General features: G+C 37.5%; 1 protein-coding gene across 5 annotated transcripts; it reads left to right on the forward strand.

Moving 5' to 3' along the window:
• Positions 1–21870: 21870 nt before the first annotated feature.
• Positions 21871–88316, forward strand: BASP1 (brain abundant membrane attached signal protein 1). Of its 5 annotated transcripts, none has more exons than XM_087961169.1 (2): positions 21871–21975; positions 86643–88316. In XM_087961169.1, exon 2 carries the CDS (start codon positions 86652–86654, stop codon positions 87369–87371), a length of 720 nt encoding a protein of 239 aa, XP_087817295.1. In that variant the 5' UTR covers positions 21871–21975; positions 86643–86651; the 3' UTR covers positions 87372–88316. The 5 variants fall into 5 exon arrangements, with proteins under 5 accessions (XP_087817295.1, XP_026529227.1, XP_087817294.1 ...); XM_026673442.2 differs by lacking the exon at positions 21871–21975 and adding an exon at positions 22933–23431; XM_087961168.1 differs by lacking the exon at positions 21871–21975 and adding an exon at positions 23492–23579.
• The last annotated feature ends 55863 nt before the right edge of the window (positions 88317–144179 follow it).

The raw sequence follows: 144179 nt of genomic DNA on the forward strand, positions 1-144179 counted from the left end.
TTACAAAGGGAGTCTGGCTAAATTTCACGATCTAATTCATTTATTCCATCACGTTGCATGTAGCTGTGATTAATTTATGTTTCCCAGATTGTGTTGCTGATTACAGTATTAATTCAGATGATAATTTAATCAATCCCAAATCAGGAAACACTTGGTCTAAACTATGAACCTGCTTCTGACTATTATAATACATAAAGATAAATTCTTTCTGGATCTCTATCTGTTTAATTAGATATCATTTACATACACAAACACATGAACACTTACACATTACACTTCAAAAATCAAGAAATGTGTGTGTGTTTGTGTGTGTGTGTGTGTGTGTGTGTGTATGCATACCTCCTGGTGAATGTCTGAACATGTCCCTGCAATTTTCTTAGCAAGATTTTGGAAGTGATTTGCCATTGCCCACTTTCTAGGGTTGAGAGAGTGATTGGCCCAAGGTCACCCAGCAGGCTTTCTGCTTAAAGTGAGACTAAAACTCACTAGTGTGAGTTCTTAGCCTGGTGCTTTAGCCACCACACCAAACTTGCTCTCCGATATCTTTATTAGGATCAAACAAAATTATGCCAAAGCTCATGCAAGCTTTAAGTTGACCTTAATAAAGGGTATTGTAGAGTATTGACTTTTTAATGGGTGACTATGATAATTTTAAAACAAAGGTATGAAAGCAGTTCAAGTTGACAGGCTAAAGAAATAAGATGGAAAAAAGTATCCTCTATCCAGGGATTTCTTATGATATAAGGTAGCTGGGAAATTCCCTACAGCAGTAGCTTCCAGAAAGATTAAAATCAGTTTTCATAGTTCATTTCCATATAAATGTAATATTAAGCAACAATAGTGCTGTAACTTTTGAAGTGGTTGCCTTTCAAGACAGCAGCATATATGATATGATAGGCAAGTGGGAATCATGTTCCATACTGGCATAAGAAAATGAGACAGAGCAGTGCCAACATATTTAGTAACACAAGATCATAGCTTGGCTGGGTTATATGTGTCAGGAATCTGTGACTGACCCAGGGATAAACATGGAATCTCTTTAGCTTCTCAAAATTAGATGACAAGGTTTCTTTCACTAGGATAAACATAAATTTGGTATTTTTTTTTCCTGGGTCAGGGAATGTAGGCAATGGCTGAGAAGTCGTTTGCTCATTGATCTTCCACATTTCATGAATGGGTTCCAGATCATGGGACTGCTTAAGTGGAATATCCTAGGCATCCTTGGTGTGCCTGCTGTCAATCACCAAGCTTTTTATTCTTTTCTGAAGGTAGTATTTCAACCATTTTCCTTGAAGATTTGAAGTCCCCCAAAAGTTTGTCAGGCGCGTTCCTTGGTGCTCTCTGAGTTTGGTTGGTTTCTTGCAGATGTTTTATTATCCATTCTGGAGGATGGAAAGTTATTATTATTGTACTCCACAAATATTTTCATTTCTATATCAATATTCTGGAAACTGCTTTTTAATATATATATATATATATATATATATATATATATATATATATATATATATATATATATATATATATATATATATATATATATATATGGATCTTTGTTATTCGGGTTTTCTCCGTAAGATTCAAAGTATCTAGGCAACGTTTCGGCGAGGTCCCACTCGCCATCTTCAGGCTGGTGCTTTCGGCTTAGTGCCAGTGCAAGCAGTGTGTGACCGGAGCTGCCATCTCTCTATATATACAAGTGGTGGGGATGGTGTGCTGGGCTGGTTGGCTGTGCTGCAGCCTCTTGATTGGTTGATGGAGTTGATGTTGGTATAATGGGCTGTGTAATGGCCTTTTGTTGTAGAGATATCCTGGATCTTGTGCTGTCATCTCCTGGGTCGTTAGCCTCTTGTGTTTTAACGGCTTGGGTAATGGGTTGTGTGATGGGCTTGTGAGTTCTTTTGTTGTGGTATCCTGGGTCTTGCGTTGTAATCTCCTGGGTCGTTTGTGTTTTGATCTCTTTTCCATTAGCCTCCTGTGTAGTAACAGCTTGGGTAATGGGTTGTGTGATGACCTTGTGAGATTTATTGCTGTGGTATCCTTGGTCTTGTGCTGTGATATCCTGGGTCATTTGCTGTGTTGTGACTTCTTGAGTTCTTGAGGTGTAATTTCTTGAGTTTTCTGATGTGATGTCCTGAGCGGGTGGCTGTGATGTAGCATTTTGGGTTTTTAATATGGCTTTGAGTTTGGGGTCTGGGTCTGTGTTCGTTTGGCTTGAGTTCGTGGTCGTGCCACATCTTCATGGTGGGGGTCAGTTCGCTTCATGTATGGTTCAGAGGAGTTTGAAGTGGGTAGTGATGCAGCTGCAGTGCGGCTTCTGGTCTGTGGTCGTGTCTCATCTTCTGTGTGGGTGTGAGTCTGATTTTTACGTGGAAGTGTGGTGGTGGCATCTTGTGTGGCCCTCATGGGTGTGGGTCTGGTGTCATTTATCATGTTGGGTACTCGTCTGTTCATGAGGGCGGGTTTCAAATGGCTGGTAAGCGGGAGGTGTCATCTCTTTTATTCATGCTGTGTGGGCGTTTTTCTATCTCTATGGCTTCTCTGATTATTCTGCTGCTGTGGTGTTCAGTTTTGGCGATAGTTCTGGTATTTTTAAAGTCAATCTCATGTCCTGTGGCTTTGAGGTGTTGGACCAGGAAGAGGTTGGTTCTTCTTTTTGATTGAGTTCTTATGTTCTTCAACGCGTGCACTTATTCTTCTGTTAGTTTGTCCAATGTATGTGGTGAGGCAGGCAGTGCAGGGGATTTCATATACTCCTTGGTTTTCTAACTAACAGAAGAATAAGTGCACGCGTGAAGAACATAAGAACTCAATCAAAAAGAAGAACCAACCTCTTCCTGGTCCAACACCTCAAAGCCACAGGACATGAGATTGACTTTAAAAATACCAGAACTATCGCCAAAACTGAACACCACAGCAGCAGAATAATCAGAGAAGCCATAGAGATAGAAAAACGCCCACACAGCATGAATAAAAGAGATGACACCTCCCGCTTACCAGCCATTTGGAAACCCGCCTCATGAACAGACGAGTACCCAACATGATAAATGACACCAGACCCACACCCATGAGGGCCACACAAGATGCCACCACCACACTTCCACGCAAAAATCAGACTCACACCCACACAGAAGATGAGACACGACCACAGACCAGAAGCCGCACTGCAGCTGCATCACTACCCACTTCAAACTCCTCTGAACCATACATGAAGCGAACTGACCCCCACCATGAAGATGTGGCACCACTCACGAACTCAAGCCAAACGAACACAGACCCAGACCCCAAACTCAAAGCCATATTAAAAACCCAAAATGCTACATCACAGCCACCCGCTCAGGACATCACATCAGAAAACTCAAGAAATTACACCTCAAGAACTCAAGAAGTCACAACACAGCAAATGACCCAGGATATCACAGCACAAGACCAAGGATACCACAGCAATAAATCTCACAAGGTCATCACACAACCCATTACCCAAGCTGTTACTACACAAGAGGCTAATGGAAAAGAGATCAAAACACAAACGACCCAGGAGATTACAACGCAAGACCCAGGATACCACAACAAAAGAACTCACAAGCCCATCACACAACCCATTACCCAAGCCGTTAAAACACAAGAGGCTAACGACCCAGGAGATGACAGCACAAGATCCAGGATATCTCTACAACAAAAGGCCATTACACAGCCCATTATACCAACATCAACTCCATCAACCAATCAAGAGGCTGCAGCACAGCCAACCAGCCCAGCACACCATCCCCACCACTTGTATATAGAGAGATGGCAGCTCCGGTCACACACTGCTTGCACTGGCACTAAGCCAAAGCACCAGCCTGAAGATGGCGAGTGGGACCTCGCCAAACGTTGCCTAGATACTTTGAATCTTGCGGAGAAACCCGAATAACCAAAGATCCACATACAAATACCCGAGAACCTCAGAAAACATATATATATATATATATATATATATATATATATATATATATATATATATATATAGATTTCACATATTATGATTGAGATTAAACTAACGAGAGTTTTTCTACATTACAGTGAAACTTACACTGTAGCAGAGCAATATAGAATTCAAATTTTGCGCAACATTATTTTAGCAAGATAAACTTAGAGGAATGCTGACAAAATTCAGTTGTGTTCTTCATCACTTGGATTTAAAAGATTGCCTAGTCTGTAAGAATTGCTCCTTGTTCTCTACTTCCTGTTAAAAGGATGCTTTACTAATCCTATAACATTCCTAGATTAAGGGTGTGTAAATACCAGGCTTCTTATAGAGTATTTCCATGTTTTGGAATTTAGACATCTAATGTTTCTTTGTCTAATTACAAATAGAAGGAATAGATACTTAAAATAATTGTATTTTACCCTGGATATTGGGCACACGTTTTCTTTCCACTCTAATATTTACAAATTACAGTGACCACCCACATATTGAATATCTGTGGATAATTCTTTTAATAAGAAGTAACTTTTATTTGATGAATTGACAGCAAACTTCCAAACAAGAATTACAAGAATTTCCAACTGTGACTCATCAAGCCAGGTTTCATATGGTAAAGGTTACAATTTACCCGTAACTAATTAAATTATCATCCAAAGGCTAATGATTGCATATATTCTCCTGCCTGAAGAAAAGTGGTGTTTCCAGTGATGGATGAATAAACCAAGTGCCCAATCATTATTACTCAGCACAGGCCTGCTGCAGATGTCGGTTGGTATTTTAATCACTCTTGGAGTAGTCTTTGTCTAAAGCTACTGTGCAATTCATTTGCTTCTAGCCACACTATCATTATCTACCCCAAAGAATTCTCTTCACTTGGTGGAATTGGTCAAATTGCATAAACATTTAACACACACAAAAACCCCAAGTAATTCAAAAGGCCTCTTGACCTGAAATTGTACCCCTTTTAATTTTGCTAATTGTCTTAGTTTAGAATGTTTATTATCTTGTACCCCTTTTAATTTTGCTAATTATCTTAGTTTAGAATGCTTATTATCTTGGAGTTTGTAATGATTTAACAGGCAAAAAAAATTTTCAGGGTATGTTTCAGCACTCCAATTTACAAGGAGAATGTTACATTCTTATTCAAAATAGTAGAAAACTGAAGGAACAACTTTGTCATTTATCTTTTGTTCAGTCAGTGAACCCAGCAGAATTTCCTTCTTACTCCCAGAATCAGATAAGGACTCTTTAACAGTCTAGTTAACTCATTGGATACCAATATATATGAATAGGTCATACTTAAAAAAAAACTTTAATTGGATTGACTTTGGCTCCTTGCTGAGGCTTTCTCAGTTGTGATCCCACTTGAGAAATGCTTTCCTCATAAAAGTATAGATGGCCCTAACCTTCCTTGTTAATTGAGAATAATAGAGAGTAATTGATCCTATTTCAGCAAGCTTTGGCTTATAATTTTGGTTTGGGGATCATCATGATCAGTTGACTGACATTATTTCATGTTTTTAATGCATCAAATTTTTGAGCTGTTGTCTGCCACCCAAAGTCTTCATGGATTGGTGGCTTATAAATATTGCCAAATAAAACAAACAGACACAGCTTTTCAAACAGCTGAACTCGGCTGCAGCTGTGCAAAGATCTGTTTTCATCTGCTGCTTCCTTGATATTTTTTTTCCTTGACTTTGATTGATCTACCAGCTTTGATCTGTATCAGATGCTCCTTGCTTCTGTGAGATTCAGATGTTCACAGGCATAGCGGCAACTGATACCTCAAAATGATGCTCACATGGAACCTTGGAACTAAATTTGTCATGTTTTGTGGCAAGGGTGATTTATATTTTTAAGTGTTCATGTAACGAGAAATTATTAGTCAGGAAAACCTTTACACTTGGGGTTTCTTGCTCCTCTTTTGCTGAAACCTAAAATAGCAGAACTGTTAAAAACAAGTTTGATACTTTTATAACTCAGTCTCCAGCAGTATGTCCATTAGGTCTCACAGGACTTACTCTTAATTAAGCAAAAGTAAAATTATAATAGGGGAGGGGGAGGCATGATGACTCAGTGGTTAGGGACACTGAGCTTGTCATCTGGAAAACTGAAAGCTTGGGTTCAAGACCCAAGCACCTCACAATAGGGTGAGCTCCTGTTATTTCCTTTAGCTTCTTCCCACTTAATAGTTGAAAGCATGCAAATGTGAATAGGTAAATAGGTTCCACTTCGGTGGGAAGGTTACAGTGTTGTGTGCACCTCAGCATATAGTCATGCCAGCTATATGACCTCAGAAAGCATCTTTGGACAACACTGGCTCCTTCAGTGATTAGCACCACCCCCTTGAGTTGGACATGACTGGACAGGGGAAACCTTTACTTTTAGAATTATAATTAATATATCCATATTTTGTGTGATTTTTTTTCTGGAAAGTTCTTATTTTTAACTTTGGAATAAGATAAAGTATAAAAATTAAAAATGGCAGGTTAGAAACTTTTTCTAAACATAAACTTGTTCATGTAAGTAAATTTTAATTTACAATTTATGGAGGTGGTTTAGTCTTATTTTTCTCCAACCTTAAAAAAAGATAGGAATTGTGTAATGAAGTGAATGAATTAGTGTAAATAAGATTAGCAATTTTCCAATGACACAAATATTTATATGGTAAAAAATAGAACTATTAAAAACACTTATGCAGTGTCATGTAAAAGTGAGATGGGGAGATATATAAATTGAATAAATAAATTTGACAGAGATTATGCTTTTTCACGAGCGTATGAATTCTTAAAAGATCTTGATGGATTGTAATCTAAGAATTTCCTTTGGGTATATATATAAAATGCTGACTATTCATGAAAGTGGAGTATAACTCATAAATGCATTTTAGTTGCACAATAGCTGAATGCTGGAATTGAGTAGTTGCTTATCTTCTGGAAGGAATTTCCTGTTTAATATACTGTATTTTCCAACCTCATTCTTCTCAAGCAAGTAAGAAAGACAACATTTTGTCAATGTTATATGGTCTGATGTTAAAGCTACCGGATCTGGGCTGCAAAAACCTAGACTATAACCAGAGAGCAGTATCAACATTTTTTTAAAAATTATCACTTTACAATCTTGCAATTGGTTGGTGTTTTGCAATTTGGCTGGTAGTGTTGATCAGGGGGATTTGGGTCCACATACAATAGTATTAATTCTAACTTAATTTTCTAAGGGGCATAAACAACTATATTTATAGAAAACACACCGTTCCAAACTATATTTGTACACACACACACACACACACACACACACACACACAGAGTCAGATATTAATTCTTCTTTTAAATTTCTTACAGTAACTATAGTAATGATCTCAATACAGATTAGTTGGTTATTTTACTTTTTTTCTAAATAAAAATATTTTTATATCTTATACTGGTAATAGTTGTCCAATATACAAATTAACGTTTGATTTATAATAATAATAAGTATGTAGAAGTAACCAGGAGGTACAAATGCAATATGGTTTGCTATAGGAATGAGATAGGGAGAGGAAGAGAACAATACCTAGTTGATACTAAATATCTGGTCCAACAGATAAGTCTTACAATTAACGTGCAAGTTCTACGGATAGCATAATTAAATTGACACCCCTGAGACAATTCTCAGAGATGAGCTCACTATCTAGGAATCATTTTCTTTCCTCTATCCTACCAAATTCTCAGTTAAGACTTGGGTTTCAAACCTGAATATGTGGGTAAAGGCTAATGGTGGAATTTGTTTCCTGTCTCTGCTATCTAGTGATTGCCCAGATTTTTGCAACCAAGATAACCTGGATAAAAGTTCTCCCCACCCTTTGTCACCCTGAGAACTAGATGTTCCCTGGCACATTTCAGCTAAAATCCTTTGGGCTCACAGTTATAATTAATGTATGCTTTCAATGAAGAATCCCTTCCAGGCATTCGTGGTGATGCAAATTTTGCAAAACATGTCACTTAAACAAGGGGCTGGCAACATCTTCAATGCACTTTCAATACATCTTGCTGCAACAGTGAACAGTCACAAGTTGACATCTTGTGATTTCAACTAGAAGTTAGCAAAAGAAAACCTCCTGACTTGTGTATCCCCTTTGATCTATCTGGCTCTAAGTCAACACAAATGACTAAATCAGATCCAAGAGTTCGTAGAGCTCAAAACCTCTTATCCTATTACTGATCTGAACTGGAAGGAATTAAGCACACCTATTGGTTTTGCTGGTAGAATTACTGCAGAAGGCTTTTAAAGGAAAGTCGGCAGTTCTTGATTTTGAGGATAAGCAATTGAAACATTCGGTCAGGGGATGGATTTTCGTCTTAGGGACTTCATTGCGACAACAGCAACCAGCCAACCTTTGAACTATTTTCTCCATAGAGGGAAAGAATGAATCCCATCCTGAGCCTTTTTAGGAACCCCGTTCTCTAAGCATCCCTTTTTACTTTTATTTGTACTTACCATGTGGCTTTTAAGAAGACAACAGTGGTCAAAGTTATTTATTGATTTGGTTTGAATAGCTGTCTGTGTTATATAAAGTAATTCTGGGCAACTAGTAACTAAAAGGCACATAACAAAATTCCTTTTATGCTCAATTAATGCTGTCCCAGTTCCCAGAGTCGGTAAGAACCCGGAGATGGAGAAGGAGCAATTGTGACTGGCAAGACGGAATTCTTCTGGTTCTTTGTCCCACCCCCTCCTCAGTTTTGGTGAGATGACACCTCTCACTTTGGCTGAGCTAGCACTGCAACTGTGGCCGGGGGAGGAGGGTTTGCACAGATTCATTTTGTGCACCAATTACATCACTTCTGGACCTGGAGCAGAGGTGGTATTCAGCAGGTTCTGACCAGTTCTGGAGAACCAGTAGCAGAAATTTTGAGTAGTTCGGAGAAACAGCAAATACCACCTCTGACTGGCCCCTCCCACATCTATTCTCTGCCTCCCAAGTCCCAGCTGATTGGCTGGGTCTTCTTTTGTTGCTCTGCACAAGAGAACGGAGCTGGAAAGCAGGTTAGTGGGATGGGGAGGGAATGGGATTTTGCAGAAACCTTCCCCCAGGAGTGCAGTGGGAATGGAGATTTTACAGTATCCTTCCTCTGCCACACCCATAAGCCCACCATGCCACGCCCACAGAACCCGTAGTAATGTTTTTTGAAACCCACAACTGACCTGGAGGCCTTGCCCATGATCACTCATGCCCTAGTCACATCCTGAAAACATGCTCTATGTGTGTCAGTCTTGCCGGTAGACCAGACAGGAAGCATGACCAGAGAAAGTAATTCTACTTTATTGTAAAACTCCATTAACAACATCTTGTCAGTCTGAAAGCACATTTATTTATTTAGAGTATGGCATATCATACATGCACTAGCAATATATATTAACATTTCACCTAGATTAGTAAAAACACAATAAAATATAAATGTTAAAAAGATCTATGTTCAAATACCAATGTCCAGGCCAAGAGTGTCAAACTCAATTTCATCGAGGACCGCATCAGGGCTGTGGTTGACCTGGGGGGGCGGGGCGGCCGTGGCTGACTGGGTGAGTGTGGCCAACTGAGTGGGCATGGCTAGCTTGACACCACTCACTGGGTGTGGCTGACTGAGTTGGCGTGGCCACTCCCCAAACTGCTGGCGTGTTTTCTCTTCACACTGGGTAGACCAGTCTGAAGCCACGCTGACCCAATGTTTCCTCTTTGCATTGGATAGACTGGGCCAAAGCAACATTTTCCAGGACAGCTCTGCAGGCTGGATCCGACAACATCACAGGCCAGATTTGGCCCGTGGGTCTTGTGTTTTTTTTAAAAAAATTGGATACTGGACTGGTAAATGCTCTCAGCTTACAGCCAGTCATGATGCTTGACATGTGATCCCACTGTCACATTGAGGGGAGGATACTATGCTCTATTTGTATAGAGAGTCCCACCAGAAGCCATGTGAGGTGTGAATCCTATTCAAGATTGTCCATTGCTGACATGGTGGTTCAAAGCCTGGCACCTTTTGGGGGGAGGTGTCATTTATATGTCTTCCTATAACTGGATATCCAGTGACCCATTTGGCTTTCCATTGGGAATTAATGTTAAAGTAATTGGGCAGATGTTGTGCAAGTGTCAATGGAGGCTTCCTGGATTTGAGTCTTCCAGCTGATAAATATAATCTGAAAGTACAATTCTTCTGCTATTACCTTTACAGCCCAAATTGCTCAGGGAGGGTCCCTTCTGAGCCTCTTGCTCTGCTCACTAAGCAGCTACAGGTTTTTATCTGACTGTTTCCTCGGCAGGATCCCTTCATCCTGTCTCCCAAGATTTTCCCCACATACCACTACAACATGGGTCTACCCTGTCCAAAAATTGCAACTGGTGCAGAGTGCACAGCATGCACAGTTGTGGGCATTCCATAGTATGTTAGTATTACACCACTGCTATGTCAGCGGTATTGGTTTCCAGTTTCTTTGCAGGTGCAATTCAAAGTGGTGGTTATTACCATTAAAATCCCATATGTCACGGGGCCAAGTCAGGGGTGGGATTCAAAAATCCCAGCAACCGGTTTGCTGCCCGGTTGCTGGGTGGGCGTGACCATGGTGGGTGTGGCTTACCAGAACTTCTGGGAGGGCTATTTTTCACCTTCCAAGGGTTTGGAGGCTTCCCTCAGACCTCTGGGAGAGTGAAAACGGCCTCCCCCGGGGTCCACAGGCCCTTCAGAAGCCAGAAACAGGCCCATTTCTGGACTTCTGGAAGGCCTGTTTTTTCCCCTCCCAGAGCCTCTGCGTGGACCCTGCACTTACCTGCATCCAAAATGGGCCACATGGAGACTCCTGGGAGGGGGGGACACAGGGTAGGTGCGGCCAGCCAGTTGGTTCAACTACCGGTTCGGTGAACCAGATGTAAATTTAACATCCGGTTCATTGGAACTGATCCGAACTGGCTGAATCCCACCCCTGGGCCAAGTTATTTGTAGAATGACCTCTCCCTGAGGGAACCTGCCCATTTCACCTGGTCAGATAGGTTGGCACACTCCAGGTATCTTCCCTGAAATTCTGTTGTGTCATGCTACTTATGCTACAAAGTGAAGTAGATGAGCCTAAAACCAAAAGGGTGAGATATAAATTCATAAAATTACTGCTAGTAGCTTTGGCCAGTAATACGCTTTCAAGAGGACCAGAACAAGGATAAACAAAGTAAACTGATATATATGTCTGCCATCATTAGTCCATGGTGTGTTTCTGTCCATGTTTATGCATGCATAAAATTTATAGCCCTTGCGTTACCAAGTGGGGCATTTGGAAAATGCAACATTTTAAATGAAAATAAATAAATTGCCTAATAGCTTTGAAAAATGAATGGAAAATCCACTCATAAATTTTAAATTCATAATTTCCTAGATTATTTCATACAATAGCTTGTTTTCTATGTTGTATTAAATACAACATAACCCTTTCTAACTGCTAAAGTGCTACCAAGCAGTTTCCTTCCACTTCTGCATACCAAATGAAATGGGTTTCAGAATTGCATGTAACCTGCAGACTGCTTACCCTAGTTAATCGAATATATTCTGACTATTTCTGTTTCCTTCCTTTATAATGATGTTTGCATTAACAATGAAAATAAGAGAGTGTAATAATGCATGCATTCATGTTTATTAATGCAATATTATAAATAGCTTGGTAGTTTGATGTGTTTAAGACCTCTCTGTAGGAGTCTTAATTAGTATCAGGTCTGCCCTCTGCCTTATATAGACATGATATGCAGTTATTAGATGTTCCTTTCTTTCACAGAAACAGACAGCTGGTGCCATGCATGACATTCGTTGTAAAAGGCTGAGGTACTTTCTCTAGATCCAATTATCAAAGTTTGCACCTAAAAATATAGGATGAAAATAAATCTCTCTGGAAAAATGGGGTAAGATTTCAAAGCGAGACTTAGGAATTAAGCAGTGTCTCCCATTTCAAGAGTCCTCTGGGTAAGAATTTGATCTCATATGTCACTCTAAGTTTATCTTTGCAGAATCTGGCTATTCAGCTGCTATGCCACTCCCTGACAAATGCATCCACCCATGGAAATTTAAGTATCAGTGGGAAAAGTTTCAGATAGCTGTTACATTATTGTAACAATTGCAGGGGCATCTCTACTTGGTTTTCAGTGGGCATGTCTGCTGTTTGGAAGGATTTTGGTGACTTTTCAGCATGACTGGCTGGGGATTTCTGGGAATTGAAATTCACAAGACTTAAAACTGCCAAGGTTGGACACCCCTGTTCTAGGGGAAAGATATGAATTAAACAAACTATATGAAAAAGTGTCCAGTAATTTGGTTCCAAATTTTACTAGATGGGTATTTAGACAATTGTTAGTTCAGATATTTCATAATCAACAAATTTGAGAGCTAGGGCTGAGAAAATGTTGGAACCAGAAAAGATGAGACCCAGCTGGAGTTGCTTGGGCCAGTTGTTCCCGCTCAACCCAAATTGGTTTCAGACTTTATGAGAAGCCAGTTGATAAATTAAACCTCCCTTGTCACTTCAAACACTGATAGTTTCTTTTTAAGCATTGGGCAAATACAGTGCAAAATTAACCAAACCCTGAAACCATGGGACAAACCATGGCAAAAACAATGACCAACAACAGAATCTGTGTGGATAACAAAAAGGGCTTATATAACAAATAGTATTTAAATTACTAGAGCTGTGGGATTAGATTGCATGATCAGAATATGTCTGTGGGAATACAAGTTGTAAAGTGAGAACTCTATTTTGATATTCATGATTGAGGAGAATCCAAGGAAACTGGATTTAAATTGGCTCCTCTCTCATATAATGCTAGCTTAAAATAATTTTGATTACCTGAGAGCTCCACCTTGTGGCTTGTTATTTGCAAAAAAGTAATTCAGAAAGGATGATGTTGCAGGTCTTTTTTTTTTAAAAAAATCTCTTGTTATATGAAATGGATAGAGGAAAACATTTTTACATATAACTTCATTTATACATTAATAAAACCTGAGTTTGGAAAGAGTACTTGGAGTCATAGAGGACAAGTGAATGAAAATAACTGCAGCTACTATTAAAAAGATAAGCAAATTGTATACCTTGCATTATTTGGGAGTTGAAAATTATAAATAATGCCCTTATAAAAAAAATCAGTGTAAAGTTCTTATATTTGTATAGTTTTAAAATGGGATGGGACAGGTTCAGGCTACCAATAGGTGCTAATATTGATGGTTATTTGCAAGCTTTTGACTGATCAGGCAACAAGTCTCCAGTATAATAGCTGATCTGAGATATAACCCACAAGACAATAGTGATATATTTTCATCAGAAATATTCTCTGCTTTCATAGAGGTCACAATTACCTGTCTTGTAATGCTTTCGCAGGCCATATTCTGCCAGATGGCATTTTAACTTTCTCCTAATATTGATGTCATGATTAGAGGCTATTTATTTAAAGATTTAAAAAGTAGAATATTAGTTTTGGCAAGTTCAAGAATATTTGCTAGGGGGTCAGAAAAGCCATGGCGGTGGATGCCACTGTATTATGAAGCCCCACCCTCTTTTTATATGTAGTGTTAATATATACAGATTAAAAAAGCAAGGGACTGCACTGTTCCGGGTTGCAAAATATAAGTGCTGATATCATAGGATATGGGGCCTGTGTTTTCTGGTACTTTAAACTGAAACAATTATTCTTATACTACTGCCACTCTTAATTCTATGAATACTCTTCTAGCCCAGTGTTAAGTAACCAAAGCAATATTGACATTTTCTACATGAAGAAATACCATTTGATTCTTCTACTGACATATTTTCCCTAGAATGCATAAAAGCTGATGACAGGTAATCCTCGGCTTACTACGCACAACTGAGCCCAAAATTTATATTGCTAAGCAAGACAGTCGTTAAATGAGTTTTGCTTCATTTTGCAACCTTTCTTACCATGGTTGTTAAATGAATCGGTGCAGTTGTTAAGTTAGAAGCATAGTTGTTAAGTCCATCTGGCTTTCCCATTGATTTTGCTTATGAGGAAGTTGCAAAAGGTGGTCACAGAACTCTGAGACAGTGCAATTGTCATAAAGACATGCCAGTTGCCAAGTGTTCAAATTTTAATCATGTGACCATAAGGATGTTGCAAAGGTTGTAAGTGTGAAAAAAAAGGCCATAAGTCACTTTTTTGAGTGCCGTTGTAACTTTGAATGGTTACTAAATGAATGGTTGTAAGTCGAGGATTACCTGTATGAGAAAGTTCAAACCGGAGTAAATATTCCTTCAAAAATCCAGATAGACTTCATCCCAACTGCGTGTCTTGTTTGTTTCTGAAAAATCCTTAGATGAGGTGAAGTTATTCCAAGATTACAGGTAGAAAAATCCAATACACAGTAGACGGCTGACAAAAATGAGGCCTGAAGATGATTACGATCACTGGAAAAGATGGCTTGCAGAATGATTATCTGATAAATTTAGCAACAATTCCTTCCCAGATTTGGTTAAGATCAAGAGTAAGAGAAAAAAAAAAACTGAGTCTCCAAGAAGGCTCCAATGTTGCATTTATGTTGCTGGCTATCATGTTTTCTATGTTGCTGGCAAGTGCAGTTTCTTGTTTAATTTTCTCATCTGATGCTACCACTTGTATGCTTCTTCTGATTGTGGTGTCAGACTGTGTAGTAATTTATCCCTGTGATATACTTAATCGCTTTTCTTATTTCCTTGGCTTCTGACCTGACTTTTGGTTGACAAATGTTTTAACTTTCCATGGTTTGTCCATGGAGTTGTTGCCGATTTCAGACATGAAACAAGATGCAGTGTCGTTTTGAAGGGTAGCTCTCGCACTCTGAATGGTGCTTGGAAGTGGACCAAAAGCCAGTGAAGCTCTTTAAGACCCCTCAAGATAATATTTCTTCTCTTGGAGCCATTTAGCAGTGTGACACCTGTATTTTGAATTGACTATAGTCTAAATGCACACATAATGTACTTCCTCAGTGTGTCCTGAAAGCTGCAAGAGCTGTTATCTCTCTTCTTGTATTGTCATAAGAGATATTAGCAATAGATCAAGAAGATCTGTAGAATCAAGAAGATTCTGTAAAGCCTTTGATTCAGTGGTACATGACAAACTACTCCTAAAACTAAGGTCTTACGGTATCTCTGGATACCTGCATAACTGGGTAGAAGCATTCCTGTCAAACAGGCAACAAATGGTCAAATCCTGTACCTGTCAACAGTGGTGTCCCCCAAGGCAGTGTTCTAGGACCAACTCTCTTCATACTCTATATTAATGACCTCTGTGATTATATTAAGAGCAACTGCGTTCTTTTTGCTGAAGATGTAAAGCTATTCAACACCACTGACAATACTGCTACCCTTCAAAAAGACCTTGACTATGTATCAGAATGGTCAAACAAATGGCAACTTCAAATCTCAACAAATAAATGCTCTATCTTACATATTGGCAAAAAAATAAAAAAATAAAAAACAAACTGAATAGTCAAGACCTTGTTGATGATCCAAACTCTGTCAAGGACCTTGGAGTACTCATCTCAAATGATCTAAGTGCTAGAGCCCACTGTAACTACATAGCCAAAAAGGCATTAAGAGTTGTTAACCTAATCCTGCATACCTTTTTCTCCGGTAATATCACTCTACTAACTAGAGCATATAAAACATTTGCTAGACCAATCCTTGAATACAGCTCATCAGTCTGGAACCCGCATTACATATCTGATATTAATACAATTGAGAAAGTCCAGAAATATTTTAAGAGAAGAATCCTCCACTCCTCTACTCGTAGAATACCTTATGCCACCAGACTTGAAATTTTAGACCTAGACAACCTAGAACTACGCCGCCTTCAGTTCGATCTAAGTATAGTATATAAAATTATATATTGCAATGTCCTGCCTATCAATGAATACTTCAGCTTCAACCAAAACAATACAAGAGCACTAAATAGATACAAACTAAAGATAAACCACACCAAACTTGATTGCAGGAAATACGACTTCAGCAACAGAATGTCTGGAATACTCTACCTGACTCTGTGGTTTCTTCCCCAAACCCCAAAATCTTCAACATTAGACTGTCTACTATTGACCTCACCTTTCCTAAGAGGTCTGTAGGGGGCGTGCATAAGCGCACCAAAACGTGCTTACCGTCCCTGTCCTATTGTTTTTTTTTCTTATTCATATCCATTTCATATATTTATAACCATGTTTATACTTATACCTGTTATCTAATAATTGTTTGACAAAATAAATAAATAAAATAAATAAATAAAGAGAAAATATCTTCTTTAAAACTTTAATGAGTTTTGATTTGGAGGGTTAATTCAGGGAGTAAAGTTGATAGAAACCACAAATGCACATTCACATTTCTTGCTTGGATGTTCCATCTTATTTGAATTTTCATTTCACTTTACAAGAACTTTCAGAAAGGAGTCCCTCCAGCCCTATATAAAAGCCTTTAAATTTGCAAGGAGTGAAAACCTAGTTATTTGATGTCTGATGACTTTCAGACATCAGACATCAAATAACTAGGTGTTCACTCCTTGCAAATTTCTATGAGTTTTTACCTTTCTCTTGCTGAATTCTTGCTGGACCTATTGTATCACATTAAGGAAGACAAAAACAATTGTTTACTTAATAAAAAAAATATGAGAGTATACAAATATAATTAGTAACCACTTTGGGCCAGTATAAGACATTGGCTAAGATGGGGCAATAAATGATGCTCATTCTGGGATCGAATATCAACAACTAGACAAATTATTTTGGAACCTCTGATACAAATGCCACAAACACCTCTCCCATTCTGGAGAAAATTGTAGTATCAGATGTTGCCAAGACTATCATTTAACCTAATGATAGGTTGGCTTTTACATATAAAACTCTAGATTGTATTTTCACATACTTTCCATCTCACCATTTAACACTCCATATGCCTTTGAGGCTGGCTGAGAGAGTCAGATGAAACAGCAAGCACAAGCAAGATCACAAAGGTAAAAAAAACAATGATGCACACTAGAGTTGTACTTACTGACTCAACTAGAGTTAATATTTTGGGTCTGGAAAAAAATGGACTGCTTTAATAAATATTAGAGAGGTGCTGCATTCACATGAGAGCCAGAGCACTTCTTCCAAACTTTATGAAATGTAAGATATGTTCAAATATGCCCACATGCACAATATAGGGTAGGATGTTATCCTATTAGCCATAATTCTGCATCCCTGTATGATATGTGGAAATGGCACTGGGTGGCAGGAGGAAGAACATCTGCTAAGGTCATTCCAACATTAAGTTACAATCCCTGCCCAAGTGGGTACCAACCTAATGTTCATCCTCTTCCATTTTACACTGTGAAAATCAAGAATTTTCTTCCTCTGCAAGAATTAAATTTTTACCCTCAGGTGCTAGTAATCTTGCACAAGATAAATGTGAGTGACCCATCTTACTGCATTAATAGAACTTCAATTGTTGTTGTGGCAGAGGAAGTGAAAATGTGTCTTCTGGTTGTCGTTGCTGACCAAATTCACATACACCTTACTGTCTGGTGAACATCTTGTTAGTGTATGTATACAGTCATATACTGTATATTACATTCTGTCTCCCTGCTTATACACGAGAGAGAGAGAGGGGGGGGGAGGAAAGGAGGGAGGGAGAGGGAGAGAGAGAGTGTATTCAAATTTTAGTAGATATTTTTAAACGGCACTCTTCCAAGCAAGGAACCAAGTCTCCTTAGAATCCAGAAAATGAGAATAAGCAGATTGTTAACTTTCAGAGAGAAAAAATGCAGTTGCTCAGCTACAGTATGTTGTAGACAAATCTCATCATAACAAATCTCATCATAAAAAAAAACGTATAAGCATTATTCATGTTTATTACATGTTTTTGGAGCAAATTTACAAGATGGAGAGCTTAGCTAAATAAGATAAGTTAGCTATATGTCAGTGACAAGTAGAAGCAAATAAATCTAATAAGCATTAATTTGTTGTTGGCCCAGCTCAATACTTCATCTTAGTTGGCACAATTGTTCTGAGAAGGAAAACAGATTCAACACTCTATTTCTGGGCATAATTAAAGAGAGGTATCCTTGGGACCCAAGTTCAAATCAGGCAACCCTGATTTGGGCATTCAACAAGCTGTTCATATACCATAAAGGCCATTTACACATCAGATGACATCAGTGCAGTTTAGGCTAACATCCCATAATAACCATTGACGACGCACTTATTTAGCTAAGCTTTCCACCTCTGGGTGTGTGTTGTTGTTGTTGTTTTAAATAAATTTGATTAAATTTTATTATAAATACAGAAAAAGCAAAACTAACTAAACACACACAATAAATATATAAAATTAAAGGTTTTTTTTTTAAAAAAATTTCAAGTATAAACTCCAGAAGCAGTTTCAAAGTAGGAAGAATAGTAGATAAATTTTTTTATTAACTAATGCTGTCAGTTTTGCCATCTTCGCTAACTCCATCACTTTTACCACCTATTTCTTCATTGTGGAAATTAGTGTGTCTTTCCATCTTTGTGCATGTAGGATTATTATCACTGTCAAAATATTTCATAATGAAGTCCCAAATTTTCTTTCAAGCTTTTAACCATCAAACTAAAAGGAAAACTTCTGGTTTCAATTTTATTTTTATTTTAGGAATCTTCTGTATTAAAATAGAAATCTGATCCCAATATTTCTTTGCTTTATCATAGGAGCATCAAACTCAATGACAAATCACAGCAGCCAAATGGCTAGGTGGGCGTGGATGGGTGGGTAAGGCCAGCGCAACACCACTCACTGGTGTGGCTGACTTGGGACAGCTGGGTCGGGAGGTAGGGATATGATGTAGGGACAATTTGCTGCCCCACAAGCTCACCTCTCCAAACAGCTTAGCAACCAAGCACGTGTGCATCAGAGGTGGTATTCAGCAGGTTCTGACCAGTTCTGGAGAACCGAGAGCAAAAATTTTCAGTAGTTCGGAGAACCAGCAAATACCACCTCTGACTGGAGATTTTACCATATCCTTCCCCTGCCACACCCACCAAGCCACTCCCACAGAACCAGTAGTAAAAAAAAATTGAATACCACCACTGGTGTGCATGCACGTGTGCATACACACACCACATTCCAAGTTTGGGGATTTTTATCCACAAAGGAAGGAGAGGGCTTTCTCCCCAAGCCCAGGCATGATTGATGGTTTGCAAGCTCAGATGTGGATAAAAGTCTCCAAGCTTGGAATGGTGTGCATGTGTGTGTTTGTGTGTGCGCACAGCACACCAAAGGAAATGTTCTTCTCCCAATCCCAGACATTGTTGGTCTTTCCCTGTTCGGTGACCCCTCCCGGCAAACCAGGAAGTGGAGGATGAAACTGCTGCATGTGGAAGCAGCTACCTCCTTCAGAGCCTTCCGTCAGAGTCAGGCCTTGAATGGGCCGAAAACGGAATGTGCAGAGGCCAAAAATGGGGTGTGCAAAGGTGGCAATAGGCGGCGGCAGCAATCCCCGCAGCCTGGAACAGCTGATCAGTGGTATTGCGGGAGGCAGATCCAACTGCCAATCAGCTGCTCATGCTAAATCAGGCTGTGCTGTTTGCTGTTTGCTGCAAGGAGGCAAATTGCTGAGAGGCTAGAGGCCAAAGGATGGTGGGCGGGGCTTCAGCAACATTTGCTCTATAAGATGCACAGACATTTCCACCCACTTTTTGGGGGGAGGAAAAGTGTGCCTTATAGTATGAAAAATACGGTAATTATCATTTTCCCTTTACCATATAAATTTAGAAATATCTTTTTGCTATTGCTTAAATGGCATGTATGTCATCAACATTAGTTACATCTGAAACAAAAACAACTCAGTTAAAATATTCATCTTGATTATAGAAATTCTTCCCAGCAAAGAGAGTTGTAATTTATCCCACCTTAATAAATTCTTTTTAATATTATTCCAGTCCTATAGTTGAAGCAATTTAGAATTTCTATTAGTCATTGCAACTCCAAGGTACTTAACCTTAATCATTAAGTTTTGTGGGTTTTATAAAAATTGAAACGAAGTCATCAGCAAAAGCTCTCTATACATTTCTTTAATCTTCAAGCGCAATGTTTTTTCAACCTGTCTTATGTCTCTAGTTAAAACTTCCAAAACTAAAATAAAAAGAGATAAAGGAAATCCTTGTCTTGTATCTTTTTGAATCTAACACAGTTTCTCTGTGTGTTTTTTAACATGCTAGTGATGAACTTTTTACCTCTGGACTTTTGAATGGACATTTTTGACCGCAGCTTAAGCCAAATTCTATGTTACCTTTCCTTGTTCCAGTAATGGGCCCCCTTGCAAAATTCTTCAGCGTAGTTACAAAGCCACAGCCAGCTAGCTAGAGTAACACTTCCTATAACAGAAGCATTTGTGGTCAGCCTCTAACTTCTTGTAGTAAATGTCAATGTAGGTTTTACTAACATAGCTGCTTATTCTACTTGGCTATATCAAGCAAAAGCATAGACAAAGATGGACCAGGTCTGGTTGGAGCTAATTCATGGCTCCCTTACCGAAGCCTCTTAATAGTTTGCTAATAAATTAATAGGCCAGGACAATAATTTCAATACCGGATATAATGTTCCATTGAAGGAACTTATTTGACCCTAAACATATTAGGGTTGTTGTAATACAATAACTTAGACAGGGATAGCTTAATGGGAATGCATGTTTTGCCTCTTGTTTTTGTAACAATTAGTAGATCTATAGTCCAATCCTCCCTCCTTCCTCTGGGCTGCTTGTTTCCAAGTACATGTGAATATTAAGGAATTAATGTGACATGATGGATTCTAAAGTAAAAATGGTACATTAATTTAAGTGCAACATTAGATATGAATAAGAATCTTCCTATTTCACAAACTGTTTCTATTAATTTATTCAGAATAGTGGCTCATCACAGAAGAAATTATTAGATATCCACTTAGCTTGAACTGCTGTACATATCCATCATAATTGTAGATATGAATATTCTGCATATTTTTCCCCTAGGAAAACTGAACTGACCTCTCTTGGCTGTAATTTATTTTGCCTTTTCTACAACAAGAACTATTTTCTTTATTGTATTTAGATGCAGTTTAAAAGCACTGGCAAAAAAAAGATACCAAAAAACGTTGGTTGCTATGGGAACCAACGCATGGTGGCTGCAGCATTGGATTCTGTACTACTAACCTTTGGAAGATATTGCAGTCACATGTATTTTAACTTTGTTTTCCATCTTTTTCTATTTACTGAAGTTTCAGTAAAGGTTTGCAGAACACTTCAATCTTTACATGCTTGCCTGGCAAATTGAACACATTTTGAGTAAATACATGTTTATGTATGTAAAATGAACAATTTGATTCAGCTTAGTCTATTTTTCCCTTCCCAGTCTTTTCCTGCTAAATGGCAGGAAAACTGCCACCTTAAACATGTCTTTCATGTAAGCATACTGAATAAACAAAGCCTGCTTGAGTCTTTCTTGCTATTTGTTTGCATATTTGTGAACATGTTAATGCAGCGCTGGAAAAATAAAAATATACACGAAAATCCAAATCTGAGCTCATTTTAACTTTACAGTATGTGACAGCAACAGTAAGTCCTTCGTATTATCGTCAGGATTACTGGACATAATCCAATCATTTGCAATCAGCACCCTTAAACCCACTACATAACAATGCATCGAGTTTTAATTAAAGATATTTGCATATTACGCTGCATTACGATTTCATAACTTAAAACATCTTCAATACCATAACTGTACAGGAACACACTTCAAAAAACCATTTCGACGGCTTATATAAATTCCTACAAAATACAAGCTGCTGTTCACCAGGTTAGCTTACAGAGGGCGCCCCAGAACCACAAATAAAACTCCACCAAGGCAGCGTCCTTGCCATGCGGTCTCGGGCTAAACGCAAGCAGCGCCCGCTCTCAAGATGACTGGAGGTTTCTGCCTCTCCTCCGGAAGGAACCAGACGGTTGTAGATAACGGGAGCCTTTTATTGGATTGTGAAATAAGGTGAAAAGGAGCGCCGGAGAGTTGTTGTGTCGGACGGGACTCTTCCAAGTGCCATGGAGAGTGCCACCACGTCCGCAAGCCCCTACGTAATATCGGCAGCTCGGAATCAAAGCTACGTTTAGACACCTTCCAAACCACGTCTCCACTTAAGACAGGCAGCGCCTGTCGAACCAAGCTACCTATATAGGCTTTGCCTGTCTAAAGTGGAGACGTGATTTGGAAGGTGTCTAAACGTAGCTTTGAATCCGAGCTGCCGATATTACATATATTGGCAGCTCGGGCTCAAAGCTACACTTAGACACTTTCCAAACCACGTATCCTCATATACATACATACATACATACATACATACACACACACACATATATGGTATTCAGCTTTGTTCGGGTATTTTCCCACGTCATTATAGTTGTGCTTTTAAAGTTGTAGCAACGTTTCGGCAGAATCTCATCTGCCATCCTCAGGCTTCTATATTGTGTTCGTTTGTGAGTCAGACAGAGAAAGTCTGTCTGTGAAAGTCTGACTCACAGACGAACACAATACAGAAGCCTGATGATGGCAGATGAGATTCTGCCTAAACGTTGCTACAACTTTAAAAGCACAACTATAATGACTGGGAAAATACCCGAACAAAGCTGAATACCATACATGTAAGTACCCGCGAAAACTTAAGAATCTACATCTATATCTAATCCTATATATACACACACACATATATATATATACACACACATACACACACACACATATATATATATATATATATATATATATATATATATATATATATATATATATATATATATATATATATATATATATATATATATATTATATACACACACACACACACACACACACACATATATATATACACACACACACACACACACACATATATATATATACATACACACATACATACATACATACATACATACATACATACATACATACATATATATATGTATGTATATATATATATATAAAGACCTGGCCTCAGGACGCCCCCTAAGGGCGAGCCCGAGCGAGCCTTTTTGAAGCGCAAGAGCTTGCGTGGAGCGGGTGGGTGGGGGAGGGATAATAATTTTTTTTTTAAAAAAGAGGAAGGGTAGAAAAAGCCCTCACTAAACCGGGGGTGGGGGAAGTGAGTGAGAGAGAGTGGTGTGCGCGCGCGTGCACGTGTGGCTTTTGAACTGCCCACACAGACTGTCAGAGAGAGAAGCGGGCGGGAGAGCGAAATGCAGAGGCAGTAGCGGCGGCGCCGGCGTTGCTCCAATCAGCCAGCTCCAGCCACTCCACTCCCAGCAACCGAGCGAGGGAGATCTCCGGCGTCTCAGTCAGTGGGCGCGGGGCTTTAGCCGGGCCTCTCTCTGTGTGTGTCTCTCTCTCTTTGTGACCACCCACCCACCCCTCAATCCGCACAAAAGGGGACAGAGGAGCCGAGGAAAAGAAGGTAAGGCTTGCCGCGCCTCTTCGTCGCCATCTGAGAGCTTGATTTTTTTTTCTTCCTCGCTGGCCAATTGATTTGATTCTTTCCTCCAGGCGGTCGGGTTTGGACGCTTCTCCCGAAACGATTTCGGGCAGGTATACATGTCTGATGGGTGTGTATGTTCGCGCGCGTGTGCATTAAGAGATTAAAGAATCTGCCTTAGGGGGGGAAATAAATAAATACAAGAACTACGGTCTAGGGGAAAGAATGGATCCGTTCTTGGGAATCGCCTTATGGAGCGCACATGTCTGGACGTTGGCTTTTACTACTCCGAAAGAGAACGATCGCGGTGGGTTTGGGTTTTTTTTTTTTTTTTTTTTGCTATAAGAGCAGGAAGATGTAGAGAAATGAAATCTCTGCTACGCCCGAAACACGCGCGGGATGGTCGCCTGATGGAGAGAACATGCGTGGGAAGATCGGGGCGGAGGGCTTTTAAAGGAAGCTTTTTTAGAAAGCCAGCCACTCGCCTTGCAGGAGAAAGGCTCGGTTCGAAGAACGCGCGGGGGGCTGGGGGGGGGGGGAGGGCGGGTGACATTCATTCCTGCTAAGACCCTGCAGAAGATTTGGGTGGGGGGGGGGATAGAAAGGCGGGGGGTGGGGGCGAGGAAAGGCAGGGAGCGCTTATAAGAGAGAACCCTGCGAACGATTCTCAGAGCCTTGAGCTTCCCAAGAGGCTTTTCCACAGTTTTTACCTGTGGAACGTTTTGCAGGAAAACTCCAAACATTTTGGGAATGCCCGGTGATCAAAACGTTCAAAAGTAACCGTGCAGCTTCTTTCCCGAAGAACTGACGGGCGGCGTGGCGGGGTGGGGAAGGAGGGAGGTAATGATACTTCCTTTGTAAATGGACAGCTGCCGATTTTAACCATTCGGGCATGTGTTGATTTGGATTTTTTTCTTCTTCTTTTCTTTGACGACCCTAAAGAAAAGAGCTTATGGTTTCGTTAGTACTCACCGATGTGACTTGGGAAAAAAAAAAAGAGACGCTGTCACAGTTTTAATCCCCCGCCCTGGTTAATACAAAAGCTGCAAGACAAGAGCTTTTAAAAACCGACGATCCATCTTTATTAAGATCAGAATTACTGCACAGATGCTCCGCGCCCCATGAATATTCAGATGAAAGACCCTTCCTCCACCTCCCCCCCCCACCCCCAGCCCAGCAAATCTGTATATCTTGCAAATCCTAAATCCTGGCGTTTTCCTTTTTCCCCACCCTTGCGGACTGCCTTATTAGGATGTGCATTTAAATTGTAACGCTGGAAATGTTAAACCAGGCCACCCCCTGTTTAATGAAGGGATGCTTTTAAAGGAGTCATCAGTGGTGTGCATGCTTGCACAGAATTTCTGCCACATCATGTAGATGGGTGAGAAAAACCCTCCAGTTTGGCTTCTCTTTTGCTGTACTGCAGGGGAAATGAATGAAAGTCTTCTGTAATTACCTATTCCTTTGTCTTCGTGTGGCGCATGCGTAGGAGAGCAGGGTGTGGAAGAGAGATGAGACCAGTCGTTCCATCCTTAGGCAGGCTCATATCAGAATTATTGGAACAAAGACTGGCATCTTGAGAGAGTAATCACGCAGGATCTGTAGGACACCCTTTTAGGAAATCCGTTCATCAACAGTCCCCACTTAAATAATTGCATTGGGAAATATTGTATTGGCTTTAAACCCAGTGTTTAAAGTCTCAGCATGTGCAATCCCACATGGATGGAATTATGTCTATTATTAAAGAGGAAAATCCTTGTTCATGGTAGAATGGGTAAGATAGTCATTAGTGTGATATTACCACTCAATATGTTTACTTTTATGGCAGGAAAAAACATATCTTCTCTGCCATTTAAATGAATGAAAAATCAAGGTAAATAAATGGAAATGGTATGTGTAGGGTGTTCCCCCCCCCCCTCACTCTCATGTCTTGCAAAATGGCTCTCAAGCAACTGCTGAGAACTGGGGCAACCATTTCATTATGTTTTTCTACTCCTCAACTAGCATCTGCTAAGCTGGCCATCTTGTCTGCAAACATTAGAAGGGTAGTTGAAATGCACTAATTAGGCTGATCCTTTGGAAGATGACAATTAGGGAACGTCAGTGTGTGTAATGCAATTAAATTCCACATTTCATGATACTTAGAAGAAAATGTTGCCATAGCAGACATTTAAGCTGCCACTGTTATTCAGATTTTCCCACCTTAGCGGGATGCTTTCTTTTCTGTAATGGTTTCCTGTGAGGACAGAAATGGATGAAGGTATTCAGATTCTGTCTCCTGAAACTCCACTTATTGCTTCTCTTGATTTTCTCAGTTGTTTATTGAGTGCATGATAATCATTTTCCCGCTCCTCTGTATTAACATGTAGCAAAAGCTGGCTACTTGTTAGGAACATAAAGACAACTGGGTTTATTTTAGTGAAGCTTAGTGGCTGCATCAACACACTTAGTGAAAATGTTGCTATTATAGCAGATTCTGGAAGTGAACAAATTCTTTTTTTTCAATTGATAAAGGCCAGTAAGGTGTGTGCAATTAACATTTGTTTAGATTCAAGTATTTAAGAGAACTGAAAAATTCTTCATCTGTCAAGTAGATCTTTAAGATTGTAATTGTTCCCTTATTTTTTAATATGGTTATATGTTTCTTATTATGTGGGTGGTTGATGCAAATGGTCAAACTCATCTCAGAAGATGTTGGTTGCCTGGAATATTTATAATAAAGGAAATCACTTAAATTGTCAAGCTTATCTCAGATAGAGATCTACTGAGAGATTTGTCTTATCAACAACTGCCACATGAAAAATGAATAACCAGTGGTAGGCCCAAGTGTATGTATTGTCTGTCTCTGTCTATCTTATCTATCAATCAAGTGAAACAACAATACAGCCAATTAAATGCTATCTTGAATGCTGATTGGGTATCTTCCTTCCATCTACAGGCCTCAAAGTCAATTTCCATAATAGTAACAGAAACTGTGTGAATACCACCCAGATTTAGCTTGGGCGAGGAGGATATTTTACCAAAGATGGGCAAGTTTTTCAACAAATTTGAAAAGCCACAATTGGAAGAATTCAATTGCTAAATAAAATAAATTATGTAATTTGGAAGTATTGGTTAACTTTTATACATTGTTATAACTACAACAATTGCCTCAATTTGTTGTTCATCATCCATTTAATTACAAAAAAGACACAAAGCAGACTGCTATATAATTTTGCTATAATAAATTAACTCAACAATTGCTCAACTCTTAGACAAGAGTTGGGCCAATGCACAGACTTTCTGAGAAACAACCACATGGAGGCACGGAAGTGGGGCTATTAAAAGTAGCAGCTTTGGTTTAGATATGAGAAGAGAAAACAGAAACTAGAAATTTGGAAGGAGAATAAGGGTTGTTATTATATAAGGCTTTCCATTAAAGGATCTGTTTATTGTTGAATATTTCCAAATTATGGAATAAATACTCAAGTTGTCATTTACATAGTTTTATTTTATGAACTATATATCCCAGGGCTATTCTCTACCCTGAAATAATACTTACTGCAAATGACTCCAAAGACTTTTCTATTCCTCTTTGTTGCCCTCTAATGGTTATCCAGATTTTTGCAGCCTATACTGACTCCTCTTCCTCTCATTTGTTTTGGTGTCTGGTAAGTTATTAAACCATCTGATTGAGTAATTCAGGAAATTTGTTAGTAAACTAACTGTTGAGGAAATCTATCACATGCAGCATTGCTGCTCTGCAACTGAGAAAAATTTATTGCTCAAGTGATCTAACATTGCTTAAGTTCTGTTTGAGATAATATTTATAGTCTTGTCTGCTCTTTATCCCTTCAAACATATGTTATAAATAGATGGTAAGGAAAAAAATAGTGTCAAGCTGTCTAGAAAACTGCAAATAAAACATATTTTCTAATGTGTCTTTTATTTTCCTGTCATTGTTGCTGACTGACTAAGCATACTATGTAAGTGTAGTTATACTTAAAAAACCATCTTTCATAAGAAAAGCAGAAGTTGTTGAAGTCTTTGCTGAAATTTGCAACATAAAATGGAACTTTGTTTTAACACCCTAAGTTCTTTTTATCTTTTTTTGCAAGGTCTCTTTTGAGTAAATGATTGACAATCATATTTGTAATACAGCAACCAGAGGTACATTTGTTAGAGTTAGTAGATGTTGCTTCTATGTGACAGATTTATAACAAGATTAAATGATCTGATGAAGTTGCTTTGTCATTAATGATCAGCCAGTAACCTAAAATTTAAACATGTTTGCTTGGAAGTAGCTTCTGATTTCACTGGAAGACAGTTCCTGGTAAGTATAATGTGTTTTTTACTTGGAAGAAAGAGTTTAAAGGAACAAATTCTCAGTATAGTATGTGCTTGAGAGGACTAATTTAATCTTAATGGAAGCTTTTGCTTTTCATTTGAAAATGCCAGTTCACATGTTTTCAAGAAGATTTGTGCAAATGATGTGCCTTGAAAGTGAGAAAAAAAAATCCTGGGAAATGGGTCTTATTTTAGGTAAAGAAGCAGAATTTCTATGGATCCTGTTTCCATACTTGCTCTTTTTCCTTCCTCATCTTCTTTGCCCCTCTTTATTCCAGAAAAAAAACACAGTTTGAAATTCTCAATCTATAGCATGCCACAAGCAGAATATAGTATAGTTCAAGCGAAAGTCTATCAGCTGAAAAATGTATAATTTATGGGATTAGATTGAATTTGAGGTTTCTTCTGGAGATCCTCACTGTGATTATGGCCTAGTACTACCGTTGATTATTAGCTAAGGAGTTTTCATTAACTGTTATCCTTAAAGTATTGTACAACTATTGTTTGTACAACTATTGTCCAATTGTTTGTACAACTATTGTCTTGTCCTAATTAGTGAATTAAATGTCTGGAAGTGATGTAGTTTAAAAGGAAACCATTTTCAAAATGATGTGCCCTTCCTCCATTCCCAGTTAGCTTTTGTCTCATCTTTAGCAAAAAAAAAACACAGGCAAACCAAAAATAATTTCTTAGGATACAATACATTGTCTCCCTCTGATTGAGTACCTACTGAAAATGCAAATATTATGTTACTTAATTTACAAACAGATCTTCTTGATCAATATTTCAAACTCTGTAATCAAGTATAATATAATTACTCTGAATTCCATTCTGAAAGTATGTTGTAAAATTAAGAATCTGGAACTTACCTAGCCTACCTCAGTTTGCCATTATATACCATTTGTGCCCCTTTTTACATTTCACCCTGTCATCACTGTTCTATCATAATGTGTTGCAAGTCTTTTAGTATATTCAGGGGTCTTCAAACTTGACAGCTTTAAGACTTATGGACTTCAACTCCCAGAATTCCTCCTCCAGTCACGTTAGCTCAGGAATTCTGGGAGTTGAAGTCCAGAAGTCTTAAACTTGCCAAGTTTGAAGACCTTTGGATATGTGTTAGACACACCAGCTCTTCAAAAAAAGCTGTTTAATCTTTCCACACAGGTCATATACTGAATTGGAATTTCTCCCTTTTTTTTTTCCAGTTCAACTTTTCAATCAGATGACCACTTTAAACAGATTAGCTCAGGGCAGGTGCTGAATTGAATATTTTTTTGTCTGACTGCTGGATACTATGGCCAGTTTTCATATATATGAAATTTCAGAAGTGATTGGCCCTTTTAACTATTAAGTCTGGTCATTAATAGGGTTGTGCAACACTCTGAATTTGGTTGAAGAAGCTGTAGACAGGTGCTATTTTGCACACCTGTATATTCTGAATTACCCTTTTGTTTCAAATTCAAATTTTGTTTGATATTCAAAGGGCTACATAGTTCTTGCTTCTTTGTTAAAAAAAGCATCTTACACCATAATTCTACATTACATAATCTCTATCATGGTCTTAAGTCAGTCTAAGAACTCCATATAATATAGCAACCACAGTTTGTAGAGGAAAACCTAATGTCAGGGCCAGAATGCACTGGAGAAAAAGTCCAAATCAACATTCTGCAATCTCTAGTCCTATTCTGTAACATAACTACCTTATTGCATAGAGCAATGTGATCATGTATACAGTCTTCACATTAAGAGCTGTAGCTGACAGTATGATAATACTTTTCTATGCAGTAAACACACACACACACACACACACACACACTACAACACAGGACTGATGGATTTGTCTTCACAGATATAATATACAGTCTGGTCCTTAATTTGATTGGCAGATTTGGGGATCACTCATCTTAACTTTAATGTGTTAGGATGTTGCCAGTCTGGGTTAGATATGGCTGAAAGCTACTATGGTACTATGGTGTAAAGATGAGCTCATTTAGATAGCAAAATTGTATGATAAAAGTGAGTTGTTTTCTCCAGAAACAGTTTGGTCACCCAACAGTTTGGTCACAGCCAAATGAAAAGAATGGTTCTGTCATATATCGGATAATGGATATGGGATGAAATATGTGTTTATAATGATATTCAAATAAAAGTCTAGAACAAAAACCATAAAACAAACATTTCTGAACTACTAGGGCTTTGTAAGCAGCATCCAGATGCTTGATGAAAGCTCCTCTTGTTTTTTTTTCTTTTTCTTTTGTCTAGACAATGAAGGTTGAGACTGTTTGATTAGATTAATAAATAGGCAAGTGAACCCAACTTTCTCTTCATCAGATCTCCCCAGATAGGATTGCAAATGCCCTACTTACCTGGTATATAGCATAGGGACTGGGCTACTTCAACCCTGTACAAGAGGAATATGAATACTAAGCTTAGCCTATAGTTAAACGTTTTGGAAATTATTATCCCAATCTCACAAGTGTTAATCACAGAAACATGCACACTACTACTTTAGAAAGGTAGTATGGTTATTAAACTATCATTTCTTTTGTTATACCACACTTTTGTATATGTGTATATATGGTGTGTATATGAGAGATTAAAGCCTTCCAGAAAGTTTCAAATAGTGGGAATTTTTTTTTGAAACCTACTGATATAGATTAATAAATCAGCCACAGTTAGAGCCTACAGAAATTGCATTGGAAAAAGGGGCCAACAAAAAAAGAGTAAAAGAATATTTCCATTAAGGAAAAAATACTGCTTGTCATTGATAAAACTGAATACTTCAATGGGTTTTCTATGTCAGATAATTAAAAAAAAACCAATATTTCCCCCCACACATAGAAACACCTTGGGTATTAGAATTTTTTTCTACTTTGATCTCCATTTTATGGGAAAGTAATGTAGAATAGGACAAGCTTAGAGAAAATGTCTTCCACCCAAACACCAACCCTTTTGGTGGGTTGAAGGTTGAATGTTTTAGATTAAAAAACTGAGTTGATTCAGGAAATAACTTGGGAATGGACTGAAGGGTGTGAACTGGTTGGCCTTTCACTTGTCAATCGGTTCATATTGCAGCTAAACATCAGTAAATGAAGTCAAGGTACAAATTCCTAAAAGCATCAGAGACTTGAAAATAGAAACCATATGCAATAAAACAGATGGTCCATGCATTAAGCAGGGTACCAAAGAAAACACCTATGGAGAATGGAACATACTGTAAGAATATCCTTTCTTTGTGCAGTATCTTCGTATCCTATATACTATTTTATTTTTTCTAAATAGTTATGACATCTAAATGTACTGTTTCAAAATATTTAAAAATAATAACTTACTCTGAGTAGGTTTGCAGAATGAATGAAGCAAAGAAAAAAAAGGAAAATGTCCCAGTTCAAACAAAGTTTCAGATTATAGTTTTACCATTTTTTAAAAATCCTTTCTTTCAGGAATAGTATATTTGTTTTATTCAATCTTCAAAGACATCCCAAAGTGGAAAATTGATCTAATACAGGCAATATGTTGCATTTCTGCTATTTTATTTTTCAAAATCTTCTTACAGTAAAATTACAGTATTATACAGTAGCAATAGTACTTAGACTTATATACTGCTTTACAGTCCTTTACAGCTCTCTCTAAGCAGTTTACAGAGTCAGCATATTGCCCCAAACAATCTGGGTCCCCATTTTAACAAAGGCTGAGTCAACCTTGAGCGTGGTGAGATTCGAACTGCCAAATTGCAGGCAGCTGTCAGTCAGCAGAAGTAGTCTGCAGTGCTGCACTTTAACCACTGCGCCACTATGGCTCTAATTACAACCAATAATTGAATGCTGTTTATTTGTTGTTATATTGTTTATTAAAAGTTTTTGAGATTTGTTTAACTTCTAAGAAAATATAATTATTGGTGAGATGGGCAGCATATACATTTAATAAATAATAAAAACAACCTTTCAGCCTCCTCCTTCCTCCCTCCCTCCCTCCCTGTGATCATTTTCAGGTTTATTATTTTCCCTTTTCTGATTTTGTAAGGGTAAACAAGAGAAGAGAAATCAAAACTGGGAAATATGACATTTTAACAAAAGAAAGATGAAATAACAAACAGTATGATATTGATAGAACAGTGGAGAAGATAATGCAAAGAAAGACAAAGTGGCTTAGCCTATATGAGACTTAGAAGGGTTGCCTAATGATTGTTTTCCCTTTTTTCATGTAAAACCAATGCTGATTCTTAGAGGTCTATCACCTACTCATTGTTTCCTTTTTATGATAGCTAAACTGCTGTTTGAAATAACTGCCTTACATTGCCTGATGATATAAGCCCACTTTGCTATATTTGTGAAACCAAGTGGAAAATGAAAGATCAGTAGCATTTTTCAGGTCCCTAAGCAACAATTTAGGTTCAGAGGACTGAGGAAATGAGCACTTCCCCTGTTGGTGTCTTGACAGTTTGCATAGATAGCTTCATCATGGGAGAACATCCCACAAGGATTTGCTTCCTCCTGAGGATTCCACAAGGATTTGCTTCCTACATATGAGTATGTAGACTCATATTCTCAAAGATTTTCTAATTTCTTGAGTGGAAACTTTATACAGCCATACAATTAAGCCTCTTGACCCACATTAGTATGTAACCCAAATGGGATCTAAGTTTTAGCTGTCCTTGCTAGAAGACTACAGAAATTCACTCGCTAGTCTCAGTTATTTTTTACCGTCATAGCAAATGAAAGGAGTAGGAGGATTGCTGCAAATCTCTGGACACATGGCTTATGCTCCTCTATAATGGAGCAAATTCACGTAATCATTTAAAAATGCACCCTAGAGAAAATTAAAAATTGGGAGGGGGGGATATTGCAGAAGCAAGTCATAATATCATATTATTATTTTTAATATAAAGACTCATAACATTTCCTTAATTAGTATTCATTAGAAATATTACAAACATCCTTTTGGTTCTTTTTAATAAACATTTAAAGGCTTTTCAGAACATTTCTTTTGACCCTCCAGCAGACCAAATGCTGTTTACTGTAATTCCTAGATTCCCCAGTTTTGCTTTGCCCGTTATCTTTTGTTTCAGGCAAACTGACAACTCCTTGATTTTGATTTCTTCTCAAATTTTATTGAGACAGATTTCTAATCAAGAGACATGGGCCATAGATGGCATTGAGCTAAGGCTTAACAGAGAGGAAAGGAGGGGAGAAACTTGCTGAACAGAGCCCCATTAAGTGATAAATGTACTATGCCATTTTTAATCATAGATTTGATGACTAAGCCATAGTAGCCTCATATGCTGTGCCAAGCCATCAAAGATAGTTTAAAGACTGTAGTATTTAATTTGACATAACGTGCCAAGTTGTGACTGCAATAAATTGCTCCTTAAATATTACCATTGGATTCCCCTACTAAAATACAAAAGTAGTATCTGTTCACGTAAGAGTTATTAATTTCAGAGAATGTTAGTTTTAGCTGTTACTAAATAGGGCCATCAACTAATATTATTTCAATGTGCCAAACTTGAAATGCTCCAAAGCACAGTTTCAAGGAATCAGGATTAGTTTTGGGTTTGAAGTAAGGATGTGATGAAATTGGAAATAAATATAATCTTGGAAATCTTGCTATGCTTAATTTTTTCTAAAACCCTAACTTGGCCATATTCCAATGGTTCAACATTTAAAACAAAGTAACATGCTGTTTTTCTGAGTATTCCCCTCACCCCTGGATTTTCTAGCCATATAAACCAATGAGGATAGGCTTTCTTCACCATAGGACCATAAAAATAGGTAATTATTCCCTTAGCCATTTTTTCCTGCAGGTTGAATAGCAGAAAGCAGTCAGTATGGATTCCCACCCTGACTCATTTAGGAAACAAGTTCACAGAGCAGGATTTTTAGAGTTTTTCTTTGTTTTTCTTTCGGGGTCCGTCTGCTCTCAGTAGAGGCCTAATAAAAAAGCATCTGCTATGTTAATATGCACTGGACTTGTCTGCAGCCATCTACTTTTACACAAATAAACTGCATTACTATTCCAATTGTACACACACTAACAAACCCGAATGCACTGAATTTTGCAAACTAGCTCATATGCCCTGAAGACGAAAATCAACAAGGCACACACAAATAACACGGAATGCAAGCACATGCACACCAAATTCAGTAAATTGATCAACCCAGATTTGATGTTTGCAGTTTTAAATACATTTAAAACTAGGTGTCAAACTTACAAAAAAGAACATATACAGAGTGTAAACACAAACATACCAAAGCTTAGCAGATTGACCCAAGACATTCAACACAGTGCTAGGTAATAATCTTTATATTTACATCTTACAATTTCAGCAGTATTAACAACAGTTTTCGGTGAAGCAGAATATGTAACACACCTACCCATCCATAGCTATTTGTGTTTATTTGCATTTACCTGCTTTATTTAAGAGTCTACAAGGCAGCAAAGGAAAGTATCACATAAAGCCCACATGCAACCCACTTCATATAAGTCAACATTTCCCTCTAACAAAAAATGAAACACATTACTGATAACTTACCTACCAATAAGCTGTCTTTTCTAGTTTGTGCAAAGGAAGTGGCAAAACTGAGTCCACAACCATTTCATTCCTGACCTTGCTAATTAACTCCTGCTGTACTGCAGAATTCCACTCCACGTATCTATTCTGAGCTGATAGCGATAGATCTCTGTGGCTGTGCTGGCTAAATTGGAAATGAAATTACCAGATTAACCCAATCATAAACTACAAAGGTCCAGGATAGTGTGTGCACAGGATAGTGTGTACAAAGGTCCAAGATATAGTATGTTCAATAGCCATTTTGGAATAAGTTTCCGCTCGAAGCATTTTGTGCATCCATACTCAGATGTCCTGCTTAGAACCACCTATTGGTTTTGCACACCTCTCCAACTCCATGCAGGCACTGAGCTAAGTGCTCTCCAATGAGCCTCATCTTACATAATGTATCTCCTCAGGCACAAATGATAAATCAATACAAAAATAACTGATAGCGGTGGTGGCAGAACAGCAACGCTGCAAGAGCGACTGGAACTAACAGTACAAATGTCATTCCTGGGTACTCTGGAAATGTTACATTTTACAGATGAACTTTTGACATTGGGAAGCAAGGGCAAGGTACTTATCACTCTTCAGAGAGATTCAGTGAATCTTCAATAACTATGCTTGGATGCCAGGTATAGGCCAGTAACATTTCCCCCTACACATCCTTTCTAAAAGTAATGCATTTTACTATTACAGTATCCAGTAATAGTTAAATAATAATAGAATTGGGAGGAGAAACATTTATAAAATTATTGTTTTAGTATTGTTATTGTTTGCTTCTAATGAGCAAGTAGAAGTGTCTACCAAAATTGAGTGTCTACAAAATAAATATATTGTAGCATTGCTTATTTAAATCAGAGTTGACACCTGGTGATTTTACAGATATGTCCATATGATTTTTTGGGAAATAGTTTGCCACCATCTTCTTCCGGGATGTAATTTCTACTAATATTTCCTGAGATCTCCCATCCAAGTACTAATTTGGCCTAACCCTGCTTAGCTTCCAAGCCCAGACAAGTTGAACTAGCTCCTGTTCCTTGGTGAAATGTGGCCTTGTTTAATTTGTTTCTGCCACGTTAGTACTTTAAGCTTATTTTATTGCTTGATTAACTTATTGATTGTTATTTAGAGGCTGAGATGCATGCCAAGAAGTAGGTAATGCAAGTAATCCTTGACTTAACAACAGTTGGTTTAGTGACCATTTGAAGTTACAGCAGCACTGAAGAAAGTGGTTTATGACTGTTTTTTCATACTTACGACCATTGCAGCATCCCCATGGTCACATGATCAAAATTCAGACATTTGGCAACTGACTTATAATTATGATGGTTGCAGTGTCCCAGGGTCATATGATCACTTTTTGCAACCTTTTTCCCCAAGTGGGGAAGCCAGGTTCACTTAACAGCTGTGGCAAGAAAGGTTGCAAAGTTGACTTAACAAATGTCTCACTTAACAACATACATTTGGGGCTCAATTGTGGTCATATCGAGGGCTACCTATACAGCTTGGGGGTATAAGAAAAAGAGAAAAAAAATGGCAATGAAGGTTGCATTGCTCCCAGGGAAACCTAATAGGTAAGAGCCTTGGTGGTGGCCTTTATAGACTGGGAGGGAGTTGTTTAGATGCAAATTATGTAACAAATAAATCTAAACTTTTCATTAACAAAAGTTGTGTAGAAAAAAGAATAAGCATGCAAATTAAGACAATTACTGTATATCTATGGGCTTAATTCATTGCAAGATGTTTTGACAGCATTGCTGTTGTCATAAATTACTTTGGGAGGAAATCCCTAATATGGTGGAATGCAAAGAGAAAGCAATAAGATAAAAAGAGAAGCAGTAATGGAAAAAACTACATTCAACAGGATCCCTTATAGAGTGGTTTTCTGTTAAAAATAAATATGATGAATTGTCAGGTGAATGCTTACACACAATTTTATGAACACCACTACTTCTCTCCCTCTCCCTATATCTCTATATCTATCTGTCTATCTATCTATCTATCTATCTATCTATCTATCTATCTATCTATCTATCTATCTTTGGTGCTTGCCCTCTTTGCTAAACTATATGCAAATTCTCAGTATGTATATGCATTATAGGTTTTCCCAGACTTTTATGCAAAAAACATGGTCATATAAATACACTGAAACAATAAGGCATTCTCATTCCATGCCACTGCCCCCAGTTCTTAAGTCTCTCATGATGTCTAAAAGCAAAATAGATTTTGATAATGAGCCAGGATGGTGGTAGTGGTGGGGAATGCTGACCAAATGTACAAGACAATTTGATGGGTGTGGATTGTGGGTTTAAGCTAAGTACTGTAAAGTCTTCAGATGAAGCCTATTTTTGAAGAGAACAACATGTAGTGTCAAACGTAATTGAAAGAAGGATGCTTCTTTCATGTCACAGTAGAACATTTGGTATCTCATCTGCCATGCTTCTATGTTGAGTGCCAAATAAACAAAAGACAGGGAGCCTTGAAACAAGACTAAGAGAAGTTAGCTTATCTGATTTCATCTAGTAAATCCATAGCCACCACGACATTTTAATTAGGAACTTCAGGCTTCATAGCTCTTATTGTCTTGCTTCTAAACATGTTTTATTGCTTTAATATAACTACAAAATGAAAAAAAACTGAATGCAAATACAGTAGAACAAAACAAGATAAAACTACAAAACAAATTAACAAAAAGAAAAAGCTACAAAAATGTAACAATTATGTTTATATAAGAATTGCTACAGCTCATTTTGTAAGAGCAAATGGAATCTTGACCACAGAGAAACATAGTCTGCTGTTTTCTTTATACCAATAAAGTGCAATTCCAAATAGTGAGAATTGTCATGTTTCCTAAAAATCAACTCTTGGTATCTAGTACAAAAGTGTCTTTCCAGGAACTGCTGATTTTTTGTGGAATGATCAAGTTCTTAATAAACAAATAAATTCCAATGTTTGCTATGTAATTTAAGATTTTCAGATCTTAACTTTCTTCTAAGAACTTAAATCAGTGTAATATAAGTTCAGCTGATTTTAAATAAGGATTATTCAAAAGGGTCAGTTTTTCATTAGAATATTGATCAATTGTTAATTTCTAACCAATTATCATTTAAATCAGTACATTTCAGCTCTCAGTGCAGGAAATATAATGGAGTTCCCATTATATTTAGGCCCAAGCAATAAGATTGGTCTTGATATTTGAAAGATGTATTTTCATGTTTAATATGTGTAGACTTCAGATCCCAGAATTCCCTAGCAGTTGGACTCATAGTGGTATATATTCAATGTCATATTCATTATGCTTTAATGCAATATAGATGTTAACAAAATATGCCCAAAATATTAAAAATCAGAAAATTAAAAAGAATTTTCATATTAAAATGTAACCCTGAAAGGGAAAACCCTGGAGCTTCATCATTGTCCATTAATCTGTGCGAAATTATTTGAAATATTAATATTAACCAAACAATATATTTTCTAGGTGCAAGTATGTTAATAGAATATGAACAAAAGAAAAAAGTCATTCTTCTATATTTCCATAGAAAGCTTATTGCTTTCTGGCAAAATATTTTGATCTATTTCAGTTTATTTTATATCCAGACTATTGATTATATTGCCACAGATCTTTGACAGTTCTTAGACATATATAAGATATCATCCATATATAATAACAGCTCCTGCCATCTATATATGGTAATTTGAGTATCACAGAATTTTCAAATAAAACAAACCAAAGTAAATTAAATATAAGAGCAGATATGGGACATCCTTGACAGGTACTACAATAATAGGGAGGGAAGTAATATCATTTGTAATTACTCAAGTAGAACTGGAATAATAAATTTTAATCTAAGAAATAAAATTAGATGAGATCCATTTTAATGTCTTGTTCCTGTTCCAGAGCTTAGCTTTCTATATTACACTAAGAAGACCCTACCTAATAAGAAGTCTTAGACTGCTTGACTTCTATAATTAACTAAAGCCTTCTTAGCTTATTTTTGACATTATGTCTTCACATCATAATTATATTAAAGCCCTGTCCTTAATTACTGTACTTATTCTGGTTCCATTGACAGTCAAAATAATCCTGCCTAGAGTAAGTAAGCTTCCGGTTCACTATGCCATTATTAACTTTTCTTTCCCATCAATTTTTTTTTTGATGTCTTGTTTCCCAAAGTGAGCACAGTGATCAGGAACCATTTCACTTTAATTTAATCTTGTAGTCAACTTCCTCTTTTCTTCCTCTTTCTTCAAAACTTTTATGGTACAGTATATGCAGTTCCTTCCTTTCTACTCCAAGCAATTAGGCCCTTAACATGTTTTCCTCTGCTGCTGCTGCTGTTTCAACTTCTCAAAAAATCTTCCTCTTTGCTTTCTCTGGAGTTGCTAAATTTCTTGCTCAAGACTTGGTGTCTTTTTTGTCATTATTGCTTTGCTAATATCTTCTTTGTTGACATTCCTCAATCTTTATACAATCTATAATGCATGCCTCTGTTCAAGTCTCTGCACTACTACCTTTGATCCAAATCTCTTTTTTTTGACCAGCTTGCATTGCTTTAATGCTAATTTTTCAGCTCAAAGAATTCTGGAAATAGTGGGCTTTATGAAACATTTTTACCTGGGATTTTTTTGAAGGAAGTTGTAATGAACTATATATTTTCTGTATATTTTCAAAAGTTTTCATCTGTTTCACTTCAGCTATCTTTTCCCCTTACTCTAAGGCAGGGGTGTCAAACTGGTGGCCCATGGGTCAGATATGTCATGTGCAGGCCACGCCCACCCCAGCTCCACAAACATCGTGAAACATCACATGATGGCAACAGGACATAGCGAGTTGACACCTGTGTTTGAAGGAGATCCTCTGTAAAGGCCAGTATGGAATCAAGTGGTTGTTTTCCATTGTAGTTTCAAATACAGGTGGTCCTTAGTTAACAACCACTCATTTAGTGATCATTTGAACTTGTAATGATACTGGGTGGAACTTAACAACTGGTCCTTGAAGTTCTGGCCATCACAATGTCCCATGCTGATAAGTTGTTTGTTCACGATCTTCTTTGCCAGCTTCCAACACAGGAAGTCAATGAGGAAATTGCATACGGTGATGAGGTGACATCCTTGCTTAACTGTCATGAGGTTCACTTAAAGGCAACCAGAAGTGCTGGAATTACCATTGCTAAGTGCCGTGACAACTGACATTGCATTTTCTGACATCATTTAGTAATAGCCATCCATCATTAATTGATGACTACCTCTGTCGATCAGTAATTTAGATCTAATTAAATTGACAACTAATTCTTTATATATAATCTACAGTAATGGAACAAGGCAGTCATCTACAAAAATGGCACCCATCCAGTATAATGGAAAGCTGAAGGCCAGGTTGACGAGGAATTCTGGGGATTGATGTTCCATGAAACCCTGCTGGGTTTTTGCAAAGGTTTAAAAACTTGGCTATGTACCCAACTTGGGGCTCAGAATGTGTTAAAAGCACTGTTACCTGGCTAACTTACTAAAAAAAACCCTCCCTTTTTACAAACCTATTTGTCCCTGTTTGGGGTATAGTTGGGGTGACTGGATGGAGCTGAACATTTACTGGCTTCCTGATGCCTACATGAACTTTACAGCAGATTTTTTTTTCTTTGTAATCCAAGAGGGACATGTACTGCTACCTAGGATTGAACTCTCAATCTTCCAAGTGGGAGGCCACCACACTCCTCTTTGTTACTTTGCTATTAGTTGATTAATCACTATGGCCGTTCTTTATACTTATTTATTTTGTGGGTTTTTATTGTTTTAATGCTTCATAAATTGTTTTAATTGTTTTATAATTTTAGAATTGTAAGCTGCCGAGAATCAGGTGGCTGAGTTGGGTGGCTATAGAAATTGAATTAATAAATGAGTAAATAAATATTATTTAAAATTTCCATCCCTTTGAGAAAGGCACAAGGCTTTGGATATTCTTTCCTTTCATTAGTGGAACAGAGTTCAGATTCATAAAATAAGAATCTTTGAAGTCTCATTCTGTAGAATCTAGACATTCTCAGCTAAAAGATGATATACTGTATGGAAGGATAAGGGAGGATTCCAGATGAAAATTCCAAAAGATTAACTTCCTCTTAAATAAATGGAGAGATATCTTCATGTTAAACTCAGTAAGCAAAGTACAAGAACAAAATAATACACAAATCAGTTAAAAAGACGTTATACCTAGGAAGCTTGACGGATTGGTGAGAGCAAGTCATATGAATGCCCTGCAAGAAATGCCCTGCAGTTCTGGAAAATGACATGTAAAAACTTGAATACATGTCAAATCTAGGTGGACTAGAGGCCGGAATAATCCTGGGCCAGCGAACCAGCTTCCAGGAGCAATTCTAAACCAAGTTACTGAGTCTCCCCCACCCCTTCAATCCAAGTCTTTTCTACCCTGACAGAAAAACTGTTGGTAAACTGATGGTATATTATATTATTATAAAGTATATTATTTCATATTAATACTGATTGAATAGAAATACTGAGTTTCATTTTGGACATCATTTTGGTCTTTATTTGCTTTATATATATGTAGTACAGAGTACCACAGATTGTCCTGTTATGGTTATTTGATATAGGTTGAAAAAAGGTTTTTTTTCAAAGTTCCTCTAAGTGGTGACAAAATGTACTCGTTATTGCTCTGAACTATTCTTCTCATTTTTTATATGGCAGCTATAAGGAAAAAGAAAAAAGGACATGTGAGCCAAATAATCAGTGAAAACCCTGCTCCAGAGAACACTGTTTTCAAAACACCCCTATCAGATTGGTTTATATCATAGAAAAAATGGATCCCATAATCATACCACTGGCAAAGACCAGGAAGGATCCAAAATGGAGGTTTAGAGAGCAGGTACTCCCCAAATTAAGAATGTTCTGAGATAACTGTTTGCTATCTTTCTGTTTTAAAGGAAACTAATACAACTCTTGAACACTGATAGGTGGTCTTAATCTAAGTGAATAGGAAAGGATTTCCTTTCAAATCATGCTCATTCTTTCTTTTCTTCAAATGGGGTTGTCCTTTCCCCTATCTCTAAATGTTTTGTGAATTCATTAATATTTGGCTTGGTAAGTCAGAAATTGTATTCATGAACTGTAGGTTTTTTATTTCTTAGCCTTTTTGATCACACTCATATCCAATTGCTTGTTAAAGTTCATCACAATTCATCCAATGTATTCCATGCCAGACATGTTAAAATCTGAGATACATTTGTCAATCACAATCACTGTTTCTTACTGTGATTAGATTATATAGTCATGTAATATTGCAAAAGGAAAGCCAGCAATTGAAAACTATTCATAGCTCTCAGTTGAGCTGCTTTAATAGCCCTTCAGATTGAAGTGAGGGATAAATCACATACACATATGAATGAATCAGTAAATAAATAAGCACTGCAGTAACTGTTGGGGAGGTCTGCTGCTATTGTATTTTAAAGCATACTCTGACAATTTATTAGGCAACTGGGCATGGTTTTCAAAACATACTCCTTGTAGCAAACATACTGCATATCTTTGATGTACAAGTGTATTTGATACATATTTAATGTGGTTTGTGACCAATGCAATAAAATTCTGAAAGATAAAACATTTGCCTGCAAATCTGCAGAGGACTCTGAAAATAGATTCCATTGACAATGCTACCACAATGATTTGAATAATTCCATAAATTATGGTGGTAAAATGACTATACGACTTTCATAGTGATATTCTGTGAAACTTTGCTTCTGAGGCTGTCCTAGCATATAAATTGTCTGTTCATAAACATGCTCAGGTAAAATGGAGGAGACTTTGAAACTATCATGCTGAACTTCCCAGAGAATCTGATTCTCAGAAAAACTGGCCAGCAAGTTTGGAGGAATATTTTCCAAAGCATTGATCTTAATATTTTTTGACAACAAGCTATGTTCTCTTTTCCTACAACAGGTCATCAAAAAAGTGCATTCTGGGGCTTAATATGATTTCACTAGATGTGAGGGGCAAGGGAACACATTGCATGCTGTGAAAATAGAATGGGCATTGCATTGGGTGACACCTGTCTGCCTGTTAATCTTTAAGCTGTCTATTAAATATATCCCAAGTTATCAGGCTGCATTTATATTACATGATTCATGATAGTTACATTATCTTTTCCTGAGGTTATGTCTTCTTGATGTATCTTCTGGACACCACTGGAATATTAATGGTACATAATTTTCCCAAAACATATGTTAATTTTTCTTTTGGAAAAGACCAGTCCGTGAATGCTTGGCTTCTGGGTACATCATTGTTCTTGGCATAGTAGAAGATTATTCTTTGTTCATTTTATCCATGGAATCTTGACAAGCTCTCCATTATTTAAATAACCAAAAAAGAGAGTAACATTTCTACTATAATCCATTTTAGATTACAACATGACAGATTTTGTATCTCTAACCTAAACGTCAAAGAGATAATAATAAAAGATCTGCTATTTTTTGGTTTAATTAAAAATTCTGGTTAATATACCATATTAATATAATAAAAGAATATTAAACTCTTCTATAGGGATTTGGTTCATTGAACTTTGAGTCAGTGATTCTCCATATGCTGAGCAGCTTTTCATAGATATAGGCAATATCAGATAAACTGATAGTTAAACACATGACAGTATTCATAGCAATCACAACCAAACAGTAGGGTTGCTTGTAGCAGTTCATAATTTGGCCCAATAAGACCCCATAATGTATATCTGTACTGTTCTCCCAGCGTTATCTTGAAGCTGGCACGTGCAAGACCATTCTTTGTGATAGGCAAGTATAGTCTTAAATAATTGAACTTGATTACATGGCATTACTATATTTTTAGGGTGGTTTTTTTTTGAAGCATTGTTGCCTAGATGCCATAACCAAGCAAAATAATTTAAACTTATTTGTTCCTTTCAGTTGGCAAAATTTTTGATGCTTTATATTCCTAATTGCATAGACTGTGTACAACACCACAAAAAGACTGTTTTCCTGGTTCAGAAGTAGTGCCAACATACAGAATATATTCAGACACTGAGATATTGATTTGTGGCTTATGATCATTTAAACAGAGGCTATTTCAATGCCCTGAGTTGTCTCAGGAATCTGCGAGACTGCAACTAATGTGATAGTCAAACTCTTTTAGACTCCATCTTGGTTATATTGGTACTTCCTGTGAACCTTTTACTACAGTATTGGATTAAAAAAAAAGTCAGCAGAAGCAGGTCATTTTTAATAGTTCTGAAATGCCTCAATCAGAGGAATAAAAAGGAACATTGAGTTACACAATGAACTTCATATAAGCATGTCATGGTTTCTAGCCCCCAGTAATGGTTGTATCTGGGTTTTTGCTGTATTGTTGTGAATATAAGTCTGTTCCTCTAAAATAATGTATAAAAGAATTTGGTTTTTTGGGGGAAATCCATTCCTCTGAAACTAGTTACTTATAAAATTGATGTAATACACCAAGTATGAAATTAAGTGATTGTATCCAAGTAGTTTTTCTTTAAAAAAAAAAAAAATTGGAAGGAGAAAAAGGAGGGGGGAAGGAGGGAAAATTAAACTTTTGATTGGAAACTTGATCATTTCAGCTCACCGTATGCTGTTAGGAGTCGCAGTATCTGCAGTATTATTAATATCTGCATATGCCTGTATCACTTAAAATTCTCTTACAAGTGGAACACTAGGAAACTGAGGTGTGAGTAATCTGTCCAAGAACATGACTCAGAAGGAAGGAAGCCAATCTGCAGTTCCAAAACTGGCCTGTTTGCAACTACTTGTTCTGGATGAGAATATCAAATACAGAAGATTAGGTTCAGGTAGTTGCAAACTAGATTGGCAAAACAATCTGGCATTTTGAATGATAACATCTACCTTGCCTAATTTCCATTACAGAGGTAACAGAGCCGAAACACATTACAATGGGTTGCTTTAAATGTACAATGGATTTATTCTTTGCAAAATAGATATTTTTAGACTGTTGTTTGGAAAACAAGATCAGTGGAGAAAACGTTATTAAAGGCAGCAGAATCATAAGTGGAATTGGTGGCAGCCACAGCAATGGAGGGTATGCAGTGAAAACTCTTGAAGAAACCTATTCTAGAAATACAGAAACCAGAATTCAAGCTCACTTATTTACAGTAAATTGGAGGCCCAAGTAATCAACAAACTGAGAATATCTCTTATTCTGTGCAGAATTTACATCTGAGTCATTCTTAGCATATGTAACATTTAAAAGTTAGCTTCAATTGTTTGCAGATATAAAAATCAATCCAATCAAAACTACTTTTAATTTTCAGTCATTTCAGTTGTCCCTATTATATTCAATTATCTCATTATTTGTTCCATTCAATTTTTTTGCAGGTGTGTACCCAGTTTATCTTATATAAAATAAAGGAATTATAGCCATGCAGATTTATAAAAATTATATTCCTATTAGACATAACCCACATTTAAATCTCCCTGAATTGAATTGGTGAGGGTCTATTTCTTTATATTAAATATTACTTTTAGAGTCCTGGCCTCCCAGAGTTATTTACAAAAATATTGGGATGGGAAGTTGAGGGCTTCAAGTGGGTTAGGCCAAACCACCTGTGATCATGGCTAGTTTTGTGATACGGTTTCTACCTGAGACAATTGGTCTAAAGGGATGGATAGCTTTTCTTGTCATGTAAACATGGATATTTTTTATTACATACCTATATAAGTTTTGTGGAGTGTAAAGTCATTTGGATAAAATTGGCAAATTAACTATGTTACAGTGGCTGTCAAAACAGTTCCCAAATGGCCTCTAGCTGAAACAGCCCTCACATTAAGAGTCACATTTCCTCCCCCTTTGCCAAGTAGAAAAGCTTTGCAAGACTGCACATTCATTCAAGTTCTTTTTGGAAATTTACTGATTTGGCTCTTAATAGAACAAATTCAGACAAAGCATGCTTATTTCAGGATTTCTTGGACTGCTTGTTACACTTATTGTGCCCAATTAGGATGTAGGCTCTGGACTCAGCTTTTTACAGTGAAGGTTTTCCTTTCAATTTCTGAAGAGTAAAAGAAGCAAACCAAAGGAGGAAGGGATGAAACTTGTCTCCAGGTAAACACAATTGTTCATAACACAATTCTGACCATCAACTATCCCTGTGATTTGCATGCATGACAACTGATATTTTTGACGGTTGCAGTATCCAGGGTCATGTGATCACTATTTGAAACCTTTTTCGCTTGGCTTCCACTAAACAAGTCAGTGGGGGAGCCAGCAGGATGTCACAAATAACAGACACATGATGTCTCACTTTATGACTGTGGCAAAAAAGGTAAAATTGGGTGTGGTCATACGATGCCTCACTTAACGACCCACACCACTTAATGATTTTTCCAGTCCCAATTGTGGTTGTAAGATAAGGACTACCTGTGAAAGCACTGCAATGTACAAACTGAGCTGGTCAAACTAAAAGAGATTATAGTTGCTGTGAAAACCGAAGTTAGTAGAAGAAATTGCTTCTCTACATTCATAAGCAATTTGATAAGTCCATACATCCACATTACAAATTCTTTTGCCTGGTTTGTTGCTGTAAAAGTGGACAGTTCCAGTTATCTTTCCTTGTTTCAAAAAAATGTTTTTGAAGCTATGCATTATTAGACAGATAGTTTAACTTATGCTGTTTGGCACTGAAGTAGGCATGGCATTTATTAAAACTTTAATCCTGCCTCGGTTGCATGTTAGCAATGTGCTCTTTAGATACTGTATAAAACATAGCTGTATTCCAGGAAATAAATCAGTGTAATCTATTATGACCACGTATGTTTATACATGCTTGAAATTATGCCTGCCCTGAATATTGGCCTGTACTGATTATCAGATACAAACTGAATATTTATTTTCCAATATTTAAACTCTTGTGAGTGTGACCCTGCTTTTGATCCTAGAATGTTGCTTTCTGGCTGCCATTCTTGTTTTTAGAATAATCACAGTGAAGATTATTCACTCACACTGAGAAAGTGTTTATGTCAAAATATACCCAATCAGTGATATTTGGCTATTTGATGTCATCAATGGAATTAAGACAGGACCATGTAAAAATATTACAAAATCATCTTAATGTCCTTAGTGTGGGAATACAATATTTTCAGTAATTGTGTTGGATGAAACATGGAGAACGTGTAGAACCGCATGGCCACCAGTAAACTGGTTGATGTTGAAACAAGGAATCAAATTAATCAAATAACTTAAAATGAGTTGTAAGCTTCTTCACTTAATATTACAATGTATCTATACTCTGTCAATCCTTGCCTTCCTTGGCACTTGATATACATTAATAAATCCAACACCCTGGTGGATGGAGGTTTTCCCAGGGCCAGGATTCAGAGCTTCCTTCAGACACAACCTCCTACTCATACCACTCAAGTTCCTCTCTCGGTTCTCTGCTTTTTCCAGAAAATAAACTGGGAGGAAGTACCTTGTGCTACTATACTTTTCTTGGCAGTTCTTATTCCCAATCAAGTAACCCATCTTTTCCTAAAATTGCCAATTTATTATGGTTGAGTAGGGGTTGGGTATTATCCATTCCAAGTGCTTTTTAAAAAATCCCATCCATTGACCCTAACGAAGAATAAAATAAGTATGCGAGGTTTAGCTTGGCCTACTCAAGGTGCTGGTCCATGATCATTTGATGGGAAATAAAGCAAATACGTCCCCAGAGTCCTTGTTTCAAGAAACACAACCAGTAGGAATATTGTGGGCTGTATATGTAATATTGGAGTTTTCTGAGGCAAACTGGGGTAATTGCCAGATGAATTGTACCCCCAACACTTCTGATATAATTTGAAAGGGTTTGGATTGCTCTGTTGATGGCTCCCCCCCAAATGTTGAAAAATAATTATAAATTTTGAATGCGCTGTCTTTCATACTGTTGGGAGGCATTGATCTAGAGTAGATCTGCTTTAAAGATTGTAAAGAAGTATTATTTTACATTATTATTTGATTTACGGAAGCTTTAATCTCAAAATGAAGATTTATGAATTCTGAAAACATGAGGAATAGGTTAGAAGTTTATTCTTGTTTCAAATGTTTGTGAATATTTAAAAAAATGGATAAAGGGAATGACAAAAACATATTGTTGGTCATAATCACTATGATATATGGCACCTAATAAACTTGTTATCTGTCTAAATTCTGCATTCTTCTATTAATATCAATCTAGAAGGTGTCTCATTAATGATAAATACCACTTCTGTAGTTCATTTTCATCTGAAAAATATTTTATAGTGGTTTGTTTATGTAAGAACTGTATAAAGTAACTTAAATGGGTTTTCAGGATGAAGATTTCAGATGAAGGAATGGTGGTTTGCCCCAAGGCATAGTCGGAGTTTGTGTTGAGGCAGCAAAGAAAGCCACAATTACAAGACAGAGTCATATGCAAAGGTCATTACAATTATCTGTCTACTCATCAAAACATGCTACACAATATCCCTGGTCTGCCAACCAAGCATATTGCATGTTGTCTTTGACTTATCACATAATTATTATTGCTATTTGATTACCATCTTTCCCAATAAAATGCCACCACAGTGATGTAGCTGAAAAATATATCATACTTTAATGACTTATAAAACCAAGAGCTTTGGAAAAACTTATCAGTGATCACATGGAAATTAGATTAAATTGTTATTCTGTAAAGTAATGTGTTTGTAAACAGTGAGTTACTGGTTACAATAATTTTACTATGTTGATCTCATCTTTCTTCATGGCACCTCAAATTTCATCCTGCCCCTTTATTTGTCAAGTTTTCTAAATTAAGTAGAGTAATTTCAGTGAACTATGTCAACTAGCTGTTATGCACCAAATCTTCCTTATAATCTTAATCTTACATTGATGCTTACTGTCAACTGCTTTTTGTCTCTGGTAATGAGAATAAGAATATATATTCATTGTGTCTACTGGATCTCTAGAAAGCTAGTTATGGAATGACTCTGTCATCTTGATCCCTTCCCTCATGAAAGGTAGTTTCACAGTATTAAACATCAACCAACCACATTCATAATTCTCTGTAAGCAACAAAACACCATAATCTGTATTCTTACCATTTTATATCGTAATATTTGTTTGAGGTAATCCTGGCTTGAATGAAGAATATTTCATATCCATGCAAATTTAATGAAACCCAATGATTGAGACGGAAGTCCACAAACTCTCTCATTTTGTTCTCATAGTCCAATTGAAATAAGAGAACTATAGGCAAGATAAACTTGATTTTCGGAGCAATAATTGTATTAAATGTTGGAACAGTTCTGGCTTTTGTATGAATTGAATATGTGGATACAAGGGAATGAAATTGGCTATGACAATTAGGTACAACAAATCTTCCTGTGATTTCAGAGAAGCAACTGGTAAAACAGTATTTTTCATTTTTTGCTGGCTTATTTGAAATGTTCAGACTTGTCCTTGAGAAATGTATCATTTTTTTTCATTATATAGCATTATATGAAAAAACCCTACTGAAAAAACAATTTTTAGTCATTGCGGTCATGACTAAGGGGTCACTGGCTGGTTGAGCATTGCAGCATGTAAATGATTGTGAGGATAACCAGTTCTTGATTTCGCAACTGTTGTTATCCAAGGAAAAGCCTGGGAAACAGAATGCAGAATTAGTAAATTTTGGTAGGTCATGTTAAATATGGGGACTTTGAAAGCTTTTTCATGATGAATTAGATTCCATACATTCTACACCAAGATATGCAACTTGCAGAGGATGAAGTAGTGTTTGTGGGGCTGGTGGGTGGCTAGTACAGACATTCTTTTTTTATAATTTTAATATTGTTGCCCCTGAGATGGGCTGAAAACACATCAGTTTGAAAACAGCTGCTCTTGGGATGTTTGTTCTGTCACTTCCCCAAAATGAAGCCCCCTCCCCCCCCTTTTTTTTTTTGCTCAGGCAGTGTTTTTTTGCTGAATGCTGCAGTTTCCTGAAGTAGCCTTGGGGAATCCTGCCAAAAGGGATCTTGTCTTCCATGAGAGAAATAAGAGTCTCTCTATGTCATGTAACACTTCTGCTTTTGGAGTTTTGTTGGGTGCCAATTTGCTTCTTGATGTGATTCAAGATTCTGGTCATTCAAGATGCCTGATTCCTTGAGGGATTGCCTGCCTTCCATAGTATCTGCCCAGATGATCCAGTCTAGCAGAGTTGGCATGCCCCTGACAGTTCTGTGAGACAGTACTGTGAGAAATAATATTGTTTTAATCAAAGGAACCCAGACCATGCCCAGCAGTCCTTGGTGCTCTGTGAGCTTGGTTGTTCTCTTGCAGATGTTTCATTACCAAAGTAGGTAACATCATCAGTGTTGATGATGTTACCTAGTTGGGTAATGAAATGTCTGCAGGAAAACAACCAAGCTCAGAGGGCATCAAGGACCTCTTAGTTGACATGGTCCTGGTTCCTTTGATTTAAACAATGTTACCTCTCAGGACCCAATAAATGCATCTTCTCTATAGCAGTGCCTGACCTCTAGAATGAGATTCTCCCACTCTCTCCAATTCATACAAACTCTTAAAGATCTGACTATTTGACCAGTCCTGTGGTGTGATTTTAACTCCTGTCTTTTCTTTGATTCCACCTAATGTGATCATTTCTGCCATCTTTATTTTTCTTTTTGATGTTTCTTGCCTCCTTGTTTTTAAATATTTTTTTAGCAATTTATAAGCTGCCCAGAGTTGCTGGTAATCAAGCAACATATAAAAAAATAAATAATTGAAAGGCAGTCTCTCTCTCTCTCTGGGGTTGAGATATGGATCATTTGATATTTTCATTCAGATGAATGATGTAGTGAATTGGTGGGCTCAGATGAAGAGAAGGGCAGGCACTGTGAGAGCAACTGCTGAAGGAGCTGTCAATGTTTGGCTGCAGCCTAGGACAGAAGGTTCCCCCCACTGCCTTTTAAAACCAGAACATCCACAGGGTTGATACCAGGTAGTCCTCGACTTATCACCACAATCGAACCCAACATTTCTGTGCCTAAGCGAGACAGTTATTAGGTACATTTTGCAACCATTTTGCAACCTTTCTTGCCACATTTGTTAAACGAAACACTGCAGTTGTTAAGTTAATAACAACTAACTTGGTTAGTTAAATGAGTCTTGCTTGTTAAGTGAAACTGGCTTCCCCATTGATTTTGCTTGTAAGAAGATTGCAAAAGATGATCACATGACCGCGGGACACTGCAACCCTCATAACCCCCTTGCCAAGCATCTGAATTTTGATCACGTGACCATGGGGGTGCTGCAATGGTCATGTGAAAAGCAGTCCTAAGTTACTTACTTTAATGCTTTTGTAACTTTGAATGATCACTAAATGAACTGTTGTAAGTCGAGGACTAATTGTATTCCCCCAGATAAGCAAACAAAAATAGGTGCTGGATGAGGCTTTTTCCAGCACCTAAACCAGAAGTAGCCATAGAGGAACAGAACCCCTTGGCAAATTGGGAGGGATGATCCTGCAGTGGTCTGACCGGAGCATTTCTGGCTGTCAGTCTCCCTCACACTTCTTCTCCATGCAACATAGACTATTCACATAGGAGGTGTTACTGCTTTTCCAATGGAAGATATCACTTTTCTGCTAGAATACTTTGATCAAATGTCCTAAAAGTCTCTGGGATTGATATTCTTCTCAAAATAACATTTGTAACCTGCAAATTAAACTGTAATGCAAAATAAATATATTTAAAAATCACATCACATTCACGTTGGAAGCAGCATGAGTGTGGGTTGAAAGGATTAGCTGGTGACATCACTGTTGCCCAGGGGATGCCCATTTGGAGGCTCCTTTTATGTCCCTGGCAGGAGCTGGAGCGAAGGATACAAGCTCACCCCATGCCATGGCATTCGGGTCTCTAACATGGCTTGTTGCTTGCTAACCCAGTGTCCTAACCACGTGAGCCACCGTGTTCCTATTTTTATATTTAAAAAATAGAACAAAACTGTTGACATCTTGCAAGATTGTCAGATTTTCTAAGATATTGGCCATTTCACCAAAGCCTTGGATGAGAGTACTGTACAAAATCTCTTGTAATCTTTTGAAAGAATGCAGAACTCTTAATGCAAAACCTTAGGAATTTGGGCATCATCACGAGAGATCTCAGCCTAAACAACCCAGAAATTTTCAGTTTGTGTTTTGTATGTGAAGTCCATTGAATAATATTGTGCGATGGTGTCTCTGCCTGAAAAGATAAAGTGATTCCCATGTCTTCACTTCCATTTCCATTTTTTTCTTTTATTTTAAAAAATGGTAACATTTATTCCAACTCAGTAGAGTTTATGGAACAGAGGTACATATGAATTATGCAATGTAGAGTCTGCTGTTTTTGAGCTTCTTAATGAGCATGTGGACACTATAGTCAAGCATGTTCACTATGACCTTGTTAATATGTCTATTCAAAATATCTGGGGATTAATCCAAAATTTTAACCTTTATACATCACTAATCTGGCAGACTCAATACCTGGTCTTGTATCTCCCCTACTTCACAATGATTGACAACTCTAATCACATACTTCTTCACAACGTGCTAGAAACTGATAACAATAGTCCAAAGAAGTACCGGTACTTTCTTGTTTGATTCAGGACCTGGAATAAGAATCACATTCTGGAAATGTTTCAAAAGACAGGATCATATTGGCAGAACTTCTGCCTGCAAAAATCTGCAGTTCAGCTGTCATTGAAGAACCATTTTTTTAAAAGAAAAAGAAAAAATGGCCTAAAATAAGCTGAATTGAAATATATTTCTGAAGTAAATAAGAAGTGAGCAGATATTACTTTAATCTTGAATTTTCTAGAAGGAAAAATGAACTATCTTCAGTTAAGCAGACATCTAAAATGGGTTTGTGCTGTTCACCCCCCACCCAATTTCTTAAAAGCAGCTTGATTCCTGATTTTGGTTGGAAAAGGGGTTTTAGAAACCATAGTGGTATAGAAAACACATATTTATTATATGCCGCTAAGAGTCAGCTGTATAAATTAGATTAATAAATAAAACTAGTGAAATCTTTCAAGGATGACATATGATTCAGTGAGGTGCTTTAATGCTGACAAATCTACCAGTTCCATCCAGGAAATTTATTTCAATCATTGAGATTGCCTGGCTGCTCTTTAAAAAAAAAAATCCTGTCGCAATATTAATAATCAACTCTCAAAAATAGGAGAAGAGATTATTCTTGTGGAAAAAGGTGTTGCAAAAACACCTTGTCTGACCAGTTTTCAGCATTAGCAGTGAGGTGTTTGGATAAAATATTACGGTGGAATCAAGCCAAATACTTCCTTAACCAATGGATGAATGATGAACCCATTTTTCTTAAATTTTGTACCACAATTGCAGCTGTGGAATCTCTTTTCTTAGGATGAACAATTCTGAGGGCTACAATGAACAATTCGGAGTTACAATTAACAGTCCTGATCTGGAATGTGCTACAAGTTCAAATATGTTTGTTTCCAGCCTCTGCCATCTCATTATTATTTTTTAATCAGCCTTAATTGTGGTTTTGTTGGCACCTTGAACCATGGTGAAATTTTTCAAGCCTCATTTTTTTTTAAAAAACCCCAAAATCTGTGGGATTATTTTTAAGCTAAAAGTGCAAATAGGTACATGTCCAACCAGTTCAGGCATTTTCAAAGTGGAAACTTTCGCTAAAGCTATGTGACACTTCATATGGATCATTTAGTTTTAACTGTTGCAGGGCATTACCCTGTTCTGCAAATGTAGTAATATATTTTTTCAAACAGTAGAGATCTGTTTTATGTTACATACCGCCTTGTGCATTTTTAATCTACCATTTTTGTGGTGGCCAAGTGTATCTGCGTGCCAGGATCTGAAACTCTATATTTATATTAAAAAAAAATCAATGTTTTTTTTTAAATATTAACTTGCTTCCAATGACCCTTTTGCCATGAGGAAAAGAAGGAACTGAAGCTGTCATTCAACATACAAAATAATATATTTGGTTAATATAATACACAACAACATAAATTAGTGAGAGGTAAATCGGTAGGCTCAGGTTTCAAATGCTCAAAATATGCTAGATAGTTTTGACTAACTACGTTGAACATAGTTCATCTTCCATAGCAAATCTTGTATGCTGTAAACTGCTCAGAGTCATTCTGAAAGTGACCTCTTTAATTGGGGAGAAAAACCCCCCAACCCTCACTGGTATCTTAGCATCCAAGGGTTCCGCAAAAAAACTGTGTCTTATGAACAGTCCATGTACTTATTCAGAGAGCTCCGACATGCTATTTTTCATACATATATATTTTCCAGGAGCTGTTATACCGCATATTATTTGCATAGTATTTGCTTTCATCCAATCATTGGCATTTCTGGGATGGCCAAGCGGGGGTGGGAGTGGGGGGGAAGTGGTTGCATGTATCATTTATTGCACAGATGATACAAATTATGTACTTTACATAGTGCAAGTAATAATTCATGTTGCTGGCACATTGAACTTACGACTGGCACATTTTGGCGGCATGACTTGTAACCACATGCCTGTGATCCCATTCACTATTGTTTGGGGTATTTTAAGTTGGTTACCAAGTAGCACATTATGGGAAAAATGTTTCAAAATGTTCCAGGAAAGTACAGGGCTGGTCCTAGGCAGACCGTGCTGCCCTACAAGATTATTTATGTCAATTCTATGCATGGCAAGCTAACTATGTTTTAGATCAGTATCACTGCAATAACATACTGTATTGCCTTTGGAAGAGTTGGAATATCTTTTAAAGTTTCCATTTTTTTAAATTTGTGAAAAATTAGATTCAGTTATCTGTCAGTCTATCAAAAATATAGACTAGAAAAGAGGCTTTGTTTGGTTAGTCACTGTCTTGGCCTCAAAGTCTTTCAAGCAATTGTAGAAATCTGGATATGGGTGTGTGTGTCTGTGAGAAAGAGGAGGAGAGAGGAAAGGAAGAGAAGGGAAGGGAAAGGGAAGGAAGTTCTCAAGCATCCTGACACTTCTATTACTTTGCATATGTTTAGGTTTAGGGGTGAGCGGGGTCTTGCATTGCCTCCAGCAAATATTTCCATTTATTCTTGATAGTCAAAATTGCAACCATGTTAAATTGATGCTTTACCATTTACACCAAACAAAACTTTAATATGGAAAACAATGTTTACCTCACAATTGTGTCAAGAAATTATGTTTGTGGAAAAGAGCAACCAGGATGTTTAAAAGCCTGGAGACTAAATAAAACACGAAGAATGGTTTCATGAACTGGGCATGGCCAGTCTAAAGAAAAGAAGGACTAGGGGTGACATGATAGCAGTATTCCAGTATTTGAAAGTTTGCCACAAAAAAGAGAGGGTCAACTTATTTTCCAATGGATGGAAACCAACCAAGGAGAGAAGCAACCTGGAATTAAGGCAAAACTTCCTAACAGTGAGAACAATTAACCAGTGGAACAACACACTGTGTTGTTCCATTGGTTAAACTTCAACTTCTGAAGCTTGCCTTCAGAAGTTGTGAGTGCTTCATCACTGGAGAGTTTTAAGAAGAGACAGGACAGGCACTTGTCTCAAATTGTATGGGCTCTCCTCCTTGAGGGGGTTGGGCTAGAAGAACTCCCAAGGTCCCTTTCAGCTCTCTTCAGATGGACTGATATATAGGATTTGTGAAAATTGACTTGGTAGATACTACACACAAACACAGCTGCTTCTGTGGGCTTGAGAAAAACAGTAGCATCCAAAAATATCTACACATGAATAAAACCATACAATATAGTAAAGACATTTTTGTATTATACAGATAAAATTATTTGGTCATTAAGTGGATGAAGATGAAGGATTCCTACTCGTTTTTGCAATGAAGTGCTTTATACAACCCTGGATACAAGACAAATTCTGGAGAACGGGCTCAATTTCAGATACTCGGTCTGTTTTTTAAAGAGAGACAAACCTCCCCCTGTCCATGCCTCTCAAACCCTAAATGTATACCCTTCTAACTACTACCAGATGTTCTATTCCAAAGTCTCTAACCATGTTCCTGCTGTTACCCCCTAGACTAACTCCCATAATTCCCACAGTGCATTTGAAATGCATCTTCTCTTAGTTCAGAAAACCACCAGCAGCTGCAATGTGGTTTGTCAGCTTTTGTTTTCAAATTTGGGTGAGACTGGGGCACGGAAGGTCAGGGGGCCAGGTGGCTAATGCCATCTGTTCTTGGGTAAGTAGGTACAGTGAATTCTTGGACCAGCCCTTTGTTCAGTAGAAGCATAAGAATAGCCACATACACTTGTTGAAGCTATATGAATTAAAGAGCTAGGGTCAAATGTGTTGAGGCAGGCAAGTGGTGGATCAAATTTCCTTTTATGGACACTTTCATTTTTTTTTACTTCCTCTTTTTCTGTCAAGTGTAAACTTCAGCTGCAGTTTTGTTTGGTAGGTTGTTTCCGTGATCTTAAATCAGTATAGCCGAAACTTCAGATGCTTAATTTTAGTTCACTGGCATCCTGTCTTGCTTAAACCAATTAATCAATGCTAATACATGCTGAATTCTGAGAGATGGCAGTACGTATATAAATATTTGTGGAGTGATGGATTAGGGGTTTAAATAATCCTGCACCGCAATGTGAACAAGAATATGGTGGAAGGGGAAAAATCATTTGGTTTTTTTTTTGTATGTGTCTTGATTCTCATTGGGACCTGACTTAAAATAAAGGTTTAATGGCCCCCTTCCCCTGTGATCTGAATGACATATTTTCTTCCCTCTATCCCTTAACAGTTATTTGTTTAACAATGTTTATTTAACACCAAACTAAATGGCATGCATCACATCAGATTTGGAACAAAGATAGTGTTTTGTGATATGTGCTTCATATGGCTGTCATTTTAGCCATATCTTTGGAGTGAGGTTCACTTTGCTATCTTGCTTCTCTAGCCAGACTCCTTTTCAAGAGAAATAAAATACTTTCAAAGCGGTCAAATGCAATTAGAAGAAGCAAGGAATGGGGGAGTTTGCTCTCCTCCCTACATTATTCACTTTTTGATGCAAAACATACATCTCACTTTATAAATTAATCAGGCAATCATTTTTAAGTGGGTTATGGCTTTGCACCTTTAAAAAATAAAATGGAAAATGAATGTTGTTCTAGGAGACATTTTCGCTTGGACAACCCCCCCCACCCCCACCCAAAAAGAGATTTGAGTAAATTATTTAGTTTGCATGCCAGGAAATGGCCTGAAAAAACTGAAATAACTTAGTAATATTTCATTGTGAAGATGTTTTGTTTTGATCTGTGGCATTGTATGCATGTAACACCCAATCAGTATAGATCAAAAGAAAATTGGTGCAAACTGGAATTTATTCACAAAGCAGGAACTCAACTCCTTCAAAGCTCGGATAAGCTCTTTATGGAGGGATATTTAATTCAAAGAAGATTATGTCAAAAGCACAGCTCCTGTAAAAGATTTTCTGACTGAGCTTATTGTAGCTCGAAAGGTGTAGAGTTTTACTTTATTGTCAATAAATCCCATTTTGCACTTATCACTCTTTTTTAAATCTATTTTCTCCCTCCTATTAAATTTTCCATTTAAAAGGCCCTTGGCCTTAGGCTGATCCTGTGTCAGCTAATGTGGCAATCAATTAATGTTCTGGCATCAGAATGCTTGGAATGTAGGTAATACCCCCAGCTATCCACTAGCAGTAATAGTTACGTTTAGGATTTTTCCTTAGGGTGCTCTACTTTAGAATGCATTCCACACATTCCAGTCCTCTGGCCATAATTTTATGACCAGAACAGGAAAACTGTGATTGCCTTCATGATATAATTTCCGAACTAAGGTGAAAGGTCAGCATTCAAGAAATGTTCCTTTTCTTCCAAAGCCATTCACAGCAAACCATGCCATAAGGAAAGAGCCTGTGATATTGTCTTCTGCTCTGTGGCAGCTCAGTGCTTCAAACCTCTTGGTTGCTGTGTTGTTCTTGTTGTTGCAAAATATGCCTTTATCTTATAGCATCGATATACTGAAAGTGTTGATGTTTTTTCCCCCCTTCCCTGGTATGGGCTCAGAATATGGACATGGAGATGGAATGGCAATCCCCTTAAGCAAGCAAGCTGCCTGTGTTGATGGCCATCAAGGAGCTATTCATCTCCAAAGAGGAAAAATACAAGATGTTTGTAGTTGGAACTGATCTGGTTGCTGCTTAAGATGACCAGATATTAAATAGAACTACAGTAGCTTTTCATCTTAGCTGACTTTGTCAAGTCTGATGTCACATGTTCCTCTTCCTTCTCCCGTTCATGCTTATATTTGTATGATTTAATTTCTACATCTGCTTGCAATTTGGAAGGTGCTCAAATCTAATGAGCAAAACTTTTTACACACAATTGTACTCACAATTTTGCTATGAATTTTCACAATTGTGATATGTGCACATCTGCCCTGTATACATGTTTTGTTTCTTTTTTCTTTGTTAAATAGCAGACTGTATTGCAAAACAAATAAAAGCATGGACATGTGCATGCAGTTGCTTTCCAGTATGCATGTAAGGCAGGGAGTCTGGATTAGCACAGTTTTTTTTTATTTTGACAATATAAAAAGGATGTCTCAGCAGGTATGGTTTGTCTTAGCTTTTTGTAAAAATGATCCTATTAAATCTTTGGACAACCCTATTAATTCACCTTTGTTTCTGCAAAGACAAATTTTGAACTGATTCCATTTCATTGCAGTGACAACCAGAGAACAGGCCTGGACTTTTCAGATAGGAATTCAGAGATTCCCCCTTAAATGGACTACAGACTTAAGCTTCCTACCTTTGTATTCAGGGCATAAAAGCTTCATAAAAATTGGCCAATAAACAGACATTTAACACTGAGATATTTCTTGGGTTACCATAAACCCTTGATTCTCACTATGAAGTTACTTTAAAGGGGATAATGATAAGCAACTAGGATTACTTTTTCAGCATTTCTCTTGTACCACCTGTGAATTTTTTTTTTTTCATTTGTTTTATGAGGAAGATTCTATGAACATGCTGGCACCTTGCTTGACAATTGAAGCTTCTCCAAGCAAGTCAGATAGGAGTGCTTCCTCTATTGCAGGGATCCCCAACCTTTTTGACGCCGCGGCCCGGTACTGGTATCAGCTGGGCGCCGCGGCCGGTACCTCATCAGCTTGCCGCCATCTTTTTGACGAAAAAGTGCTTCCGGTGACCACCGGAAGCACTTTTTCGTCAAAAAGATGGCGGCGCTAGCGCTCCGATGAGCTTTTTCGGTAGAAATGGCTTTCTACCCGAAAAGCTCACCGGAAGCACTTTTTACCAAAAAGATGGCGGCGCCCAGCAACCAGCGGCCCGGTAAGACTTGTTCCGCGGACCGGCGGTTGGGGACCCCTGCTCTATTGTATTGGCCAACAGGTCCTATTCAGGAAGATCTAGCAATGCTTAATCTGCATGGAGGGGCTCTTATCTCCTCCATGGCATGGATTTGGGTTGGAGGCTGGGGAGACCCTCTCCCAATGTCATTCCACTTATCCAAACAGGACCATCCCATATGGCTTCCACTCTGAGTCAGTTCCAAAGACCTCTAGTTTTGCTGCCACAGCTGGGGTTAAGGAACCTTTGCAAGCATCTGTTACCTTTTTTTCTGGTGAGGTGATGGTTTTGCTTTTTACTAGTTACACAATGTGCATTTTTTTCTTTTCACTGTATTATCCCTACTTTTAAAATTTAAGCCTCCCAGAGGCACCTGGAAGTCCAGGTGGCGACTAAAACCAACGAAGTTAAAGAAATAAAATCATGTGTGTGTGTGTGTAAGCATTTAATAAAAAAGGGAAAGATTGGGAAATTTAGCACTTATCAGATAATCAGTAGAAGAAAGTGGCAAGGCAGAAATCCTTGTCAAGGCGTAAAATAGAAAAGGAGAAAAATATTGATTTAGACTAAAGGGAACATAAAAGAACACATTTACTGACAAGCATGAGAATTCAGACACTTACCATAAATAGAGCCTACCCCAGGGGTGGGATTCTACCAGTTCTGTCCACCTCTATAGAACCGGTAGTTTTGAAGAGCAACAGACAGAGAGCATACATAGAACCAGTTCTATGTCTGCTGTTGTTTTTGGCCCACCCGCCCGGGCTCTTACCTGATCTTTATTTCCTGCTTTTTCAACCGCAGGTGCTTTGCGCGACACAGCTGTGGTCGAAAAAGCAGGAAAAAAGGGCTTTTCCAACCGCTGCACACTTGCACACAGTGCTGCTCAGCTGTCCAGGCAGCTCAGTAGGTCGTAAATTGCACTCGCACACATGCGCGCACGATGCAGAGCGACAGAACCGGTAGTAAAATTGGTCGGATCCCATCCCTGGGCTACCCTATAGTTTCTCAGTCTTTAGTCATGATTTTCTTTTTTCTTTTTTAAATTTTTTTATTGGTTTTTAAAACAGACATAAACAAACAAAACATAAAAACATCAAGCTATCTTCCATAGGTGTACATACAGTGTGCCGGTTGGTTTACAAATTGTTTTGTGCTTCCATTTCGTAGTCTTCAATTACAATTACATTGTATATAATCTTGTATTTTCAATCAAAAATTAAATACCTTAGTATCATTATTAATCAGTCATTTGACTATGCTTTTATTCATTCATGTTTTACAAGATAATCATAATTTACTTAGTTTGTTTTATAACAGTTCATAATATCATCCCAAATCTATCCTAAAATCATTTTATAGATATAATAAGAAAAAAGTACATCTTTATATATTTATTATTTTCTAAAAGTCTACATATTTCATTACTGTATTTTATTGTCCAACCATTGATAGAATAGATCCGAAATTTTATAAAATTGTTTATCCTCTTGTTCTCTAATTTCAAATGTCAATCTACTCATTTCAGCACATTCCAATATTTTCTTAATGATTTCCTCCTGTGATGGTGTTTTCTCATTTTTCCAATTTTTAACAAATACAATCCTAGCCGCTGTTAATACATTTACAATCAAATATTTCAAGTCTTTACTATATATTTCAGGTAAAATTCCCAATAAAAATATCTCTGGTTTCAAGTCTATATGTCTTTTTGTCATTTTTTCCAACCACATGTGGACTTTAGTCCAGTATTTTTTAGCATCCACACAAGTCCACCACATATGGTAATATGAGCCAGGTGTCTGATGACATTTCCAACATTTTTCGGATTTATTCTTGAACATTCTTGCTATTCTTGTCGGGGGAAAATGCCACCTGTAAAACATCTTATACAAATTTTCTTTATATGCTGTTGACATTGTCATTTTATAATTTTGAGACCACAATTTTTGCCATTTCTCTAAATCCATCCCATATCCAAAATTCTTCCACCAAGCAATCATAGTTTATTTAACTTGTTCTTCTTCTAATTTAGTTCCTAATAAATATTCATACAATTTTTAATCACCTTTTCATCAGTACCTGTCAAAATCTTATCTAAATCAGTCAATTTATCATAGAAACCTTCCATTTTAGAATCTTTATCATACCTTGAATGTATTTACGCATATGAAAACCAATTCATCTTTATACCTTGTTCCTCTAGTTTTTGTATAGATTTGAGTTCACCCTTTTCATTCAATATTTCACAATATCTAACTGTTTGTTCCTTTTTGTATATTATAGGATAAGAAAATGCTTCAATAGTCGATAGCCAGATTGGAATTTTCAAATAACATTGTCTTTTAATCTTCTCCCAGTTAGTCATGATTTTCAAAGAGTAGGAAAACGGCCTCCAGGCATTTAGATCACCTGGAGAATACTGTTGTACAGAGTCTTTGGATGAACATATCCATGTACAGTACTGACACTAAAGGTATTTGCACAGAGTTGGAAGATTTGACTGAAGACTCATTGGGGTTTCCAACAGGTTGGTTTAAATAGACATGGAGGTTGCTAACGGGATGTAGTTGCTGAAGAGTCTTTGATAGCACTTTCCTGAGGTGCTCTAAATATCCTGCATGATCTCTGCAATTTTGTTGTTCAGGCTTAGATTTAAGTCCCTTCCAGAGCACCAGAATTAGAAACATACAACCTCCATCACATTATTCATGGAACTGGATTTTGTGCCAAAAGGCATAGCTTTTGTGTTTGTGTTTGAGTGGATCTCTATAAGCAAATCATGCAGAAAAGTCAGAGGGGAAAAGGTGGGCCATGGCACTGGAAATATGAGAAAAGCACACAGAGCTCAAAGTATAAAATAGGGGTCAAAAGAATTATTTTGAAGACCAAGCAACATTGAAACTGAATAAAATTCGCAAACATGCTGGTGCCAAGCAGAAAAACAGGACAACTAGTACCTTGCCTCAAGGGTTATTAGAGGATTCAAAACAAAGAGTACAAAGGGGAGTGTAGCTTTGAAGCTGTGTCCAGACAAAAGAAATTGCAATTTAATTTCAAGATATGAAGAGAAACATTAGAGATGTTAATAGAGGTACCAAGATCCCTGTTCTGAGTAGAGCCAAAATAGACAAGCTCACAGATACTAAAGTTGCTCACATGGTTTGTGCTAGAAGAAGGTGTTATTTGGCTTATGCTGTAGTTCCACCAATGCTTTAAATTAGCCAATGTTCAGGTAACCATGTAAGGCAGGTAATGATTTGGAATTCAAAGTACTGTAGATATTGGCAGGGGTTTGGGAACTGTTTCCTTTAATTTAACCAACATATATAAATTGCACAAGTTATATAGTCATAGAACCATAGAGTTGTAATTGACCTAAGAGGTTTTTGAAACTAAACACCCTGCACATTGCAGGATTCATTGCACCATCTCTGATAGATGACTACCCATCCTCTCTTTGAAAGTCTCTAATGAAGGGGAAGAAGCCACTTCATATAACAGCCTATTTCACGGATTGACAGCTCTTAAGTCTTTCCTAATGCTTCATATGTATCTGCATCCTCAGAGGGTCATCTTCTGTATTCTACTAGGCATTATAGTTGTTTTGACTTCAGTCTCAGCCACTTGGTGTTCAATATAATTGTTTGAACCAAAGTGTCCATAGCCAAATCAAACCACATGAATAGAGAGCATATGCTGTTCAGCTAAGGTATAACCACCTTGTTTTGTCTAGCTCTTGGCATCTTTCCCTCCATATTGCCTGTATTCCCTCCATACAGCTTTCTGAAATCACTGAAGGCACTTTCCTATGGTAAAATAACTAGCAGAACCCATATCTCTACCTTTTCCGCTTGCATCCTGAGTTGGAGGAGAAGATGGAGATAGGAAAGAAATGGACCAATCAAAATCTCATTCCATCCCAGCCTTCCTCCTCCTCTGAAGTAGGCCAACACTATGCTCCAATCTATCATGTTCAGAAACCACAAGAATGTCATTCTACTCTTAATGCTTCCCTTCTCACTTCCTTATCTGATCTTCATGGGTTACTTTAATGCAGTTTACTGCCATTTGTGAAAGGGAAATATAAATCTTGGATTGGCATTAGTACAGTTTTTTTATAGACTTTGCAGTCCACGGTGCCTTTGCAAGATTAGAAGGTTCATGCAATCCTGCTTTTTTTCTTTTTTAAAAAAATACTTTGTTTGAAAGAGGATTAACTTTAAATTTAGAAATTCAGAACAGATTTGAGTATACAGAAGAAATTGTTAGAGGACTTACTTTTTGGCCTAATTCTGCTTTCATTTCATTCTCTCAGAGACTTCAAATTCATAACTGAAGTTCATGAGATGCAGAGTTTCAGACTATAAAGAAATCATTATGTATACTTCCTGTGTCTTCAATTTATAATCCTTAATCTTGTTCATCTCCTCAGCAGAATTATGAGGCAGGTCCATATGTTTCTAGTTTTCAGATTCAAAATGGAATCAATAGTATTAATTAGCCCAAGGCCATCCTATGCATCTAGTAGAGGATAGAGTAAGGAATGTCCCCTTTTGTTTAAGACTTCCATGCCCTTAAAGGGCATGCAAAGCATAAGGAAAGAAAGATTTCTGAGCCAGGTCAGATATTAGTAAAGAGCAGTCTGCCTATAGAAGGACCTTCTATTGAAATGACACTCAGGTAATAAGACTGGAAGAGGATTCTTTGCTCAAGATCTTGGGAAGCTGACAAAGCATTAAAAGGTGATTACATACATTATGAAAAAGTAGACAATCAATGGTCAATTACCAACAATGACTGCTTATCAACAGTGGCTCGTGGTATGTTCTAGTTACTAGCTGGTCTCCTCATGTGCTATTTGTGGTCTCTCCATGATCATGCTCCGACAACATATCTTCAATATATGTTGCTAAAAGTTGCTGCAATATACATTGCTAAACATGCAGCTGCTGGAGAAATGTAACCAAAATGCACATCAGCAGTGAAATGCAAAACTAAACCTATGATCTTGTGTCCTTTTATTCTTTTGTAGAAGTGTGGGAGAGGATGCAGGAAACTAAATTGAACTATTATGTCTTAAGTTGGAAAACTATTCTAGCTCAGAGTTGGAGAATAAAGTAAGGATAAAGATTCCCCTCGCACATATGTGATAATTGTTTCTGGCTCTAGGGGGCGGTGCTCATCTCTGTTACAAGCCGAAGAGCCAGCACTGTCCGAAGACTTCTCCGTGGTCAGGTGGCCAGCATGACTAAATGCCAAAGGCACATGGAACGTTGTTACCTTCCCACCAAAATGGTCCCTATTTTTCTACTTGCATTTTTACATGCTTTCGAACTGCTAGGTTGGCAGAAGCTGGGACAAGTAACTGGAGCTCACTCCATTACACGGTGCTAGGGATTTGAACTGCCGAACTGCCGATCTTTCTGATTGACAAGCTCAGCGTCAGTTCAAAAAAAAAAATGTTCCCCATGATACAGATTGAATTTATTTATTTATATCTTGGCTAGTAAATGACCAAATCACAGGCTTGAAAGAATTCAGCAGAGCCATTTTAGGTTAAATTCCTAATATGAGTCAGTGTAGGTCACTTTAGATCTATTTTCATATGGATCTCAGCTCAGAGGATGACTGAAAAATATAAGAATCTACTGTATACTTTGCTTCGTGGTTAAGTACACATAATCATTTGTTTCTATTTCTGTATTTTTGTAATTATTATCCAGATGTTTCATGGTATCCAAGCTCAACGGAATTAGTTCTTCAAGCATATCAGACTTAAAGTGCCTTAAGGAAATTGGAACCCACTGAAAATCAAGGAAACCTGAACCACTGAAAACCTCACAATATCATATCCCCTCCAGCTGGTATTCACATTTGATTTTTTATGATTCATGAACTGCTGATAATGCCAATTGAAAACTAAGCAGAAATGAATACATAAGATTCAGGTGACCTGAAAACTGAAATATGAGCTGTGTCTAATAAGCTAACTTCAGTTTAAAAATAATACACTTAAAGCTCTGAGTGAGTTTTTAAGAATTACCTAGCAGGAGAGAAGAGTTTGCATCAGTAATAATCATACCCTTCCATGCTTTGGAAGGATGTATCAATTGCCCACACTCTCATACTTAACTTTATTCCACTAGATTTATTCACTATGTGATTATTACGTTTCATATCCTTTTATTATTGTCAGCTCCGATAAAACAGATGCAGTAAAAATCACTTTATTTTTACAGTTGATATTGTTGGATTCTCACAAAGGCTTTTTTTCAAAAGGCAACTGGAGTTTTTTCCTTGAGGAAGATTTAAGAATCTCTGTAGACATTGCTGGATTCACTATATAGCTTGGCTGAAATTTTAATATTTCATCTAATTATTTCCCATATAGAGAAGACAACATTGTAAACACGTTTTCAGGATAAAGGATACCTCTGAGCATTTGGAGTTTCAGAAGAAAAAAATGTAAATGCATACTCATTTTTATACTGTTTAATGCTGTTGGAACTCTTTCTCACTGACTGCTTGTCCTGTGCCAGATTCTGAACTCAGATATGCCATTGTTTTAACTAGAGATACGTACTACCCAGCTATATTCCATTTTATAACATTTTATAACAGCAAAATTAAGAACAGTGTACAAATGGTATTTTCATTTCCATGCTATGGAAATTAAAGTTGGACTTTGAGGAAGCAGAACTTTTGAAATTTGGTGTTGGACAAAGCACTTAAGAATACCAGGGCAGCTAAGGAAACAATGGATCATCAGACAAATCAAATCAATGTTCTCACTTGAGACATAATGACCAAGTTGAAATTATCTTATTTAGTGTACATTATGAGAATATCTGACTGTTTAGAGAATGCCCTGATGCTGGGAAAGATGGAAGGAAAGAGAAAAAGGAGAAGACCAGAATCAGTTCCACTAACGATGAGTACGTCATTGGAAGAAGGACTGAGTTAGAGATAGAATATCATGGACAAAATCTCTTTGTGTGGTTGCTAAGAGTTGATTACTGACTTACTGGCACATAATACTTGTTGGAATCCTGTTGTAAGCTTCCCTGGGATGTCTATACCTCAGCTCTTGAAAATCTGCTTTCTATTGGTCTAGTTGACTAGATCAGACCAGGTTCCTCCGTTTAACCATCATTTCACCCCTTGGCAACATTACACCATAGACAGGCAATAGTATAATATCTGTGTATCACAAATGGATGTGTAGCAAACCATCTTCTGATTTAATCTGATCTATCTCCCTTTTCCTCCACTCTTATTCAGCCTGCCTTGTCAGAGTATCAGTGCCCCAAATGAGCAGAGATGTATCCAATATTAGTCTATATTTAGCTTGGTTACTCATTTCAGTATTCCAGGCTGTCTCATTCCTGGCTAGTCCATGATTTATTATATCACTGTAACCACAGGTATTTCTTAATTTGTAATATTCCTCCATATTTATTCCTCCAAGGGACTTATTAAGCGCAGCATTTTAGAAGAGCATTATAATGATAGGCTAGAATGAAACCAGTTCAAAATGTCTTTTTTCAATTCAGCTGACTGCATCATACATGCATACTACTTACATAAATATGTATAAGTCCACTTTTCACTGTGTAAGCACATTGGAAATACAATGGGGAGCTAGTGATAGTAATATTTGAAACTCAGAAATGGGATGAGAAATAAACATTTGGATTGGAAGAGAAAGTTCTGCCTTGTTATACTGTGCTGTGAATGGCAAAGGGAACCAAATGCCACCCAGAAAACATGTTACTCCTGCTTTAATCCTTTACTATTTTTTTAAAATATATGTTTTCCCAAGCATTTCTATGGCCCATGTATGTTTGTCAACTATTTTATATGGGTGACATTCAATACCTAGTGCTTAAAATAACAAAGACTGAGCCAATATCTAATTTATTAGAAGAGAAGAGAAGAGAATTTATAATTCCACTGGTTGCAGTTGGATACCCGACTCTCAAACTAACTCATTTCAAAACAAGCAAGAAACACTGGCTGGATTTCTTAGCCTTAAGAGGAGCATGTTCTTTTCTTCTGTTGATATAAGCAAAACCCATGGTTTCAATCATAGCCTAGAAGAAAATCTGGCATTAAAAATTTAGCTATAATGGAATATCATGCATAAGTGAATCCTTGAATGAAAATAAAGCTGTGGATTATGTTGGTTTCCAGTATATACAAGAACACAGCATGAATTGCAAACCTCCAGAAATATACTTGTTACAGATTTGAAGACAGGAGTAGTCTCCTCCATGACAGATCCCCTTCTTCCCAGAAATCCTCTGAAAATGGCTGCTGTTAGTTTATTGGCTTCCTGACAGACTCTAGCCTGCTCACCTGTTAAAATACGTTCAAGGAATTACTCTAAGAAAAATAATAATAAAGAGCAGTATTTGGGATTCATTTATTCTAAGTACAAAGAGAAAGAATGTAAGAAAATATTCATCACTGGAGCATTGTAAGAAGAGACTGGGCAACCATTTGTCTGAAATGGTATAGGGCAAGGATGTCAAACTCATATCGTCATGGCGCATCATGTGACATATTGGGACTTTCCCCCCCTTCGCTAAACCAGGCATGGGCAGGGCTAGCACGTGATGCATCCAGACCATGGGCCGTTTGTCAGCCCTGGTATAGGGTCTCCTCAGAGGTGGCATTCAGCAGGTTCTGGCCAGTTCTGGAGAACCAGTAGCAGAAATTTTGAGTAGTTCAGAGAACCAGCAAATACCGCCTCTGACTGGAGATTTTACAGTATAAGGATACTGCCACGCCCACCAAGCTACACCCACAGAACCAGTAGTAAAAAAAATTTGAATCCCACCACTGGGTCTCCTGCTTCAGTAAGGGGTTGAATTAGAAGACCTACCAAGGTTCCTTCCAACCCTGTTATTTTTGTTATTCTTAAAGCAATGGGTTAACAATTTACACTGTTTCGTATGTGAGGAAGATTATTTTAAAATAGGTTATTTTAATAATGCAAAACAAGCAAACTAAACAGATGGACCAGAGCCATGAATAAAAATGTTGGCTGTGAATAATGGACGCTCTAGTCCCAGTACATCTGGAAGTGATTTCATTTGAGGAAAAGTGGCTTAAGTGTATAAAGATAATTCTTCTTGCCAATTGTAAAAAAAAGTTTGATATTTTAAGTATTAGTGATTTTAGTCTTATTTTTAAAAAGTGATTTTTGTAACGGGGAAAAAACCCATGTCTATTTGACTGTCTAAGTAAGTGTATATTCTTTTAATTGGCTTTTGCTCTGAAAAAAAAAATACATGTAAAGAAAATTGTTAAGAGTGCTTTTGGCCGTCATCGGTGATGGATCTAGGTTGTCTGAGCTGTTGTATACTGTGTCCCAGTAGCTCTGCTTCATTATAAACCCAATTCCAGCCTACCCGGCATTCTCTTTTTCTGGCTTGGCAACTAGTTGCAGGCTAGTGGCTAAATCTGAAAATAAACAAATTGAGCCCAAAATTTATGTTGCTATGCGAGGCATTTATTAAGTGAGTTTTGCCCCATTTTATGACCTTCCTTGCCACAGTTGTTAAGTGAATCATTGCAGTTGTGAAATTAATAGCACAGTGGTTAAGTGAGCCTGGCTTCCCAATTGACTTTGCTTTTCAGAAGGTTGCAAAAGGTGATCACGTGATCCTGGGACGCTGCAATCATCATAAATATGAATCAGTTGTCAAGCATCCGAATTTTGATCACATCGCCATGGAGATGCTGCGATGGTTATAAGTGGGGAAAACGGTCATAAGTCACAAGCGCCGTTGTAACTTTGAACGGTCCCTAAATGAACTGTTGTAAGTTGAGGACTTACCTGTAGTCATTAATAGCCATATCCTTCATATTTTTTTGAAACAAAAGGACCTTCGGCATGATCTCTTGTGACTAATTCCATCTACCCTTTGCTTGCATCCCAGGTAGGAATGTATAGGGTAGAGTGAAGTAGAGTGATCTGCCTAGAGTTATTTTGGCGATTGAGGTGGCCTAAATATAGCTCATTAGTATGACTGATTCAGAATACCAATGGTCTCCTGGGCAACCTCTATAGTTTGTTTTGGATGTTAACTGGTTTTCGTAGACAGTGGATTTATGGCTTGGGTTTGTGGATGAATTTATGTCGAATTGTATTGCTGTAAACTGCTCAGTGCCTGATGATTTGACGGTATACCAGTTTGGGTAAGGAATAAAGAAAACTGGCACAGCAAGCAAATCCAACTGTAGGTATACTTCCTTCCCCCACAGGTATCCACAGTTTTGCTGGTATGATAGTTAATCTCTTAACTAGAAGTTAATGTCAGAGTGGGGAATTGTGACAATGCTCAGCATCTTCACCAAATTGTAGGGATTTTGTAAGAAGGCATCTAGCCACAAAAGTATCATAAGATAACCCTTAATGATGCTGTAAAAATTGTCCAGTCAGTAGCTTAATTTAATCATTAAAAAACCCTATTAGTAGATAGTAAGGTATAATAAGAGCAGGCACCCAAAGATTATTTCTAGATGATCTGGTAGATGTACATGAAACAAAGTGAGAACACAAAGTGTCTGCTTTATTGTTATGCCATTCATTTAGCTAAAGATTCCTTAGCTGTATGGCCTACTCTCCAGCATGGCTAAAAAGTTTTACTTTCCCCCCCATGGTGATTCATTGAGGGGTGGCCCATACCACACTGCTGATGCCTTGGCTGAAGGAAAGAATTGTAACAAAGTCATCCTTTCATCAAAGTGATGTACCATTCCTGGAAAGTTAGTTGTGATGAATGTGATTACAGTGATTTCAGGAATGTAGAAAACTTATCATCAGTTCTGTCCTGGAAGGAGCTTTGATCTGCAAAGTATGGGGATCCTATCTCACACTATGCAAGCTATGAGATAAACATCAGTCAGAGACAGATGTTATGCCTTGTCTGACATAGGCAGACAGCCAGTGTGTGTGATTCATTCTGAGTTTTAAATGTAATTTTTTCTTTCCCCTTCTGCTTAGCTCTTAGGAATCTATTAAACTCTTCTTTTACTCTTAATGAGAAGCTACTATAAGCAAATGTAAACACACTCTGCCAATCAGAATACATCTGGCCCTAGAATTTGTAAAGCTGTCACAGTTCTATAATAAGCAATTTTCCCATAAAACATTTACAGCAATGAACAGTATTTTTTATTTTAGAAGAAATATCTGTCCTTAAGAATCTATTGTACAGTATATTGTGGAAGGATTATGTGAGATTGTACATTCTTAGTGAACTTATACAATTTGTCCTGTTAAATAACATACTTTTTAGATAATACACTCCTACAGATATGAATTAAGTACTTTTTTACCCAGTGTTTGTTGCCATAGGGAAAAGAAGATGATCATTTCTCAGCTCATTCTGGGCTACAGAATGAGTCCTACAGCACAAAGGGCTTATGAAGTAATAAAACCATGCAATCATCCTACTTCTAATCTCTGTTTCAATATTCCAATTTGATACAATCTTATATGAATTCCTGAGAATAGAGGCTTCAGTCCTCAAAGATTTAATAGGCTACCTTGTGTGCATCCAAGACTGTCTCTTGGAAAACTGGTAATATCTCATGGTCTCAAGTCAGGGATGGTAACATCTAATAAAAATAGATAAGGTTATGTTATAGCTGGCAAAGTCAGATGAAGTAGGTCAAATCTAGACAAGATAAACAGCATCTCATAAAAATTTCTGTTGCACAGACAGCAGAATGAAACAGATCTAAATGCAGTTATAAGATGTTGTTTCAGCAAAGACAAGGATGGTCGTCCAGATATTGCTGCACTGCGTTGTTAATACACAACACACGTTTGGATTAAGCATTGTTAAGCCTGGATTCCCCAACGGGTGTTAAGGAAAACAAACTAAACAGAATGTGCAGCGAAGTCAGATAGGAAGACAGGTAAATGTGTGAGATAAGTTTTCTAGTTAACACGCAGTAAAAATACAGATACGCTTGTGCTATCAAAATTATAATTTATTCCATTTAAGAATTATAGCATAGTCATTATAAACAGTCCATTAGTCATATACCAAATTCAGTCAAGTCTTGTCGAAGATACTCTAATTGCAAAGTCCGTGTCGAATAGCCAGTGTCAGTACACATATAATAAATCTGTCCAAAACTTATCTTCTCTCGTTGAGAAATATCTTCAAAGTAATCCAACACTTCTTCTCCTCCCGATCCAGCAAGAATGCAGTCTTCAATAAGCCAGCCAGTAAGAGCCAGAGAGTGCCTTGCTGCTTATATAGTACTTTTACAGCTGCACCCTTAATTACATTCCTTTAGCTTAAAGTCACATACACTTTATCTGACAAACCATGATTCATCATTTTATTATCTTTACCCAAAACAGTTAGGGTAAAACAATGTTATCCCTAACAAGCATATTCAATTAGAAAAAACTGATCTTAAAAAGAAGTTTGGAATACATTTGCTGGTTACAAGTAATAAGCTTAATTTTTATTTTGATTGAGAAGGTTGATAATTAAATACTGTTTGTGATATTTGGCAAAACCCCATAGTCCAGTACAAGAGATGCCCTATAACAGGGGTCCCCATATTTGGCAACTTGAAGACTTGTGGCCTTCATCTCCCAGAATTCTCCAGCAGCATAGCTGGCTGAGGAATTCTGGAAGTTGAAGTCCACAAGTTTTAAAGTTGCCAAGTTTGGAGACTTCTGCCCTATAAGATTAATTCAGCATATTTCAATGGAGTGCAAAAGCTTCACATAGCAGAACACTACCTTGGATTCCTGGCTTTGGTGTCCCAGAGAAAAATGGAGATTTGATGTCTGAAACAGTGCCATAGCCAAACTGAAGTGTCGAGAGCCTTCACCTGGGAACTAAATGCTAATTTTGCACAATGCTTCATATTTTGGGAAGGTTCTACTTAGCCCTCTACAATTTGTTATGCAGATAAAATGGAGCATAGGAACTGTGTACTCTTAACCAAGAAGGCTGGGATACAATGTAGTAAATTGGTGAATATTTTTGTATGAAGCAGTGGCTGTTGACTAGGTAATAAAAATATAAGAGTGATTACTAATAATGGATAGCAACAGCAAGAAATAGTTTCAGCAGTTGTGGTTCAATTTAACTCTCTGGTAGATTAAACAGTAATGCAGACTATAGAGAAACAGGATCAGGCCTAGAAATATGAAGTAATCTTTATCTCATCAAGGCATTGAAATATGTTTGAAAAAACCTTTTGCATTGATGCAACAGTAGGGTCCTACCTGTTCCACTACTGGTTCTTTGATCACACACGCACCTAATGCACCCTCAGCTTTCCACACATCAGCTGAGGCCTGTAGTGCCAATCAGCTGAGAGGGTAAAGAAGAGAAAAGCACAGGGGCGAGTGGGAGGGCTGATCCTGCGCTTTTCTGTTCTTTCCTTTCAGCTGATTTTTTTCATCCTCTCAGCTGAAGGCTTTTGGAGGCTTTTTTTTACTAGCAGTTTGGCCCAACCGGTGCGATCCGGTAGCATACCACCACTGCATTGATGGAAATCCAACATGCGAGGAACTGTTTTCTTCTAGGGCAGCTATTTTTTCTGCTGCCTGTTGCCTGTTGAATACAGGGGAATGTAAAAGCAATTCTTGGATTTAAAGCAGTCCGTGGATTTAATCAGAAGGCAGGATAAAGTTGATAGAGCCCATTTCTGTGTACTTATACATGCATATGAGCTTTTATCACCTTGCTAGTGAATAAACATGTACAGGATACATTTGTACCAAAATTACACTTCTGGGCTTAATCCTGAAAGTCATGTTTCCACAGCTTCGCTAGGGAGTCATAAGCCATTTCAATTTATCAAAAAATAAATTGAAGTAAATAAAAACATCAGTATGAATCATTCCAAATATCAGTGATCAATACATAAATTGTGGATAAGAATGGCAAAAAGAAATATTCCAATGTTGGAAAGTGTGTGAAATTGTGCATGGGAATTATCAAGTAATCCTTAAATCTACAGAGGAAAACTCTTGTTTTGAAACTATGGTGGAATGGAACATTAAACAAAGCTAAATCCCTCATGGCATGTTTACAACAGCATTACTTTGATGTACTGAGAATCCAGTAACTCACACTGTGAAGTTGAAACTTTAACTCTCTATTGCTTTGGAGAGCAAACCCTTTACAACAAGTATGCCATGTAGGGAAAGACGTGGTATTGCACATCCATGCAATCTATGACATGTGCCTATTTACTGTGGAACTTGAGTTGTGAATTTACTAACTTGGGTTTTGCACTAATTCTGGTTTCAACATCTTTTTGCTCATTCTCCCATTCAAATGTTTCAGCAGATACTAGTCTTTTAGGTACAGTAGAGTTTAAACCGATCATAAACCTTAGGTGACACAAAGGTGTTTTTTCAACAGGCAACTGGACTTTCTGGTTTGTCTTTGAAGACATTTTGCTTCTCATCCAGTGTACAACACAGTCCTTTCAACATTTCCAAGAAGGCTCCACACCCATTTGCACTACTCAGGTGACCCTGACTACACAGAGAAACCTCCAGGTGGCCTCAAGGATTCTCTAAAAGAATGCAAATGACCACTGTCTGCAAGGAGTATAAATCCTTCCATTCCCTACCATCCAGTCAGAGCTGAAGAAACTTCTTGGATGAGAAGCGAAATGTCTTCAAAGAAAAACCAGAAAGCCCAGTTAACTCTAGAAAAAAGCACCTTTGGCAGCAGTGGGATCCTACCTGTTCCACTACTGATTTGGTGATCGTGTGTGCTTTCCACACACCAACTGAGGCCTGCAGTGCCAATCAGTTGAGAGGATAAAGAAGAGAAAAGCACAGAAGTGGCTGGGAGGGCCGATCTTGCACTTTTCTCTTCTTTATCCTCTCAGTCGATCATAGGAGGCTTTTTTAAACTACCAGTTTGGCATATCACCACTGGCCTTTGGGACAACCATGACCTGAATGACTGAGAATCCTGAATCCTAAAAATCCATTAAGTCTTAGGTGAATTAATGTGGAAGTGATGGTGTTTCTGTTTTCTGTTTATGGAGTACAGTGTTTCTGTATGTGGAGTGATGATACCATATTTATACTTCAGTTACCATGGAATAACCTTTGAACTAATAATGTTGAGGTAATAATATCCACTCTGTGAAGTGATCTGTACTCCTTAAATGTACAACTTCCAACAGCTTGATGTCAAAATTGTACAGTTTCCAAGAGCTTGACATCAAGATGTCAAAATTTCTGTCGTGTGTCAAGGCCCCCAAAATAGACAAGACTCAAGCTATTTAGGGTACAAATTTTTCAGGAGTTTTAAGCCACAAGATAGTTTTTTAAGCATGGGCAAATCTTAAACCATGCAGATGGTTTTAAAGAAAAAGCAAAGCAAAGCAAAACTTCTCGAGGTCACAAAACGATTACTTGCAGGCTTCATGTAGCTTCTGAATGCCAGCTGTCAGATCTAGATGATTTAAGATGCACTGGAGGATGCATTCCATCTCTATCATTGAATCAGGTTTAGCCTCCCGTTCTATACATAGAAGAGTCTGTGGGTGGAGAGTGTTCTGCCTCAATATTGGAGCAAAGTGTGATGTGTTGGCATGCATGCAGTAGTAGCTTCACTCCAAACCATGCTTGTTACTTTTGCTAGGTTTTCATTGTAGAGCCTTCTAGCCTCTTTTGAATTTGGTAATGGAAGGATAAGATTTGTATATTTTAAATAGGGACTTTCAGTGAAAGTGTTCAGTGATAAAATGCATTTTTGTGTGGAAACATTTGGAGTATTGCTTAAAATCAGTCATTGTTAGCAATGATGAAATAATGGCATAGATTCCAAGAAAAGTCAGCCGCAGCTAGCTTACTTGAGAATTGTGTTATTGGAAACAACATTGATATACTAAGATATCCTGAAAGTACTACATTTTATGCCCCTAATTCTGCATGGATATCTTTCTTCTGGTATATGGTTTTGAGACTAAAACAAGTTGTTCTCTAAAAAAGTAAATGGAAGAAAAGTTTGTCTGCTTATTGCCCCTGCAGTCTCCATGCCTTTTTGAAAACTTTGAAAAGAGTATTGGAGAATCTCCTGAAAAATGTCTAATAGGTCGAGACAGGGACTGGAGGCTTTAGTCAAGCTCAGATTGACAATATAAAGAACCTTCCCATCTTCTCTTCCTTTTATAGCTCCTACCTGGCACTTCACAATATTCAGGAAAACACACACGCTTGGGCATATAGGAGATGGATATATTTGTGAGGAGAGGATGAGGGGCAATTTTTTTAATTTACTTTCTTAAACAAAACTAATTTGCAATTTTCATTCATCTCTCAATATGGATATTATTCCCAACTGTACATTCACATTTTTAAAGGTAAAATAAGTAAAATCCTTGAATAGTAAATTAGGCATGTATGTATAATATATAATATTATAATATAATATAATGTATAATAGTAAATTAGGCATGTATGCATGTAGGTGGACTGCACTTACATTAACAACCCGTTTGCTGATTGTGAGCATGTGCATGAGCATGCTCACTTCACTCGCACACTCCACTTTGCGACTAAAACGCAGCTTCAAAGATGCAGCTAATCTACTCAGGCAGCTCTGGTAAGTACAGCAGGCGTTGCGCGGAACACAGCTGGGCAGAGTGGGCGGGGAAACGAGCAAGAAATTTAGTTGTACATGGAAAGGATAGCACAGGCGTGGGTGGGCGGGCCCAGCCAGTGATCACAACTACCAGTTCATCCGAACCAGTCCAGCCATGCAGCAGCCCACTACTGGCATGTATAATAGGAAATAAGTGTCACAAAGCAACAAAAGTTGAGTTTTGAAGCCAGTTAATATAATCCTAGGTTGTGTAATTGTGTCCAATCGTGTTCATGCTATGTTACCTTGCTTCTCCTCCTCTGCCTTCCCTCTTTAACCTCTCCTTCCTCATTTAAATAGTTTGCAAATTCTTTGAGGAGAGGTTGTCTATCTTGTTCCTCTATGCTATTCTGTAATGCAGAGGTTAACTGTGTTGTGCTTGATGTTCTCTACAAATCTGCAAGATGATGATTTTGGCTAGACCAGGGATGTCAAACTCAAGGCCCGCGGACCGCATCCAGCCTGAGGGGTGCTTAGATCTTACCCGTGGGGCTGCCCTGGAAACACTGAAGGACCAGCCCACAGTGCCTCTGCCAGCAAAAACGGAGCTCAGACCACCACAGGTGCTCCCAACACGAGTGATGTCACATTGGCCACGCCCATCTTGGCCACGCCCACCCAGCCCCCCAAAGTCAAACACAACCCTGATGCAGCCCTCAATGAAATCAAGTTTGACACTCCTGTGCTAGAGCATTTCTATTCTCACATTTTTAAATTTGCAAGGTCTTTAGATGGCAGTTTGTTAATATGCCTATTGTGTTGAAAAACAAGGATAACTGATAGGTATGTAGGATCATTCATTAGACCTTCCTTTTTTCCATCATTAGTTCACTAAAGTCATTGGTCACAGTTCCATTACCTTACACTTCTCATTGAGTCATAATTTTTGCCATTTAGCATGAATATGATGTCATAAATTTTCTGGGCAAATGACATGAATGACATACTGCATATCATTTGCATGATGTCATGAGAGTGTGACACAAATAATATAATTCCCATAATAACAAAAGAAATAGCCTAATAGTAACACTATTATAAGCTATCTGTAAGTAAGTTAGTAAGTTCCAAGGTGATCCAATTTCCACAGTGAGTAATTTATCCTCACACATATGTACTTGATTCCATGGGAAACTATAAGAGCCTTAAATATATTGCACAATTGTTATCCTCTGGAAATCCTGTTCTTCCTTAAATTTCATTTGGGTATTGCTCATTTAGCACATTTGAGACCGACATATGCAAAGTTAAGGGTAAAAGCCTACCTTTACTTAAAAAGAAAGAAAAGAAAGATATTGAAAGATAGGATTTAGCCCCAGTCATGATTTATACATTTACAAGATAAAATTCCAGGTAATCCTTGAATTACAAGAAATGGAACTTGGAATTTCTGTCATAAATCATGACAGTCATAAGTTGAAGCACCCTTGTGACCAGACTTGATTTTATGATGATTATTATTTTTTTGCATTAGATGCCATGGCCATTAAGTGAATGAATTAATGTATTCCTATAGGTGTGTTTTGCTGGGAAAGGAAGGGTAGAAATCAGCAAAAAACATTGTAAATTAGTCATGTGACCATTAAATGTTTTAATCAGCTATAAAGGTGAGCCAGTAGCCAAGCATATAACTGTATGTAAATGACTATGGGATAATTGTGTCTTTATCAGAACTATAGAATTGGGTCACAAGTAGCTTTTGGGGTTCTGTCCTAACTTGGAATGGTCCCAAAGTGACTCCTCTTGTAAGTCAAGGCCTACCTGTACATTTAGCAATAGTATTAGACTTATATACCACTTCATAGTGCTTTGCAGCCCTTTCTAAGTGATTTACAAAGTCAATATATTGCCCCCAACAATTTGACTCCTCATTTTATTCACCTTGGAAGGATGGGGCAACTGTGATCCTGTCAGGATCGAACTGCTGGCAGTCAGCAGAATTAGCCTGCAATACTGCATTCTAATCACTATGCCACCAGGGCTTTAGGCCTTCAGGCAGGTGGTCCAATAGAATGTATAAAAAACTCCCGTGCTTATCAACTTTTAAAAGTTAGAAGTAGATTTTTTTCTATTTATTAATTATGTTATTAGAATACATAAAAAGATGTGTTTATTCCATTTTGTCTTTTTTTGCCAGTGATATGTAATCATCTTGTTTTTAAATCTGCTGCAAATAACAACAAGAACTATTTCTAAAACATTTGGAGACCCAATCAGTATTAATTGACGTGAGGTTTTATAGCACCTAGCATCTGGAATATGAAATATAACCTATGTTTTAGTCAGTTAACAGAAAACAATCCCTTATCTTGTTAGGAAATCACTGGGGACATCCTGTCATTGTAAACTTCCTCTATTAAAAGTCCAGACTCTTGGCATAATTTTCTGTAAAAGTTAAGCATTGTAATACAGTTTGAAGGATCTTCTTCCTGGATAACATTAGCATGAAGTCTTGATGCCAGCATGGTTATATTAAGAACAGGTGATTAAAAGGTAAAAGATCCTGATAGTGACATTTAAATCAACCAATTTGTCTCTTAGATAGGACAAAAGTACCCATATGGATGGGGGTTTATACAACAAACTAGATTAAGATATGATTATAATTCTGTATTTTAGTGGACTTTGTCAGTATCTCTACTTCATTGTTTCTTCTTCTTCTTCTTCTTCTTCTTCTTCTTCTTCTTCTTCTTCTTCTTCTTCTTCTTCTTCTTCTTCTTCTTCTTCTTCTTCTTCTTCTCCTCCCTCCTCTCCTCCTCTCCTCTTCTCCTCCTCCTCCTCCTCTCCTCCTCTCCTCCTCCTCCTCCTCCTCCTCCTCCTCCTTCTTCTTCTTCTTCTTCTTCTTCTTCTTCTTCTTCTTCTTCTTCTTCTCTTCTCCTTCTCCTCCTCCTCCCTCCTCCCTCCTCCCTCCTCCCTCCTCCACCATCATCATTTAAAAACTCTTATTACAAGACTACTTAGAAAAGTTGGGCTTTTTTCTTCTTCTTTTTTCTTTTAATAACCTATATTTTCCTGTTGCATTTTGAGAACATCAGTGGTTTGTTCTAGATGAGCTGGCTTTTAGAGCTGAAATCGGAAATGATTAAAAAATACATTTACAATCATCACATGATTTCCACATGCAACAACAGTCTCCTTTCTGTGTCACATACTTGCTGCTATTGCTTAATTACCATTGAACCATCAACATCCTGGGAAGCAAAACTTACCTTGATGATAATGGAGAAAGATTCTTCCAAGGTAGTTCCAGGATGTAGGAATTGTGTGGGTTGTTTTTTTTACAGCCATTATGAAGGTGAGAAGGCATAAATAGTGATGTATTCCTTGTACTGCTTTCTTCTTTTTATTCATGTCAGGGAAACAGATTAGAAGCTTCTATTTCTACTTTGTGGCAAACCATAATTGGTTGTTGAAAATTATGCAGCAAACTGTCATTTGTCAGAAATGTGGATTAGATATAAAAGTAAGCACAATATAATTAGTTCTTTTGCACAATGATGTATTGATATAATCTGTAAGAGGTAGTAGACTGCTGTATAGAAAAGTACTGGAAGAATACCTTTCCATTTTATGGGTCAGTTTGAATGGGACAATTTATGAAGGAGGGCAGATGATAAGACCAGCATCACATAGTGACCTCTCACTCTTTTATATGTTTGTTGTGATACTGCATGGATATACAAAAGAGTTGGAGTTTGCATTGTGACCGCACAAAAATACTTCCATCTTTTGTTCCTATGAATTCTGCTGTAAGCCAGTCAACTTTTGATAAAAGCAGGAGGGACAGTGACCTGAGCTGAAGACAAATATGGGTTCAAAGATGATGGGAAATGGAATGCTTTGCCTATAAAGGCTACACAATTAGATCTCAGCATTTTTAAATCTGGAATTCAGATTTAATTATAGATACTGGAACAACTGCCTCCAGAGGATATTGAACATTCCAATGAAGGATTCTGTTTCCAGGGGTTGTATTTATCTGTTGAACTCCATAGTTAACAAGTAATATTTGAAAGGAATGAAATTTTCCATGAGTAAAATTTAGAAAATTAATGGAACACACTGTAGTTTCCAAACCAAGGTAAAATGTGGGCAGAAAATAATTCACCCAAAAAATTTAGGGTTAAGGGTTTTGTAGGAACTATTGTCAACTTAGTTTTTGTAGTCATTTTACATCCTGGCTGCAATTATTTAAGAACAGATAGCCTCTCCCAAAACCTAGGTTGCAGAAGGGTGTTTAAAGAACAATTTGCCTGCATCTTAACCTAAAGTAACATAGCTAAAAGCTGTATGATTTTGAGATGATCAGCTGTTCCTAATAATGGACTCCTATGGACTTAAAAATAATGTTATTTTCTTGGTGTTTTTCTCTAGTAAACAAGTAATCAATAAACTAAGATTACACAGGTTGGGCTGCAAAATGGTTTTCACAAAAGAAGATTGTGAATGCTTAAAGTGAAGATTTCCCAAGTTCAGTTATTGATATAGACAAATAATATGTACACCTATTGGCAACAGTAATTTTTTCAGGACAGTATAGCACATTGAATTATTAAAGCAATAATTACTTTAATCATTTACATTGAATTATTAAAGTAAAAATTACTGTAATCATTTACATTGAATTATTAAAGTCACCTTCTGTTAAATAAACAGTGAAGTCAGTAGAGTTATAAAAAGTATATAAAGGCACTGGAGATTGGTACATTGTTGTAAGTGAGAAAAGCAAAAATCCGGGTTACACTCTCTGCACTAAGCTTATACTATGGTCTGCTTAGTTTGATGTATGAATCCAAGCATTACTGATTAATTGAGATTTATGTGTAGGCAACGTTTTGGAGCTGATTGCTTTCAGTATTTTTTTTCAATTGCTGAGAGCCAGAAAAGATATTATCACAATAATATGATGAAAATACCAAAAAGGAGCAGAAACAGAGTTTTCTGACCTAACTTTTCATGTGTAAATATGTGCATATTTGCATATGCACATATAAAAGAGATCACAGGCATCTCTTTTACTGCTTGTTTTTAAAATGCATGAAAAAGTATTGCTATAATATAGTATTTTACGACATAATATGGGGGTGTACATATTATGTACAAAATAGCCACGGGTATTCATGCAGCTTCCATGCATGAACTGGACACCAGTTCAATAAGCTGGTATTGAAAAGAGTAATGGTGTAATAGTGAGTGCAAAGAAAGAAAGGTGATACTTTCAATCGCACTGATTTTACAGTATCATTTGGCCTAATTCAACATGGGCCCAAATACAGAACTTTTGTCAAGTGTTGAGCTTGGTGTTTGTTGCCCTGTTGCAACAAAGCTGCGATAGCTCTCTTCACTGAGATAGCTGGTGAAGCGTCCACGTTTTCTATACAGGCAGTGATAACTGTATAAACCCCCAACAAATCTTTCACTAAACCTTATAGCTCTGGAAGCTAATGTAAGAACACAGCAAAGTGATCCTTTACTCACTCTTCAGAGAGATCCTCTGAGTAACTTGAATTTTGACCAGAGAGTTGCAGTTAATAATTAAAATATATATTCTGTGGTAGGACGTGCCTGCCTTCTGCGCATGTAACAACATGCAGAGGACCTCCTGCTGGCTTGTGACAGATGTACATTGTAAACTCTCTTCCCTTTGTCAAAAGTTTTGCATCAACAGTTGCTGAAATTAGACTTTAATAACAACGTTGGAGCTTCAAGCTGATTTTGTTCTCTGAGGGACAGGAAGCACAAGTGAAAATAAGGAAGGCTTGGTGTGTGGAAAGGAGCCTCTGTGACAAGTTAGGACATTAAATTAAAAAGTGGTGGCAGGGGGATAGGAATATGTGAAAAGAGTAGGTCTCTCAAGCCACAAGTGAGAGCAAACCAGAACAACAAGAAGAAAACGAAGTCAGGAAATTGCCACAGGAAGGGAACTGTTTCTTAACTTTCATGTTTCAGACAGGATTTCTAGCTGGCCTGAAGCTTAGATGACTGCTGAGTTTTACTGGCAAGATCTATAATTTCCCCCAGTAGTCCTGTATTCTGTTCTCCTTGCTTATCATAAGGGATTTGAAAAGGCAAAACAGCAAAAATGCAGGAAAGAATTTTTCTTTTTCAGCACACTGGTCCAAAGTCCAGAAAAATGCAGTGCCAAGACCCTTCAGCAGTTCTTTCCTAGATAGGCATGTCTGTAATTTGAAGGCCTTCCCTGCCTTCCTCGCTTGTCACTTTGGCTGTGGATTCTGACTCCAGCAACATTTTGCACTAAATTCAGTCCCCTTCACTAGTCTATAGCTGCTCTTCTGCCATTACTGAATCTGCTGAAGCTAGTCTAGAATCCTTCAAATAATTTTTTTGAAGCCTCCCCTTTCATTCATTGGCTGATGTATTGAGTGTATGTGAGTGTTCCACCCTAAATCCTAAGCACAGAATTACTTTTAGGAGTGGGTTTACAAGAGCTGCCTCTTGTCCTCTTAGTACAGCAGTATGATGGGAGAAGCTGCCATGTGGACATTGTTGAAGCTCTTAGCAGGATTTGCAGGATAAGCTCCCTTTGTTTAAAAAGAACGTTTCAGTGATTTTTTTCTAGACATTTCCACCACAAAGATGATACAAGGCAAGGTGGGAAGAATGACCATTCAATCAGCTTACCAAAGTATTTTTTATTGAATACTTAGGCAAGTTTTATTTGTATACTTAGGCACTCCTTTAACCTCAAACTAATCACTATTGACTTCACCCCATTCCTAAAAGGTCTGTAAGGGGCGTGCATAAGTGCAGCATTATGCCTACTGTTCCTGTCCTATTGTCCCCATTTATTCGTACCTATTTCCTGCATTCTTACTCATGTTTATACTTCTATCTATTACCTTGTAAGCGATTGACAAACCAAATGAATAAAATAAATAAGTTTATCTAGTTTAACTATCCCAATTCGGTCCACAGTTTATTGAAAAGTTGGTGGTGGAGGGTTGGAGCTGTGAGTTTCTCAAAAGCTTAGTCAATAAAAGTATATGGATATAATCATGCTTCTCTTTTAATCCTGCAGGTTTTTTTAATAGTGGTGTTTTTCTTGCCTTTTACTACCCAGAGGTTAAGCAATAAATGGGAGTTGGGAAAAGGGCTTTTAGATCTGGTGATTTTTAAGTAGTAGCCCCAGGACCTTAAATCAAGATTAGGATTGTGGTCTGGACAGGAGGTAGATTTAACTTTTTCTGTCCAGATTGTGCTCTTGATTTAAACAGCAACTATCAACCTTTGCCAAGATGTTGCCTTTACCAATCCATTAGAAATAGAAAAAAATGTTCTTCGTTTGTATCTGGACACTTATCTGTATGTTCAGGGTGGATAAAAATCGATGATTTAAAAAAAAATCATTTTTTTTATTTAAATTGGATTTTTTTTTTATTTTTATTAAATTTATTTTAATAAAATGCTTTGGAGTAAAAATCTGTCTAAAGATAGTTTTCTATTTATTTAAGATATATTAATAGTTTATTTTATTCAGCATGAAATGGAGCATGTTATGTAGCATGAGACTGTATATTCTGCAATATTGGGACTGTTGGTAAGTCAACAGCGGGTCAGAGGAGGAGCAGGACAGAGGTGACAGTTGCTCTTTAAAAATTATGATTTAAATCGAGTTGATTTAAATTAAGCCTTTTCATAACACTTGATATAAGGTAGTGACTGGCATAGCCCTCTCTAGCTTGTTGCCCTTTGCATGTCCAGAGACTACAACTCTTCTGGTACTCAACATGGGAAAAAATACTGTTGACTAGGGATTATTGCAATTATTCTTCCACAGAAAGGAAACCATCTGTTGAACATGTTGGGCTAGTTTGTTATGTATCTATTCCTACAGGTATTGACGGTTAATATATCTCATAAATGAGTTAATACTACCCTGGTTGACTTCCTGTATTTAATGCACAAACAAAACAGCAATATTCATTTTTGCTTTAGACTTTTTAATGGCAATTATGGGATATATTTTTAAACAGTAAATTAAAAGGCACTTAAAATATAATCTGTTCTGTATCCTTCATTGGATGAGTATAGACTGATTAGTGCTGTAGAGAAATCTGAGTTTATATGAGCTGGCATTCATATTTTTAAAAGATCTGCAGCCATTTTTTCCTTAACAGTGTTTTTTTAACACCTACCGTAGTGCATAATGTAATGTAACATCTATTGAAAACCTCACTTCAATAATTCACAGATATAAAAATGCATTTTAAGGAATTAATACAACCATGGCACTCCTAATTCAAACTGGTCTGATGGAACAAAGACCTAATAACTGTCCTCATATTTTGTTGGAAATTTTTATGGAGTAGGATTATGGTATAAATTTTCATGTCTTCCTTAACTCCTCCTAATAATTATCTGGGAAAACTAAAATTAAAAGGCTCAATGAGATAGCCTCAATTCACAGAAGAACTGGCTGTAAACATTAAAGAGGGGATCAACCCTCTTTTTAGGGATCACAGTGTTATAAAACCAGAACACTCCATCTTCCCCCAGAATACTCATCCTTTCCTGTTATGCTTCCTTCCTCACATCTACCTATAACATAGGAATACTTCTCAACTGTGTTGTTGTTGTTTTTTTTCTTGACTGGCTTAACACATGCTAATTAATTGCTGCAGATGCAGAAAAAAGGGACAATAAATAAATAAACCCTGACATTATATTTTTATATATTAAACAAAAACAGGCATTATCTGTGCTGCAGTCATTTGCCAGTTGGGAAGAAAAAGGCAGTTTAAGGAATCCTTTCTAGATTTCAATCCCTTCTTTTGCTTTGGTCTCAGTCAGTTACAGTAACTGGTTTCAACATAGTGAGTGAAACTGGTTTCAACATGGTGAGTGTGACAGGTTTCAACATACTGAGTGAGACTAGAAGATCAAAGCCCCAACCCTGTTGAATGTACACTACATACCCATAAAAAGGAGGACTTCAATTGCCTGTACATTGGAGAATTATTAGAGAAGTGGTGTTATACTGCCATGTTATTTCATTTTCTATTTTTGACTCAATATCCCACCCCACCCCTTCAAATGCATCTTACATGCAGACATTGAATTTTCTCAGCTCATTGTAGCTTGGCACAAAAAGGACATTTGAGCTCATTGAACAGGACCTAATTAGTAGAATCAATAGATGAAAGCAAAATGTGAATGGAAATGAAATGTATTTTGGGTGAGGACAAAACTGACCCTGTCTAATCCAACGATCATTAAAAACAATACCAAACAAAACCCAAACAGGTAGATGTTCAGTGCTCCTCTCATCTGCACTCCTCCCCCATGGCTGATTCTTTATATCTCAGTTAAATGTGTGAGTGTCCTTCATTCTTGTGAAAAAATACTAGCATTCAAATATAATGGCATAACTTATGGTCAGGTTGAAAAGTATCTTCTGGCAGCTCGCACTATACCTGCTTCTGTTGTCCATCCTGTTTTGGGGATATAAACTGCGGAGGGGAGGGAAGAAATAGGCACCTTGCACAAAAGCTGATTTGCGTTATCTAGCCATTACCAGGCAAACAAATAGAGGCTTAATTGGGGATCGACTATCTGGAAGCAAATATAACTCTCGCTTTTGTTTAATACATCGCTCTTGCTGATTTGCAAAAACCACAGTGAAGTGAAATGTGACTGGATGGGCATGAACATGTTGTTTATGCAATAAACTCACAGTGACCTACATGGATGAAATGTAGCGGCACTAATGTTGTTAGGTTTTAGCAACTATTTTCCTGACCAAAGTGGGCTGGGTGTCTTTTTGGAAGGGTCGACGTGGGATCCATTTTAAATTCACTGCATTATTTAAAATCTTTCCTAGCAAGCTATTTACCTTTGATTTTTTTTTTCTAAAGATGAATGCTTGTGAGTGTATAAATGGCTAGAAAATCTTTATTTCCTAAGACATGGTTAGGCATGCAAGGGGAAACCACAAGCAAATCTTTCCTCTTTTAAATTACAGAAAATATAGGCAAGAATAAATATGCATGAACTAATGCGCCCAGAAGTTATGATCCGACAATCATCCCAAGCTTATAGCTACAACATGTTCCCTACTTCTCTCTGCTGTGCTCTGCTCCAACTTATTTTTCTGGTTTATTAACTGAGATCATATCAGAATGGAGGTTAGAGGTTAGATGGATGGTCAGGATTGGCATCCTGTAGGAGCAAGGCAAGGAGCATGTTACACATGGCATGTGGCTGCAACTTCATAAAATTTACAGAATTACATAAGCTTTGGGAAATTGTCCAATATTTTTCAGATGAAAAAAGGCCATCTAAAATAAGAGAATGAAATTCATTTGCCTGGAGTGCAGTTTGCAATGCCTGGAAAGTTTCACTCTAGTAAACATCTGTGGGAAGGCTGAGGAAAAATTAAATGAAGATAAATTAAGCAGGCCTTTTTTCAGGATCTGGGTAAGATTGCCCATTCCTATTTAGATGTCGTTGTATATGTTTATACTTAGAAAATGTAAACAATTGCTCTTTATACAATGCAATGGAATTTTCCTTCATTATATTAAGGTGAAATAGTGTGAATGGTATATGAAAGAAGGTAATATAGGAAATGTGTACTAGGGCATTTGAAGAGGGATAGGATCCTGAATTGGTGTTTATTTCTTCAGTAAGTTTATTGTGGAGAGAGATAGTCTTCTAATGCTACTGCTATCCAGATTTAAGAGTTGTAGAAAGGAAATAGAAACATTTTTAAAGAAAGACATGACAATGTATCTCTACAGAATGGAGATTTACAATATTTTGGGCCCAGGGATCTGCATTTCTCTGTGAAATTATGGTTTTACTAATCATAAATAGATGTAATATTTCCCCTTTCTGGCAAAATTAAATCCACTAGCAACTCAAGTGGTACAGCATAAGATCATACTGAAAATGTTACTTTAGTTTGCACGTATAAAATGGCTGGACTGCATTCAAATACAGGCTGAGTTTGCATATCCTACTGAGTATAATGTGCTTTGGGTTTAGCTTTATAGATGAACACAGGCGCTTACAGTTTAGCAGGTTGCATTAATAGGACAACATGACGGAAACAGTCTTGTTTACTTCTGTTTTTATGAAATGGGATTGAATTATTGATGACTAGTTCATTTCATTTATTTCAAAAGATCAAAAACATGATTGAGAAATTTACTCTGGATGCAGCTCACTCTTCTCTATTTATTGCTTGCATATTGTGTCAGAAGGACAAAGTAATGTAGTGTTCATTTTACTGGTGACCCGTATTTGGAGGTTGACCTTCTCCTTTTTCTCATTTCCAGAGCTCCACCATGGGAGGTAAACTGAGCAAGAAGAAGAAGGGTTATAATGTGAATGATGAAAAGACCAAAGATAAAGACAAGAAGGCTGAGGGGACAACAGCTGAGGAAGGGGAGGCTCCAAAAGAGAATGAGCCAAGCCAGCAGACCACCACGGAGACTGCAGAAGTGAAGGAGAATAACAAAGAGGAGATGGGAGACAAAGATGCCCAGGTAGCTGCCAATAAGACGGAAGAGAAGGAAGGGGAGAAAGGTGTAAGCCCAGAAGAACAGAAGAAGCCAGAACCAGAGAAGCCAGACACTCAGGGTGACACAAAGGCAGAGCCTCCGAAGAGCACCGAAACCTCTAAGGAGGAGCCGAGCTCAGATGCTCCTCCAACCAGCAGTGACACCCCGAAATCCTCAGAGCCCAGTGGTGATGCAAAAGCTTCCCAGCCTTCAGAGGTCACAGCTACTAGTAAAGGAGATGACAAGGGCAAGGAGGAAGGGGAAGCCAAAAAGACTGAGGCTCCTGCAGTCCCAGAAACTAAAAGTGATGTGGCCCAAGCTTCAGACTCAAAACCCAGCAGCAGCAGCAACGAGGCTGCACCTTCTTCCAAGGAGACCCCAACAACAACAGAAGCACCTAGTTCTACTCCTAAGGCCTCAGAGCCTGCAGCCCCACCAGAGGAAGCGAAACCATCTGAAGCTCCAGCAGCAAACTCGGATCAAACCATAGCAGTGAAGGATTAAATTGGACAGCCTATTGCAAAACAAAACAAAATTAACCACTTAAAACAACCTGTGTCTTTTTTTTAATTATCTTTTTTTCCCCAGCTCTACTAACTTGTTATGTAGCTGAACTGTATTGCCCATGAAAACAAGCAAGCAAGCAAGCAAGAAGTATCCCATTAAGTTAAGGGGGATGGGGGAATGGTCGACATGGGGTAATCTAAATAGTATTTTTGTGGGGGAAATATCTAATATAGTTTCTGCCAACTTTCCAAAAATCTCTGCATTTCATTAAGAAGACAACCCAGATTGTCTGAAAGTGCAGTATGCCTCTTTATTTTCTCCTACTCCTTTTCTTCCTTTTCCTCCTGACCTGCTCTAAATGCACTCCACTTATCTTTTCCTTCCTTTTTCCTAGGAGAGATGGAGGAGCAATGATAGGATTAATTCTGCCTTCTGGGCCAGTGCCAGACCAATCAAATCTTTATAAAAGCAGTATTTCTTGTGGGTTCTTTAAAAATTTTATTTACAGGCTTTATCATTTTGTATTTTTTATGCAGTGGATGAATGGCAACTTTCAGACAAAACTCACCTAGCTGTCAACATTTTTTCTCAATGCCAATCCTGCAATTCTTCTTCTTCCCCAAATATTTTTGGGAGTTAAAAAAATAGTTAAAAAAAGCATTCTCATCCTACTTAGCCTACCTAGATTTCTCATGACGAGTTTAATGCATGTCTGTGGTTGAGTGCACCTGTAGTTCTGTTTATTGGTCAGTGAAAATGAAAAAAAAAATATCTGCGTTCATTGCAGTTCCAGTTTCTCTTCCATTCTGTGTCACAGACACCAAGTCACCTCTCATTGGAAATAAACAAAAGAAAAAGCAAAATGTACAATGGATGCATTGAAATTATATGTAATTGTATAAATGGTGCAACAGTAATAAAAGTTAAATAATTTAAAAAACATTTCAGGTGTTAGCGGCTGCAATTTTATTTAGATTAACTTCTCTTGCAAATAGCGAGCCAGTGTGGTATAGTGGTTAAAGTGCTGGACTAAAAGCAGGGAGGCCCAGATTAGGAACAGAAGCCAATTTGTCCAGTCAATTTTTTCTGTGCCCAAATCAATATTAGGTTCTTCCTCAAGCCAGCAGAAAAACAAAACCTTCTCACTCCATAATACATAGATAACTTCACTAAACTAAAGCGTACACAGTATAAAACTGTTAGTGAGCACTGTATGTACTTCTCCCTTCTTTCTGGCTATCTAATTCTAGTACATTCCTCTAAAAGGAGACCTTGTGTCTCTTTTCCAAATCAGAATTTAGCAAAGTCAAAGCTATTGAGAATGTTGACAGATTGAGACAGGTCCCCAAGAAAGAGAGAGAAGCTGAGATTAAAACGAAGCAAAGGAGGAAAGAAACGGATTGAAAATGGATTGGGGTAGTTGGGAATCAGAGAAAACACATGTACAGTCAGAAATGAAAATTATGACAGGAACTGCTTTAGGAGTTGTTTATGGTCCATTGCACAGATAAAACTAAGAGATAAAGAAGTTTCCTATAGAAGCAATGATGTGCAGTAGCAAGTTTGACTCTTGGACTCTCTGACATATTTGATTTCTTTAGTGATGCTATGGCTCAAAACAGCAGGACTGCAAGACCGGACATCAAAGGTACTTCTTTAACCCTGCTTGGGCATTGGACAAGAGCAAATGTGGCTCTTAGTAGTATCATTTGCTAATATCAAATGATCAGTAGTATCACTTGGTAGTCTATCTGTTCATCGCATGGAAAATTATGTCTAAGTATATCTATATATACATGTATCTGGAGATTTCTGTCTATAGTTTTTCTAAAGTTGATGTTTTGAAGGTACAGTAGACCTATTTCTCTTGGTCTTGTTAGCTAAAGAATTAGGGAGTCAAAATCTAACACACCTAAAGGGCACCAAATTGAGGAAGAGCTACTAATTCTGAAGACATAGTGCATAACAAAGACAAAACTATTTAAGTATATATACCTGCTTCATGCTCTGGGTAGATATTTTATGAACTAAAAGAAAAACCACATATCGTAATAAAATGTGGATGTCTTCAGAGGAGGACCACCAAGAGGGTGATGAGACTTAAACTCTTGTGAGGAATTATTAAAGCAGTGTTTTTCAACCATGGCCATTTGAAAGTATATGGACTTCAAAACTCCCAGAATTCCCCAGTCAGAGGGAATTCTGGGAATTAAAATCCACATATCTTCAAGTAGCCAAGGTTTGAGACACACTGGATAAAAGTGGATATGTTTAGTCTGTGGAAGACAGGTCTGGGAGAAACATGAAAGTAATCTTCAAATATCTAAATGATTGATATAGAGAAGACAGAAGGGATTTGGTTTCTGTTGCCTTAGACAGCAGGCACAGAATCAAAGGACTGAAACTACAGAGAAGTAGATTCAAATAGATGCAGGAATTTCCTGATGGTAAACCTGTGAAACAGGCAGCCTCATAAAGTATGTTCCCTCTAAATGAAAGTCTTTAAGCAGACTAGATAAATTCTCCAAATTGTTTCAGGGGATCAAACCCAGAACAGGAGGTTGGACTAGGTTGCCTCTAAGGCTTCCAGGTCTCTCATTCTACGTTCAGGAAGTATCTATAAATGTAGAGATCTGGGCTACAGAACTTCAGAGGGCCACTAGATGACAAAGAGATACAGAAAGGTCATTCTTGGCTATCATCTACTGATTGTCTGAAGTTATGTGGCTCAGATATGATAACTAATAAATAAGATAAAGGAGAATTGCATCTAAATGGCATTTAGTCAAGGATATAGAACATACTCAGTATTCCTTGCATGTATTAACTATTTCCATAGTGTAATACCAGTGTTCCCTAGCTAATTTTCAATAAATTATAGAAGATATTTGCAATATAGTTTAAAGCAGGGGTGTCAAACTGGTGGCCTGCAGGCCATGCCCATCCCAGCTCCGTGATGGGAAGAAACATCACGTGACAGCAATGTGATACCATGAGTTTGACACCGATGGTTTAAAGGCAAGAATGGCAGAAGCACACTTCTATTTACATTCCCTCTTTAGTAAAATGAGAATGTATTTGTCATCCAAATGAGACCAGTGAAGAGCAGACCTCTTAAAAGAATCCTATTTCACTTTTCAAGACCTACCCTTAGAAAAAGCTGAACCTGTTTTTCATAAACAGTTATTACGGTCTTTGTCAACAAAATTGCAACCCCCTAAATACTATACAGAAAAGAGAGCTTTCTAAGACAATACCCAAGCCATGTAGGCCTTTAAATATCACAACCAGCAGATTCCACCAGCCTCTGAAAATGTAAATGTGCCAGTATTTCAGAGTGGATGGGGATATGTTTCTTACCTCGTTGGTATTCTATGTCTACTGAGGGTACCGGATCATTTTCAAAGAAATTTCCATGAGATTGCATTATAGTTGCTAGATGTGACATGGGTGTAACTGGTAGAAGCCAGGTATCTTTGCAAACCAGTACATCATTCTGGGTTGCAACTGCCATTCAGCAATTACGGCACAGTCCAAGACAAGCAGGCAAAATATTTCAATTCCAAATGGATATCTGCCAATTAATAATCCAGTGGATACCCAGTTATAATAATACAGGACACTCTGGGTTCCCTCCTATCTTTTTACCCGAGTTCATTTCCAATTATATATGTTCTCCAGGAAACTGGTACAGGTAGTCCTTGATTTACAACAACTTGTTTAGTGACCATTCAATATTACAGGCACTGAGAAAAGAGACTTGTGACTGTTTTTCACATGACTGTTGCAACATCCCCATCAAAATTCAGATGCTTGGCAATTGACTCATTAATGACAGAGGCAGCGTTCCAGGCTCATGTGATCATTGTTTGCTACATTCTGACAAGCAAAGGGAAGCCAGACTCTGTCACTAACTTAACAACTGCAGTGATTCATTTAACAACTGGCAAGAAAGGTCATAAACGGGGCAAAATTCACTTCTGTCTTACATAGCAACAGAAATTTTGGGCTCAATTGCAGTCATAAGTCAAGGGCTACCTGTACTAATTACCATATCAATAGTACATAGTTTTATGTCATCAGATGACTTGCCCAAAAATTAAATGTAGATTTTAAAATATAAAAAGAAAGTTGGATTTGGTAGATCTCTCTCATGGTAATTATGGACAGTATAAAAAAAAATTAAGAATTGTGGCATGTCAACAATGACTAGGACCTGAATTGATGCGTCAAGAAAGGACTTGGCATTGATCATTTTGATTTAGAATGTGGCCAAGAAATAATTATGTTAATGTTGTTAAGACAGGTATAAGAATGAAGAGTGTCAACCTTTCAATTTTTCCCAGGAAAATTAATCCCAATTAACCAGAGTTATGGAAAAACTCTCTGTTCTTAAACCAGACCTAAAACTAGCCTTAAATATATGCTATTAATATAATAACATATGGAATCATTGGGACTAGCTTATAATTACTGAGATCAGTAGAATGTGATTGAGCATTGACTTTACTATTGGCCAATTGGGCTAACCTTGCCAGACCAGGAAAGTTGATAGTAAATGTCATAGTTCTAGTATCTCAAGATCCCTATTAGCTATTGTGTCCCTATCATTCATCCAAGTTAACAGCTATGTGTGATAGAAAGCTAACTTTAACATGCCATGAGTCCTTCATCTGAGATTAAGTATATGAAGCCAGGACAAACAGAGAGGCCAAGACAGCAAGGACTAGGAGATAATTTGACATTCCAGGTTTTTAGCAGGAAGAATTACTCAAGGCATGAAATACACTTAAGTTGTTCATATCAGGCTCTATTTATCTGCTGTGCTTCAAAAGAGCACGAAGTGACTTTATGGCAAAGAGCAAATGGCCAGTTGCATGATCAGTGACTATGCAGCTCCAAATCTGAAAATATAGAAGAGATTTGGTCAAGATGGAAAAAGAGATAACCTAGCACATGTTGCCCACAGCTGGCACATGACAGAAGACACCCAGCTGCCTTAACTACATCACACTGTGAAAAACAGAATTCATACATCAAATATGCCCTAGCCCAAATAGAAAAGCCCTCCAGATCATGAAAATATAGGCAAGAAAAGCTTGTGGTAATTTCATTACAGACCAACCTGGATCTCTGGCAACCAGGTCCTTTTTTTCTGATCACCCCTTTAATTTCATAGATATTTCTTCTGTTTTTTGAAATCTTATTTCAAAATAAAAAATAAAGGGAAGCTTCATTTTAACAGATTAATTGGGAGGAAGGGTGTTTCTTGTTTCCCAAATCTGTTGAGTCAACAACAATACCACCATGCAGCACAAATTATACAAATGATGTCCATTGTGTTTCTGTCTTATAAAGTGCATTCAATTGAAGTCCATAAAAACCAAAGTTTTAATGATGTTTCAGGAAAGAGAAACAGATAAAAATGAATCAAGCTAAAATGAATCATAGAATAATAATTACATTTTAGTTATTCACTTCATAATCCTGGAGATTCTCATTGAAAGATAGAGACCGCAGCTTGGAAAAGTTAGCTTTGTCAAAGTCTTATTGAAATTAATGAATTATTAGGTTGTGAATGATTATACAACTTTGGTAAAGAAATGATTTGTATGTAGTGACACCTTTTGATCTATCACTTACAACATCTGGATTTCAAAATTATTCAAGTGCTAGTTACTGAGATCTACATAACACTACAATCAGCCTTTTTTATAAAACAATATGGGAGGCAGCTGATTTATCTTCATAATGTACTGAAATTAAGATTAGATTTAAAAAAAACAAAAGAACAACCTAGAATCAAGCAGAATTTTTAACTGAGGTGACTGTGAGCTAGTTTCTAGCACCGAAAGCTAATATAAAGCTCAGTGATGGTTTAGAGGTAACTTGTTCATTAATTCTAAATATGTGCCTGCTGCTCTAACACTATTTTATAATTCACTTTACTTGATAGGCCTTGCTTACTTGATATCTGCCCACCACTGATGTGTTGATGGAAAATTCACAAATACCTCAAAAGAAGATGTTATTCTTTCCACTCCACCTACCATGATAGTGGGAAAGTGCCTACTTGCAAAATTGATGATATGTTGCTTCTACTGGTCTTGAATTTATAATTTATAATAACATTAAATATAACAACAGAGCAGACACTTTCAACGGGATTTTGGTTGAATTATATATGAAAAAAAGGAAAAAAAGGGGAAGATCCAGTATCTCTTATTTATAAATAAAGTAAGGTGTATTTGTTTGTTTGTGTGTGTGTGCACCTTGTTATGAAATAATTAACTTTTAAATCATTTTATTTAAGAGCGTGAAACAAATCAAAACATTATCACATAAACTAATAAAATGCAATGCAAATTTCTGAAGAGTACTAGCTTTCAGCAACCAGACAAAGAATGGGTATTTTTTCCAATCTTGCAGCACTGAACTTTTTACAATTAGTAAAGCAATGTCTGCTGAGCTCCTGTAATTTCTAAATTATTGGCATATAATTCAAATGAATGTGAGCATTTACAAAAGACGATTTGTCTTCCAGAATATGCATGAAATAACTTTTGTCCCAAAACAAGCCACTATAAATATAAAGTAGGGATTTACAAAATCGACCAATCCAGCAATGGAACATTCTGGAGAATTCTGGAACAGTCTGTTCTCCTATCTGATAATGTTGGATTGTGACATTCTAGTTTCTGGAAGTAAATCCTTTGAACTGGAAACATGAAACACCAAAACATCTTAACACTCAAATATTTTGCCCCAGCCATGATGAGAGGATTTGAGTTCTGAGCATTTGCTCCTGGAAACCACTGACAAGAGAACAGAATGTTCTGGATTTCAATGGAATCTTGAACCAGCGAGTTGCCCATCCCTATACAACATTTCAAGTGAATTAATATTTCATTTTGAGCACCCCATCTGAACAATAACCTGTGCCTATCAAATTCTTCAAAATAAACAATGTCACAAAGATACAAAATAATAAATCTGTTGATTAATTACTATTTAAAATGTATAAAAATGAGCCATAATGTCCATATTTTGACAACAGATGGCTTCTAAGGAGAGTCACAAAGCTAAGTACATTGATCATCAGTTTAGCTTCTACTGTAGAAGAAACACTAAAACAAGAGTTTATGAACACTTTAAATGGATATAATGGAAATGCAGACTGTGGGTTTCTCACTATAGGTACTTCTATCTCAACCCATTGTGTTTTGCCACCTCCTCCCACCCTTGAGAGTCACATTGAATAGGTTCATTACTGCTGCTTCGATAATGGTTGGTTGCCGTTTTCACTTTTATTTTTCCTTGCTAGAGAAAGAAACCATAGGGTAGAAAAAGGAATGAAGGTAGAGGGACCTTGGCTTGCTAGTGTTGTTTGGCAACATGGGAAAATTGAATTAACCTGGGGAGACCACCTCCATAAAACTGATGAGAAGTTAAGAGAAATGAGCATATGGAAATTGTAAGTGGTGCCAATATAATTTCTCACTGACATTCTTGTATCTGTCAGCTCTCCTGGGTAAACTAGACAGGAGATATGATTAAATGAGCTAAATCTACATTATTGTAAGGTAAAGGTAAAGGTTCCTCTCGCACATATGTGCTAGTTGTTTCTGGCTTTAGTGGGCAGTGCTCATCTCTGTTACAAAGCCGAAAGCCAGCAGTGTCCGAAGACATCTCCGTGGTCATGTGGCTGGCATGACTAAACACCAAAGGTGCACGGAACACTGTTATTTTCCCACAAAAGTGTTCTCTATTTTTCTACTTGCATGCTTTCGAGCTGCTGGGTTGGCAGAAGCTGGGACAAGTAACGGGAGCTCACTCTGGTACATGGTGCTAGGGATTCTAACCGCTGAACTGCCAACCTTTCTGATTGACAAGATCAGCATCTTAGCCATTGTAAGGCTACATTAATAGAATTTTGCAACTCTGGAAGTACAAACTTCCTACTGCCATTTTTAATTGCTTGATCCATTTGGGTGGGTCCCTTCTAAGTTTCTTTCTTAACTATTAAGCCACTAGGGGGTCCTGCCTCTTTTGTCGCATCTCTACCCTCCTTTTCCTCCTCAATTCCACATTCCATTACAGTATCAGACTCACTGATTTTTACAGTACATCCCATGCTTCTCTATAAATCTGAACATCTCATTTAGTGTTAGTCTTACAAACAATTATAAATGGGTATAATAGGTTTATTATTTATTATATACATCCGAACCCTTCTAATTTTACAGGGAGTTTTGGAGATGTTAAAAGATGCTTTAATTGAGCACAGATAGTCTTTACTTAACAGCGTCAATTGGGACTGGAACTTCTGTTGCTGTGAGATATGGTTGTGAAATGCATTGCATTGCCACACCACCTAGCAAAAGCAGTTCCACTGGTCTCCAGTAACCATTGTTAAGTGAATCATGGCAGGTCATTAAGCAAGGATGTGTTTGCCATTTGCAACCTCCTGCTGCTTTCCCCCTGGATTTTGCTTGTATGAAGCTGATGGGGAAGATTGAAAACAGTGTTCATGTGATTATGCAACACTGCAATATTTTAGAGCTTCAAGGATCGATCATAAGTATCGCTTGTTCTTCGCTGTTGTAACAGTTGCTGGATGACTGGTCATTAACTGAGGACTCTCTGGTAATTGCTATTCTGAGCATTTTGGCAAATGACATCAGTGCTGTAGCTCTACAAGTGAACTTATTATTAAATTCAATTAGTTAAGCTATGATGTACAATCTTCACTCTGCTTAGGTAAAAAGATTACTTTGGCATTTTCAAGTTTGCATTTTCCCATAATATCAATTTAGCATGATCACAAAGATTAAACCATACTGTAATGACTATTGCATGGGATGCTCTCCTGGGGAGCCAATAGAAAAGGATAGAAAGTTCCATACTTTCTAAGGTATATAAAGCAGTAAGATGATTTTTGTGGGGCAGTCTTCTATTTGTCGCCTGAGACAGAATAACAAAACATGTATCTTGATATTTACAATGTGAGCTCCACTTTTTAAAAAATAAACTTTATTAATCTTTTATAACTTTAAAAACAAACAAAAAGTGTACATATCTTGACTAACAGTTTGTGGCATTCATCTTATACTACTATTTTGTGCATTATTTACAAATATAGACAATTTATGCGAATGTAAGAATTTAATCTATACATTGCTTATCGTTAATCTTTCTATCTTCCGTCTATCTTAGCTCAATCCAGTCATACTATTTTTCCCAAATCCTGTAATACTCAGACTCCTCTTTCTCTTGTAACATCAGGGTTAATTTATCCATCTCAGTGCAAGCCATTATTTTTTGGATAATCAATTCATCTGGTAGTACATTTTTATGCTTCCAACACTGGGCATAGGCAATTCTAGCTGAATTCTAGTTGTTAAGTAAAGATATGTAACACTATATATTTTATATTTCTCCCATAATTCTTTTTAAATATCCCCAGCAAGAATAGTTCCGGTTCCAGTTCTATTTGTTCATTAGTGATCTCTTGTAGCCATTTTTTTAATTTTTAGCCAGCTCCACTTTTAACCTACTCACCTGCACTGCTGCATCAAAAATACAAATGGGGTGGAATTTGTGTTGCAATGTCATGATGCACTCTTCATTGTTTGCCACCCGCCCAATGGATGGCCAAGATCAACATTCTCAATATATTCCTTGGATCCAGGTTATTAAACATCTTTATAACCCCCTCAATTCCAAATGCTTTGGGATAAGTCCCAGGAGAAACGCATGATATTTTTACTCTATTACAGCCTAGGCTTTATCAGAATATTATTTAAATTTAGCACATATCTATGGTAAATTATTCTGAGTTTCTGAAAAGGTGGAAGCTTCTCTTTTATTGCTACGATTTCTAAAATTAGATTAAGGAGGGAAGAACCCAAAACACTTCCAAGAGAATAAAAATATCCATTTCCCCCCTCCCCACAGATTTAAATAGACTAATATATATAGAAAATAAAACTATCTTTTAATGGACTGGTTAATGGTTAAACTGTAGCAAGAATTTGAACCAAGCAGATGGTTTTCAATGTGATTTCCAGAAAACTACCGTGCTAAGATGCTAATCAGATCTTTCTCAACGGTAATAATTGTCACGATGAACAAACTTTTCTGAAAGTTTGCTCAACATTAGTTTTTCTTAAATGGTCACTGGGAGGAAGTATTGTTGATGGACACTTTTAGCTTCTAAACTCACATGTGTATAAACCAGGGGTTCTTTAACCATGCTTTGAGCAAATCACATTAAGCCACATTAAGCCTTAGCACATGTAAATTCAACCAATGTCTGTGACTTCCAATAGTCTTTCCAGTACCCACGAGGACTTTCCAGCTAGAAAAACTATTCCTGTGCTTTCTAAAGATTGTGTTGGGGCAAATTTTTGGGGGGGGGGGGGGGGGGGGGGGGGGGGGGGGTGTTTGTTTTTTTTTTTTTTTTTTTTTTTGTGGGGGGGGGGGGTGGTTTTGGGTTGTTTTTTTTTGTTTTTTTTGGGGGGGGGGGGGGAACTGGGGGGGGGGGGGGGGGTTTTCCAATTTTGCCTTTTTTTTTTTGGGTTAATTTTTGTTTTTATCAGAATTCCTAGGAAGTCTATCTATTGGTTATGCTATCTGAAATTTTGGAGCTGATTCCCAACATATCTGAAAGGCTACCACTTATAAAAACTTTCTCTAACTACTAATTGCAGAATGACATTTTCTATTACTTTCATTTTACTTTCTAGCTTTACAGATTAAGCCACTGTTACACAGTTGGAAGGGACCTTGTAGGTCATCTAGTCCAACTGCCCACCCAAGCAGGAGACTCTACACCAATTATGACAGATGGCAATCCTGTCTTTTCTTGAAAGCTTCCAGTGGTGAAGCTCCCACAACTTCTGAAAGCAAGCTGTTCCATTGGTTGATTGCTTTCACTGTCAGAAATTTTCTCCTTATTTCCAGGTTGAATATCTCCTTGTTCAGTTTCTATCCATTATTCCTTATGTGGCCTTCAGGTGCTTTGGAAAATAGCTTGATCCACTCCTCTCTGTGGCAGCCCCTCAAATACTGGAACACTGCTATCATGTCTCCCTTGTCCTTCTCTTCACTAGACTAGCCATGCCCAATTCCTGCAACCATTCGTCATATGTTTTTGCCTCCAGTCCTCTAATCATTTTGGTTGCTCATCTTTGTACTCTTTCTAGAGTCTCAAGATCTTTTTTATAGTGTGGTGACCAAAACTGGATGCAGTATTATAAGTGTGGCCTTACTAAGGCTTTATAGAGTGGTGTTAGTACCTCATTTGATCTTGGTTGTATCCCTCCCAAATGGAGACGCGGGTACTCTATTTTTTTTAATCTTCATCTTTAAGTGCTCTGGTTTTATTGTATTGCGAACAGTTGCTGGGGTGCATCCATAGTTCCGTTGTACTTGTACAATGACAATAAAGTTGTTGTTGTTGTTGTTGTTGCTGTTGTTGTTGTTGTTGTTCTTCTTCTTCTTCTTCTTCTTCTTCTTCTTCTTCTTCTTCTTCTTCTTCTTCTTCTTCTTCTTCTTCTTCTTCTTCTTCTTCTTCTTCTTCTTCTTCTTCTTCTTCTTCTTCTTCTTCTTCTTCTTCTTCTTCTTCTTCTTCTTCTTCTTCTTCTTCTCTGTTAATGCAATTTAGGATTGTATTGGCTTTTTTGGCTGCTGCTGCACACTGCTGCACACTGCTGGCTCATATTTAGCTGGTTGTCCACTAACTCTAAGATCCCTTTCACAGTTACTGCTATTAATTAGAATTAGAATTAGAATTAGAATTAGAATTAGAATTAGAATTAGAATTAGAATTAGAATTAGAAGAACTTTATTGTCATTGTACAAGTACAACAAAACTGTGGATGCACCCCAGCAACTGTTCGCAATACAATAAAACCAAAGCACTTAAAAATGAAGATAAGAAAGATAGAGTACCCACGTCTCCATTTGCAATTTGAGAGTACAATATCTACGAATATACACAAAATATACATCCAACACTGACTGTAACGTTTAGCCGAGTATAATACACAAGAGATGGATTGTACGGTAATATGTTATTATACATCTGAATGGGGTATTGAGATTTCACCTGGTTTCACCCAGTATGTACTTTTGGTTTCTCTTGCATAAGTGTAGGACTTTACTTTTCTCTACATTGAATTTCATTTTGTTAGATACGGCTCAGTGTTCTAGTCTGTCAAGATCCATCTGGATCTTGAGCCTATCTTCTTAGGTGTTGGCTATTCCTGGCAGCTTAGTATCATCTACAAATTTGGTAAGTTCCTCTTCTATTCCTTCAACCAAGTCATTTATGAAGATATTGAAGAGTACTGGGCCTAAGACAGAACCTTGTGGCACCCCACTGCTTACTTCCCTCCATGTACCATTAAGGACTACTTATTGAGTATGGTTTGTCAGCCAGTTACAAATCCAACTGATGGTGATGCTATCTATCACACATTTTTCTAGCTTACAAAGAAGTAGGTTGTGATCTACTTTGTTGAATACCTTGCTGGAGTTTACATATATTATGTTTGCTTTAAAAGGTCCAAACTTCAAAGCTGTTAGGGAAAGGACCCAGAGCGAATGCATTTCCCTATTATTAACTTACTGCACACATTCCCCAGACTCCACTGGGGAATATAAAACCTGTCCCCACTTTGCAGTTATTTGGCACAATGATGGCCAGATGATTCTTGAAGATGATACAAGTTGCACCCAGGCTACTCAAATGTTGCTATGATACATGTAAGCAGAAGTCAAAGATCCAGATGCTAATAAGGAGCAGTAAGAGCTTCAGATAATGATGAGGTTTTTTTATTCTCATAACCTTGGGTTCTGAAGCAACATATAAGGACTGACAAATCCCTAAAGAGATTTTGAAATATACCACATGCCTATGAGTTAAACACATTGTTATTTTAAGCCCTATTGCAATATCTGATTTATTATCCAAACTTTGTCAGCTGCACCACTTCTTTCTTTCTAAAATAAAAACACATATCCCCAAATCAGCATTTTCCAGGTTGAAAAAGAAACAAACCAACACAGCTGCCAATCATGTTGGTAAAAAGTGGAAAATGTAAGCATATGTTAAACCCAAACAACCTTCCCCAGGCTCTGTCTTCCAAAGTTATTATTTCAAGGTTTTGATGGAAATTATACATATACAATATACATGGGGAAAGACACATTTTATAAACATAGATAAGACATGTTTTAAAGATTTACATTTCTCTGTATTTGAATAAATTTTGAACAGAATAATAATAATCAGAATCCCTTGATACCCTGCTTTCTGAAATTTCGGGCCGTTTTCCACCTGAAGAACAACAGAAGAAATTACTGTTCCTGTCCTAGCTAGACAACAAATCAGTTGAACACGCTAAGAGTTCCTTCTGACTAAACACAGAAAAGATTTCTTTACTGAAAAATGACAGTAACATCTTCATTGCCAACAGGAAAGCTCTCAGTGCTAATTCATTCTTCTCAAGTCCAGTGGACACCAGGTGTGTAGACATGCTGACAGGGAATTGTGGAAGTTATAGTCCAACACATTTGGAAGGTAAGGCAAAACTTGCTTGTTTATAAAGAAGTGTCAGTGTTTTCAATATGCATTTAGCATTTCTATCCACTTACAATCATCCTTTCCCATTAAATAAAGCACTCAGATTGATAGAGATTGGGAATAAGTCCCATTGAACTCATGGGCCTTAAAATATTTAGCTGTATTGACAGATGTCAGTTTTCTTTAAGGCTATATTTAACCTGCCAACTCCAAACCCAGCCCAATTAAATGTGGTTTGGTAGCTAATATGTGGTTTTGTATCTATGATGACCTAAAGTTACAGCTGGTAGTTATATTTATAGCTGCAATGCCATGTCATACATTGAAAGGGGTTTATAAAAGCCAACAAGTTAAGCAAAATGTTTGCCTTTATAAAACAGTTTTCTCTCAAGTTACTACTACTCAGAACCTAGTCTTCTATAACAGTCAAATCCCATGGCAAAAATTGTAAGAGTATTTTGATTTCCAATTACAATTTTATTCACCAGATGACTATTCTTCTTCCTTAGACTTCCATATCACTTATTTTTCACACATGACCTAAAATATCAATTAATGAAAATACCCTGATAACTGATCTCAAATTAATTTATGGATTTCAATTAGAGGAGAATCTGATGGAACAAAAGGAACTTTTTAATATTGATTTTTTGATGTTGATAGATCTATCTTTGGTGCAGGAAAGCTACGTGAAACAGTTGGTCCCTTTCTTACTAATGAAGTCTTTCCTAAAATATTTTCCCCCCCCCAATTATGGTATTACTAAGGTTGTTGTTGTTTTTAATATTTTCATTATATTAAATCAAAAACTCTGATTTGGGTGTTTTTGTTTTGCTTGGCATGGTCTATTGATCATGTCCTATAAGAGACTTGTGCTGTTGGAGTTAACTTTCAAGTCTTTCTAAAATAATTACTGTTTCAAATTAGTTTAGAATTTTTAACTCAGTCATTACAAGTTGCTAGGGAAAAACCAACTGTTAGGATAATGCATACTGGCAGGGAGCTGTGATCATCACAAAGCAAGTCTGTGCAATAATGGCTCAAACTCTTTTTAAAGAAGTAGCTATGCTGATTAGGCAGATCTAGTGCAGACACTTGGCAACTTGCTATGATGAACAGTGCAAAAATGCCATGGAAAATCCCTTCTTTCTGGACACCACTGACTGCTGAGCAATCTGTGCTACGTGTGCTTTTTGTTTCATGCACTTCTGGGCAAAGCAGTTGGTGTACCAAAAAAATAAAAATAAAATAAAACCTCTGCGCAATTCAAATTTCAGTATTTGAAGAAATCGTGCCTCTACTGATTTTTTTCAAAACTAAGCAACCACTCTTTTCTGCATAGCAAAAAGACATTATGTGCAGAAGCATTTAACTCATTTATGTTCAAAATATCTGAATAAACTCCTTCTAAGAAGTGTAATTGGTTAGTTAGTAAATTCAGATCAATGATGTATGATCTTCTCTTTTTTTTAAAGATTGTATTTTGAAGATTTCCCCTGACATTTAGGACTGGAGAGTGGATTTGTGGCGACAAACTCCCTTAGTTTCCACAAATTGTGCCACTAATTTCAAAGTACCATAATTTCTTGTTACTTTCTGCAGAAATATTCAGTAGGAAATCAGATTAGGTTTGATTTAATACTGAATACAACAGGTTACTTCAATCATCCACTAAACAATTTCAATAAAAATGCAGGACTCATTCACCTACATATCTGTTCATTGTATTATTTCTATTCCACTATTAAAAGGAAGTGTAGGCCTCATTATTTAAATTCACTCCCAAGCTTGCAAATTCCTTTGACCATTTTCTTTCCTCAGTAATTCCTCTGATCTTCAGTCCTGAGTTTTCCTATCCAGTCTTTCCTCTCAAACCTGTTCTGTTCCTGTATGAGAATTTAATCCCAGGTTTTCTTTCTCTCACAAAAAGTTGGCAACTGTAAATAAAGATTGTATACCAAGACACCAGCTGTTTCACCATGCTAGCACAATAAAATGTAAGCGTAACAATCTAGAGCACTATATGTCAGACAAAACTAGTGACACAGCATCTAAACCTTATAATATTAACAGTATAACAGAAATATTATTTTGCATTGAAAGTTTGCAGGTGGAGAAGCAAAATATCCATCTAAAGCCCATCAACCTTATTAAACTATCAATGCCCATGTTGTATGTGTATCAATTGTTTAACTGAGAACAGCAGGTCCCAATGCATATTAAGATGCACGTGATGAATGCATATGTAAATGAAGATGGGCTATCTGTGCATGTTTCAATGTATACATCAGTCCAGGTTTATGCAGAACAAATCACCCATTGCAAGTGCTTAGATGCAGGTCGAGCCAACACTTTCAACTTACAGAGTTTGGTATCACAAGCTCGTTATAAAAGGCCTGAATAAAGTTCATTTGGACAATATTTAAAATCCCAAATTTTGGTCAGCAAGTGGGAAATCAGATGCAGAGCAAGGAAGTAGACAGGACATAATTCATAGTTCAGATAGGACATAATTATCATTTGGTAAGGTTGCAGCTCAGCCCGACGCCTTCAAACCCATAATCCCAAATAAGCCTGCTAGAACAAGATAGTTTTAATGTCTTTGGATAGATTGAGTGGGTACCAATGAAATTTGGAGGATATGTGAATCCATAATATGGGGACTAAAACCAAGAAATCTTTGGGACCCCTCCGTTTAACTTCATGTGAGAAAGGGACTTTCATCGTCTCCCAGGATAAATGCATAGAATGTTTGGTTCAACTCAGAGAAATGGTTTGGCAGATTCACAGGTACCAAACCACTTACTACTTTATTAAAGACAGTCCTTTAATCAATCCCAGAAACCTACTGGTAACAAATGTTGCAAATGAGCAGGTGAGTATTATGCTGCTGAAGCAGCTCTCCACTAATGAAGCATTTACCAACTCCCAAATCCAGTTGCACTTCTCTTTCCCCAAAGTTCAAAGAAGCCAGACAGGCCATAGATCAGCCTACATACAGCTGACCCCATATTGCAAAAAAAAAAAAAAAAAAACTAAAGCCAACTTCCTCAACCTCCACAAGCTGAAAAAAGCCCCAGACAGTTTTGCAACACATTACCCAGACAATTCACTAGTCTTTGTCAGAATGGTATCTAACTAGGAGTGGATGTGCATGACTATATCGGCAAACAATCTCACCATCTTGTCAGAGCAACTTCTAGGGGAATTTTTTTCTCCGTCATAACAATGAAACAAAAGACAAGAAACTGCTTGGTGAAAAAATGGAGTGCCTGTCTTTGTTGGCAATGAGTTGTCATGGCTACACTGCCTGGTAGTTGCAAGTGTTGTTGGTAATGTTAGCAGGCAGATTAGGGATTATGATACGTACTGTATGTTGAAATCAAGGGCCTCTGTTTGTATGTACCACTTCAGAAAGAGAAACAAAGTTATTTCAATATAGCAGACCTAGCTATTTCAATGCAACTTGTATCAAGGAGCCATCTTTTTCTTCCCCCTTCTGTTCTAAGGAACACATTCTGCCTCTCAAAATTTAAATGTATTTATATAGGTCCAACCAAACAAGACATCCAAAAAATCATTTCTTTATGCCAATTGTAGAGAAGTGTTTTTAGTCCAGTTCTGTGAAAGATGTCAAGGATCATCTTCTATTTGATGGGGCCATAATTAAAATAGACAGCATCTCTGCTAATTCCTTTTCAAATAAGTAGGTATTACAAACCTCATCCATGCTCATTCAGAAGTAAGTAGGACATGTATGCAAAATCTCCTGCTTGAAAGGAGTATGCTTATTCAGAATTTTCCCTAAATTCAGTGCTAGTTATTCCCACTTAGGGGCTGAGAAAAAGCAGCCACCAACAGGCATATAGAGATAAACAACATCTATATACCATTCAAAAGAGATGATCCAAAAGCCAAAAAAGAAATAAAAAGACCCCCCCCCCAAAGAACACTTCCTCACCAGCAAGCAACACTCAGATGAGCGAAAATCAACACCAAGATTAACATTAGATCAATAATCAAGAAATACAATACCCCAATCCGGGAACTATCAATTTAGACAAACAAGCTAACAGTAAACAATAGTGCAATCAAGGAACTACCAAGACCGCTCCCACCAACACTGCCTGGGCTTGCCACTATATAAAATGAGAGCAAACCCACTCCCTATTAACATGATGATGTTACCTAGTTCAGTAATGAAATGTTTGCAAGAAAACTATCAAGCTCAGAAAGAACCAAGGACCCTATAGTTCAACCCTGAGCTACAAATATTCTCTTCTATTTTTCCAGCAATAGAAACCCATCTAGAGAAGCATCTTTTCCCTTACCCAATATTCAGATTAAAATCTGTTTTTATAGTGCAATATTATATATGCCTAGGCACAAACCAATCCAGTTCAGGTATTCTTGAAAAACAGGGTAAAAGGATTGAAACCTTCTCAAGTAAAATTGAGCAAAATCAGCAAGAACCCCAGCCCTAACACCTTTTGAAATTTTGAAAACGATTCTGAAGAAGAAAAATATTCCTTCACCTTCACATTATCTGACTATCTGCTTATGATATATAAGCAATTAAAAAAAGAAAAGAAAACTGCATTTGTATTATCTGGCTCCTGTTGCAGATTGCAGAATTTTCTCAGGTATTATTTGTCTATCTCACTAATCTCACTCCTTTGTTCTGATAGTCAGGTAAAGAAAAAACTTTTAAGGTTCCAGATACAAAAGGTGATAGGCCTCTTTAAACAGCTGTTTGGAAGCAGTTGGCTCAGGATTAACATTTTTAACTTTACCAAGTTGCCTTTGGCAAATAATAATAAAAATGTAATAAGACTAATGGACAGTTTGGATCTAAACTAAACTGGGCAATTAATTCAGACAAAAAACCCAATAAAATTAATGAATATTCACTTTGCATTACCTCTCCATTGCAATGTTGATAGATATACAAGTAGTCCTTGATCTACAGCTGTTGACTGAGCCCAGTATTATGATCATAAATCATGTGGGTCATTCACTGAGTCATCAATTTTACATTTTTTGCAGCAGTCTTTAAGCAAATCACTATGGTGCAAATGACTGAAAATGAGGGTTGCATGCAGTGGTGGGTTTCAATTTTTTTTTAACCACCAGTTCTGTGGGCGTGGCTTTGTGGGTGCACATTGCGCACGTGTGTGCCAAACACACAGGGGGTTTTCTATGAACCCTCTCCTGCAATCCTGCACTCTCCCTGTGTCTTCAACAGCTGAGGTTGCAAAGCAGGAAATAAAGGTCAGTATAGAATCGGGGCAGGTGGGAGGGCCTAGCAGCTGATTATCAGAGCGAACAAGTTAGATCATCGGAGCTATCGATTTCACCGAACTGGGTCGAACCAGTAGAATACCATCACTGGTTGCTTGCTGAGTGCAGAGGTTGTAAATTGATGACTATCTGTACTTTCCCCACAGAAATGAAAGCAGAACTTCCACAGCATGGATTAGCTGATTATGTGAAAAGACAGCCAAGAACAAGCATTGGTGCAAATTAAAACTTGGAATTTAATGAACATACAGGAAATAAAACATGAATATCAAAATAATGTAATAAAAACATGAAGGGAATGCTGGCAAGGAATAGCATTACATGATCAATTTCTACAAAAGATGGCGGGGGAAAATAAATAAAGATAAAACCTGGCAATGGCCTACAATTGGAACATTATAAAAGGAAACTGAAGACTTGATTTTGGCGTGCTAAAAAGCAAGCTCTTTGAACCAGGGGTGGGATTTAGTTTTTTTAACAACCGGTTCTGTGGGCATAACTTAGTTGGTGGGCATGGCCAACTCAATATCACTCACATTGAGGCACGCATCTCCTCGTCTGGCCTCTCATGACTGTGGGGATGCTGCAACAGTCATAAGTGTGAAAAATGGTCATAAGTCACTTTTTTCAGTGCCATTGTAACTTTGAATGGTCACTCCACACAAGCAAAGCACCAGCAAAGGAGGGGAAAAAAGCTCCAGAGAAGTTCCTGAGAGAAGGAAGTCTAGTCCTGCCAAGAATGTAATAAGGGTTAACGGAGAGGCAGTTTCTGTAAGCAACACCAGAATGTTTCCTTCCTGCCTTCCTTACAGGATTAGGCCAGTAATTTCTTCTAACAACTGGTTCTCCGAACTGCTTAGAATGTTAACAACTGGTTCTAGCGAATAGGTGCGAACTGGTAGAATCCCACCCCTGCTTTGAACTAATGCAATGAAGACCAGAATCATCAAATGATTCAAAGTGCAGACTGTGCAAAGAAGTAGAAGGAAGAAGTAGAAGTTCACACTGGAACATCTGCAAAAATTATCACGAATAATGAAAAATTGGTGAAAACATGTAGTTGAAAAAGAAGTAAAAAAAAATTAGGAGGTTAAAATATTATGGAATTTCTGAACATAAAGTCTTGGCACAAAACACCAGATGGTGATTGAGTGATTGAGAAGAAGAAAGTACAGATAATTGATGTGGCCATGTCAGGGATCGTAGACTAGGAAACAAAGAATTGGAGTAGATCGCAATATGTCAAGATCTGAAAATCAGAACTAAAAGATGATGGCGTAAGATGTGGTGGATTCCAGTGGTTGTCATCGTACCAAAATTTTTGAATGGTGTTTTGAAAATCTGCATATTGACAAAATTTCCATCTGTCATTTACAAAAGCCACACTGCTTTGTCGGCATATCTACATACGTATGAGGCCAAAACATTACAACATCCTGATTCCTGGGAAGGATTTGATGCACATGAAAGCCAATACCAGCTAAAGAACTGGCAGCTGTGATTTCACAGTATTATGTACCTGGCAATACTCATGCTTCCAGAAATCAGAGGAAAACACATCTATTATTGAAAAACAAACAAACAGACAAAACCAAACTGCTTAGAGAGATTTAAAAAAAAAAAGAAAAGGAAAAAAAATCACAAATGAAGTCTGGGAATTTCCATACAATGGTCCAGTTGAGATGACTTCTGGATTTCTATGCTCCTACAGCATCAGCATGGTGGGAGAACTGTGCTTGTTTATTTCTGGCTCAGCTGCAGATATTCAAAATTGCTGCTGATAAGAGTGTTTTTTTTTCTCTTAGAAAGAAGGGGAAAAGATGCCATGGTTTTGCTTCCTCATTAAAGAGAACTGTGACTTCCTCCTCCATTCTTAAACTGCATGTTCCAGGAGGCAAAGATTCCCTTGAGGGCTTTGCCATACTGCTTCAGTAAGTCAGAGGGAAGGTTCAGGACCGAACATTTGGAGACAAAGGGTCTGGTCACTTTCTCTTTCTCTAAAAAAAGATCAGCCTGTGAGAAGCAAGATTCTCCTGGCTGCTTTCCTTGTCTTGTCTTCCTTCCCTCGTGTGGAGTGGAGATGAGGGAGATTTTTATTGCTGCAGAATTTGCCGCAGCTCAGGGGTGGAGCAGGGAGTTTTGCTCCTTGTTCTCAGCGTTTTGCTTTAGTAGAATAGAAATAATTACAGCTTGGCTTTAAACGGCTTCTCAAGATTTTGGGAATGAGAATAGCGAAGGGGTGGAACAAAATGAAGCTGTTCATAGTGCTTTAAAAAATTTTTTTTTAAAGAGAAGCTTTTCATACAAGTTGATTGATGTTAGGTCTTTGGAAGCTAATATCTTACCAGAGCAAGAATTGGTTATATTGCACTTTGAAAAATGCATATTCCCAAGTGCTTGGTGGCAATATTAATGGCTTAGTGAAAGTCTAGGTTTTTTATTTATGATTTGCTCCTGGTTTTTTTTAACCAGTTAGAGGTGGTTTACTGTAAAAGCAGGACAAATTCTTTTGCTGGTAAGAACATCAGCACTTAAAACTGTAAATCTGTGTTGACTTGAAATAGGTTCTAAGGCGAGCCACTGGGAATGGAAATTGGACTTTGCAATGCCTTAATGCTATTGTAATCAAGGCTCCTTGAAGGGGCAAAACACCCTTTTGATGTGTGGACTGAGCATAAAAACCTGGAAGCCATAAAAACCACCCCAAAACTGTCACCAAGCAGATTCTTTGGGCGCAATACAATACAATAGTGCTACACCAGAAGTAATCCATCCGCTCATCCCTTCTAAGCAACCAGCTGCCCAAGTGGTTACCAGAGCCCAGAAAAAGTTGGACCTCAACCTTCCCAATTACTTATGTGAGGAGTTGATAGGGGCGCTAAAAAACAATGGTTGGTTTCTGTCCAAAGGAGTGCACCATGCAAGGTGGCCTGGCATGGATTGGCGCTAAACTATATGTACCTGCCAGTCTTAGGGGGACTGTGTTGCAACAGGCCCATGATTTGAAAGCTGAGAATTAAAAAACAAGGGGATGCCTGACATGTTGTTCTTGGCTGTTTCTTGAGATGAAGTATCATACATTATTCTGAAGGAACGAAGAAGGGTATAGCATGAAACTAGGTTCAGAGTTTCTATAGAAACCCAGGAATGCCACCAGTAACATCCAAACTTGATAATCTAACAACTGTGAAATTGGAATGACCTCACCCTGACAATTCAACTGCTATCATTAGCAACTTCTTTATTCTCAAAATATCAAGCTGAAAAAGTTTACTAACTTACTAGGAAAGAGTTTTTTGAAACATCTTCCATGGAACCTTAGGGTTTTATGAGAACTTGATGGTGATCTATGAGAGGCCAAAACAAAACAAAACACAACAACAAAAAAGGAATTCAAATGCAGCCAATTTTCTGTTATTAGAATTCTGTATCTTCATCAGAGTGTTTCGTTTTTTGTTTAAGCAACAGCTTGGATGACCTGAAAAAGTTTGAAAACCCCTATCCTAGGGCATATTTTATGTTCCTTAGCTATTATTTGCATATTTTATATTCCTTAGCCAACTGGCTTTACCACACACTAAAACATATGAAATGAATAGGTCTCTGGATATGAAGTTAATGCTGTGTAGGATGGGTATCAAATATGAAGTTAATGCTATGTAGAATGAGTATAAAAGAAAGAAAAAAGAAAGCACAAGAAGCAGAAGCCCTTAAGAAGATGACACAAATATCTGGAATTGCTTTTGGATTAGGAATGGACAATAATCACTAGAAGCCACATTTAGTTATAAATCAGGTTTAATATTCTACTTGATTTGCTGAAACATGAAAGATAATGGAGAACCTTTGGCAAGAGTTAGATTGAATGAGTTTTGAATCTTCATTCTTCCCAATAAACTAGGGTGCTTTGCATTCTAAAATAGGGGTGGACACTGACCAGATTTTAGGCATGTAGAATTAGGTTATATTTTGCTAGAATACCAATATTCCTGGAGGCCAGAAAATTTCTTCAAAGTATTAGATCGGAAACTCCCAGTTATTTCTACATAAATTCACTCCTTTAATCTCAAGTTTTCTTTATTTAATTTAGGGCAGATGGAGAAGCCAAGTTATTTTATTGCTGTTATTGTTGCAGATTTAATATTGCTTCCAGAACTTCCTTCTGCCTGTACTTCTCAACTTCATTTTTTTTACAGAGTTAGAATTTGGATTTTTGTCATAGTGATATATATATATATATAGTGATATATATATGATAAATATATATATATTAACTACAGAAAACTTCTTATTCATACCTTCTTGGTATATGGTTTTTCTGGTCAGCCAAATGGAGTTTTATAAGCCTTTATTTTGCTCCTGTTGGTGGCATAGTGGTTAGAATGCAGTATTGCAGGCTAACTCTGCCAGCAGCCAGGAAATTTATCATGACCAACTCAAGGTTGACTCAATTTTTCAGAAGTGAACCTGTTTCTGAGGGCTGAAAGAGAGTGATTGGCCCAATGTCAGCCAGCTGCTCTTCTACCCCAGGCGGGACTAGAATTCATGGTGTCCTTACAGGTGAAACTCAAAAAATTAGAATATTGTGCAAAAGTTCATTTATTTCAGTAATGCAACTTAAAAGGTGAACCTAATATATATGAGATAGACTCATTACATGCAAAGCAATATAGTTCAAGCCGTGATGTGTTGTAATTGAGATGATTATGGTTTACAGCTCATGAAAACCCCAAATTCACAGTCCCAGACAATTAGAATATTGTGAAAAGGTTCAATATTCTAGGCTCAAAGTGTCCCACTCTAATCAGCTAATTAAGCCATAACACCTGCAAAGGGTTCCTGAGCCTTTAAATGGTCTCTCAGTCTGGTTCAGTAGGAAGCACAATCATGGGAAAGACTACTGACCTGACAGCTGTGCAGAAAACCATCACTGACACCCTCCAAAAGGAGGGAAAGCCTCAAAAGGTAATTGCAAAAGAAGTTGGATGTTCCCAAAGTGCTGTATCAAAGTGCTGTATTAATAGAAAAGTTATGTGGAAGGGAAAAGTGTAGAAGAAAAAGGTGCACAAGCAGCAGGGATGACTGCAGCCTGGAGAGGATTGTCAGGAAAAGGCCATTCAAAAATGTTGGGGACTTTCACAAGGAGTGGACTGAGGCTGGAGTCAGTGCATCAAGAGCCACAGATGGATCCTGGACATGGGCTTCAAATGTCGTATTCCTCTTGTCAAGCTGCTCCTGAACAACAAACAATGTCAGAAGCGTCTTACCTGGGCTAAAGAAAAACAGAACTGGTCTGTTGCTCAGTGGTCCAGAGTCCTCTTTTCTGATGAGAGCAACTTTTGCATCTCATTTGGAAACCAAGGACCCAGAGTCTGGAGGAAGAATGGAGAGGCACACACTGCAAGATTCTTGAAGTCCAGTGTGAAGTTTCCACAGTCTGTGTTGATTTGGGGAGCCATGTCATCTGCTGGTGTTGGTCCACTGTGCTTCATTAAGTCCAGGGTCAACGCAGCCATCTACCAGGAGATTTTGGAGCACTTCATGCTTCGTTCTGCAGATGAGCTTTATGGGGATGCTGACTTCATTTTCCAGCAGGACTTGGCACCTGCCCACACTGCCAAAAGTACCAAAACCTGGTTCAATGACCGTGAGATTACTGTGCTTGATTGGCCAGCAAACTCGCCTGACCTATGGTAGAGAATCTATGGGGCATTGCCAAGAGAAAGATGAAAGACATGAGACCGAACAATGCAGTAGAGCTGAAGGCCACAATTGAAGCATCCTGGGCTTCCATAACACCTTAGCAGTGCCACAGGCTGATAGCTTCCATGCCACACTGCATTGAGGCAGTAATTGCTGCAAAAGGGGCCCAAACCAAGCACTGAGCATGCTTATACTTTTCAGAGGTCTGATATTGTTCTATGTACAATCCTTGTTTTATTGATTGCATGTAATATTCTAATTTTCTGAGTTTGTGGATTTGGGGTTTTCATGAGCTGTAAGCCATAATCATCACAATTATGACAAATCACAGCTTGAACTATCTTGCTTTGCATGTAATAAGTCTATCTCATATATTAGTTTCACCTTTTAAGTTGCATTAATGAACTTTTGCACGATATTCTAATTTTTCGAGTTTCACCTGTATATCGAACCTGATACCTTAATCACTACACCAAACTAGCTGTTGATAAAAGAGTGGGGGAGACCCAAATCAGAAAATAAACAGTTATGGCTAAAGTAACTGAATATAATCATAATAGAAATTTAACTAAATTTAAGGAAGAATGCTCTTTTATATACGAGATATCATATGGCAAGACAATTTATACATTTGTAATACAGTTTCAAGGAAAAGTTTACAAATGAACTAAATGAACTAAAAACTACAGATGAAATGAGTCAAATAGATATATAATAAGCAAAAATCTCTTTTTAAAAAGGAATGTTTAATGTTCAAAGCATAGCACAAATACATAAGTAGTGGTTAGTGGCTGGAAAAAAGGGGGGAAGGGAGGGAAGAATTTGCTACCAATAGTTCCTCTTCATAATGTTTTTACTTATGTCTTGTTTTTTCCACTCTATTTTTATTTATTTGCACTATTTATTTATTTGTTTGTTTATTTATTATTCCTTAAGTTTATGCAATTAAAAAATAGAATTTCAAGGGTTATCTGGATTCTGTTTACTATTTTATTAAGCTGCCATTATAACCCAAATATTACTACTCTGGCTTTTTATTTCACTACCTGGTACCATATGCATAAGTCAAAACTCTGGATATGAGGCATTAAGTAATTTGAAGCACAATATGTTTAACTCTGCTCCAATACATAATTGCAAGGAATACCTTATCTTGTAAATAGCAGAAGTCTTATTTGAAAAAAAAAAAAAAAAAGGGCTTTGCTTAACTAGGGCAAATCTTCAGGCTGCATCTCCCGCCACTGGCAATGCACTGTAGAATGCCAGCTTCAGAATGTTTTTCATATGGTAGGTAATTATGATGGATGCTTTTGAACAGATTCTGTTTGTCAAATTCCTTCCATGCTTATTGATCACAGCTACAATCTGGCGCAGAGAAAGCACGAAGTTATTATCTGTACAGTATTACCTAGCTCAATTTTTATTTGAATGCATACCTTTAGAAGTTCCTACTGTGTTGTTACTTAATCTGTTATGTAGAAAGGAATTTCTGTATATGTTATAATAAGACAAAAAGGAACAATGTCTTAGACTTGTTAAATAAGCTGGTGGCACCAATAATTAGGTATTGTTTAGGATATTTTGTCTATTGTCCTTCATCTTGCCTTATTTATACATTGTCTCTATCTTATAATATATAAGATAACCTTTTAAAATGTCAGCTCATGTTGTATCTAGGTAGCAGACAGGTGATTGATGTGAAACCAGAGATATTGGCTGCCAATCTTACTTCCACCTATCCTTCCCAGTAGAGTTCAAGTATAGCTAAAGCTTTAGTAGTTTGAGACCTAACTTGCTACCCTTAGTTCCAGAAGTGGTATTCAGCAGGTTCTGACCCGTTCTGGAGAACTGGTAGTGGAAATTTTGAGTAGTTCGGAGAACCGGCAAATACCACCTCTACTAGAGATTTTACAGTATCCTTCCCCTGCCACGCCCACCAAACCACGCTCACAGAACTAGTAGTAAAAAATATTGAATCCCACCACTGACTAGTTCCATCAGAAGTGGTGACACAAAATTTTCAATAGCAGTGTTATATATTTTTTTTTGAGCTTTTTCCCCTGTGAGTTTTGAGAAGAATTTGTTTAATTACATGTATTTGCTTTTCTCAGCTGGCTGGGTTAAAAGCTGATTTAAAATTGCTGCGTTTTCAAACTGTTTGTGACCGGCAATGCCGAGGCGAGATCTGGAAGAGTTATTGGGCTGGTCTCTGGAATCTGATCACAAATAGACTGAGAAAAAATTTCCTCATCTTTCAGAATTCCTGAAATCACTGTTCATGACCAAGTGATTAGATGTTCGCTTTGTCACATGGCTCACGTTCCCTTCGTTGTGTGCAGAGGGTGCGTTTTTGTACCCGTTTGGCCTCATTCATAAATCAATTTTGCAATGGTTGAACAAGATGGTTCTCCTGGTATCAGCAAAAATAGTATCAGCAATGCTTGATATTTGGCTAGGTTTGTGGCAGGGATATAAGAAAGGAGTCACTTCAGCTGTGGCCTTCTGTAGAGCACACAAACGTTATCTTTTTCAAACAAGGAGCATGACTTGCTTGCACAATTTGGACACTGTTGAGTAATACCTGTGATTGTGTCATTTGAAAACTGACTTCCAGAGGCATGTCAAACTCTTCTTGAACATAACTCCTTTCTTTCTTTCTTTCTTTCTTTCTTTCTTTCTTTCTTTCTTTCTTTCTTTCTTTCTTTCTTTCTTTCTTTCTTTCTTTCTTTCTTTCTTTCTTTCTTCCTTCCTTCCTTCCTTCCTTCCTTCCTTCCTTCCTTCTCTCTCTCTCTCTCTTTCTTTCTTTCTTTCTTTCTTTCTTTCTTTCTTTCTTTCTTCCTTCCTTCCTTCCTTCCTTCCTTCCTTCTCTCTCTCTCTTTCTTCTTTCTTTCTTTCTTTCTTTCTTTCTTTCTTTCTTTCTTTCTTTCTTTCTTTCTTTCTTTCTTTCTTTCTTTCTTTCTTTCTTTCTCTCTCTCTCTCTCTCTCTCTCTCTCTCTCTCTCTCTCTTTCTTTCTTTCTTTCTTTCTTTCTTTCTTTCTTTCTTCTTTTTTTTCGTACAATCTTCCACAAGTTTATTTCATAAAAATTTAAAAGCCAAGCCTTTTTCTAATGCAGAGAATGGGGAGTGTCCTTCAGGATATTTTGGATTGGAGAAAACATTGTCATACTGCTCAGTATTAAAATATAGCATTTTATTTTTGGTCGACACAAGGAGCTCAGCTTGGCATTTGAATTGCTTAGATGTCTTACATGTGTGAAATTTATAGATGGTTTATGTTGCTGAATAAATTGTATAACTCCTTGCTATTGCAAAGTTTATAAATGATACAGAGAAAAGTTTAAAATATTTAGGAAAGGATTTTGCTTCTGTACTGTGCTTCTGATGGAAATTTAAGTTTATAAAGACAGATAAACTTTCGAATGATGATGCTTATATTAGTATATTACAAATAAGATTATATATTATATTTTTGGGATTTTTAGAACTCTCTTTCTGGGGACAAAAATGATAGTTGATAATTTTGGGCAAATCTTGATGTTGAGTAATGCATAGTTTGAATAGATTTGAGAGTGTGTGTCTTCTTCCTAAAAAAAAATACAGCAGCAAAGAATAGAGTTTTTAGGCTATTCACTTATTCTGGTTCTTTGTGATGAGTTTTTAAAAATAATTCAGTCATTTAAAAACGGTCACCTCCCACCCCTTATCATTATTTGAACTAATAGATTCCATTGTGCTCTAAATAAAGATTACATATGGGAGAGTATCATGAGAAATGTAGAATGTATTAAATAATGCAGTTTCTTATTTATTCATTCATTTATTAAATTTATATGCTGCCCATCTCACCTGAGTTACTCTAGGTGATTTACATATAAAAGCCATACAGTCACAACAAGAAACATAGTTGAAAACGAAGTTTTAAATAGTTTTAATATTGATGGCTAGTCATTCATTGAGGACGGTTTGGTTTGCAGGACAACACTGAGCTTGCAGCAAAATTATTAAATTGTTACCCTCCAGATTTTTATCTAACAGAAATTCCAAAATCAGCTGCATTCAGAGGCAGCCTGGTACTCTATTAACCCTAGTGCAACAGCATTGCACAGTACACTCTTTTCACCTATGAAGACAAAGAGAGAGAGAGAGGAAAAAATGAATCAGAGTAGTTTTTGCTGCAGTCTTTTGTGTATATGTAAATTGGGCTAGGTCACATTAAATCATAGAGCTCTACATTTATTTATTTTTTTGCAGGCCTGAGAGAGGATGTTTAAAAATGGTGTGTGAGGAAATTTAGCAATGTGTGAAATTTAGCAATTTGTATGATCTCTACATATTCTTTGTTTGAAGTTCTCAAGAACTCATTTTGTAAATAATAAAAAGTGGCTTAAGTTTGTTTACATCAGCTAAACCATTTCATCCTTTCTACATAATGCTAGCATTCTTTTATTGACTTGAATAAGCCAATTATATAATCCTTGAATAATGTGGACCAAGAGCATGCTCTGTGAATAAAAAGATCCTTTCCATGCAGCACATGGAATTTGCAATGTTAGCTATTGTCATCGCTTTCATATTTGTATTGCTCTGCATTCATTTGTGCACAGACTCCACAGATAAGTTGAGATTGCTTCTGCTGTTGAAGAAACCCACTTTGGTTTTTAACAAGTTTTATCCAGCCATGATTGTCTATCTATCGGGAACATGCTCCAGAAGGTGATTGTTGTACAGGCTATCTGCTCCAATTCCAGGTCACATTATGGGTCTGAAACCTATTAATATCTGGATGATATTTATAGTTAAAGAAAGCTGAAGGTAGAGGCTGTTTGTAAGATCTAATACAGAGAACCTAATCTATTTCTTCAACTCATGAGAAGCTCCAGGGATTAGCTCTTACTCAAATTAGTCTGGAAGGTTTATAGTAGCGAGTAGGTAAACCTAACTGTTCCTGACCAGGGGTGGGATACGACAGGGTTAACTATCAGTTTGGGATTTACGAGGTTCGGTGATTTATGATGTGCTTCCCTCCACGCTGCAAGCGGGAGCCTGTAAACTGTCATCAGCATGCTGTGTGTAGAGAAGCAGCCTTTGAAACAGCCCTCTTTTCCTGCCTTTTTAACTGCAGCTGTGCCTCGTTCAGCAGCTGAAGCTGAAAAATCAGGAAATAAAGATCAGGTAAGAGCCCAGGTGGGTGGGTGGGCAAAAACATCAGCAGACATAGAACCGGTTCTATGTCTGCTGCTCTTCAGAGCTACCGGTTCTACAGAGGTGGACAGAACCGGTAGAAACCCACCCCTGTTCCTGGCCATAAAAAGTATGAATGTGGTGAATATTCAGGGACTTTTAAAACTATTCACAACCATGATCATGAATTAGAAGGCAGAGCTGAATTGCATTACCAAAAACTTGGTGATTAGGGAGAGAAACATGCCCATCTGGGTTCCAGGTTTGGAATCACTCATGGTCCTGGAGTAGGGATATGGTAGTTTTTGATTCAGTTAATATCAACATATACTATTTCACAGATAATTGGATGTGAGGCCTTGCTTGGGTAACTGAATCTGAAAGCCAGTTGAGTTTACGACTTGCATACTGATCCCATGATAACGAAAAAACTGCTACACTGAATATATAAATGGAACCAGTGGATGTCTTAATAATTAAAAAGAAAAACAAATAAGGAACCAAAATATCTGAATAACTTTCCTATGTTGGATTTACAAAAGATATTTCTTAAAGCTTGGAAGAATTTTGTGAGAAAAAGACAAAGAATAAATGAAACGAAATCAAATTCTAGGACATTATTTGAAGGGATGCTTGTTCATGTTTGCTAAAAGTAAACAGAAGGAATGTAAAATTAGTTTATTTGATCAAGGTTAAAATAGACATGTTATCTCAGGTAACCCTTAATGGACTTTTGCTGATTAGGACTGAAATGACTATGCTTTAAGAATCTGTTTATATTGTAGGTAAAAGGTAGGCTACGGGAAGAAGAGATCATTTGTTGTATTTTAAAAGAAGGTGATAAGTTACTAAAATTGTTTCTAATTGTGCTGAAGGGGGAAGTTATTTCTGTATGTATGTGTGTGTGTGTGTGTGTATATATATATATATATATATATATTCTACTATATTATTTTTCCCTATTTCTCTTCTTTTCTTCACTTTCTACTTTTTTATTTTTTTATTGTTTAGTTTGCATTAGTTTTCATTTTTTATTATAATGCTTAATAAAATTATTATTAAAAATAAAATCTATGAGGCATGAAAAATTAAAAATAAACCCTTGGAAATTCAAAATGGAAGGTGTTTGGCAGCCTGGCTTACCTTGCAGTGTGGCGATAAAGACCACTTTGTCAAGTTGTCAGAGAAAGCTTGGCACCTTTTCCTCTCTCTTTCATAGAGCCTGGTTTTGCTTTGCATTTTCATACAATGATAAGTAGCATGATTTATGGACATCAATGTAAGTAACTTATTGTCAACCATCCCATTGGTAAATGCAGAAAAAGAAACTCCTGGGACATTATTTTACCAAGAGTTTAACTTTACTGATAATTCCACATAGGCACAGAAGTAGCAAAGCAAGTTCTAAAGTTTTTGAGCCAGAAACAGCATAGGTAAAACCTTCTTTTTCCACTGGACCTTCCCGCAGTTCATTGGCCACCAATCAGTTGTATTTGTTTTGTTTTGAGAACATTCTGAGCAGCTCAGACTTTTCCCATTCTTTGATCTTGGGGTGTTTGGACTGTCCCAGGCCACTTCAGCTCACTTGAATTCCTCAATTCCCTCCCAAACCTCCCTTACATCCCAATACTTTCCCTCGCCCCTCCTTGTTTCTGTTGTCTGGTTGTGAGTAGGGGTGTGCGGCGAGTCAGCCATGACAGTTACGTTGTTTTTCTTTTGTGTGGAGTGGAAGTGAAGGGGTTTTGCTTGGGGCAGGGCAGCCATTCTTTGTTGTTTGTCCTCAGTTTGAAGATGACAGCAATCTTCTTCCAGACATGTTTGCAAGACTGAGAAAGGGACACAGCAGTGCAGTGAAAATGCTCTTTGGCGATTAATCTCCTTCCTGTGGATTGGTAATAATGATCACCTATGCACTTGGGGCATTTAAAGAAGCTGCTACAGGACTTGACTCAATACTTTTCAGGACAGTATATGGTTTCAGTGGCGCATAGTACAATACCAAACCTTGTAATTATGTCTAAATAGCTATCTGTTCTGAATACTAATTTTCCTACTGGGCCTCTATTCTGCTGACAATTCTTTCCATACAGTTTGTATCAAATAAAATTTAAAAGTGCGCTACAGACACCCTTGAAATGAACAGGGCCTAACATTGGACCGAACAATGCAATAGATTCATGGAAACTATATAAGTGTGACTTTAATGAACTTTAAAAGGACCAATTTTTTTAAAATGCTGTTTTTATCATGGCATAGGATAATGTTTGAATCAGAGGTGGTATTCAGCAGGTTCTGACAAGTTCTGGAGAACCATTAGCGGAAATTTTGAGTAGTTCGGAGAACTGGCAAATACTCCCTCTGACTGGAGATTTTACAGTGTCCTTCCCCTGCCATGCCCACCAAGCCACGCCCACAGAACTGGAAGTAAAAAAAATTGACTCTCACCACTGGTTTGAATTCTTCAGGCAGTGGTCTGTGTTGGTTCAACTCAACCTTATAGACAATATGCCCTGTTTACATTAGCAAGGTATGTTCTTGGTGTATGATATATTGAAATCCCTCCATTTGAAAGGTATGATTGTAGATTCTTCTAGACCCAGTTTGGAATAACTGTCTACATGTACACCACCTGTATATCATCTATTAACATTAGGCTGGTTTGGAAAAATGCAAACAAGGCCTCTAAGCTTTTATCGAAGCCTTTTTTCAGGATTATTGCAACACAGTGCAATCGTGGGGAATTAGTCTATAATTCATGTAACAAATTCTAAAAGTTGTGACCAGCCACAATTTAAACCCGACACCCTGCTTCTTGATCCCTGGGTCAAAGGGATCGATGCCATTATTTGACACAAGAGCTCAGGCTATGCATAGTCAGATGTGTGGGAAATGGTAAGCATCTTTTTAGCACTTAGCAAAGGTGTTGAAATACAAAGCTTTAAGGCAAAACTGACTCTTCATTAATATAGGGTAGGTATTTGATATCTGATATCTGGCCACTGCTGTCCGTGGGTGCTGTTGAAAGACAGAGGGAGCTGGATTGCTCCAACAAACATTCATCAAGTTTCCTATTTTCTCCCACTAACAGTCAATAATGTTAAAGGTGATCAAATGTCACCAAACATTTTGGGAAGACATAAAAGGAATTAAAATAAAGGCAGTCCTCAACTTATGACCGCAATTGAGCCCAAAATTTAAGTTGTTACATGAGAAATTTGTTACGTGAGTTTTGCCCCATTTTACATCTATTTCTTGTCACATTTGTTAAACGAAGCACTGCAGCTGTTAAATCGACGCAACACGGTTGTTAAGTTAATCTAGTTTCCCCATTAACTTTGCTTGTCAGAAGGCTGCAAAAAGGGATCACATCGCCTCAGGACAATGCAACCGTCATAAATGTGAGTCAGTTGTCAGCACCCGAATATAAATCACATAACCATGGGGATGCTTCAATGGTCATAAGTGTGAAAAAATGAGTCACTTTTTAAAGAGCTGTTGTAACTTCGCCTGATGAACTGTTGTAAATCAAGGTATACCTGTATGTATATGTGCTCTTTATGAAACATGCAAGTGAAGAAAAATAAAACTCTTCTGCACCAGTTTTCGAACAAGTCAACCCATATGTCCTTGACTCACTGGGATAGAAGAAAGTGTCTATTTCAATGGTTGCCAACCAGTGGGCCAGGGACCACTGGTGGTCCACAAGAAAATTTTGGTGGTCTGCAGAGAAATGTCACCCTCAAAGCACCCCCCAAAGCAATTAATCCAGGCTGCGCGGGAACATAAGGCTGTGCTACCCACATGGCCCATGAGAACACAAGGTTTGCATTGCTTGCATTGCAAACAACACAAGGTAGTGAGGGGGGAGGGGAACTTGCCCCATTTGACCCACATGCCTCGCCTGGCCACCAGGCTGCTTCTTTCTGCTTCTTTTTTCTTCTGCTTTTGGCTGCATGCAAGGAAAGCAGCAAAAGTCTTTTTTCTCTCCCCCAAACTCCACCAGAAATGAGTCTTTGGGACCCTGCAAGGCATGCTGCTCCAAGAGGCTGCGCCGGCATGACAAGTCTCACAAAGACTCATTTCTGGCAGAGTTTGGGGGAGAGACAGAAAGACTTCTGCTTCTGCTGCTTTCCTTGCGTGCCGCCAAAAGTCTCTCTCTCTCTCTTCCCCTGAGAACGGACCTGAAGACGATATCTTGTGATCCTAAATAATGATTGATCGATAGGAAAACAGGGTGGGGAATTTCCCTGCAGACTTTTTTGGGGATTTTCCCAGGGTCTCTGGTCCACAGGATTTAAAACTATGAGTTTGGTGGTCCCTGAGATCCAAGAGGTTGGCGACCCCTGGTCTATTTCATTGTATTTTTTCAGTTATTCACTAAACAAATGTGATGTGACTGAAGAGAAAGAACAGATTTCTAAAAGTCTCATCTAATGCATAAAAATATTATTTGATAAATATGGCCATGGTGGCGCAGTGGTTAGAATGCAGTGTTGCTGATTTGACGATGGCCTGCAGTTCGGCAGTTCGAATCTCCAGCCTCAAGGTTGACCCATCCTTCCATCCTTCCTCAGTCAATAAAATGAGGACTCAGATTGTTGGGGGCAATATCTTGACTCTGTAAACCGCTTAGAAAGGACCATAAAGCACCGTGAAGTGGTATATAAGTCTAAGTGCTATTACTAGTGCTATTGCTTAAAATACCTAATGGTAAAAACAAACCTAAAGATAAATATAGTCTAGTTTTACCCATTTGGAAGAAAGCATTCAGTTGTTTTTTTTTAAACCCCATCCCATTGGGATTCTCTCTATTCCTTTAAACAGCCTTTCCTTCTGTACAAAGTCTTTCTGGACAATGAACTATACCAAAAGTTTAGATTTAACTTTCTGCCATCCCATTCATTAGTCCTGCAAACAAGCCTCAAGCCCTTACCTTAATTGTTTAATTCTCTTATTCACATACTTATGATAAAATACTAAATGCTTTTTTACATAGGAAGATTCAGAAATCTTGTGGTGGTCATAATTTGCACTCAGCACTAGTCTGACCTGATTGCCGATCCACTGGAAGCCATAATTGAATTTCTGAAGCTGGTTTTAGAAACAGCTGGAAGCATCATGGGAGCCATGCGGCTTAGGCTACAGTGAAGTATTGCTCCTGCCTGCCTTAGCACAACACTCACTTGGCCTGCAGACAGCATTCTGTGGAGAAAAAAAGATGTTATTTGCTAAATTTACATGGCTGCTGAAGCCTGTTCTCCTATTGGAAAGCAATAACTTTATTGCAGTCTCTGTGGCAACAAACCAAGTTTTTTCTAATTCTAGGAAATGTTGGTGTGGTTTTTATTTCTCTTGTTTTAGCTTTTGCTTGGCTGACCAGAAATTACTCTCTAGCTTTAACATGTTATCAAAAGCTTAAGCGGAGGCAGTCTCAATTGCTAACATACCAATATGAATTCACTGAACCAAATTTAAACTTGATGCAACTAGTCCAGTTACTCAGGGAAACAATTACTATATGTTTCACAATATTCTGTAGGAAGTTAGCACCCACCCCTCTCCTAGAAAAATGAAATATTCTAGGAAATATTAAAAAGGCAGAATAGTTCCTCTAAAAGAAAAGTAGAAATCAGAGAGGCAGAAACTCAGCCCCTCCCTTTGTTAATGGGCCATTAAGGCCTGGGCCAGTCTATTCTACATTACAAAGATCTACCTCCTTCAGGCAGAGCCATTTAATTGCCCTTCATTGCACTAAGTTTCCACCAAGTTTCCACCAAACTTAGCACACAGACAACCTACAAAGCTAGCGATAACCTCTGACAGCAACCAGTCAGGATACTCTTCCTGTGCCACAGGAAGTTCAAAGCCAGAGAGGGTATAAAACCTAGGGACTCTCAGCATCTCTTCCCTTTTCTTCACCCAAGAGCTCCAAGGCATGTGATCCTATTTACCAATACACTTTCTTTCCAAGCAACTTCCATGATTCCAGTGTCTTTTTCCACACTTGGAACTAAAGCCAGAAGGATATTTCTTCCAACAATTCCTACTAACAAGTTCCGCTCAAAAAGTTTCAATTAAAAATTTGTGTCTGATTGCCCAATATACATATTGGTATAATTATAATTCCAAAGTTAAAATTGCAAGAGGATTGAATGAAAAGTAAAAAAGAAAAACCCTGCTTCATTTGTGCCGGATGCAAAATCTGAACCTTTTTTTCCCCCTGACACAGTCATTTTCTTTTCAGCTGCATTATTATTCTGTCAGCCTCTGCAAGCATTGTCAGAATGTTTAAACAAAGAGACATAACTAGCACTTCCAATTAAAGTTGAAACTTCGGCCAACTTCAAAGGTTACATTTACAATAAGAAGCCATTGCTCCACTCTGGAGTGCTGACACTAAGACAGATTTTCCTTTTTTCTTTTTTTTTTAAAAAAGGAGGAAAACTGACTCATATTTCATTGCGATCTGCTATGACAGATACATTTTTTTTCATAAACTCCCTAAACCTTGTGAAATTCTTTACACTTCAGTTGTGATAATTACCTACAAAATCTATTACAAATCTATTACATTAAAAAACCTATTATTATTAAAACCTATTAATCTATTAAAAAACCTATTACAAATCTGGGACTGGAACAACTAGTAACCAACAACACTAGACTAAACAACTGCCTCGATCTCATCTTCTGCAACAGTTTGAATTTAATTTACGGAATACAAACTAAAGAACCCTTTTCCAGTAGTGACCACAATATGATTGACTTTTGTCTCAACATACGTCCACACAAAAATCACCACAATGATGTAATCCCCAATTGTAACTTCAAAAAAGGCAACTATGATCTTATAGACAACGATCTCTCATCCCTTGATTGGCAATCTCTATTCACTGGATGCAATACCGTTGAAGACCATTACAACATATTTTTACTTGAAGTCAAAAGAGTCATCAAACTATATGTTCCAACAACAACTCCCAAAACAAAACAAAAAAGCAGATTACCCATATCAATAAGGAAACTTCAATCCAAAAAGAGATCACTCTGGCGGAAAAACAAATCTGGTCACGTTGCCAATTTCAAAAACCGATACAAAAATTTATGCCACCAGATAAAGACCGAATGCACCAATTATCACATTAAACAAGAGGAAAACCTTCTAAGCACCAATTCCACCCGTGCTTTTTACAATTTTGTAAACAACAAACTAAAAGACACAAGGTCCATCCCTCCCTTGATAGGACCTGATGGTAAAGACTGCAACGACGACACCATTAAAGCCAACATCTTTAACACATTCTTCGGCTCAGTATTTGTAAACAGCAATGGATCATGCCCAGTATTTCCTAGCCGTACCACAGATAACAACAATGATCTAATACATATCGATTTCACAGAAGACAATGTTGAAAAATCACTACGCAATCTAAAACCATTTCTATCTATTGGACCGGATGGAATATGTGCCTACTTCTTAAGAAAGCTATCCACTGCCATAGCCAAACCTCTAAGCATAATCTTTGAAAAATCTTTCAGGACCAGCTCCTTGCCTAACCTATGGTCACAAGCCACAGTCATCCCCATCTTCAAAAAGGGAGACCCAAGCCTAGTTGAAAATTACAGGCCAATCTCCTTATGCTGCATCACCTGTAAAGTCATGGAATCAATTATTAACCAATCCATCATCCTCCACTTAGAGACAAACAACCTACTCTCCAATAAACAATTTGGTTTCAGAAAAAAAACTATCCTGTAATCTGCAACTCTTACACTGCAAAAACATATGGACGACACAACTCGACCAGGGCAAAGCAATAGACACAATCTACATAGACTTCTGTAAAGCCTTTGATTCAGTGGTACACAACAAACTACTCCTAAAAATAAAATCTTATGGTATCTCTGGACAACTGAATAACTGGATAGAAGCATTCCTGTCAAACAGACAACAAATGGTCAAAATCGGGAGCGTCCTATCAAATCCAGTACCTGTCAATAGTGGTGTCCCCCAGGGCAGTGTTCTAGGACCAACTCTCTTCATACTCTACATAAACGACCTCTGTGATCATATTAAGAGCAATTGCGTTCTCTTTGCTGATGATGTAAAGCTGTTCAATACCACAGACAATACTGCTACCCTACAAAAAGATCCTGACTATGTATCTGAATGGTCAAACAAATGGCAACTTCAAATCTCAACAAATAAATGCTCTGTCTTACATATTGGCAAAAAAAATCAGAAAATAAAATACAAGCTGAATAATCAAGATCTTGTTGACGACCCAAGCTCTGTAAAGGACCTTGGAATACTCACCTCTAATGATCTGAGTGCTAGAGCCCACTGCAACTACATAGCCAAAAAGGCATTAAGAGTTGTTAACCTAATCCTCGTAGCTTTTTCTCTGGTAATATCACACTACTAACCAGAGCATACAAAACATTTGCTAGACCAATACTCGAATACAGTTCATCAGTCTGGAACCCTCATTACGTATCTGATATTAGCACAATTGAGAAAGTCCAGAAATATTTCACAAGAAGAGTTCTCCACTCTTCTACTCGTTGTAGAATACCTTATGCCACCAGACTTGAAATTCTAGAACTAGAAAACCTTGAATTACGCTGTCTTCGGTCTGACTTAAGCATGGTATATAAAATCATACATTGCAATGTCCTACCTGTCAATGAATACTTCAGCTTCAACCATAACAACACAAGAGCACACAATAGATACAAACTCAAAGTAAACCGCACCAAACTTGATTGCAGGAAATACGACTTCAGCAATAGAGTGGTCAATGTCTGGAATACTCTACCCGACTCTGTAGTCTCTTCTCCAAACCCCAAAAACTTTAACCTTAGACTGTCTACTATTGACCTCACCCCTTTCCTAAGAGGTCTATAGGGGGCGTGCATAAGCGCACCAACGTGCCTACCGTCCCTGTCCTATTGTTTCTCTTATTCTTTTATTTTTCTTATATGTACCCATTTCATTTATTCACAACTATGTATACACTTATACTTATTATCTTGTAAACAATTGGCAAATCAAATAAATAAAATAAATAAATAAATAAATAAATAAATAAAAAGTAGATTCATTCGGTGTTCAACTCCCACCCATTGGCTATGTTGTAGAATATAACTGCCAAACTGTGTGTATGCACATCGGCCTTGTTAAGGATCACTGCTCTTATGCCATGGAAGAATATGGTTGTTTTCCCAAAATGGTGGATGAAAATTAGGTCAACTCAAGAGTTAATAAGTTAGGTTTCAATAATACTGGCTCTCTAAGTGGCTAAGCAAAGGTGAAAATTGGAGGGAGAAGAAATGAAATGAGAAACAGTTCAAATCAATCTGGGACAAAGTACATATCAGAGGTGGTATTCAGCAGGTTCTGATCAGTTCTGGAGAACGTTAGCGGAAATTTTGAGTAGTTCGGAGAACCGGCAAATGCTACCTCTGATTGGAGATTTTACAGTATCCTTCCCCTGCCACTCCCACCAAGCCACGCCCAAAGAACCAATAGTAAAAAAAATTGAATCCCACCACTGATCTGGAACATGATTTTTCAATTACAAATACATGTTATAAGTCTCAGAAATTGATTACTGGACGATCTGGCATGTTCCTTTCAAAGGATGTCTTCTCTCAGTGAAACTGCTTTACACTTCCCTGAGTGCCCTGTTTTCTGAGGTGTCTCTCAGAGATAGGCCTTCTAAGGAATGACACACAAATTGTGATGCTTCCTTCCTAAGTTTTTTTTTTAAAAAATTCTTAAGACAAGTAAGGCTTTCCTGACCTCCTACATATTGCTTGCTGCTATTTTCAAACTAAATTGATGCTCTGGTTGTTTTTGTTATATTTTTGATGATTTTATTATTAAATTTGATAACCCATATCCTACAGGTTCATCCCTAGGGTGGGCAAAAAAGAAATAGTAGCAGGAGCAATTCCTTTTACTATGAACTGGGCTTGGCTAGTCTAGTGAAGAGAAGGACCAGGGGAGACATGATAGCAGTCTTCCAATATTTGAGAGGCTGCCACAGGGAGGAAGGGGTCAAGCTATTTTCTAAAGCACCTGTAGGCCAGACAAGGAATAATGGATGGAAACTGAACAAGGAGAGATTTAACCTGGAAATAAGGAGAAACTTTCTGACAATGAGAACAATCAACCAATGGAACAGCTTGCCCTCGGAAGTTGTGGGAGCACCATCACTTGAGACTTTCAAGAAGAGATTGGACCGCCATTTGTCAGAAATGGTGTAGGGTATCCCTCTTGGGTGGGGGATTGGACTAGATGACTTATAAGGTCCCTTCCAACTCTGATTATCTGTTATCTGTCTTTCCTCTGGCTTCCCCATTGAGCTTCCCTATGGAAATCTGGTATGGAGCACTGGAAATATCCCTTCCCTTCCCAAAAGACACATAAATGCCTGCTGCTGGGTGGGGAAGGGAGTGAGGGATTGTGAAACTTGCTAGGAAACTGTCACAGAACATTGATAATGAAGATTACAGGGGCCCAGCAATAACCCACCAGCACAGCAGCAGCCAGTAGCACTGAAATAGTCCCAACTTCCCTAAATTTCATTCCCTTGGGAGACATGGCTCCTGGATTCTGAACATATTCTGTAAGTTAGCCTATTTGAGGTACCTTTGCTCAAGAACGGTTCCCATATGATCAGAGGTGGTATTCAGCAGGTTCTGACCAGTTCTGGAGAACCAGTAGTGGAAATTTTAAGTAGTTCGGAGAACCGACAAATACCACCTCTGACTGGAGAGTTCACACCCACCAAGCCATGCCCACAGAACCAGTAGTAAAAAAATTGCATCCCATCACTGCATATGATGCATTGTTTCGCCCACTTAAAGGTCATGACAACACAAATTTTAGTTGTTTATAGATTACGTGTAATTTCATTAAGTTCCCTTGAGAGTATGTGAAATGAAGATGAAACATAGATCTTTTAAACAAGATGCCAACTGTCAGGTCCCCAAGAACCAAGAAAGACACATCAAGTTGCTTCCAAGCAGTTTCTCATTTTGCCAAACTATACAATTACTTATATTATCAAAAATATATTCTGGGAGTAGCTAGTGAGGAGCCGTCTTAACACTCTTTCTCCTAACCAAACTATCTAAACTTCACTGTCTCTTAGTCCTCTGGAATGCAGCTCCTCTCTTCTCGGAATCTAGATTATATTCTATCAGACCAACCCAAAAATAAACTTTAGAGTTGCTTACTTTAACAATAAAAATGATAATGGAAAATAGGCAATGGTTAGCCATTGATGATGAGTTACTAGTATGTGAGCGTTAATTTAGGAGAATAAATGGCCAATGAGCAGCTTTCTAGATGTTATTGCATATAGTTCATCCCATAATTCATTACTGACTATTCTGGCTAGGTCTGAGGAGGTTATGTTATAATTTCATGAGATCCCACACCATGGGATTTATCTGATGATAAAGATAAAAAAATCCAGGTCATCATGATTTTTCAAGGCTTTTGTTCACCAACCTTCTTCCAGGAAGAAGGGAAACTAATGGAACAGTAGTGATATGAGATAGAAAAGTAACAATATGAGTATGAATCAGCAGGTTTATGTATGCATATAGATCACAGGTGTGGAACTCGCCGCATCACATTGCCATCATGTGACATTTTGTGATGTTTTCCCCCTTCATGGACCTGGGGTGGGCGTGGCCTGCACACGACACATCAGTCCATGGGCCACCAGTTTGACACTCTTTATATAAGTGAATGGATGATGGATGTGGGATACTTATATGTGTGTCTAAGAGAGACACTGTCCGGGGTGGGCTGCTATGGGTTCACCCGGGTTCGGGTGGACCGGTTGCTAATGTTATGGCTGGTTCGGTGAACCACCAAATCCCACCCCTGACTGGCCGCGCCCACCCTGCCCAACCCCACCCATTAGTCTCCATATGGTCTGTTTTGGATGCAAGGTAAGTGCAGGGCCTGCGCAGAGGCTTGGGGAAGGGGAAAAATGGGCCTCCCAGAAGTTCCAGAAGGCCAGAAATGGGCCCGATCTCCAGAAGGCCTCCAGAGTCTGCGGGAGGCAGTTTTCGCCTTCCCAGAGGCTCAAGGAAAGCCTCTGGAGCCTGGGGAAGGCAAAAAACAGGCCTCCTGGAAGTTTGGAAGGCTGGAAACGGGCCTGTTTCTGGCCTTCAGAAGGCCTCCAGAACCTGGGCGAGGCAGTTTTCGCCCTCCCAGAGGCTCAAGGAATGGCTCTGGAGCCTGGGGAAGGCAAAAAGCCCACCCCCCTGCTGTGGTGCAGGAGGCCAACTAGGCCATGCTCACCATGGCACGCCCACCCAGCAACTGGGCAGAAAATCCACTGCTGAATTTTTTGAAGCTCACCCCTGGATACTGTGTCTGTTCAAAAGGGGATATGTAGTTCCAAATCATCACCATTCTAATTTGCATGCTTCACAAAGCAGTCTGAAATAGACTCATAATCATATTTACTTCCGTCAAATTTAAAATACAGAGAACATGGAGAGAACATCATGATTCAATCACTGTTTATTTTTTTTCCTCCAGCTAACCAACAAGAAAGTGCAAAGAACATAATGAAATCAATGTTCTACTCCAGTTACAATGGACAACAGTTCTGTCACCCCACTAGAATCCTGCCATCCTTGTTTTTCAGGAAATATATTTCATGTATTTCTCTGAGAAATAAAAAAAAAATCAGAGAGGTTGCTACGGTGAGAAGTTGCAGGAGAAAAGATCAAGATGAAAAATAAAATAAACAAAAGCTTTGAAACTCTCCAAAGTCTTCTCAGCCACCTTGATGACACTCCTCTACTAATTCCTGTGAGTTGTGAGAGATACAGAGGCGGTATTCAGCAGGTTCTGACCAGTTCTGGAGAACCGGTAGCGAAAATTTTGAGTAGTTCGGAGAACCAGCAAATATCACCTCTGACTGGAGATTTTACAGTATCCTTCCCCTGCCACGCCCACCAAGCCACGCTCACAGAACCGGTAGTAAAACAAATTGAATCCCACCACTGGAGAGATATCATGATACAGGTAGTCCTCGACTTACAACAGTTTGTTTAGTGACTGTTCAAAGTTACAACACTGATAAAAGTGACTTATGACCATTTTTCACACTTACAATGGTTGCAGCATTCCCATCGTCAAGTGATCAGTATTTGGATGCTTGGCAACTGGTTCGTATTTATGATGGTTGTAGTATTATATATATACAGAGCCTCGGTGGTGCAGTGGTTAGAGTGCAGTACTGCAAGCTACTCCCACTGCAATTTGGCAGATCGAATCCCACCAGGCTCAAGGTTGATTCAGCCTTTCATCCTTCCGAGGTGGGTAAAATGAGGACCCAAATTGTTGGGGGCAATATGCTGACTCTGTAAACCGCTTTGAGAGGGTTGTAAAGCATTATAAAGCGGTATATAAGTCTAAGGGCTATTGCTCAGTGCTAAGTGCTATTGCTATTATGGGCTCATGTGATCACCTTTTGCAACCCTTTGATAAGCAAAATCAATGGGGAAGCCAGATTCACTTAGCAACTGCACTGATTCACTTAACAACTTTGGCAAGAAAGGTTATAAAATGGAGCAAAACTTACTTAACCAATGTTTCCCTTAGCAACCTAAATTTGGGGCTGAATTGTGATCATAAGTCGAGGACTACTTGTAAAAGTTTTCCAATGGAGTACTTTCCCCAATAGCTGTGATCAGGATTGCATGTTGTGAGAGCAGCTACACTGAAAGAGAGAGGAGGTAAGTTCTAACTAGTACATATCAAAAGCAGGAAGTTTCATAGACAAGCTATTTACCTTGTATGGGATGGACATGGAGAATGAGCAATGGTGGGTTTGAGCTGAGAGCTGGGAAGGAGGAAGTATGAGGCAAAGATTCTTGTCAATGGGAAAATGTGTTCTGCAAAGTCATAGCAATTCCCCCCTCCCACTGCCCGCTTCTAGCTTTGCTGTACTGTCAAATAAACTGGAGCAGTGTCGGAAATAAATCAACTCAGTTCTCCAAAACAAACATCATGAAATCAATCAGGTCAAGAGAAGATCCTGCTGTGGTCAATAACACTGATGCAGAAGTGTTCACTGTCCATGAATGGGCCTCTGTCTCTTCATTTGTCTCTCCCCCTCTTCTCTGAAAGTTCAACAGATGATGTGAGATTTGTATGTGTGTGTGTGTGCGTGTGTGTGTGTGCGTTTCCCTCCCGCTAAATAAAGTGTTACCCAAAGAGTGGAAGGTATGCCCTTGAATTGCTTGATGCTGCATATGATATACCCTCAGGGCTCCAAAGGATTCCCTTCCTTCATTCTAGACAGCTGCCTTCAGAAATGGGTCAACTGCAAAAAGCAGGCAAATTTCTTCTCAGCAGGGAAGGGCTGGCTGAAATTTGATGTCCAAATAGGTGAAATGGCTCTGCTACAAAATCTGAAATGGAGACATTTTAGTTGTGATGAATAACTGATGATTCTGCCTTGCTCAGAAAGTGTGGCAAATGCTGGGAAGCTGAGCCACAGAAAAATGTGCCTCATGACTTGGATTGGGCTGCCTTTATGAATCACCTGACCTCAACTTGCCTACCTGCCAAGGTTGGATTAAAAGAAAAATGAGAAAAAAACAAGAAAAAAAACACACACACACAAATGGTGTTGTTCTGCTTTAGATTTTTGACATGGCTGAGCTGCTGTTCTAGAAAAAGATAAAGCTACTGACAAGCATCCCTTTTTCAAAGATTGCCATGGGACCCTCCTGGTTGCTTAGATAACATGGCTTGGATATCTTTGTGGGTTTACAGGCACGGCACCAACGTGATAATCATTCACAGAACATTGTAACACATTCGTCATTGTTTTCACACTTAATCCCTAAACCCACTTATTTTCATGTGCCCAAGATCTCAATCAGAACCTAAACAAATGATCAATAACATTAAGCTGAATTTAAAACAATAAAAAAATCCCATTGCTATCAGTATTTATTCAGTCAAAATAAACTGTTGGGAATGTCTTTATTAAGTCAAAATAAAAATAAACAGCCTTCAACATACAACAGTTCCTTTAGTGACCATTCAAAGTTACAATGGCACCGAAAAAAGTGTCTTACGACTGTTTTTCACACTGACAACCGTTGCAGCACCCCCATGGTCACATGATCAAAATCCAGACACTTGGCAGCTGACTTGTATTTATGACAGTTGCAGTGTCCTAAGGTCATGTGATCATCTTTTGCAGTCTTCTGACAGCAAAGTCAATGGGGAAGTCAGATTCACTTAATAACTTGCTTAACAATTACAGTGATTCGTTTAACAACTGTAGCAAGTAAATTGGGACAAAATTTACTTGACAAATGTATCACTTAGCCACAGAAAGTTTGGGCTTACTTTTGGTCGTATGTTGAGGACTACATGTAATGTCTCATTTCTGTTAATAGAGTGGTCATTCCGAAAATTTTCCAATCCTTTGTGAATTATGAGGAAGGCAAGTGTGGTTTTCAGGAAAGAGATATACTGAGAAATGCCAAAAGTTAAACAGGAGCCAGAAGTCTGCCAGAAAATCTTAAAATGAAGACTGGAAGACTTTATTTAAGACAAGCAGGATGAGTTGGAAAACCTAGCAACACAGCTCCACAACACATAATATATTTACATTGGCCATTTCCTGTTCAAGATTCCTTTCAATTTAAGCCAAATGTCATGTTGTCTGAACAACCAACAATGTATTTCTATACCACCATCACCAAAATTATGCTTGCTAAATTTGTGATGAACATACTTCTCTTGAGTTTCTTGGTCTCATATTAGAATCTGTCAAAATCGCTGCACACAGTTTTGAAGTTTGGGAAGCAACCAAATGTAGCTTTTTCTAAATTTTCTTAAATCCTTTTGTTCATATGGTGTGCTAATGTTATGTTGTCACAACACATTTCTACATTTTTTTTGTACATGAAACACATTGCCGAAGCCTAAATAATAGCACTTTTCAGAGAAGAATGCATTTTATTTTATTTTTGAAACAAATGTTATTGATTTTAAAGACAAACAAACCATCGTTGACCTTTAAATACCTAAAACCTCCATTATTAACTTTACAAGTCAAATAAAATATTTTTTAATACAACATCATTCTGTTTTTCACCATTTCAATATCATCTTCATTCCTCTCTGTCTTGTTTAACATTATTCTCATCCAACATTCCTCTGAGGTTTTATTAATTCTCAAAGAAAACATAGACACACAAAACACAAAAACATAAAAACTTCTTTTAAGAAAGTAGTTTGGCCCCAGATTACCTCTCTTTGTATGGACTTCAATTAAATTCGTGCTCATCTTATATACCATTACCTATCTTATTTACCATTCTATATCTTCTATATAACTTCTCCCCGCTTTTCACTCTTCTTATTTCTATTTTATTTAATTCATTTTAATGTAAATCATTATATTTATATTTTTTGTCCATTCTCCAAATTATCCATTTATCTCATTCCCTAGAGCAAATAAAAAAAAAAAAAGAATTTCTCCTGAAATCACTGATCAAGGTATGATGCCTTTCTATCCTCCCCCTAAAAATATTTAAAATTCCCAATCTGATTCTGCTTAGTACATTCAACCTACTAACCTCTAAAGAGAAAAAATAATAAATCCATAATAATTAATATAATTAAATAATAAATCTAAATTTTAAATCTTATAACATTCCAATTGTCTATTTCAAGAAACAAGTGCTACAATAATGAGTTTATAATAAGATCAAAACAACAGTAAATTAAACTTTTTAATTAAACTCAATATTTTAAACATTCCTTTTAATCTTTTATTAAATTTTAAAATCTATCATTACTAAACATTTCAATATTTTAATCTTTTGTTAATTCTTATAACATTCTAGTTTTCTATTTCTAATACGAATACTACAATACCATCTTATGTACCTTGCAGAATCTTCTTTTTTAAAGAAATTATACATTACCCTTTATCCCTAAACAAAATTCCTTTTTTCCCATCTTGTTTTATACCTTTGTGGCTTTTCCCTCCCTTTTCCCTTCCTTTCTTATCCCACCTAACCTTTTTTCCTCCCCCTTTAGCTTCCCCTCTCTGTTGTATTCCTTTCTCCTTTTGCTCAATAACATTAACATTGAGTTGGTTTTGCATCTTATTTTTTCCTTTCTTAAGTATTTTTTTAAGTCTTAAGTCCTTCATTTTCCTTCCTTTCTTTCTCCTTTCTCTCTTAACTAAATTTTTAGATTCATTGAAGATGGCATCTTCTTCTTCTTCTTCAGAGAAGAATGCATTTTAACTAGTGAAAGAGCCAAATGTTTTAATCACTAAATTCATGCCCTGCAAATTATAACAAACACACTTATATGCAATGAATCCCAAATCATTTCTGGGAAAAGCTGTTTAATAAATCACAAATATGGATGTCTTTTTCTGCACAGCCAAGATGTGCTATTTTGCTCATTGCACAAAAGCTTTAGTATTTAAGAGGTGCTGATTTTATAGGTTATGATAACACACAGAGCTCCAAATGTTATAATTCTTCACCAGCAGCAATTCTGGTTCCATTTGAAAATTTCAGGACTATTTACCAGGTCTTCGTGTTGTTTTATTTTAAATCTAGCTGTAGTTTTCCTGCAAACAAGCAATCTAATAAATGTCAACTTCAAGTACATTGGAACAGGTCAGTCACGAGGTTACTAACGTATGGATCACTGTTGCCATAGCATCCTATCTGGAATGACTAAACTAATGAACCAGTTGGAAAATACCATTTGTGTCAGGGAACCTTTTATGTCTGTAGAAATACCCCCAGGTTACACATTGATCTTTAAGGATGACTTTAATCCCAGTCAAAGCAAAAGGCTTTTCTAATTCCTGGATAAGAGAAATGATTACCCAGATGTCTTTGTTTGTTAGGTTCACCTTAAATTATTGACCTTCATATAATGTGCTATCACATCTATGAGCCCAGACAAAGCCTGTTTATATTCTCCTAACTCAGATAATATAGAGAATCAGAAATGAGCATCTTCAGCCTGCTTCTGAGAAACATCACTTTGCTCTCCTGATAACCATTCCCAGTTGACTTCATTAAGCAGTGAACATCATTAAAAAAAGTGCCTTCAAGTCAGTCTTGACTCTTGACAAGTCCCTGCAGTTTCTTCACAACATTTTCAGAAGTAGCTCTTCCCTTCTTCCTAGGACTGAGAAAAAGTGACTGGCCCAAAGTTGGCTTCATACTTTGGTGGCCAAAGTATTTGAGCATATCAAAATAAAATATGGATAAGAAACTCCAGACTTAAGTATCAGCATGGTGTATTGTATAGACAGTAGCACAAAACTAGTTGACTTAAGAGGATATTTTCAAGTCCTTGTCCAAAAGAAATAATATTAAATAGAAATACCTGAATATTTCTTCAACACCAGATATTACAAGCCTAGGGTCTGTGTAGAATTCTTATATAGGGCACAGACGGCTTGGAGTTTCTATTGAACTACATGAACAAAACCAAAAGTGTATAGAAGTATCTTTAAAACATGAAAAGAGAACTGTTAAGGGCAAATCATCCTAGCCGGCTAAAGTAAAGGCCTTATGAAATTTGGAATGGATAATAAATAAGAGGCTGAAACAAAACTCTTGTGAAGAAAATGAAAATACTGAGATGAAACATCTTACTTATTGCAAGTTTGTTTGGAGAGCTTATCCCAAATGTATTGCTTAAGGGTAGTTCTAGCATTATCAGTACCTAATCAGCATAGACTTCCCATGGAGATTGTCAAAAGTATATCACAATCAATATAATCAAAATCAGCCAAGAGATCAAGGAGAATCAACAAGGTCACTTTTTAAAAATATCATCAGAAAGTGACTGCACATAACATGCTAAAATGTTTAAAGAATTCTGGGGGGGAAATATGTGACACATGTGTGCCTGGTTCCCTTTGCATAACAGTATTTTTGTCAGATAAAAAGGGTCAAGCTGTTCCTGAGTATTCAAAGCTGTTTCTCTTATTACAATCAAATCCAGCCTAGGTCTGTTTTATTTCTCTTTGGAATCCAAAACTTTCATGCAAGTTTGCTTTTTGTTTAGCATTGCACAGTATGGATATAAACACAATGTTCCATTTTAATCTAAGCAACCATGACTTTAAATTATGAGGAACTAAATGATAGAAAGGGGCGTGATGGCTCAGAGGCTAAAAACATTGTGCTTGTCAGTTGGAAGCTGACACCCCGAGTTTGAGACCCAAGCACTGCACAACAGGGTGAGCTCCCATTGCTTACCCTAGCTCCTGCCCACTTGGCATTTCATAAATAGGTACCACTTCAGTGGGAAGGTAACAGTATTCTATGAGCCTTGGCATATAGTCATGCTGGCTACATGACCATGGAAGCATCTTTGAACAATGCTGCCTCCCTCAGCTAAGAAATGGAGATGAGCACTGCCCCCTAGAGTCAGACATAACTGGACAGGGGAAAAGTTCACATGAACAATTGCCTACTTCTTTGGTTTTCAAATTCTCAGAATATATGTAGAAGCTTTGAATAATTCCTTTCAGTTCCTTTCTAGATCTCGAATCAACTAAAAAGGAAGAATTTTATTTAAAAATCCTCTAAGTAAAGGGAACTGAGGTCAACCAGATGAGTAAGGAAATATTCAATGCTGTTTGATGCTAGAATAAACTGTTTAAGGAAGAATGTATTTAAGAAAAAATGCAACAAGGAATATATTACAAAAGTTACTCTCACTGCAAATGATAGGTATCCATCCTGCCAACAGACACCCATCTTAGTCACTTACGGCACACTGTTATCTTTAAAAAATGCATTATTTTTGCAAAAGCTTTATTAAGGAGCCCCCGAACAATCAAGCAATTGTAATGTTTTTCCAGCCCTATTCCCTCACTCCTTGTTTTCCAACAATAGCACTAGCACTTAGACTTATATACTGCTTCACAGCCCTCTCTAAGCTGTTTACATATTGCCCCCAACAATCTCATTTTACCGACCTTGGAAGGATGGAAGGCTGAGTCAACCTTGAGCTGGTCAGAATCAAACTCCTGGAGTAAGCAGTGAATTAGCTTGCATACTGCATTCTAATTATTTCCTCCTGTTTCTCTCTGCTGAGGAACACTGTGATACATCCTGCTAGACTAAACTGCCTGGCATTGAAATTTTCCTGGTTCACAAAGACACTATTCATTCTTGGCAACAATCTTCAGATACTTTCATTCTTGTGTTTCATAATTTTTGTCTAACTTGAGATGCTTTCTTTTGCTTTATACCAAGAAAGCACCCCTCCTATTTGTTCAGGGGGTTCATAGCAGATAAGATATGGTCCCATGCTCCACACATTTCAACTAAGTAAGCATGAGGAGAACATAGACTACGTGCACAACATATGTTCCTTCCATCACATGACTTTCCTAGGCTAGAAAACCTGAAGCCTGCAATTATGGAAAGTCAACATGGTTAGAACTTTTCAGAGGTTCAGGAACACTACAAAATATATTGTACATTCATTATAAATGCATATTGTTGGTTCTTAATGTTAAAATAAATGTGAGATGACTGGGATCATATGCAGAAATGGGAAGGACTATCTTCCCAGCTGTTTTCTTCTTTAAGAAGAAAGAGTTGGAAGAATGATACTTTCTTCCCAGAAATAGAAGTTTCTCATTGTTGACCTTAATGTGTGCAGATAATGTTTCTGGGAAGAGCTAGGATTCTTTTCAGGGGTGAATGTGTGGGTGTGGTATGGTCTTCCAATATGTAGCTAAGCTACAGCCTTATCAGAAAAGCATATTGTTATATTTGTGCTTATTTACGAGACAATCCTTTTTACAGTACAATCCTTCTGGCTATGGTGATCTAGAGAAGAAACAACTAAACATCCAAATATGTTCATTAAAGTGTATATGTTCACTTAAATGTGTATGTTTGCACACCTGCACATGCACAGTTTAACTTGCACGACCAAAATGTTTTCTTTTTTACCTTTTTGAATACAAAGTTCTTTACCTGAGAATTCTACATAGATGATCAGTCCAACTAGAAATCATGGTTCTATCATTCCAAGTATCAATTGTATATTAAACTTTCCAAAGATTACTTTTGCTTCTATGCATGTCAACAACTGTACATTCTTTGGGTTTTAATCAAGTCATTTCACTTTTACCATCTGCTCTTCTCTAGTAGACTTCTGAATAGCTTCTGACTTGAGGAGTTTAACTGCCATTAATATGTCATTAATATCCTTCTTGTCAAGGTCCATTTGGTTATCTTAACAGAATTTGGAATGGGTTCCAATTTATTGCTCCACTGGCCACAATTCTGTACCAATCCCAGTAGAATACTTCCTTTTTCTAATTGTATATATTTATTTTAACAACAATCATTGATAAACACAAACATAAAACATCAAATAAAACCATCTTTCCATTGTACAGTGTGTCAGTTGGTACACAATATCTTTTGTGCACAATATCAATAGTCTTTCCCTCCTAAATTTAATTTAAAATTCATATTATATAAATCAACTATCCATATCATATTATATTATTGTCAAATCATTATTAGACTTTAATTACAAATTCCCGTCATCCTTTTCGAGCAAATCTCAACTTTTACAAGTCCTAATTCATAATAGCATTCATTTTACTGTAATCAATTGTAACAAATCCTTATATTATATTATCTTTACTATTATGTTATACTTATATTATAATATATTTTACTTTTCTATTTTCTTATCTAGCCATTGGTAAAATAAATCCCATATTTATAATATTCTTTATCTTCTTGGTCTCTAATTGCCAATGTCAATTTACTTGTTTCTGCACATTCCATTATTTTCTTAATTACCTCCTCTTCTATCGGAATTTTTCTATTTATCCAATTTTGAGCAAATACAATTCTAGCTGCTGTTAGAACATTAATAATCAAATATATCAATTCTCTGCTGTATCCTTCAGGTAAGATACCCAATAAAAATATCTCTGGTTTCAAGTCTATATGCTGTTTTGTCATTTTTTCCATCCATGTATGAATTTTAGTCCAGTATCTTTTGGCTTCCACACACGTGCACCACATGTGATAATACAATCCAGGTATCTGATGACATTTCCAACATTTCACCGATTTGTCCTTGAACATCCTTGCTATTCTTTGCTGGAGGTAAATGTCACTGTAAAACATCTTATACAAATTCTCTTTATATGCTGTTGACATTGTTAATTTATAGTTTCGAGTCCATAATTTCTGCCATTTTTCTAAATCTATCCCATATCCAAAATTTCCCCCCACAAGCAATCATTGTTTCTCTGACTTATTCTTTTTCCAACTTCACTCCAAGTAAATAACCATATAACTTTTTAATCATCCTCTCATCAGTACCTGTTAAAATTTCATCTAATTCAGTAAGTTCATTATAAAACCCTTCTGTTCTACTATCTTTATCGTATCTAGAATGTATGTGTACATATGAGTACCAATTCATCTTTATTTCTTGCTCTTCTAGTTCTTGCTTTGTTTTGAGTTCACCCTGTTCATTTAATAATTCACCATATCTAATTGTATGTTCCATTTTAAAAACATTTGGGTTAGCAAATGCCTCTATAGTTGATAACCAGACTTGTATTTTCATATAGTTGTTTTCTTATTTTTTCCCAAATCGTCAATAATGCATCTCGAATACAATGTCTTCTAAAATACCCATGTGTTTTACTTTCCTTATACCATACAGTAGAATACTTCCTAATGTCATTGTGATACATCAATACACTTGATGTTGTTCAGAGCAAAAATGCTAAAATTAAATATTGATATTCGAGCAATCAGCAAACCAAAGTGGATTAGAATGGGTCACTTCACATATGAGTAATAGCTCCCATTATTAACAAAAGGATGTCAACATCAGTGCTCGGATGATAGAATGATCTTTAATTGGGTCCAAGGAAAGCCAGTCATAACACAGTGATCTAGATTTATGTTCCAAACATTGAACAGTTCCATAATAACTTCCAATAGTTTGTACATACACTAACAAAAACATATTATAGATTAATAACAGTTTTGCCAAGAAGATTCAGTGTTTATAGCGAATACTTTCCTCTAAGTACCCAGAAGGCAACATTTCACATGGACTTCACTAATTTATAACTAAATATACAGTGTAAAGAAATTGAGGATAAATTTTGTTCCAGCAAAACAAGTCATTAACTGAAATGGTCACTATGTGAACAAGAGAGAGAGGGGGAGAGGGGGAGGGAGAGAGAGAGAGAGAGAGAGGAGAGGAGAGAGAGGGAGAGAGAGGATGGAAAGATTAGGATTTCTCATGCATGCAAAATTTGATCAATGCATATTGATTAGAAAATGATTTTTTTATTACCATTTATTAATATTGTATTTGCAAATGGTTGCGAACTAAGGTTGTCACTAATGAGAAGTGGATATATAAGCCAGAGTTCAAAGGGCTATGACATATTAACAGTGTTCCTATCTATTGCTTTGGGTTGAATATCCAATCACAACTACAGAATTATTGCATATTTCTCAATTGCTTTCTAAGAGCAGTGACAGCTTTGCAATTAGAAGAAATTGAATTATTGTGTTCGTGGCAAATCAGAAAACTTTTTATGCTGATATAAGATCACTTTGTCCACCTCTGTGTGGATTTCACTTTTTCCCAATTTCCGGTGCAATTTCATTGGTTAAAATCTTGTCATGAGGAAGCAGGCAGACTTCTTCACATAATTATTGGCCAGACTGCTGTCTGTTAGAAACAAACCTTCAACATGGTTGTTCCTTTTTATAAAAGCCCATAGAAAATTGCAAAAAAAATTCTCCCTCCTCACTTCATTTTTTAATATCAGACCAACTGTGTTATTGCTTGAGCCCTTCCATTTCAGTTCCAATAACTAAAAAAAATATTTGCACATGCTTGTTCAGTTTTGGGAATTGCAAGATAAAACTCTGAAAAAATGTGCACTATCTTGATAAGACAAATTGCATTGCCATGTATCTTGACTAGGAGCATTGTATTGTATCTGTATTAAGTACTTTGCCAAGGCAAGGAACATTGGACTGATAGGTTTTAGGTTTTAGTTTGTTTTTGATGCCCTCTAGTCAGTTTTTAACTCATTATGACTGTCTGTAGAAATTCCTGCAGCTTTATTGGCAAACTTCTTTTTTTTAGAAGTGGTTTGCCCTTTCTAGGGCTGAAAGAAAATGACTGCTCTGAATTCACCCAGCTGGCTTTGTGTTCATAGTGAGATCAGAAATCACAGTCTCTGGGTTTCTAGCATGATGCCTTAATCTCCAAGCCAGTCTGGCTCTTTGATATATCCTTCTTCTTCTTCTTCTTCTTCTTCTTCTTCTTCTTCTTCTTCTTCTTCTTCTTCTTCTTCTTCTTCTTCTTCTTCTTCTTCTTCTTCTTCTTCTTCTTCTTCTTCTTCTTCTTCTTCTTCTTCTTCTTCTTCTTCTTCTTCTTCTTCTTCTTCTTCTTCTTCTTCTTCTTCTTCTTCTTCTTCTTCTTCTTCTTCTTCTTCTTCTTCTTCTTCTTCTTCTTCTTCTTCTTCTTTTTCTTCAGCGTTTGTCTCGCGCTCTGGCGAGTCCGCTAATGTCCTTGAGTACTGCTTCCACGCCTCTCTGTCTGCCACGTATGTCGGGTCTGCCTTCGCGATCTCTAGATCGGCCTTGATCGTGTCCATCCAGCGTTGCTTAGGGGTCTACCCTGCGCGGTCTCGCTCCTCCGACAATCACCTTCATCGCAGATTTGATGATGGATTCTTCCTTGGCGCGACTCACATGGCGAACCATCGTATGCTTGGACTGCCTCATGACCGTGGGGATGGGCACGGCGTTGAACCGTCTGCGCACTTCTTCATTCCTGTCGCGATCGAGTACTTCTTTGATATATCCTTATTATTGGTATAAAAGAGGCAGTTACTTGCTTTTATAAAATTTGAAAGCTGGGGATCTAGGCTAGCTTAACTGGCAACCCAAGAAGGTGGGCAATAGGTTCAGTTACTTTAATACTGTGATTAACTTAGAAGCACATGCACTGAACAATTATCACAGCTCTTGTAAGAACTAATAACAGATAATTGGCAAACATACACATCTTGCAAATGAACCTTGTTGGTACCAATAAACATATTTGTATACTACCTCTTGTGTCTGCTACTGAAATTATGCCTGTTTCATGCTCTGGGAAGAAAAATAATTGTGAAATTGCACTTCCACTATTCAGTTGTTTATGGTGGTTACACAAAACTAGGATATACATTCCTCCACACTGTGGGAAAGTTCAGATCTGGATCCAGACTTCGTAGTGTTTATATATTTCTAGGCTATTTATTTAGATTTCTTATCTCTGCCTATTCTGAAGCTATTTAGCACTTGCAACAGTGAAACCTCTAGAAACATGAGACATAATGATAAGAAATTCCAGTGAACTTCAGTAGATCAAATTACAACTGTTCTTAACTTTATGCTGGGACCTAGTTTAGCAGTAATGCCTATAAAAAGGATTTGCAACATTTTCAGACATTCTACAGATGGGGGAAAAAGTGAAGACACTTCTGCAGACTTATGGGAAATGCAGGCTGTCTGATCACCACCTCTTCTGTGGATGTATGATTACCCCCAAGGAATCTACAACATTTCCCTTCCTTCCCTGATATTGTTCAATTTTATTTTCCCTTCAACACTGTGCAGAGCCTTTTATTTAGCTAGACTTTTTTTTCCTCTGTGGTTGTTTTTATGCAAGATGTCAGTTGATGGAAATTTATTATTTTAGTTGTAAGCCCTTCTGAGAGCTGTAAACAAAGAGTGGCTAAGAATGTTTTCAAATAAACAAATAAAAGACATTATCTCCATACAGGTGGAGATAAATCAGCTATGATTGCTCTCATATATTTGCTGCTGTTGTTTGCCATCCACTATTGTGAATCCAGTGGTATCATCAAAGCAGGACTGGGAGACTGATATCCAGAGCACCATTCATCAGAAGGAATAGAAGGGCTCCTAAATAGAACAACACTGGCATAGTTTATTTTGAAATGGTGAAAATGTACCAATTGCTACCTAAGAAGAGACCCTACCAGACACAGGCCAAAGGATAAACTGCATCATAGAAAGCAAAGAGAATGGGGGCTACTGGCTGGGGAATTCTGGAAGATGTCTACACATCTCGTTTTTCAGAGTTGAAAAACTCTGTTATAGATGAATAAGTTGTTAAGAACATACATATTTTCAGGTATCTGTATCTCTATATGTTGTTTTTTACTTTATAGGTCAAAACATGCATGACAATAGCATTTAGTATTGAAAAGAAATCTATCTTAACAGAACAATAGAATGCTACTTTAAAAAAATGCTACCTTTAAAAAAGTAATAAAAATAGTCTGGAACAAACAATTAGAATTGCAAAGGATCACATTCAGAGAATACCATTCAGACAAGAAATAAATATTTTTGAAATGCTTCATAAAGTAATGATGTTATTGTGGCATAAACTTCATATATCCGTCTAAATCATAAAAGTTTATATCGCAATAATTTTTGTTAGCATTCTGTTCAGGTGCCAGAAGACTTTTTGTAGTTTTTGCTACAAGATGGTGTTACAGCTGTCCTTGAATAACTTCATGATAACTCCCCCCCCTCTAAAAATGGTAAAATCAGAATCAATTGCTTTGAGATGAATCTGGATTTCACAAAGAGGAGCCATCTAGAATACTTCTGGTAGAACCATGAAAAACCGTGGGTGGGGGAATCTTATCAAGTGATCAGTCTTGGCTGGAACATATATACTAAATCTATATGAAATACGAATTAAGGAGAAAGGCAAAAAAGAGGATGTTGTTGGACTATTTATGATGCACAGTGCCTTGGCATTGGAATGGGACAAGGTTTTCCAATCTAGGCTAGTGATGGGCACTGTCTATTACCTCTTCTCCTAAGCCAAAACTGATCACAGGCAGAAGATGCCTTCAGGTTT

The sequence above is a fragment of the Notechis scutatus genome, chromosome 3 (assembly GCF_049901735.1).
Source record: "Notechis scutatus isolate UNSWTSFEM ecotype Mainland chromosome 3, rNotScu1.2, whole genome shotgun sequence".
In the NCBI taxonomy this organism is placed as follows: Eukaryota; Metazoa; Chordata; class Lepidosauria; order Squamata; family Elapidae; genus Notechis; species Notechis scutatus.

Coding starts and splice junctions, on each gene's coding strand:
- BASP1 (XM_087961169.1), top strand. CDS start 86,652: ATGGGAGGTAAACTGAGCAAGAAGAAGAAGGGTTATAATGTGAATGAT.